The sequence below is a fragment of the Mytilus californianus genome, unplaced genomic scaffold (assembly GCF_021869535.1).
Source record: "Mytilus californianus isolate M0D057914Y unplaced genomic scaffold, xbMytCali1.0.p SCAF_5, whole genome shotgun sequence".
Lineage (NCBI taxonomy): Eukaryota > Metazoa > Mollusca > Bivalvia > Mytilida > Mytilidae > Mytilus > Mytilus californianus.
The window spans coordinates 85,496,008-85,640,186 of NW_026262701.1; the positions used below are offsets into that span (position 1 = coordinate 85,496,008).

Sequence of the window (144,179 nt, forward strand, 5' to 3'; positions counted from 1 at the left end):
ACTTTTTAAAATCCGATACGAGATGCCTGTTCGTCAAAAAATATTATGTTGGGTTAAATAAATAAATAAATAAATAATCAATTAAGTCTTTGTGAAAATGTATTTAATTTCTTCTTCATAGCTACTCGATATAATTGTGTTCTTATTTAAAGAGACGTTACATGTTTTTGCGTGTCTTCGGTTTTTATGCATGATCAGTTTGGCGCGTTTTTCTTATTGTTCGCTATAGCTTGGTACACCTAATTGATCGCTAGCTGAGTCTGGTAATTTCCTCAACGAATCAAAAGTTTTCTTTGAAAAACCAAGAACTATGAGTGTTTTCTGAAATCTAATATTCACATTAAAAATTAGAAAAAAACCGGGAAAATTAGATCCGCATCTTAAAATCGGCCTCTGACCACTTAACTGCACATTTTTAGTATTCATAACTATATATACTGTATTGTAAGTTTTCACAGAAAATTATCTATATATTTTGAAAAAAGGTAATTGGTTTTGTTTACAATTTATGCCTTCATGTATGAATATAACATGATCCTTTACAACGAAGCATAAATATTACATCGAATTAATTTATATCATGTGCACAATTTTCAGATTGCGCAGTTGCACCTGATCCATATATGATATGGCCGCTAGGAGACCGACATTATGCTGATGAAATCGTAAAAAAATCAAACTTACCGAGTGACATTACAAATTATAATTTAACATTTTCCGGATTTCATCCTAATCTACCTTATACACCTATAGACTTGAACTCTAGATATATAGATGTGAATATAAATGAAAATGGAAAATTCAGTGAATTTACGTTTTTCATTTATATAAATCCACGATCAGTAGCTGACAGGATGATATTTGCCTACAAGTCCTCACCTGAAGGTAACGGAATAAATGAAATAATAGTACGACTAGCTGATAATACAAGCGCATGCGTCAAGGTATATGCACGCATTTCTGGATCGCAATATATTGACCAAAAGTGCGCCAATTTTAATCCACTTCTTGTTAATGAATGGACAGGAGTTTGGATATCGTACAAAAGCGGAAAGGATTTGAAAATAAATCTTCTTGGAACAGATTTAGATATGGTCACTTCTTTGAGTGACACCGATCTGATATTTCCAGGAACAATGCGATTTGGAGGCTGTTTTTCCTGCAACAAGTTCCCATGGGATGGCCTGTTAACCTGCGCTCTATTCTACGACACTCATATCAGTACTTTAAACAAAGATGTATATAAATTCTGTAATGTTAATGAAGGTACGTTTATAATTTATAATGAAAAAATAAAAATAACACTTTATAAATAGTACGGGACCGAAGCGCTTTTCTAGGTTTATCTTTCTCCAAGAACGCGCAAAAAACCAACATCTGAAAGCCAATGATGTATAATAACAGAAACATATATACTCCATAAAAACAAAAAAAGGGAACTAAAATTAAAAACCAATTCCATCTAAGAGGCACATTCGTTTTAGGTAGCGTCTCTAGTCTTCACTCTGGTCAGTGCAGTTGAAATATTCAATGGTACACCACTGCATGTGCATGTCCATCTTTCAGATAAGCTTTGCAGCGACACATATCGTTGAAAATCGCATATGCTGATTAAAACTTATGCACAAAACAAATTATAAAAGCAATCTAAAGTAAGAGGAACAATTTTAACCTTTCTAAAAAGGTATGGAGTGCTGCGCAGTATCATAATTAACGCCAACTTGTTTGTGTTTGTCTGTGTGTGTTTGCTTCAGGAAAATAAGAAGTTTTTATTATTAATTCATAAGTATTAATTAGTTTTCGATACCTTTATTTAGGTTTCAGTTACATTATTATTAATACTTTTGAAACAAAATGTGACCCAACAGGAAACAGGCTCGTGAAGCAAAGATGAACTTCATCCGTTCGGTAACGAATTGGGGACTGTGAAAGGAAAACAAATACTTAAAATAGTAAAATGCAATAATTTATTCTTTATATCAAGGATGTTCTATTCGGAACTGACACGTGATTTTGTTCATTCGGAAATATTCTCTCTAACACAATTTTTGAGGATGATTATAAATGTCTTATTTGACTATGTTTTTGAGAACATTCAATTTGGTCAATAATCTTCATTCTCTAATTCAGTTTGGTCAGGTAGAAGTCCATTGATACCATCAACTGCAGTGTCTTCTATAATACACCTATAATACACATAAATTGGGGCTTTATATTAACCGTGTTCCGATGTTTACCCCTACTTTTCAATTGTAAAAAAATGATACAAGATACACATACAATATCTAAAATAAAATTGAGAACGGAAATGGGGAATATGAGAGACAACAACCCGACGAAAGAGCAGACAACAAGCCGAAGGCCACCAATGGGTCTTCAACGCAGCGAGAAAATCCCGCACCCGGAGGTGGTCCTCAGCTGGCCCCTGAATAAAATTGTGTACTAGTTCATTGAAAATGGACGTCACACTAAACTCGGTGCTAATCTATCGGTCAGCACAGAGTAAACACATCAATGAACAGCCCTTACTATCTAATGTTTGCAGTTCACAGACATGTGAAGGAGCCCAGCCACATTCGTTATGTGCTTGTCCCAGAGCCATGAGGCTGCAGATCAGTTAAAAGATAGACAGATTTAAACATAAGACAACGCAAATTCATCTTATGCTTTATTTTTAAATTATATTATTAATTGTCATTAAACCATGTAAAAATAATTGATGACCTATGTGATGATTGGGAGTAAATAATAATAATTCTTGTATGGAATCACTCGTGTACATGTATTACTATTAGTATAAGTTTGGTCACTGCCTGGCAATCAAGGGATTTATTTTTAATCTGCTTTTATTATTTTTTCCTATAATTTTTTTATAATAGCTAGTTTCAATTTTGATTGATTGACAAAATCATCAGACAGATGCAAAGGTTTTGAAAAAAACTTTCCGACGTACGACTATCGTCGACTGATAAGAAAAGCTTACCATGTCCATTTAAGTAACTATATTATTCGTATCCGAGTAAATTGACACAAGAAATATAAAACACAAGAACAAATGAGACTAGGTGGATCAGGACTTAATACATCATTACTATTCATTAGTAAAGCCTAATAACATGAACGGCATCAATTTGAAAATCCAAAACTTATTAAAACTAGAGGCTCTAAAGAGCCTGTGTCGTTCACCTCCATTTTCAACTATTGCCACTTTTTTTGTAAAAATCATCATTAAAGGGGAATGACAGTATTAAGAGTTAACTGAGAATTTCAGCCATGTTGACGTATTTGTACATCTTATCCTGCTGATCATTTTTCTTTTTTAACGTTTCTATTTATCTACTATAGTTTTCAAGACAATAGGCAAAAAACGCCACAAAAAAGGTAAAAAATATCATTTAAGGGCAATAACTCCATTAAGGAGTCAACTGAAGATTTCAATCATAATGGCTTATTTGTAGATCTTGTCTTGCTGATCATTTTTGCTTTAAAGTTTCTAACTATCTATTATAGTTTTCAAGCTCATAGGCAAAAATGAAAATCGGGGAAAAATCGTCACTAAAGGACATAACTCCAATAAGGAGTCGACCAACGACTTCGGTCGTACTGAGTTAAAAATGTAGAGCTTATAAACCAAAAAGGACAAAACATTTTGCTAAAGGAGGGCAAGGAATCAGAGCTTTGCACGAGGGAGATAGATTCCTTAATTATGAATAAGTTCCATTTATTTTAACAGCAAATTTTAATAACATAATATCTGCATTTTCATGCCAGTACCAAAGTACTGGCTACTGGGCTGGTAATATATCTTCGGGGACAAACAGTACATTAGCAGAGGTATGGACCCAGTGGTACCAATATGAAAATAAAAAGATAGGGTATGATTGCAAATGAGACAACTCTCCACTAGAGAAATATACAGCTGACTTAAGTTTGAAATATGTTGTTAAAGCCTGAATCAACATACATATAAAAATAAGATGTGGTATGATTGCCAACTCTCCACAAGAGACCAAATGACACAGACATTAACAACTATAGGTCATTGTACGGCCTTCAACAATGAGCAAAGCCCATACCGCATAGTCAGCTATAAAAGGCCCACAGTGGGCGTGGACGGGTACTTATACAGCCAGACAACATAATGACACTAAGTGAAGATCTGAGAGTACGAGCAGTTACTGACAGCTTGTTCAAAGCCAATATAACAACTAATAAAACAAATCATGCATCTAAGACTAAAATATCAATCAGTACACATCCAACATGTCAAGTTCAGCCTATTTACTGATGAGTCTTATGTAGACGAAACGCGCGTCTGGCGTATTAAATTATAATCCTGGTACCTTTGATAACTGTTTACGGTCATCATAGCCTGTCTCTTAAGACAAACATAAAATAGTTTGAAATGAGTATTGTTTTCTTCTTCTTTTTAGATCAAGTGAAAACAGAAACAACGCAAACATCTCCAAACATTTCAAATGACGTCACCAGTACGCCAGTATCTCGAGCAGACGTTCCTAGTGACGGCTATACCCTTGTGTACTTAGATTCAGCTATAGATCCAATTATATCCGCAAATTTGTTTTCGAATGCACGTAATATTATTCGCTGTGCATCACAATGTTCAAAATCAGAAGACTGTCTTGCTTTTTCATATTTTTTCTTAGAATGTAAAATATATAGTAGCACTCATACTGGAAATATCGTCGATGCAATCGGTACTAAAGTGTTTCATCGAAAATTTCCATAGCGACAAGTGACAGTGAAAACTTTCGTCTCTATTAAGATTTTTAGTCAATACGAACAAGGATAATATAAGTCGAATTTGCTCATCTATCTGTTATCGTTTGTAATCTCGTGAGAACTTTCAGAAGAGGGTTAAGTAATATTCTTAATTGCAATGTATTAATCATTGAAGCATAGTGAATCTAGAATTGACGAAATTTTTAAATATAATAAAACGAACTAGACGTTCCATGAAGTAACCTAATAACTATATTACTCCTAGAACAATTGACGTGCATATTGAAATCAGTGCCATAAAAACCCGGTTTATAAATAACCACGGTTTTATTGCGTTTGTACAGTCAGTACTCTGGCGTTTTCGCTGCTGTCCGACTGTCAGTTCCGGAGAACACCAGACGCCTAGAAGCAATTGTTCCGATGTTGAAATGGTTATAATAATTGCCCTATTTTTCATGTGACATTTAAGTTTATATGTGTAAAAAGGTATAACAAAAATATCAAACTCCAAGTTAAAATTCCCCAAAAGGGAAAGATTATAAAAACTGACTAAATCAAACGTTATCAACCAACGGAACGAGTGAAAAACAACTGTCATATTCCTGACTTGGAGCAGGCATTTCCCGAAGAAAATGGTGGATTAAAGCTGGTTTTATAGCTAGCTAAACCCGCCATTTGTATGACAGTTGTATGACATTGAGTGAGCAACCCACAAAGACATAATATGTTAATGTGATAACAATTGGGACCCTGCAGCCAAAACAATGTAAACATACATCACAGACATAAAACACAACATACTGAAAAATTCAAAAAGACATATAAATAAATCTAACAATGACGCCAACAACACGTTGCTGTAGTTGATAGTAAATTTGACAAAGACGACAAAAAAGTTTTTGTAGTTGATGGTAGATTGACAAATACGCCGGGATTTTTTTTAAAAAGTTGATAGTAGATACCGTATATAGGATGCACTTCTCAATAAAGTACAATTAAGTAAAATTTTAACGAGTTTAAATAAGGTTGCAACCCCATTAAACACAGATGACCTGTGACAATAGCAGCCTTGTCTAAAAATATTCGAATGAATTTTAGTTACCAAAACATTTGGCATCTTAGAAAGATTATTCCAATTACAAGTTTCGTGTATTGAAATCGGTTTGTATGTTTATTTACTACCACTTGCGTTGTGCTGCTGCTGATGGACTGTCTTTCCTGGAAAGTACTCTTACCATGTGCTTCGTTACTTAGTCGTTTTACAAGATTCATTTTTGTTGTAAATTTTGCTATGGTCAGATCTTTAGTGGAAATGTGGATATCAAAGAGGTTGGAAATTTCCAAAAATATCGTCCCTTGCTTAAAATCATTTAGAAGGCTTGTCGAATAACATGTAGACCCAGATTCTTATTATTGTACGTAGTCGTGAAAACGAATTAGGGCTGTAAGCATGCTATGACTAAATCAAAAACTAAAGTAATGAACACATTAGACAAATGCATGAAGTAATATAAAGATATCATTTAGATACAATTTTGTTCGTTTGACGTAAGATTATTAACATCGAAATGTTTCGTGAAGAAATTAAAAATTCTTAGCACTTCATTTTACAATTTTTTTTCTGAAAAAGACGTAATGATAAGTTGAACAATATTAATCCGCACGGATTTGAATTACTTTAAAATTAATTCCATTTGAATGGCCTTTTAATTTTTTTTTTTAAATTTGAGCGTCACTGATGAGTCTTTTGTAGACGAAACGCGAGTCTGACGTACACAATTATAAGCCTGGTATCTATATAACATGTTAATTTTTGATTTTTTTCAACTTCTTAAAAGGTATTGACATCTTGTTTTTCTAAACATTATAATAGTTTTGTGACAGCTTTTCCGGAATGGTTTCCTGTTAATCCAGAATTTCTTTCTTTATTCTTTACGAAATAAAAAAAATATGGTTGCAGTACTGAAAAGATAAATCGACTATCGGTCAAATTGTGCGATAAAAGAACCATTGAAAATAAAAAAGTAATAAGTTATTATTAAAACGTGCGTCCTTTCATATCTAATTAAAGACTAGAACTTTTACTCGAACTTTGCACTATCGAGGTAAACCAATAATAAAAACAAAACAAGATCTTTAATTCAAAAAGACTTGAATTAAAAGTGTTGTGGTATATGAAATCAAAGTTTTAGACGTTTCTAGGTACAAACAAAAGGATACAAATGAGAGCTTGTTTGGTTTTTGTTACAATTTTAGGTAAGTTAAACTCTTTAAGTAAGATACTTAAATATATTTTATGGTCACCCTTAAGGAGTATACATAGAAAATAAGCAAATCTACTCCTTGGTACTATAGTAAAAAAGCAATAAAGCAAACACTTATATATACCTCATATTAAATATGCCATAACTATGATTCAGACATGTCTGTGACAACCACATCCCCTCGAAGAGGAGACGTGGGATACACAATAAAAGGAGTGTGCGTCTTTTTAAATGTTTGGTCTTATAAACAAGAATCTTATGTACCTGATTAAATAGATAAAAATCCACTTTTTAAGTTTTTTCATAGGATCATCGTTCTGGATTGTCGAATGCCATTTCCCCTTTCTTTTACGACCATTATGATCGAGTGTAGTCATAAATAATTCACGCCATTCTTAACCTAGTTTTCAGTGTGCATTTGATAAGGTATAATTTGATTCAGATGAGCTCGGTGTTCCCAATTTCTAATAATTCAAAACGTTAGGATCATTGTTGGCGACCAAGGGTTATATTTATATATTATATATGAATGTTTTGACAATCATTTCAACGACCACTTTTCAGGCTGCATTTCAGCACCAACTCCGTATATGGTATGGCCTCTTGGAGATCGTCATTATGCGGCAGAATCCGTACGAAATTTAAATCCTGTTAGTGATCATACATCAAGCAACTTTACTTTTTCTGGATCTTATCCAGGACTTCTGTATATCCCGATTGACTTAAACAACAACCCAATCGATATATCTGTCAATGAAATGGCCAGTTTCTCAGAGTTTACTTTCGCAGTCTACCTCTTTCCTCGAGCCACTGATGGTAGAATGATCTTCAGTTATCAACCATCAGTAACTGGTGAATGGATAGAAGAAATAAATGTGAGAGTGTTATCATCAACAGTTGTATGCGTTGAAATATTTGCAAGGGTTTCTGCAACGCTACAAGTAGTTCATAAATGTAGTCTTTTTTCACCTCTCTCTCTTAACAAATGGACTGGGGTTTGGATATCATACAAAAGTGGAGAAAGACTGGATATTAATATTATCAATGTCGAGTCAAACTTGGTTATGTCTCTATCATCATCCCTTGTCTTTCCTGGAACTATTCGTTTTGGAGGACAATTTAATTCAGGCACAAAACCTTGAGATGGATTGTTGACTTGTGCCTTATTTTACACTCAACACATCAGTACCTTCAGCGGCAGTGAATACAGACAGTGTAATGCTACATCAGGTAAATATATACTTTTGATAATGCAAATGTATTATTGAAGAAAAATAGCCGTTTCATAGACAAAATAGGTATGAAAAAAAGTCAGATAAACTATGAATGGAATATAATGGAATACAAAGTACAATCTTCAATTTTTTTTCACGAAAAATAAGATATGTATTTTAATATAACATTTCCAAACTTAACGTTTTCAAGTGACGTGACAATAGTAAATTTAGCTTTCCGATAAAACAATAGTAAATTTAGCTTTCCAATAAAACAATAGTAAATTTAGCTTTCCAATAAAACAATAGTAAATTTTGCTCTCCGATAAAACAATTGTAAATTTAGCTTTCCGATGAAACGATTGATAACCAGTGGTAGAGTAGGAATGTAGTTTAAAATGTATACATCTAGAGATATGAAATGAGGAAAACGTCAATAACATAGTACATTAAAGAGACAAAGAACTATCAAAAAAGATATATAAAGAACATCGAATGATCATCAACGAGTGCCAGAATTACACTGAAACCTCTACAGTTCGCTTTGAATACTGGGAACTTCCAAAAGTGTGACAATGACGACAACAATCTTAAAATAATCATCAAATTCCGTTATAAGAGAAGGAACAACTCACGTTTGTCATTCCTGTTTAATCAATATTAAAAGAATGGAAGGACAAACTACGGGTGCCACGTGTGGTAAGAGGATCTGCTTTCCCTTCCGGAGCACCCGAGAACACCCGATATCACCCTCGGATTTAAGTGGAGTTCTTGTTGATCAGTCTTTAGTTTTCTATATTGTGTTTTGTGTACGGTTGTTTGTCATTTGGTCGTTTTTCGTTTTTCTTTTTTATACACCCGTTTACGAGACGTATTATGGTATACCGTTGTCCGTCCGTCTGTCCGTCCGTCTGTTCGTCCGTCGTCAACATGTCGGACAGTAACTCAAAAACGTTTTAACCAATATTCATGAAACTTCAATGAATTGTTTATATCTATTGACGTAAGCTCCCTCTCGATTTTTTAAATGTTAGATCCTACGTTTCGAGATATGGGATTTTATTCATAAAAAGGGGCGATTTTCCAGTTTTCGGACAATAACTCAAAAATGCTTTGAGCAGGTTTCATGAAACTTTGGTGACTGGTTTATATCTATTAAAATAAGCTCCTTTTTTTTTCTTTTATAAATTTCTGATATGACATTGAGGAGTGATGGAACTTTATTCTTTGAAAAAGCGATGGGCGTACCATTCGCTCAAGGCACAGCTCCTTATTTGCATTGGCATTGTCAGTTCCCTTTCGACTTAAGTTTGAATATCCCTTTGGTATGTTTAGCCTCTCTTTTAAAAGGGTAACATTTGTTGATGACAGACGCTATGTGTTCGACTGATATATAAGGATTATACAAATGCAACAACATATTAAAGTAAACGTATATAACTTAGGAACTATTAAATGAATATTCGATGAACTGACATCGTGGTTAAACCGAAACGGAAAGTTAGTTGACATTTAAACTACACCTTCCACATTATTAAAAAGCAAGTTTTTTTTATACAATTCACACAAAATATTGTCGGTTTTAGAAATATAAAACACCTAGGTTAGGAAGAAGCTTGTTGCAACGAAAAACAGATTTTTTTTACTTTTCTACTTAGTGAGATTTTTGATATAGAGATGTTCAGAGATATTTTGTAGACTTTAAAGAGAAATTCATTTTTATTATCATTCTATTTTCAGGTCAAATTTGGCAATCAACTACAACGGAAAGGAATACAATTCCGAATGATTTGAAAACAACTACTGGACACATTACAAATCAAACAACACAAAAAGAAACGAAAGCCTACGTGTCAGCAAATTTTACTTTAGTATACAACGACACTAGCATTGACACAGAAATAACTGTTCTATCGTGAACAGTAGAGCTGGGTACAGTTTGTTGTGCTCTGGTTTGTTCAAGGTCATTATTTTGTCTGTCATTTGCATATAAGGAAGGTCAATGCAAACTTTATGTCGCGGTTTTTAACAATGATACTATTGTGAAAACAGGGTCAAAGGTATTTAAGCAGATTTAACATTTTTGTGCTGATATTAAGAGTAATTATGTCTATTTATATATATAAATATATAAACAAGTCTAAATTGAAAACAACGTTCAAACCTATGTATATGCATACATTATATTTATATAAATATATATTCAAAAAAATCAAACACTTACTTATTTATAACAGTTTACAGATAGTAATGTTCTCCAGTTAACTTTCTGTGTATGAGTCGCAGCGAAATATTTTGAAATAAGTGGGACGAAAAGCAGACTATTTGAGGTCAGTGACATTTTACCATGGGTTATCAAATCGAACTTTTAAATTCATTACCTTTTTATTTTTGATAAAGTAAGAATATTTTAATAGCAAAAAGGTTAGTTTTCGGTATACATATGTGTTCAGATAAATTCTTCTCCTCTCGTCAGTTTCAATTGTTTTAAAACTCGCTCTATAGTCAATGGCGACGTGTGATTCTTCAGGTAATGACAAAAACAAGCACATTTTGTTCTATATCTGCCAATGTAGCATCCTTCATTTTTATAAACGAAGACTTTTTTTGTGATTTTGGTGGCAAAAAATTAATTCGTACGTTTGGATTGAAGTTTATTATATGAGGGTATATCAGGATGTCAACTAGATCAGTTTCAAGAAATACTCATCCTTAATTGACTATTCTTAATTGTTTCGTATCTAGTGTTTAATTCAGCTTAAGTTTCTTGTATTTGCTTTATTTTTATTTTTGTTTGACTCCATTGACTCGAAGGGTCTTATACAAGTATTATAATTTATGTTTATCTATCTCTAAAACTTATTTGGAATGGATTGAAGGGTGTATGCACGAAACCATCCAGTAGGTAAATGAAAAGCACATTTTGTTTGTATCTTCACACATGTAATTGAATTTGGTAAAAAGCCAGTTTCCGACAATTATTTAAGATAAATTAATATCTATCATGGCTGCGTTACTCTCCGTTCTTTACCCATTCTTGTGCCTTGCTGAGTATAATGCTAAGCCCTTGCTTTGCATTTCTAAAATACCAAAGGTTTAAGAATATAAAAATGAGAAGATGTGGTATGATTGCAAATGAGAAAACTCTCCACAAGAGACCAAATGACACAGAAATTAACAACTATAGGTCACCGTACCGCCTTCAACAATGAGCAATGCCCACACCGCATAGTCAGCTATAAAAGGCCTCGAAATGAAAAATGTAAAACAATTCAAACGAGAAAACTAATTGCCTAATTTATGTACAAAATAATGAACAAAAAACAAATATGTTACACAGCAACAAACGACAACCATATATTATATATTAAATTCAGAAAGTGAACTGATAACTTCGACTGGATTTTTTTATGTTCATTATTGATTTTCAACTGCCTAATCGGAGTTTGTATTTAATTATACGACCGGTATCTTTGATGACTTTTTACAACCACTGGTTCGTTGGCGCTTCTGTTGGACGTTTCGTCCCCGAGGGTATCAGCATCCAAGTAGTCAGCACTACACGTGTGACATGTCACATATGTAATTAATAAGGTCATTTTTGTTTTATAAATTTACTGTTCATTTCACTTTAAAATCATTCGAAACACTAAGGTTTTTCTACACCTAGGCAACGGTGGCCTAAGCCTGATTTAGAACATTTTTAAAAAAAAATTATTAACGTGGACTATCAGTCCCCAAGGCTATCAAACCTTTCTAAAATTTTCCGTTTATAAATTTATAAATTATAAAGAAACTAAGGTTTCAACTCCCTCGGGCAAAGTTGACCGTAGATAGATTTGGCATATATTTAGGTCTATTTTGGTCATGCAGCTCTTCAAATGTTTCGGTTCTTTTACATTCTTGGCTTTCAAATATTCGGCTTTGACCGTTCTGACTGAAGGTTAATCCAGAAAAGCGCTTCGAACGCATGACATTTATAAAGTGTTGTTTTCGTTTTTTTAATGCTTTTCAACTGCGTAGTAGTAATTGATTTGGCATTCTAACAGATTTGAACCGAGTGCTACTGATGAATCTTATCACAGCACTGAACACTATTATATATACTGATAAGTGGTCTTATCATTTTACTACATACACCATTTGTCAAAAATTTTGATTCAACGTTATCATACACTTTCTAAAGTCTATAAAAGCTACAAATTTTACCAAAGTTGTATCCTCATGCCTCACGAGTTTCTTTAATAGAAATTAAATAGAAAGATGATCCACAGCGTTTATTTCTTTTACTAACCCATTCAGTGATGCGGTCTATCAAATTACCAACATGAACATGTATGAAGCAAGTGCGAGATACATTCTCTTGTAACAATGGATCAGTAGGATCGGAAGTTGAGAACTTTGGAATAGTTGTTGGAATACCTTTTTACCGACACTGAGGAATCGTCCAGGATAAATCATATATCACAAATACTTTGTAAGATATAAGCACCTGGATACTTTAAATATTATTGATAATTTCGTTCAATTATGATTTTAAAAATTATTTAAAAAAACAACTATCATCCTGAGTTATATAGGATTTCTTCAATAATTCACATAACGAATTTTTCTAATTATTATTTTTCATTTCCAAATTCAATTTTCCAGATACAATTTCAGACGATTTGAATGCGGATGGTGTTCTCCCTATCCATGGTATAAAAAAAATCAGATAAGCGCCGACAACAAAATATTTCCCATATCCTTCAGCACTTCTTAAATAGAATTGAGCTTGAATGATTTTATAAATGTTTCTTCTGTTCTTTTAAATACTGTTTCACGAAAGTATGACACAATAGGAAATAAAGAATGAATTACACCAAAAATTATACACCGGTGTATGTGATTTTATGCGTTTGTGAATTGGTCGCATATTGAAGAAGACATGAAGTAGCAGAGCTGAAAGGTGGACCCAACTATACATTAGATACGAGAGAGAAAACACGTAAATGGCGAAGAGGGGACGGATTAGAATATATGGAGGAAAAAAGCTGAAAAGATGGACAAAAGAGGTCAAGTGAAAAGTTACATTTAAGTTAATGGTGGTTATTTCACAATTCTTGACGTAATTGTGAAACTGTAATCTTTATTTATAATTATAAAAAGGTCATAATAATCATGTGAAAACAACCAAATTAACCACCAGTAATGATTTCATATAACTTCAATCATACAACACAAGTGGGAAGTCAACAATTAATGTCAAGAGTGTAGACATGAGAGTACTGGTAAATCATGTTCAGACATGTAAGGCTTATTTTTAAATATTAGGGAAACTGAAAGAGTTTTGTATAAAAGAAAGACAACCTTGTAGTTATATCATTTCTGAAGAACAGCAGCATAATAAAAGGTAAGAATTTATTTTATACAATAAGTGAACTTATAATGCAGAAGTCTCAAACTATATTCAAAATAAATATAGCATAACATTGAGTTTTGTTTCACTCGTCAGCTTCAATCAGGTCCTTTTAAAAATAATTATAATATTTTAATGATCCTTCATGTGAGAGGTATATCCTGGACTGTTTATTTATTATCATGTCAATAATGATCAGTCATTTCCTTATTTATCTTCGAAATTATTATTATTTTAGTATCCAATAAAAATATTATGTGATAAATGTTTTATTGCTTCAATTTTAATGATTTAAGGTGGTACCAAACACCTTGACTAAAACTAATTTGGCACGTTTAATTTTCATAAAATTTTGACAAAATATTTACTTTGACCCTTTGACAAAAATATAAAAATTTCAAAAAACTTGAACCACACACTTTATCGGAAAAATTTCATTGGATATATAGCAGTTTGACAAACACTAATTTTGATCATTGAGAAGCTTAATATTTCCTTAACAATAGAACGTGATTAAAACGTTCTGCGGATTTTTACAGAGGTATCTCCCTGTAGTGTTATGTACCACCTTAATGCCATTTATAATTATTCGCATGAAATAAGGAATCGTCATTAAATTGACATTTGATATTTTTTTCTGTTTCTTCGAAGTTTTATTATCGATAATAAAAAGGGAAATATTTCTATTATACATTTTAAAGAGTACTTTTGAAACCTAATAAAGACAGATTGTTATTTCATTGTTATCTTTCTGAAATACATTAAGACCTTTGATTTTAGGTTCAGTATCTGAATTTTCACGAAACAATTAGCAAAACAATACAGTTAGGAATTCAAAGTAAAATACATTATTTGTGCTATCAAATGTAATATGTAATATACTGATCGGTTTTATGTCGAGATCAATTCAGGATGTTTCTGTTCAAATAACAGGTATGAGAATCGGAACCAACGGTCTTAAAAACAAATCGAATCTAATAATTTCTATAATTATAAGATAGTATTATCAGATTGTTCGCGACTTTTTATCATTTGCTTTAAATTATAGTTTGTTTGTATGATATCCTTTAAATATTTTTTTTATGAAATATTCATAACAGGCACTAAATTACCGGCACTACCTTGATAAATTTTTGTCAATGTAGTACCAGACTAAATTAACAAATATACATAAAATAAAACAAGATAAATGAAACCAGCAAATTTATTACATTACCATCTGAGAGTTTTAACGTTGGAAAATATTCATTCAAAACAAGTTTAAATAACATTTCAGTAAAGTAAGTGATTTAGATTTTAAAAATCTTTATTGTTATGATTTTACTATCTTTGATTTGTCCATGGATTAATAAAAATCTAACAAAAACATTGTATTTATATTTGCAATGGCTACATGACTAATTATTAATACAAAAGACTAGGCAGTACAAACTATGTCATAAAAAGATGACAAACATCAATTCTTGACGTTTAAAAATATGTCTATTTATGTATTTTAGGTTCATGCTTTATATTTGATTCAATACAGATAAAGATGAAAATAACTCTGGTACTGTGTATTGTTGTTTTTGTCGGTATGACTTCGGCTGGAAATGGTGTTGTTAACCTTATAGTAGAGTCATATGAGGTATATTTAAATGTGTTGTAAATGTAATTTGGATTTAATTTAAACTTATTCAAGAAATACGCATACATTTGTAGGAGGGTATATTTAAACACAAACAATCGTTTTTGAGTTGTCATTCAGTTGATTAAAATGTAGTTAAAAAAATGAGCAAAAAGAAGTGCATCACACCAGTTTAGGGGATTTTAATCATTGCGAGTAACAAATGAGATTGTCAGATTAATTTTATTTTTATTTTATTTCAAAAGTTGAAAAAAATTATTGTAAATGGTTTATTTAAAACAAACATCGATATTTTCATATCTAAAAGTATCCCCCGTTTATATAATAAATGGCTTTGTTTGTTCTTATATGCCCCTTTCGACCTTCTAACATTTTCTATATTTCTCTTCCAAAACGTTTCTATTAATTGTACTTTATGAAGGTTATTCCAGAAAGTCGTGTCGGGCTCCATACATTATTCTTCCTATTCTTTCAATATAAAAAGTATAACAAAAATACCGAACTCCAAGGTAAATTCAAAAAGGGGGAAGTCCATAAAAATGACAAAACCAAACGTTAGTCTTTATCAACCAACGAAAAGAATTGAAAACGACTGTTATATTCATGACTTGGTACAGGCATTTGCCGAAGAAAATTGTGGGTTAAATCTGGTTTTATAGGTAGCCAAATCTCCCACAATAACGGATAATAGATGTTGATGAAAATGTAATGACGCATGTGAAAACACATAGATTAAAACTACAGATATCATTCAAACTAAATATAACGAAAACTAATTCGCAGATGCACCTGAACCGCATAAAAAGATCATCAGAACCAGATATTGAAAGTTCTTTGCACATGGTATTCACCAGTACAGACGAAAACCATGACGGACACATTACAGTAGACGAGATGGTAGACTCTGTCGTTGGGAGCACCGGCGTAAAGATTGACCAGAACATGAGACAGGGCTTCAATGTTGTATTTGGTAATCCCAAATACGACTTAAATGAAAATGGTACCCTCGAGGAAAAGGGTATGGATTCATTAATTTAAGGAAAACACAGAATTAAGTAAAGGTGTTAAAAATATTTTTCATGTTACATGTTTTAGCATATGCTACATCAAAAATGACATTTAGATGATCATTGGTAGACAAACTTAATCAAAAACCTTTTGCTGAAAACATCATCAGGATAATTATTAAGATGCATGCTAAATGGTCATCATCTATTGACAATTCATAAACGGGGAACCCTGATTTATATTTTAAGCAGCTAATGCGATATTTGGTGCTTTCGAATATAACTGAAAACGAATAACTAGAGTAAATTGTTTGAAAAATTAAAGTAGAAAGTTTTTTTGACAGGAAATTCTCTCTGAAAAGACCGAATTATTTAATTAAAAGTGTTTCCTGCAGCAAAAGTAGCATTCGATGGTTTGCTTTTATTTTTAATAGTGTCGAATATTTTATTTATGGGTAATATTCCTTCAATTTTAAGATGAAGGATACAAAAATTATCAAGTACTATGTAATATAACAAATGGACATACAAGTCAATCAACTACATTAAGGAGGGTAAACAAATATGAAATATTTAACGAAGATTCTTAATAGTATTTGACTCTTCAAATACAGCAATGCATTATTAAAACATATACACGTAGAGCCACATACCTACAACGAAAATATCAATACAAAGAATTCATCCAAACATTTTTACAAAACATAATCCTGTTAAATACTCATATATTGATCTTGTGTATTAAGTCTGTAGAAAACGTAACAGTCACATGATTTAAGCTATAAATCCAAAACATGGAAGATAGTTGGGAAACTTTACACTTAGACTTTGCTTCGTATGATCAGATAATAACATTCCTGTACTATGTAAAACTTAACAGTGAAAGACCCGCCCGTGCTTTCATACACAAGAACTTTAAACCATAAATTGTGACAAGGTTATTTATTTTTATCCTAAATTGATTTAGTTACTACTACAGAAAACAAAAACATGAAATACATGCTTTCCGTATAAAAAAACGTGTACTTCGGACTGTTGATCAATACATTTATCTCAAAACATTTATCTCGAAATCAACTTGTAATTTTCCATACATGTAGAATGACACCCGGCATATAGAGAATGCAATATTTACCTCAACAGAGAACCTTATTTCCTCTCATACAGTTATATTATAATATTATAATCAACAGTAATAAAAAATCAAAGTACTAAAGTACTGAACATCGGATGACCGCAGGTTCTTGTGGATGGTCAAAAGCACATGTCACAGAAACAGATCACATCTCTATACCTGAAACTGAGGTTAATTTACAGAGATTTTTTTTTCTTATACAAGTTCGTGCTTGGATGATGAATAAATGACAGGAAATTCAACCTCACCGTAATAACTATTATATTGTAGTGATACAAATCAGTATACCTTAGACTATTATACTAATATAATAATAGTTCCAGAGAATACACTGGTTTGTTGTTATATATTATATTAATATTACGGTTGCATGCATGTATATATAATTTTCATCTATATGTATATCATACTATTCTACTATTATTATAGTGTAATGCAAGTGCATGGTGGACACTCTTCTGTAAAAAAAAAATCAAAGTCTTAAAGGCTGTAAAAGCAATTGCTGCCATGTTAATGTTTTGTGGACTTTTATTTTTCATCCATATATATAAGAATTAAACCTGACAGGACAGGAGTGTTGACTAGTGAGAAGCAAGACGGTTTTAACTTTATATCAATATAAGACTTTAGCAGGAAATCATATTAAATATGTTTTATATTTTACAAAGAGACAACAAGTTTACCAGGCTAAAGTTGGGGTTAATTATACATGTGCTGAAACATATAACTGAAAAAAAAATCATTATGGATTATCCCCTGGTAGTGTTTGTAACTGGGCAATAATTTCCTTTATTGATTTAATTTTAACCATTTTCATAATTAATTTAAATTAACCATTCAGTTAAAACATTTCAACTTTCCAGACGCAAATGTTGAAAAACGGGACAGAAATAAAATATCTTACAAGACATAAACATGTAAAAAATAAATATATATTTCAGCTTACTAAAAATATTTTCATAATGTTACTTTGACATCATTCCTTAAAACTAAGTCCCAAACATAATTGCTCAGTTGACATGTGTCATCCTCATGCGATACGAGATAACTATAATTCTCATGCAATCCCGAAAAGGGGGGTCATCACAAACAAACATGACATTAAATTGTCATTATACGAACTAGAACAAACAGCTCTATGTTGCTTTGATATTTATCAATTTTCAGGAAACATGTGAAATAAATTTCAGGTCCATTTCATTATAGTGCCTAACAAGATTGCGTGAGGTAGACGAAATTGACCTTAAAACGATCGTATTGTCTTTTGATGTCCAAAAATAGGCAGATCGGACATATAAGGACTTTATCTAATGACTACATAAATTTGGGATTTATTATTATTATAATATTCTAATGAAACTGAAAATTGTATCTTTTTTTAGGATAAACAACAATTTTACCTGGCGTAGCCGTTCATAAATGTTTTTCTGCATTTATCTTCGAAAAATGGCGTATTTAATGGAATAGAACGTTAATACAGTAAACTTTCTCTTTTTTCTCCGCAATAGGCTATCAAAAATAATTTATCTAATGTGTATGTGGAAAATTATGTGAAAAGATAAAAAGTGGCAATTGTTACCTTTCATACCTTAAGTTTCGTTCATCTGATTCTGACCAATGCTTATATACTAAATATCTATTTATATGCCGCTATTATTGTTGTTGTTACCAATTATGTAAATCAATTGTATCTGATTTTATGCCCTTTATGGGCCCTGTAATTTGGGAAATAAAAAAAAAATCTATTCATTGATAAAACGTAATATGGACTGGTCCAGTGTCCAGTTTGCAGGTCATTTAATTTTCTGTACACATTCATGCACGCTCTGATTTAATCAATATACTCGTACGAAAAAGCATGAACAGTTTGAAGGTAATCTAATAATAACTTAATCCAATCAAATTGCATAAGATTCAATAACAATGTCAAGTCCACATCATAATGAGTAATAGAGGTAAACTGGGTAGGGAGAAAATGACAGATATTTCAAGTTAATATTTATGCAATAACGAATTAAAATTTGTCAACCAAAAGTTTTGCTACAATTTCAAAAACATGTCGTTCTGTATGGGTATAGTTTTCGGATCTTTCATTAGCGTATTTAAGGCTATAAAAAGTTTGGGCTTCAAAAGTTCACACAATTATTGACTTTATACAGAAAATTCGTCCTTGTAAAACATTTAATAGTTCACAAATGATACGCGATTTTAAAGTAAAATTATTTCTTAAAACACTGCAAAAAATTTCATTCATATTGATAAAGTGGTATCGTCATAAAGTGCGTTGAAATGAACAGTGGTATAGCAAACATCGAATTCCCTCACAAAATGTTATCACACACTACAGTAAGGGGAGTCAGTTAAGTTTGTCTATTTTTAGATACTATACAGGTAATCTTTTGACACCACGTATACAACCTGTGTGACCTGTGTAGTGATTTTGATTTTACGATAAATTCATGAATGAACGAAAATTTTATGAATGAACATGAGCACCTGACCTCTTTCTTAAAAACCTATTAAACATATAAAACCGTATTTAATAAGGAGATAATTCAGTCAAATTTTCAGTACTAAATCAACAACTGAAATGATTCCATTTTTTGATGAAACATCGTACGAACGGAGAACGGAATCGCAGGTATAAAAATGCACTTTTTTCCCTTGTAATGACCGCGGATCTATAATTTTTATAGATCGGTTGAAATCCCAAAACTAATTTGCATAATGGAAATTTAGGCGATAGCAATACATCGGAGTGACCTCAAGGTCATCCTCTGTAAAAATGAAGTCACAAAAATAATAATTTCTTTTATTTCTTTGTCATTTTTATTATTTGTCATACTATGTTTGTATTTAAGGCGAGAATTATACAGTATAGTGGTTGATCAATTTCATATACACAAAGACTCTTAATGTTACCTTGTTTTTTTTAGAATATGCTGAACTGATTAAATCAGGAATTGGAATGTAGAAAATAAAAGCCTAGAACTTGTGTTGAGGAGACGGAGCAGGAATTTGACAATATATGTTTTTTTTTAGTAAAAACGGCGATTCTTATAATATTACTAATAAAGAATAGATTCATTTTAACACACATTATTTGTTATTGTATTCATGCTTGAAATTAAAAAAAAGGTTCTTAAAATATTTAGATGATTTGCAAAGCACTATCAAATTACTGCAAATACCAAGTAACTCGTAGAAAAATATTCCAAATAATTTGTCCTGTGACCATGTTTTGTACTACGTGACAGTAACGAATTAGATGTACTATGAACTTTGGACAAACTTGTATGTGTTTATGTTTAAACAAAAGTATACTTCCTGTTCCATTTAAAAAGTGTGGTTTGAACAATAAACGATATAACGTCAACTCTTTGAGAACTATTATGAAGAAAACATGAGACGTTTTAAATTTTTCAAAAGTCACAGTTCACCGTTTTATATTCTATAGGATTTTGATGTTCACCAATGAAAACAAAGTTATACTTTTGGCTCCATATCTATTGTTTATGATGTTGTTCACAAACGTTTTGGTGTACGTTTTTTTAAAGGTTACGCCGAAAAGATTTTTAACATGTTTAAGTAGAATTTAAAACGGCGGATCTTCCTTTTGACATTTAAAAATAGAGGTTGCGTGATATTTCCGACGTTGATAAAAGCCACTGAACATATGTCTTTATCAAGTGATGCATGTATAACAGCAAATGCTTACTCTGTCGAAACAAATGGTGTTACTTCCATTTTTGTTCATGTGATTACGATTGTATCTACTTCCACGTTCAACTATTTGTATTTTAAAGATATGAATTTTAAACTGATGTCAAGGTTAAGATTTTCTCAGACTGTTTGATACTCTAGTCTGGGCATGGAAGGATTATGTCAATATAATACTTCCATGGTCTGGGAGATCATGATATATAAATTAGTTGTCATATAATTTGTACTAACTTTACGAATCTAAGATCGGAACATATTGTCTTTATGTTTTTATTGTGATTCGTGCCAATCTCATGGGTCAAGCCATTTCCAACTGATTTTTACAGTTTTTTCTTATACTGATTTGTTACACCACCACCCCATGTTAGAAGAGGGTTGAGCGTAAACAAGTCTGTTTAACCCCACAGCATTCTATAGATGCATGTCCTTAGTCAGGAGCTTGTTATTCAGTGGCTGCTGTTTGTTGCTGTTTGTCATATTTCAATTACGCTTCTTGTTTGTCATACATCAGGCCGTAGGCGTAGTCTTTTTCAAAAAGTTTTTAATTTCTGGATTAATGGTTTTTAATTTTGTTTAAATAATTTTTTCCGCAGCTCTGTTTAAATTCAAAATTTAAATTTTCATAACAAGACTTTTTTTTGAAAGAATTTAACTCTTTTAATTTTTTTTTTAGTTTTTGATTTAGCCCTGTGAAGACAAGATAGCTTTTAATTTTGGAATACTTTACACAGACCTTTACTGGAAGAATTAACACCGCATTAGGTTCAAGTAATTACGTTATAAACAGTTAAAACAACTATTCTGCTTGCTTTTACAAAGTCCTAGAATACATTTCACCTTGTTCATCAAAATATCAAAATGTTCTCAGTCTGTGTCCCCCTTGTTTGGGTAATATTGTTCATGTGAACATTTGTATTCCTTCCAAAATTGTACTTATCATACAAATTTTGTCATTTAAAAAGTGATTAATTGTAAGGAAAAAATTATAACACAATGAAAAAGGAATTCAAAAATCTTTTTTAAAAAGTGATATGAATATTACTGTTTTCGTCGAAAATGGGTCGCATATACCACATAAAATAGTAGTGAATAATGTGTATATACATGTTCAAATATTATTATGTATATACGATGAGATGGGGAAAATCATTTCAGATAACGTATGTACTTTCTTTTTGGGGATGTTGACAAAATTAAATGCTAGACAAAAATCCATGACAAGAAAAAAGTGTCATTTTTAATATATTGTATAAATAGTATCAATTCCAACCTCTCTTCCCTGTTTACACTTCCGAAGCATCTGAGCTCACATCCTGATGTATGTGTTTGTGTTGCTCAATCGTACGTCTTCAGCGTGTTATCTTATTGGTTTGTTGTTTATCAGTACCCTTTTTTTCTTTAAACAAAAGTGTTATCTAATTTTTGACAAAAAGTTCGTCGTCACATTTTCTGGTTATGTCCTATGTGGGTTAGACGTTAACTAAGTTCCTAAAATATTGTCAAGACCATATCTGATATCTGATTGCTTCAGGTTCTGTTTTGGGTAAAAAAAGGGGTTGGGGGGTTGGAAAGGAACAAGAAAAACAAATACAGAATATGTCTACTGTTATGTTTCCTCAATTCCGAAAAACCTTTTGGTCATATTTAGTATTTCAGCTTTTGTATTAACTTTTTAAAATATTCTGAACTTTCGATGGCGAAATATCCCATCCACTCTTTCTTTCCGACTGCTACTAGTATTATATTATTCCATATTCGAACGGTAAATCAATAGTAAACATAATATTTGGCTGCAAATGCTGCTGGTGAACTGCCAGCACACCACGGGTACCTACTATTCATTAACCAGAACTTCAGTGAAGGTCTATTACACTATATAACGCGAATTTTAACATTTTATTTAACTTACTTTTCATGTGCAACAAGATCAGTATCATTATTTTTTTGTACATGATCTCCAATACCTCTGGTTAAAAGCGTACCAAATTTTCGTAAGAGACTTGAGTCGTGCGTATTGAAATCGGTATCAAAATAGAAAAATCATAATCTTCTCTTCAATTCATATCCTGTATTTAGTTATTCTAATATGACGTCCTTATTTCGCTTTGTATACAAAGACGTGTTCTATTTAGCACAAAATATGTTTGACACATGCGCACAAACTTACTGTTTACATTCTCGATATTTTCATTTTGATCGTAATGAAATATATATATGTTAGCTGCTTACATAAAATTATATTATATATTGTTATTAAAACATCATGTATTTAACCTGCTATTAGTTTTTAAACTTATTGATATGAAAATGTAATGTAACGGGAACAGCCAAACATTCCTCAGGCATTTTCGTACTCTTCGACAGATAAAAATACCGTTTTTTTCCTATTAGAATCGAAATAAGTCCTTCATGTCAAGCTCTATACTCATTTCAACATGGGTAGGCATTATATTTGACCATATTTTACACCTCGCTAACGCTCAGTGTAAAATATCGGCAACTATAATGCCTAGCCATGTTAAAATGAGCATAGAGCATGACATGAAGGAATTATTTCTTAATTTAATACTATGAACAACAAAGATGTAAGGCTTGATATTTTGAAATCTTTTATTTACACCATATACCCAAGTGTATTTCAAGTCTGAACAGTATCTTAAGTGCAAATCGATAATGATATTCATTCCTTTAAAAAATCCACCGTTACGATATTGTCTGTCTGTTTATTTTTAACATTTTAGGTTAAAAATATGTCGGGTATGAAAAAGGAAGAAGGAAATTGTCAAGATGAAGATTGTTTTCATTTTGATTTTTCTTTTTACATTCCGTAAGTAACTTATCAAACAAAACTGTTATATATCTATATTCCAGCTCAAATATATATGTCATCTTAAATTTTATTGGATGCAAAATAGATAGAATGGTTAGGTAAGCAATGAGAATGTGAATTCTTTCTATTACTTGCCATAAGAAAAAAAAAACATGATAATGTCATCATAAAAAACGAAATTGCGAACTGTTATTAGGTCTTTCCACTTTTCTGTGGAAAAACCTATTGTACTTGTTCTGATTATTATTAGGTCTTTCCATTTTTCTGTGGAAAGACCTATTGTATTTGTTCTGATTTTTATTATTATTATTATTTTTTTTTCTTCTTCCGCCCCTTTTTTCTGACGATGCTTTTTTGTTTCGCAAGATGTCGCTTAGATTTTTTTGCATATGATATCGAACAGTTATTACGATTTTGAAACTGACCCTGTTAAGCCGAACACTTTTTATTGTAAGTGTTATCTCCCCAAACACTGTTTTTCTTGTGTACAAATCTCCTTCGAAAAGATTACGACAAAATTATTCCACCAATTTGCTCGTTATATCCTCAGGATCTTGAAAATAATTTTGACCGAAGCGGTCCGGAAACTCCATTTGGAGTTATTTCCCCTTCTGTATTTAGAATAAGTAAAATGTAATTGTAATTGGTAAACCATAAGTGATAGAGACCTAGGGTCTTTTGATTTGAGGTCCTTGGTCCAAAAAAAAAGAAAGAAAATAGGGTCAAGGTCAAAGGTCAAGGTCATTTCTAAATTTGGATTTTGGCTTATTTTCACCTCTTTTCAAACACAATATAATATATCGACAACATATTTTTACTTAATTGTTAGTTGCGACATGTCGTAACACATACATTTTGGTTTAAAGGGTACGCTTACATCAAATTAGAGTTTTCTCCCCTCTTTTATTTAAAAATATGCATCTGATGATATAACTCATGAACCAAATATAATCAAGAAGGGGTCATTTGATTTGAGGTCCTTGGTTGATTGCCTTGAAATTGAGCTCAAGGTCATAGGTTAAATTGACGTTCTAGATTTTGACCTTTGCTTTTACCTCATATGTATACATGATAAAGCCATGGGACTTTTTGCATTAGGTTTCAAGCCAGTTAACCTTAGAAAGGCCAACCAGAAGTGACCTTGTGTAAACCGGAAGTAGCTTTTTTTGTACTTAATTAATATAAAAGTTTATAGAACCAGATATTTTTGGTATCAGTGTCAATTAAACGTTTGAATAATACCGGAAGTAGCATTTTTCAAACCGAAAGTAACAAATTATCTCCCTTATTTAAAAAATATTGTTTAGAAACCATATATTTTTGGAATCAGCGTACAATAAGCTATCATTTGACGCTGGAAATGACATTTTTAACCGAATTTTACTATTTTCATATTAAAATACATGTTTTTTTTTGTGGAAAGACCTTCAATTGTTCTTTGAAAAATTGGTTTTTTATTTATATAATTACAAGTTTGATCGTTTATATAAATATACATTGTTAATTTCCATTGTGTAGTGCAATGTAGGCGTACATATAATAATAATTTTGAAGCTGATATAATAGTTTTAGGTAAATAAATTGAAGAAAACCTACGGTTTCTTATTGGTGCATTCTGAATAAAATTCGGATCTATCATAACTTTCATTCTTACACACCTCTATGTCTTGCATTGTTCTGGACATAACATTCAATTTCATGCATGCTAATATACTATCAACATATGCTAACCTTACTTCAAGCATACGGATTCATTTCATCTCTATGGGTAGTAGATTCTGCTGAACAAATTTTATTGGTTTTAAAAAATATCGGATGCCTATATAATTCTTTCATTGCCTTTTGTAGTTGAGAGGTTGTTTGTTTCAATTAACAACTATTATTTTTGTATACAGGATATTTTTAAAATGTGTTGGCGGATTATACAAAATAAATGGAGAATGTGTCCCCATGGACACAGATGATGCCCCTGCTTGCATACAACATTATAAAGGGACATAACTCAAGAACAATAAAAGTGACGCTACCCAAATTTGTACTTGAGCTTAGTTTTGTGGTAATAAGTATTGTGTTTAGGTTTCATGTTTGGTTGGGGCAAACTTAAGTTACAGAACGGAAACTATTTGCAATTTTTCGATTTATAAAGGGGCATCACTCAATAATGGTTAAAGTGACACTACCCAAATTCAACTTGATCTGTGTTTTATCAGTGGAAGGCAAAATTAAACATTGCATTGTATAAAGCATTGATTGTAGTTGATTCAACTATAATCATGGACAAAGGAAGATAACTCCAATTTTAATAAAATACTCCGCTGGGCGCAGCTTGATACGACCGCAGAGGTCGAACCCTGAACAGCTGGGGAAAGTATGGACACAACATTCAAGCTTGATACAGCACTGAATTTAGATTGTAATTAAATATTTGACACAGCATAGATGTCTGACACAGAATGAATGTGGTCTAAGAACTTAGAAAATTTTAATTTACCTATTCAAACCATATCATTATTATTTGCTTTTATATATAAATAAAAAATAACCAATTTAAAATGGAAAATTTTAAAGAAAAAAGTTATTGTCTGGAAACTAGAAAAATGCTTGTTTTTTGGTCCCTTTTTGGCCCCAATTTCCTAAACTTTTAGGGCAATTACCCCAAACTCAAACCCAGCTTTCCCTTTGTGATATGGAACCTTGTAGTACAATTTCATAAAGATCCATACACTTACACACAAGTTATTGTCCTGAAACTAGAAAAATGCTATTTTTTTTTGCCCCTAATTCCTAAAATTTGGAGGCAATTACCCCCAAAATCAATCCCAGCCTTCCCTTTGTGGTATGGTACCTTGCAGTACAATTTCAGAGAGATCCATACACTAACACACAAGTTATTGTCTGGAAACTAGAAAAATGCTTATTTTTGGCCCCTTATTCCTAAACGTTTTGGGCAAATACCCCCAAACTCATTTCCAGCTTTCCCTTTGTGATATGGAACCTTGTAGTACAATTTCATATAATTATTATATTTAAAGTACATGTGGACTCAAAAATAGTTATGTCTTTACAAATCATTAGATATTTTGAAGAATAGCATTTGGCGTCTAATATTCCATCAACCAAGGATTTTATAACAAACTTTTACGAGGCCATTAAGTCAAAATATTATTCAGTGCTATACTTCGTCATTGAAGACATTTATTTTGAATAAATTATATGAATATATAACCACTTCTTTATAATATAATTAAGATAAAATGTTTCAGTAAAGAGGAGGAGGTATTAGTGCCATTATTTGGCCCATAAAATTGCAAAAATAGTAAACGTACAATAGCCTTTCAGAATGATGTTAATTTTTATCAATATATGAACAGGTTGATATAATATTGGCACTTTAGTGCAGAAAGGTCACTTGTGATGTTGAAATTAACATATTCGATTAAAAATGACCATTTTACTCATAAAAATAGATATGAATCTTACTTTAAAAAGATATTTTACACGCATTAACATCTGTGTTAAAATACATCTTACACAGAATTTCCGTTAAAAGACCTTTTGATTTCGTTCTGACTATATGTTTTCTACCGCCACTTTTGTTTTTGAAATGTCGTTTTTGTTTTGCAACATGATAAGAAATTTGATATCTGATAGCAAACAGTTATGACGCCTTTGAAACTAATCCCTTTTAACCGAACACTATTCCTTATGGAAGTTATCTCCCAGTATACTATTTTTCTTGTTATCGCTTCTCCCCAGAAGGCGTAAAAGTTATTGCTTAATTATGTACCAAAGCGGTCCAGTTATATGTTATAAGAGTTATTTTCATTTTTGTGTTTGACATGAGTAGATGTTGGTGTAACTCATAAACTGTAAGTCATAGAGACTTAGAGGCCTTTGAAATAAGGTCCTTGGTCCATAAGTAGAAAATTGAGAGCAAGGTCGACGGTCAAGGTCATGTATTTAATTTTTTAACTTTGATTGAAACTGCAAAAGACTGCATGACATAAGACCTTGAAAAAGGGTCAACTTCAAGATGCTAGTTTGCACTTATTTTTTATGTAAAACATAGAAACAGTTAGAATCAGTATAAAGTAACCTATCATTTGAAACGAGAAATGACATTTGTATACCGGAAGAAGCAAATTATCTCCTTTATTTCAAGCAATGGAAACCAGATATTATCGAATCAGTGTAATGAAAGCTATCATGTGACACCAAAAGTGTCATTTTGTATAGCGGAAATATCAAATTATCGTCCTTATTTCAAATGGAAATACATAGAAATCATAAATTTTTGGAATTAGTGAAAAGTAAGTGGTGACACTGGAAGTGACTGTTCCAAACAGGATGTATCTGATCATTTCACTTTTTCAAAGAAAATAACTACATACTTTTGGAATCTGCAAGTTACTGTTTTTGCTAACGGTGGATATTTTTGTATAATTAAACAAATTCTTTGTGCAAATCTATACCGACCGTGAAAGACCCTCATGGGTAGTCAAGGTCGTTAAAAAACTCCCTCGTCGTCGTGCAAATATGTTTAATAGTTATTCTTATCCTTATTTATCAACATGTGAGGTCGAAAGACATTCAGTTGTTCTCTTTTTATTGAATTCTTTTCTCTTTTTGTTAAATACTCAGCACTATTTGTAATCTTTCAAGTTGAAGTCTTTAGCAGTTTTGCGCATTCTTAATAGAATTGCCAAATACCTCATGACGGTGTAAAACACCCAAATTAAACACTACTGTCTAAAGCTGTGATAATGCTGAGATTTTATTTTAATGGAAGAAAGTTTTGAAATTGACCCCATTGTAAAGAGTGATATTTCACACAGAAATTTCATAAAGTCTTTGACTGTAGATATCTTGTGCCCTACACAAATATCTCATTCACCATCGAATCCAATTACAACCCTTTTTTTATGTGTTTAAGTAAAATAAACGATCGAAACATTTCAACAGATAAATATTATGAAACAACGGATACAGAATACTAGTAGTATCTCTTATTATACTCTTAAAAACACAAAAGACATTCGAAAACAAATATTCCATATAATTTGCCGAGAATAATCTGCATCATCGTGTCTGATGAAATGAATGTGCTCGTATCAAACACTAATTTATGGATCAATTGCTTACTATGTAAAATTCACCAATTTCTGGGCATATATTTATCAATTTTGTCTCAAGTTTAAATAAAGTGACAGTCTCAATATGTTAGCCTGGCCTGTACTGAAAAATTCAACATATCTTTCATTGTAAATAACAGCACACTGGTTCCCGGAACTCAAGAATTACAAAACAGGTGCTTCTGATCTGATAAACAGGCAAAGTATATCCTTCTTTTTTAAATTAACTTTTTTTAATTTTTCAAAAGGAACATATTTTAACCTAGAATTTGGGGAAAAGGAGGACAGACAACTATTTATTAATCTTATAACAATGTACACCAAAAGAAAATTACCGAATATGAATATTGAATCCAAAATCAATAAATATTTCGGTTAACGTATAAGTATAGATACGTAAAAATGTACATTAAAATCAATATTAACTAAAAAAGAATGTTAACTTATAAAAAAAAAAAAAAAAAAAAAAATCATGATAACTTTGTTTAACAAATGAATTAAAATGATCTCCCAGATATGATGTCTAATTCTTTTCTGTTTTTTCTTTCTTTTATCCTGAAAGTTATGCAAAACATTAACCGACCATCGTTTGATGATAAGTAAACCTTAATCATTGTATCACATTGAAAGTTTCCTAGTAAATGTAAGAGAATGATAATCCTTTTCTTCATGATTAAGTACGAGCGTTAGCGAGTACTTATCATGAAGTAAAGGATTATCATTCTCTTACAAACTTAGAATATTGTAAAGTGCTCAAGGCTCAAATGGTCGTCTCTTGATTGGTTGTATTCAAGAATTAGTTTCATTGTCAGTGTTAATGTTTATAATTGATGCATGACTTCATTTTTAGCATTTCATTTATGGGTTAGTTTTAGTGATGTAAGGACTTCCTTATAATTTGGGAAATATTAAAAAAAAAATGTGTTATAAACATTAGGTGACACAACAGTACAAAGAAAAGGTAGGAATTGTATATGTTTCCTGACCGTGAGTATGAATGTAAATCATGTAATATTTTATTGAGGAATTAGCCTTTTTTTTTACAGTTTAAATCAATAAATGCATTTGAGTTACAACTAATTTTATTTCACAGCCAATATTTTGGTCCGGCTTTTTAAATCAAATACTATTTCAGGAAAACGTTGTAATAAAATACCTTTAAAAGTTTTAAATATATCAAAAACTTAAATCAAATTCCTGTTTTTTTTTTTAATTCTATCGGAATATTGGAAATTAGTATTCTTTCAAACTGCTGGTTGAGTAATCAGAGTTTCAGAAAGCTAAAGATTTGGGTAAATTTAATTTTAAAACTTTTTTTCCTTTTTTTTTGCATTGCTGTGATATCGTTTATTTTCTTTTTTTTTGTAATTTGAAGTAATTAATATTTTCATAATAACATTAAAGGTACAAATTTTACTGCACCAGTAAACTTCAACTTATTTTGATTTGTTTGTTTGTTTCACAATTCAACTTTTAGTCGGTTTTAATCACAAATTCTTTCAATCTGATAAATGTGCTGCGGGGTAGTTGTAACTGATTTATAGAAACTCTTTGTTTTGAAATGTATAGACCCAAATAATAGGATAATCCCTTACTAAGAACATGATTTACATTCATTCTTCACAATTAAGAGACACCAAATCCTACAATTTCATTGGTCGAGAACACTTTGCTATATTCTAAGGTAAATGAAAAGAAGCTAGCATTATCCATTAACATATTGTTCCGCTATATAGAAGATGTCTTCTCACTAAAACAATCAACGTTTGGTGACTATGTTGAAGGCATTTATCCAACCGAACTAGAAAATAAAGAAAACCAGAATCAAGTCTGCCTCATATTTTGATTTACATCTTGAAATCAACAGCGAGTGTAAGTTGGAAACAAACATGCATGAAAAAAGGGAAGACTTCAGCTTCCAAATTTGGAACTTTATGTTTCTATGTAGCAATATTCAAGCAGTGCCTGTACATTGCGTATATATCTCCAAGTTGGTACAATATTCCAAAGCTTGATTTTCCTGCTTACAAGAAACATTTGAATCAGGGATCAAAGTGGTAAAGTTAAAGTCATCCAATCGAAAATTTTCGGATGTTTTCACAATTTGGTTGCCCGCTTTAGAATATATTATCTATGTCACAGATGAACACGGATATGTTCAAATCATCGTAACTAAAATCCCATATCTATTCTTTAATTGTGTCATCATCGAACGAGATGTATCAACGAAATTATAATTATCATAAACAGAGAAACGAGTGTCACATATTTTTCAGGATCTGCTGTTTATCCTCTGAATGACCTACGATCACTCCAGACTTTTGTGTTTGCTGAGGTTTTCATGTTATTTATATCAATATTTCATATCGAAATTATGTTTTTTTTCTAACGTAAAACAATTATATTCAAATCAATTTATCACCATAAATGAGTACGGGGGATTATCCAGTATAAAGCATTTATGTTGATTAAGATTTTATAAGAAGCTATCAAGATTATTGTGTATGCATAATTATACCAAAAATATATATAACAGAAGTTAGTTCCATCAACATTAATCAACAGTAATCAGTAATGTTTCAAATGAAAAAAGTAAAATCACAAAAATACTGAACTCCGAGGAAAATTCAATCGGAAAGTCCCTAATCACATGGCAAAATCAAATGACAAAACACATCAAACGAATGGACAACAACTGTCATATTCCTGACTTGGTACAGGCATTTTCAAATGTAGAAAATGGTGGATTGAACCTGGTTTTATAGCGCTAAACCTCTCACTTGTACGACAGTCTTATCAAATTCCATGATAGATAGTATCATAATCTCAGTAGTCAGTACTTAGGTACTGTCATGATTTATAATAAGCCTATCTGAAACTGTCCATTTATACATTTTGAAATTATAAAGGTTTCAACTCCTTCAGGCAAAGTTGGCCTTAAATAGATTTGATGTTATGTTTTAGGTCATTTTTGGTCATATAGCTCTTCAACTGTTTCGGTTCTTATACATCATTGGCTTTCAAATACTCGGTTTGAGCGTTCCTGATGAAGATAAATCCAGAAAAGCGACTTAGGCCGGATCCACTTAGGAAGCACTCCACAATTAGGTGTGTAGTATTGTGTAATGTATGTATTTTGGGCTGTTTTCTGTATGACAGTCCGTCTTTTCCTATCCATACCAGCCAAAGGTCAAGAAATTATTGTCATATAATTTCCACGATTTTGTCAACAATAAAAACAATATAAACAATATACTTTATTTTGAAACACTGAGACATATATATATATATATATATGTAACAAGAGGCAAAATACATTATCATATTTTATGGTTGCTATAGAACAATGTTATAATACATAATCGTATAATTGAGAGTATACTACAGAGATTTATTTTAACTAATTGGTTAATGAAAAGTGATAAGTTCTTCATAACTTCAATGTTGCAAAATGAAAGCAGCCCTTTCATTTTCACGACACATGGATACCTGTGGTAATATTCTGAAATATGATTTTTTCTTATATTTGCAACTATAACAAATATTCCTGTGCAGTTGTGCAACCTCCTTCCGCTTTTGTCTTCAATTCCATGAGCTTAATTCTTTTCTTCAGAATGTTAAGTGATTTGTTCAAAATGGTCTTTGCCTTATCCCATAACTACGTGTTCCATCTTAAGCTCGTACCGCTTAATTTAAAGTGTCCGTCTTCATTTTAGAAAATTATCAAAGTAAAGCTTTGACAGATTTCTGAGGGAACGGTTACCAAACAAAATGTTTTTTTTTGGGGTGATTGGTCTATACCCTTGTCGATACTTTCAAATAGTGCCCACCTGATTCATAAACTTTGATCATCAAACAGCCACGTATTTAAATGTAACTATGATTCCTACATTGGCCTTAGAATACCCCAAGCATAAATTAAACTGCTCGGGGTTAAGATTATCATACATTTAATGCAGTTGCATTTTTATAATAAATTTGATCATCACATTTATTTAACAGAACTGGTACTAGTATACTATAATGAATACCATGGAAGTAAAGAAAATGTTGTTCTCGTTTTAGATTTATTGTATGCCGATCAACTAGGTTTAACTGGATCAACAATTCAATTAAAATGTCCTGCTAAATTAGCACCAAGGCGTTCGTTATGGTTTTACACAAATGGAACTCAGTCAGTATATTTGACAGAAAATGGTTACATAAATAATGATACTTTGTCCCCAGAACTATATAGAAGATTATCTGTGTCTGGTAATCATAGTATTGGAGAATATCATCTGAACATAGCTGACATCAGGAAAAGTGACGAGGGGAAATACGAATGCATTGTTGGGAAAGATATCGGGACAGTATTCTTGACTGTAATTGGTAAGTCACTAGATAGTCTATCAGTTTCAAGCTTCTTGTACTATTCAAGATACATTGTCTGGTTAATTCTTAATGATAAATATGTACCGTTTGTCCTTTTTCCACCTTTAATTTTACTATTCGTTTTGGTCATATTCATTTCTGCATACTTTAAAATCCCTGACTTTCTAATGTTTCGGTTTGAATGTTAATCCAGAGAAGCGAATCATCCAAAAAATAAATGATAAAGTGTTATTTTTATTAAGTTTTGAATTGTCAAAATCCTCGCTTGGTCATTCCAGGTTAAAGTGTTCATTGAAAACTTTTATTACAATAATGGGCAGAGACAAATTATTTTGTTTGTTTTACAATTTATAAATTCTTGTCGGAATTTTATAAGGCATTCAAAACTCTTTGATTGAAAGCTCATTTCCCTAATCACGATATAATTTACAGTCATATAAGTTAAAGGTGTGAAAATAAATGTTCCTGTCATAAACAATATTACCCGTACTTAATCCTATTGATTTTTAATAACCAGTAAACCAAACTATGACACGGTAATAAACAACTTGCAGTTATTTGTCATGAACAGTTTTAATCAATTTTAAAAAGTAAATGATCAGTGATATTCGATATATTTATTATTAACTTTATCAAAATACTTGTATCTTATTTCAATAAATACACGTGTTATGTTACAATGTTTATCGCTAGTCAACACTATACTAGAACTGCATAACATAACCGGAAATAAACACCCGACTCCATACACATTTCTCGGGATTATTCTTTGTTGAATTCTTAAATTCGTGGTTCGCTGTTACCCACGAGATCCACGAAAATTGGTATACCACGAATAAAAATGAATTCACAGTAATCATCGTTTTAACCTGTACAAGAATGATTCTTTGTGGATCAAATGGTTCACCTCACTCTTGTGTCACTTTCAATGTTGACATTATTTCCTTTTAATAGCTGAACACACTGAGTACATGTGTAACCCATGTTTAGCTAAGGGGTTAAATTGAAGGTCACATGGAGAGGAATTCAATGAGGTTAAATTGCATCAGCGATGTTTTTGGGTTTATTTTATAAAATTGTGGCCAAACTGACTGCTTATAACGAAATATTCCGCTTTTATTGATAATTAAAACAAAAAGAATCGTATTTTACATTCTTGTTTAAATCGTAACTAATGCCCCTGTAACAATATCCTTCAGGGCGTTTTGTCCTATAGGATAAAGAATCATTAGGGATAATTTTTCTCCAATAAGAAAATAAAACCACTTTCTCCTACAGGATTTTTCAAACTACTCCTATAGGAACATAGGAACATAGGAACAAAATCATTGCAAAAGCAAAGTAAAAATTCTATCGGATATGTTTTCTTGAAAACGTTTCTATGGGATTCATTGAAATCCTTGAAAATAATCCGATCGGAGTAAAATTATTGCTAGAAATAAAATTCCTCACAGACTTTTGTCAAGAAAACATTCCTATTGGATAAACAAATCCTATGGAATAACTTATGTCCTATAGGACAACATATAATTCGATGAAGAAAATATACCCTCTTAAATAACAATAATAAAGGAGGTCAGATAAGAGCCATTATTTAACCCCTGAATTTTAAAAAATAATGGTAAAATTCCTCAATCCATTCAAAATTATGTAAGCAGTATTTAAAGTAAATAAGTAATGCTTCAGTTCAGAACAGAAAATTCTTTTGTAATAATGTTATCATGACGCTATAAACATTGTAAAATTGCCGTATTTGATTCAAAAGAGCATTTTACGCATCTTGTAGTAAAATATTTTTTGGGAAAGTCTTTGATCATTTACATAAATTGATAAAAAACTTAAAATGTTGCTGAAACGGAATTGTAGCCCGAACTTTTAAAGGAGTCTTATAGTAATGAAGCTGACAATAAGGTTTCTAGGTTGATTGTCGTTTCAACAGAATTTACATGGTCTTCGTGAACTTCATAATGACTTTGTTATTTGATACAGGAAAATCATCTCCAAATCCGCCAAAAAGTTACCTTATTCCTTGAAATGACTTTTCGCCATCTTCACATGAGTAAAACTCGGAAAAGTTTTAATAAAATTAATTCTAGCACTGCACATGACTGTGTCCATATCATGTTTTCATTGAATTTGTTTTGATCGATTGGATCTAATTTTTATGTTTCCTTTGTTTTTATATTGTCTTTGTTAAAGTCGGCACCTTTTATGTCCAGGGTTGATCAGACAAGAGAACTAAATAGCTCCTTACAGTCTAAATTACTTACAGTAGAGGACTTTATTAATAGGTAGCTTTTGTATTAGGTAAAGCTCCATGTAAGAATCATGCAATGAGAGCTACATGAGGGTCAACATATTATGATCAAATTTTATATGTTAAGTCAGTTTTACATATCCGCTCAGTATAATCTGCCTCTTTTATGCCAGCAATCAAGATTAAATATTAATTTCTGTTGCAATGGCACACTGGTTAACATGTAAACTTATCTCCGAATTATGCATATAATATTTGTATGTTTTATGTTCAAGTCTTTGTTTAGGTTAGATTAAAAGGAAGCATTTATGATAAGTCAATGTATTTGGTATTAGTTTTATAACCATCGGCATTTCTCATTTCAATCGAGGTTATTTTGCCCTTCTTCTTCAGTCATGAGTCATTGACTTTGAATATTTTGCATAGATTACAATGTATAACAATGAATGTAATACATATGTCTTTTTGATTGAGTTAAGCCATTTTAATTGATATTTTATAGTGTGTCTTTCTCTGTTGTAATGTTACACTACTGTTCCAGGTTAGGGTAAAGTGTGGCACCTGTTAAAATGTTTAAACCCGCTGCATTTGTTTGCATCTGTTCTAAGTCAGGAACCTGTTGTTCATTGGTTGTCGTTTGTTGATGTGGTTCATAAATATTTCTCGTTTCGCGTTTTTTATGTAGATTAGACCGTTGGTTTTCCTGTTTGAATTGCTTTACACTAGTCATTTTGGGGCCCTTTATAACTTGCTGTTCGGTGTGAGCCAATGCTCCGTGTTGAAGGCCGTACTTTGACCTATAATTGTTTACTTTTTACACATTGTGACTTGGATGGAGAGTTGTCGCATTGGCACTCATACCACATCTTCTTATTTCTATTAAGTATTGCCATTTCTATTTCAACATTTGCATTTTACTATCAAAGTACAAAAAGTAAGACATATATCCGTGTCAACAGTTTATATTTGTTCACTGAAGATAAAAGTATGAAAAACATATAGCCAGTATGGCTAAAAGCAATGTTTTTTAAAGGTATTAAAATAATTTGGTAAAAAGCTGACTGACCTTAGATGGATTTTGTTATTGTTTTATGTCCCTTTTGGTCATACAGCTCTTCATATTGTAACGGCCAGAAATCACCTTTAAATTGTAGCCAACAATATGTATTTAATGTTTTTAACGACAAATGTCCAGAATACTTAAAAAATGTTTTTTTTCAAGAACTTCCTCAAAACTGTTTACAACTTTTATGTTCCAAATGTCAAAGGTGTAGAATCTTCTTTCTTTTTTAGTGGTATTAACAACTGGAATGCTTTGCCAGATCATGTAAAAGGTATTAATTTGAATTCAAAAATAAGATTTAAGTTTGAAGTAAACTAAAACACCTAATGAGTAAACTCAGGTCAATGTCAGATGCAGATTTTATATTTTATTAGATTGCTTTTTATACGAATGTTTTAAGCTGTGATTCATGTATACTATTTAGTGCTGTAAAATTGAATGATACATTATTTATTTTATTATCAAGACTATAATGACCCCATTGGAAATAAGCTTTTTTACTTTCATGGGTCATCCTTGGGTTAAGGCATTAGAGGTACCTAAAGTCACAACCATTGCTATATTTTAAGGTTGTATTTAACTAAGTTTCAAAAACTTATTATGTATTTGCATATATTGCCTTTACCTTAATTATTATTATTATTATTATTATTATTATTATTATTATTATTATTATTATTATAGATAAAAATCAATGACAAATTTAACAAGATTTATTATACAATTGAAATGTCAACTTAACTGTTAAAATATATGTCCGATCCTTTGTATTTTCTTTATCCGGAATTCTTCTCCTAACTGTTGCAGATTCCATATGTGAATATATCCAATAAGTTCACAAACTAGTATGATGTCGTTCGTAAATAAAAGTGTCAATCCAACAACTCCAGAGAACTTCTGAGAATACAAGTATATTAATGTCTGATAAGCCTAATTTCGGTGTCTGTATATATAGTTGTCGCGGAAACTTCTAGAACACTGTAGACGGGAAACTCCTCGAAAACTATAAAAGGAAAACTTCCGCATCGTAGATTCTAATCATTCCATCAGTATCTATGATTGTTCCAGTTATTTCTTAACTGCACAATTATAACATTATGTTGTAAACCTTATAAGGCCACACAAAAACAAATTAGGCCAAGATAAATAAACATGATAATTACAATATCATAACGACATATGTGGGTACTTATAAGTTTTGAGTTTCAATGTTTTAAGTATGCAATCTCCATATAAAGGTAAATTCAGAAAAGCGCTTCGTACTTGACAGAAGTTTGATTAATCTGTCTTTAAGATGATGTATTTCAATTTCATTTTTTTTTTCAAATACATACATTCTTTTACATTTAACTTTATCAAATAAAAATTGCAATTAAAAGGAAATGAAAGACAAATACTGAAATGAATTTTCATTGTCCTCTTCTTTATTTCTTTCAACATGATTAAGAATAATTCTTCGTGAAAACTAGTCCCCAATTCATATATAATCCGACTGGACGCATTTTGACTGGTGGCCTGAACATTGTCGTCAACTCTTCTCAGCGAAAATACTTAATCAAAGAACAGAAATATTGCAAGCCTTAATCCATAAACTGGAAACACAACTTTGAAACACTAATAGATTTAATCAAGGATTTTGCAACGCAATTGGTTAAACGCGAAAGAGAAGACATGGAAGGCTGTGAGGTCGTTTATGTGTAAATTAACTGAATGGGTCAAAAACGTAAAGATTAGTAAGCTTTTCAACCAAAGATGATGAATTGGATCTTCCTTCAACTTACTTGAAACCATAATTATCAAAATTATAATACAACATTCTTAATGAGATCTAATGAATATGCATATAATTTATCAGAATAATGTTATGGTCGTATTCCTAGCAACATGGCCTATAAACAAGATAGCAATGGAACACAGGATTTAACGATCGTTTCGTCACTGTTATTTTGATTCGTTGAAATCATAATTAAAGGAAGTAGCCAGAGCCTTAGAAACAACGTTATATTGCTGGGTTGTACCAAGTTCTTATGACGAAACCTTTTTCTAAGCTATCAATCACATTTTTTTCAGGAATCAAAATAACTGCAAAATTTGTTGTTCTATATTAATAATCTCTATACCAGTGGCAGTATTAATCTGAAGTGACAATTCAAAAGATCTGTTAGAAAATTAAAAAAAAGAGACTTGGGCTCTAACAGATCTTTTGATTTATTTAGAAATAGTACATGAACATTAAACGTCTCTACCCCATACATTGATATTCCACATTTAAAACTTTCGGGTATTAGCTACGATTTAGACAAAAAATTAAAATACGATTTTTTGTTTGTTTCAAGTATTGATAAAAGTGGAATTTTGAAATGATATTTCGTTATAAGCAGTCAGCTTGGCCACATTTTTTCAAAATAAGATTAAAAATATCGCTGATGTATTATTGACTTGCAAGTCAACAATTTAACCTCAATGAATCCGTATTCATGTGAGCTTCAATTTAAACCCTTAGCTAAAGATGGGCTACGCATTTTCTAGGCGTGTTCAGCTATCAAAAGGAAAAGAATATCAACATTGAAAGTGAAACAAGGGTGACCAGTTGGTTGACTGTTTTTACCACAAAAAATATTCTTATACAGTTAAAAACGATGATTAACATATTGTTTAACCTATAATATGAAATCAAACATACCTAGAAAAATTCAATTGTAAGTGCTCGCTATCTATTTATATTTGTATTTATGTTTATATCGGGATATATGACAGTAGGCAGTCTTCGGAGGTCATCTCGATGGTTAGTTAGAATAAAATACACACGAAATGCTGATATATATTATCGAGGTCATGTATTATTAAATATTTATTTTAGACTTTTTGTAATTTTGATATATACGTTTTAGGATGTTGTAAATCAAATATGACAATTTGAGTGCAAATGCCCCTGTACGAAAGATTGTAAGAATATGTTTCAATAAAGGAATACAAATATCTTTTTTTAGGGAGGGATGAATCACACCTAAAACACTCTGTTTCAACAAAAAATTCTCTAACTCTGAAATCATCAAGCTGCTTAAATATTTGATAGTCAACATATATGTGTTACTTTTGAAGAACGTGTTTTTTTTTAACATAATAATCGACATTGCAACTGTGCTCATCTCTTCTGCCGACTCTTTCATATATTCATATTAAGCAGATTACATACAGGAGCTGCTCAGAGAGGATGAAAAAAGGTAGCTTTATATTTTAAATTCACGTTCCGCTTTATAGATGATGACCTCTTTCTGAAATTCAAACTTATGTGACTATGATGATAGTACCTTCCAATATTACAAATAAATCAATTAATGGATCTCAGATATAAATAAGTCTGTCTTATATCTTGACTTAAATCTAGAAATTGACAATGAGTTTCGATTAAGGATAAAACTTTACGACAATAGGGATAATTTCAGCTTCCTAATTGTGAACTATCCATTTCTATGTAGAAGTTATCTAGCAGCACCTGTATATGAACAACATATTCCCAGCTAAAACGGTATTCCAGAGCCTGCCTTTTCTAAAGTTATTTTTTTGATAGAGGGTTCATGCTTACGAGGAGGCTATTGAACAAGAGTTCCAAGTGATAAAGTTTAAGTCATTCCTTTGAAGGACGCCATCATGATTTGGTTGGCCCTTATGAAATATCTGTGTCACATATGACCGGTATGTTCCTGTCCTGTTTTTATACTATTTTGAGAGCAGACAGACTTGATTTTTAGGTACTCTAAAAGATATTTAAATAGTTTCAGTTTCCACATCGAATTAACACCACCCCTGTTATAGAGAAGTGTTCTATAGTGCCTGGCAAGATTTTGTAAGGTAGCCAAATGCGGCTTTTAAATGAAAAAAAATGTAAACAGCACGTTATAAGTTTCATCCGTCCGAAGAGCTTTTCTGATTAAACTTCAGGAACGCTCAAAACCGAATATTTGAAAGCCAAGGATATTTAAGAATCGAAGCATTTGAAAAAAAAAATATAGCCGTATTCATCTAAGGTCAACTTTGCCTGAGGGAGTTGAAACCTTAGTTTCTTTATAATTTCAAAATCTATAAATGGACAAATTTACTATTTATGCACAACAAGAGGCAGAACGGTTATATTTTGACTTCATTAACTCACGGATTTCTTTTGGATTGAATTCAAATTTTACACACTTCGTAAGACTGATACTTTTCTGTTTAGGTATACAAGCTTTTCACCCTAAAATACATTTCAATGTATCTTTTCAAATAAATTAATTTCCAAAGACTTTTCTCATTTTTATTAAGAATTCGCTATCCTGATATAGTAAAAATTATCAGTACAACGAAAAGTATGTTAAAAAATAAGAACTGGCAAATTTAACTTTGGATACATTTTGTTTCGTTGATAAAAACAACTCGTCCAGGGTCCAGTTTCATTGTCCATTAGATGGCATAACTGTACACGTGTGTGTAAAACGAAATGCCAATTATAACCTGTTTTCAGATAACAAGTTTTTTTTATATTCTAGTAAATGATATCATATTTTAAAGCCTGAATTACATGTATTCAGATTAGGATCTCTCATCCCAACAAATTTACATCATGACTCATAAAGTTAAGAACATTGTTTTTATATCTTATGTACATAAAAAAATCAACGATTAAATGTTTGACTTGAACGTTTAGTTTAATAGAAAGACAGAAAACTAAAGACATATCGTTATTATAATTGTTCATCCACAAACAAGAGTAATTTCATAATTTCAGATCTGCATTTGCTCTTCCAGTCTTTAAATACGGTTATTGATACATTATGAAATTTCACGTTCTTAAACTGTACAATAAAGATAAATTTCAACAGGTAAACAAGTAAAGGTGTAGCATTGATGACTTTGGAATTGTGAAAGATTTAATAACAATGACCAGTACATATCAAAATAAGTGTAAGGGGTAAATAAGTTAGGAAGAAAAGAGATTGTTTTGTAGACAATTTCTTGTAATTACTACAAAACAAAACCCCAAATTTTGGGCGAGAAATGAAAAAAAAAAAAAAAAAAAAACAACAAAACTATATGCCATTATTTGCATAGATTTCTAACTCTCATTATCGTATTTAAAGCCATAGGAAGTTTGGGCTTCAAAAGTCAACAACATTAATTCTTAAACACATTATTCACAGACACATAGCAAAATCAATTCTTAAGATACTGAAAAAAAAATAAAATAAAAAATAAGTCTGATAATTCAATGGTATTGTCATGACGCGCATCTAAGTTAACCATGTTATAGCAAACATCGAATTCCCTCATCTGACACTATAGATTGGATGGAATTTGGATGTTGAATTTATTATTTTTATTTTTTTTGATGCAAGACATAAGTTCGATTTTACAAATAGTTTAAACGCCATCAATTTTGTTAAAGCGACTTTACATGTATACTTTCTGCTTATTTTTTTTTCGACGTGCACGAGATTATATATTTTTCTGAATTTTTCAATGTTTGGATACATTTTGAGATTTGTGTCAGAAAAACTTGTCTTATGTTTTCTTTTAAAAAAAGATTTTTTCCTTTTTTTCATTATGGTTCACTACTTATTAGTTTTTTTCCGCCATTTATCTTAATTTCTTTTAACTGTGTTTGAACATTTTTTGTCATTGAGAAAAATATTAGTGCATTGAAAGTGTACGTTGCGATTTTTTTTATGTGTTTTGATATTGTAGTTGGACCAACAGCTCTTATTATAGATAATGTGACACCAGACAATAAGGTTCCTGGTATTGAAGGACAGTATATGACTTTGAAATGTACTGCGGTAGGAGGTCAACCAGCACCTGATGTTAATCTAGTAATTTTAGGATTAAATTATACTGGTAAACAGTCAGCACATCACACATTCAATCCTCAAAGACTTAATGATGGTTCCACTGTTACATGTCAAGCTGGATATAAAGAGATTCAACACTATCCATTAAATACTACGACACATATTCATCTTAAGCGTAAGTATGTTACATGTAATGCATGGTATTGAGATCAGTTGAAGATATTTACACCTTGAAATCTAAATTTCAAATAAAGTAAAATAGAAAATAGAAGACAGTTTACTCTTTTCTGATTCCAATAATATCAGGTTTGTAGTAGTTTTATATGAAAATGGTTTTTATTATTGAAATCCAGTTAACATTAAGTCGGTTCAGGTGTAAGATGATTGTTTACTTAACACTGATTCCAAAATAATATTGTGTCTTTATTTTCGGTGATGTATGAAAAATGATACTATAATGATTATTAAAAAAAATCATCATAGATACCAGTATTAAATTGTTTTGCACCAGACGCGCGTTTCGTCTAAAAAGACTCTTCAGTGACGCTCGAATTAAAAAAGTTAAATAAGGTCAAATAAAGTACCCAAAAATTCCAAAAGGTTTTGCCAAATACTGCTAAGGTAATCTATTCCTGGGTAAGAATATCCTAAGTGTTTTAAAAAATTCAAAGTTTTTTAAACAGTTAATAAATAATTATGACCACATCATTAATAATTCATGTCAACACAGAAATTATCGTTTATCGGTTTCTTATCGTGGAATCAACAGCTTTTGGTATCATCAGTAGTATTTTACACTGATTCCGAATAAGAATTGCTACCTCCGATTAACAAATGTCATATTAAACCCAACAGTTTTCAAAAGATCCGATTACTGGTATTTGTATTTTGTAACAATTTTAAATAATAATCAATAAACATTACCAAATGAAAACTCCTATAACACGGTAGATAAAGTGTCCTGCAAGGATCGTGGTTTTTCGAGTGAATCTGTCCATTTTTTTCGAGTGTAGATTGGGCTTTGTCGAGTGATAAAACATGCGATCAGGTCAATTAACTACTAATTCTAATAATCAAAAAATGGACACTCTTTTACATTAAAGACCAGAATATAATTCATGACAAAATTCTCTGTTTTGGTGATGGTGACTTGTTTGTAGATCTTACTTTACTGAACATTCTTGCTGTTTACAGTTATCTATATCTATAATGAACTTGTTCTATAAGTATTAGAGGAGAAGATTTCTGTAAAAAAATGTTTGCCTTGCACATGATTCGCTATCCTTAACATTAAAGTACAGTTATTAAGCTGCTCAGATTGTGATCTGTTCAACAGCCAGGTGAGCTAAAAAGGGGTGATTTTACAGTTTTCGGACAATATTTTTAAAGTGCTTTGAGGAGTTTTCATGCAACTTTGATGAATGCTTTATATAGATTAAGGTTACCTCCCTTTTATTTTTTTTTATAAATTTTTGATATGACATTGAAAAATTATTTATAGGTTTCATAACGAGTGAAAATGGATATCGCTTGATATCAACTCGAGTTATTTAATTTCAATATAATATTAAAGGATGCTCAGGCGAGTTTGATATCAAGCGTATCATGCGCCCATGGCGCAGCTGTTAATTAAAAAACGGAGAAATAAACCTACTGGACAGCAGAGAAGAATCAGAAAAACGCATTTGTTTTTGTTAGATGTATTTTCTATTTGTATCGATCTGATGAGTTACTAGTAAGCCTTTTTCAACTGATTTTCATAGTTCGTTCTTATGTTGTACTGTTACACCACTGTCCCAGGTTAGGGGAGGGTTGGGATCCCGCTAACATGTTTAACCCCGCACATTCTGTATGTATGTGCCTGTCCCAAGTCAGGAGCCTGTTATTCAGAGGTTGTCGTTTTTTTACATAAATTAGGCCGTTAGCTTTTTCGTTTGAATTGTTTTACATTTGTCATTTCGAGGCCTTTTATAGCTGACTATACGGTATGGGCTTTGCTCATTGTTGAAGGCCGTACAGTGAGCTATAGTTGTTAATTTTTGTGTCATTTGGTCTCTTGTGGAGAGTTGTCTCATTATCTTCTTTTTTTTATATGTAATAAAAAATATTCTACTAAAAGACAATTTATCCGACCAGTTTTTATTCCCATTGACAATAACATCTGAATTAAATTTCATATATAGTTAACAATGAAATGAATATTTCATCAGCTTTATTCACTCTTTGTACGTACGTCTCAATCCAAATTGTCTATGCTTACATTAGATTGTTGACATCATGAATATATACTGTACATGTAATTTATTAGATGTGACAAACAACAATATATACAGATGGCTGATACTTGTTTATAAAGTCTAAGTGTTAGTACACCTTTATTAAACCGATGAAAGCATTGGTTTCTTGCCTTGAAAAGTACACAATTTGAACCCTTTTTTATTGTTTTTAAACGTAAATACACTGACACACAACATTCTAAACTATAGGAGATTTGTATAATCACTCGATAAAACACGGACGCACTCGAAAAAGCCCGGACTGCTCTCGAAAAAACCCGAACACATAGAAATGAATTTAGGCTCAAAATACCGTTTTTCAATGCAACAACAAGACTTTTTGTAAAGTGTCTGTATATCTGAGGATATATATCGATTCCATGTATACATTTCCATCGACGTTTGCATTGGTATGTGTATAAAAATGGCTTTATTCTGTTTTTTGGAATAAAAGCATTGTAAGGCTAAATTCAACTTTTTGAACGAAAAATAATGTCGGATTGATAATATCTTTTTATCCCTTATACTAACACACCTTGTATATCCGTGTATATTAAACTCAAGCTTCTATATCACGTCTTTTCAGAAAGTACATTTTTGATCATATTCACGCGAAAAAAAGTGGTCACACTCGAAAAACCCGATCAAATCACTCGAAAAACCACGATCATAGCCGGACACTATACCTGCCTTGTATAAGAGGTCTTCGAAATGTACGAACGAAATGTATAATATCTTCATCCTAATAACATGAACGTTTTGTACCAGTACTAATATTTCTTTATAGTTTCAGAAGAGATGTGCTCAAAATCTGATACATAAGCTTGACCTTAGATCTTCAATTCAATTTCAAAGTTCTGGCTTTTGGATTTAAAATTTTAGGTCCCCAGGTATTTACCGGCTACCATAAAAGAATTTTGCGAACAATTAAAAAATACTGTCTCGATGTCTTTTTAAGTTTCTCACAAGAAAATAAGTGAAAGGGCAGATGACCCTTACAAGGAAGAATTTTTCATTAAGTAGGGTCAGTTTCAAAAGCGTTTTATCTGTACGATAACAAAACCCAACTATCATATAGATATATGTCGAAACAAAAATTAATCTGAATAAAATGAAAAGGTTATTCAACAGAAAGATGGCAATGCTTATCAAAAGCAACTGTTCAGGGTGCAGTTGAATGTCTTCCCCATTTGAAATTTTCATTTGTGATAATAAATATATGGATGTAAAAAATAGTAATTATTAACTCATTGTCGGCATGAAATGAAAGTTTACTTTACACTGATTCAAAAATATATGGTTCCTACAGTGTTTTGCATGACAAAGGGAGATAATTTGATACTTCCGGTTACAAAATGTGACTTTTCCATGAAATAAGTGCAAAAACGATTTCTGGTTTGCACAAGATCACTTATAATTTACCGTTTAGGGTGATATAACCAAGTGGCTTTATCAGATTCCAATTTGTAGTCATCAATAGACCTTAATTTTAAACACTTTTATCCTATAAGAATTCATAGGATTGCTTGAAACCTTAAGAAATCATTCCTTCATCTAAAAACCCAAACATTTTGCACTAGATCTTTTTATCTAAATGGGATTAATGTTTTTCACGATAAATGTCCAGAATACTTAAAAGATGATTTTTCAATAACTTCAAATAAAAGGAATGCTAGAACACCTTCCTATAATTTCTATGTTCCAAATGTTAGATGTGGAATCTTCTACTTTTTTGTTTGAAAGAATAAAAACCGGAATTCTCTAACAGATCATTTAAAATGTATTAATCTGAATTCAAACCCAACATTTTAGTTTGAAGTTAAAAAAACCCCACCTAATGAGTAACCTGAGGTCAATGTCAGATGGAGATTTTATATTTTATGAGATTGCATTTTTTACGACTGTTTAGAGCTGATATTCATTTAAACCATTGTGGTGACGTCAGCCTATTCATTTACCGTGGATTCTTTTTCTAGAATCAACGCTTCCTAAATCTGCCGCTGAAATTGACTCACCAAATTATATTCAATTGTTTCCTTTGTGTGCCTAATTTCATTAAGTTTGAATTGGCTAATTTACTGATTTCTGTTCACTAATGGAATTAATTTAAAAACTTACCTTTAATTTTTGTAATTTTTATATGCCTTCACTGGGAATCGAACCCTTCCTTGAAATCTGTTATGTGTGACTGACATCAACACATCGACTAAACCTCTCGGCTACCAATGGGTTACACTATAGATGTCTATTTTATATATTTAAATGAACATCTGATATACATCGGTTCATCGGACACACAGGGCTTGTACCTTTATATAGACACAATAGGCAGTCGTATAGTATGAGTTGGTAGCCGCGAGGTTAGCATGGTAAAAATCAATGAGTCAAAGATAGGGATTTGTCGGTTTAGGATCGAATCCCTGTATTCTCTCTGTTGTTCCAATTCTTATGTTATCCTGTTTTTTTTCTAATTTTGCATGTTATAGTGGATATTTTTGTAATAATAGCGAGTTTTTACCGGTTTTTTTTTTATTATTATTGGCTATTTCACATGTTTGAAACAAAAATGATTACATTCTATTTGTCAATTTTTGTTTTATAAATATAGTATGATTTCATCTGTTTTACTACATAATTTTACAAAGGTTTGTTTGCAAATTCCTATGCGTGAAAATCGTGATGTGCCTAGAGTGCTAGAAAAATTTCGATAATATACTTATTATATATACTTTATATATGCTTTTTGGTCGGGTTGTTGTCTCTTTGACACGTTCCCTATTTCCATTTTCTATTTTATTAGAAAATATTTCGAATATGTCTTATTTTGTATAGACAGATAATATTCATATGCTTGGTAATATAGAGATCTTTATAGGTAAAAGTGTTATATTTGTATTTTGTTAACCAATTAATTGTGATCTGAGATTTATGAATGCATCGTTGGACACGATAACATGGTTATTTAAACTCACTTACAATACCTTCTAATTAAGAAAAGGCTTTAATTTTGAAAAGAAATTAACACAATAGTTTAAGTTATAGATACAATGGATAAGCGTAGATTCATGAAAAACAAACCATTCGCCCTCCGGGCTCATGGTTTCTTTTTCAAGAATCCACGCTTATCCATTGTATCTATATAACAGATACTATTTACTGCTACATAATTGTATGATGAATTATTTATTTCACCATACACACTATTAGGACCCCATTGGAAATACGTTTATTTGCTTTTATTTGTCATCCTTGGGTTAAGGCGTTAAATATACATATAATCACAACCATAAAACGACGAAAAAACAAACAACAGAAAACAAAAGAAAAGTAAAATCATACACACAAAACAAGAGGGCGATCCCATGTGCTCCGGAAGGGTAAGCGGATCTTGCTCCACTTTTGCACCTCTCGTGTTTGTTATGGTTAGTACAAATTTGGTAATAATTCTCATTCAGTGATGTCACAATCTATAAAAAAGAGGACGGAAATGTGTCTGCGACAATGAGAAAAAAATCCGTGGTCATCTGTGACACAGATATTCCATCACTGTAAACCATTTCGTGATTGTGTCTATAAAATGTTCGAAAGTTATGGTCTTATGATCTTAAATCGAAAGTTTTTTTCGGCGTTCGGCGGACGGCTAATTTAGTACACTAACATAACGATTATTAAAATAGTGAAGGGTGAATAGGTCATATAAGATGTAACCGGATCGCTTCTGTAATTATCAATAGGCGGAGGTATACACCCAACATCATGACAGTGGTTACAAAGCTGCTTGTCAATTTCAACTTTATTTTGAATTAGGATTAAACAATCTGATTATGTAGTCGCCCCTTTTGTTGTTTATACAACATTGTCATTTATACGTGACAATGTCATTCGATGTGTTTGAGCATCACCGCTCTTCAACACTTTGTACATTGGATAATAATGACCGTTTGTCCCGCCTTCTTAAATTGATCGACAACCGTATTTTGAACGTCATATCGGGACACTTTACATGGATTCAAAAAAAAAAAAAATTGATGCATAAGAAAGAAAATTTCAGCATGATATAGTTAGTACAGATGTTTCAAATACTAATCAACTGTGAAAGATATTCTGGAGTCGTAAATTTTACGAGATCCATTGATTTCATTTAAATATGAAAACAGAGGAGTGTGTATGAATGTAAGATTACATTGTACTAGCTTGAAAATGTTGCGTGTAAATGAAATTGAAATTTATACATTTTCGCTACGTGCGTGAATATACTTTTGTAAAAGAGGCAATGCATTTCACACACTTGTCTTAATGTAAATTTTTACTAAAAACCCACGATGTCTTTTATGAACAAAAATGTGATGGATAAAAAAAAAAAAAAAACGTTTTCGTCGGATATTCTTCGGTGCAAAAAGATGATTTTTTAACTTGCAAGCTAAATATCTAAAATTTTGCATCGCTAACCAATTTTAATTAGTTTGAATCCGAAAGACATTACATTATAAACCTTCTTTACCATGGTGAATTGGTAATAATTATGTACTTTCGAACTTATTGTTTGAAAAAAGAAAGTCTGTGGTGTAATTTACAACGCAAAAGAATATGTTTGACTCGCATTATTTATGTGTCTGTCCCAAATCAGGTGATTGTAATTTAGTGGTTGTCGTTCGCTGCTGTGTATTATATTTGTTGTTTTGTGCATAATTCAGGCTTTTGTTTTCTCGTTTGGAATGCTTTACATTTTGTTAAGTCTGGGCCTTTTATGGCTTGCTTATTGCAGTATGGGTTTTGCTTATTGACGAAGGCCGTACGATGACCTATTGACCTATTGTTGCTATAACATCTACGTTTTTCTATCGGATATTTTTACGTTGAATGCAAACGATATGAACCTACGAAATCTTATATAAAGGACTAGGGATGGAGTGATTTTTTTTTTATAAAACAATAAAATATACATAATTTAGTTTGAGTCAAGATGAAATGACAGCAAATTTCTACATAGATTATATTCTTATTCAAATGATACATACATTGTACCTCGAACCCTTAAATCGTCATTTCTAAGTAGACCCTACATTGTTTAAGTCGGTGTGACTTTATCCACCTGGGATATATGTCCACAAAACAAAACTTCGGGTACACGAGGAGACCTTCTCGATTTAAGACGGTTCACATTTTCTTTATTGTGAGCTAGAGCTAGTTTCGACCTTGGCGTCTTATTTTTAAAATTACTTCGTTGATGAACTTATCACTACAAAGTACCTGCAAAATCTTCGTTCCCGTGAAATCTAAGAGTTGTTTCAATTTCAAATTTTACCAAGGACTCTTCTGTGGAACTGTCTGACGGGCTTCAAAGTCGACAGGATAAGAAGTCAATGTATTAAGGTTAATTTACGTTCTGTGGTACAATGGGTTACTTTCTGGTTAAATACATCTTATCTTTGATGTGCCACATTAGCATCCCTATAAAGTAAGACAGTCGGTGCGTGACCCATGACATACGATATTTTATGCATTTCATTGGCAATTTTCTAGCAAAATCCAGACTATACTATATCAATTAACGCATCTTCGCTAGCCAAGGGTTACGATCCACTTCCCTTCTCTCCACCCTTGGCATATTAAGCCAACATTTGTGATAACAATGTTGCGCCATCTATCGGTAGATTAAAGTCACGCCCATTCCGAATACATTATTCTTGACCAATGGTAGCACTTGAACTCTTCAATTTGGAGGCAAAAACACGGTAGCGTCTAGATTCTACACACTTGGTAAAGCGGGAAACGAAAATATACGTTGACATTCATGCATTTGTGCAAGAAACATACACATAAACTTCTATTAGTTGATTAAAAACATTCAAGTTGTCACTAAATATAGTCGTATGTTTAGGGATGTAAAGACTTGTTGCACAATAAGCACGTGGCAATTGTTTACATACACTTTCTACATTTACACGTGATCATGTTATAGGCGCTCTTTGATTGGATGCAGCGAGTTTCGACTGCAACCAATGAAAATCATTACATGTAACTCCGAAATTCTATCTCAATCCGCCAAGGGTGGAGAGAAGGGAAGTGGATCGTAACCCTTGGCTAGCGAAGATGCAATTAACGTGTCTGAAGACGAATTTGTGTAAAATATTTTTGTTTGATTTTAATCTCTGAAAATTTAAATAATCTCAACTCTTGAACAGATCTTTTCGGGACGTCGGGTTGGGCCTATATTTTTGTGTGAATTTGGGATTTACATTTATTTGGACTCGGGAATCAATGATTATTATTTGGGATTCGGCATAAAATTCTTTATTTTTTTTTCGAGATTTCGGTATTCAGCTTTCGGTTTTTTTCCCGGAAATTCGGGATGACACCTTTCCTACCCCTCTCTCACTCTCTCCAGCAGGCAATGTTGAGGAAAAAAGGAAAAATCATCCTGTATGAGAATTTGAATTTATCAAAAATTTTCAATTCTTATAATATCACAAAACCTGCAGATTTTTTGTATTTCTTTGTGTGCAATGACTACAAAAAGGGCTTGTATACGACTTCCTAAACTTAATCTACAATTCATGTTCGTTACTCAACACTTTCAATACTGAAACAATTAGAGATATCAATATTTTTTTTTTATTTTTTCAAATATCGAATACTGGTTTCCAACTAAATGTCCAAATATATCTGGAATATTTTCCCTCATATTGACAGCTATCCGAAGTCAGTTCATAGTAGCCTTGGATCCTGGCCCACTGCTCGACGAAGTATTAGATTGGGTCAGGACGCCAGGCTAAGTTCATAGGACCTCAGTTTAATATAGGCGTGGCAATCCATCACTTTTATCCAATCAAATGTCCTTTATGATAAAGATTGGCGTGCAATTGTAGTCGAAACAATGTGATTTATATAATGACATCGTAATAGTTTTAGGACACAGTTACATCAACATTGAAAGGTAATGTACTTTATTGTGGAAGCTGTGGACTACTGATTCAAAATAAAAATGATTTCGACAAGTTGCTTTGTAACCACTGTCAAAATGTTGGGTGTAAAGATACCTTCAAAAATGTAAATTCTCAACATCAGGATGATTTACGGATAATTCGATTAGCCAACAAACAACAAATGCTGTTACGTATACGAAACCAAATCCTGGCAACTCTTTAAACCCTTCCTTTACGCTTGAAGAGTTATGACCCTTAATTATCTAAAATATGAATTTATATTTGTTTCAACATGATTTTGTTAGAGTCTAACAAAATGTCAGGAACTATAAAATTATTGTCAAATTCGATTCTGACTGCTTTGTCATCTATTGTACCATGAGAGTTATGTTCTTGATTATCTTCTCGGCAGAGTTTTTATTGACCCCAATAATAACTTAAGTACCCTTGAACAAAATCTTTTAAATTCTACCACAGTGTAGTGATGCAAACCTAGCAGATAAATTTGACACTTTACGAATCCAGAGAGCTATACCCTTTTAATTCCTTTTTTGGTTTCCAGATGATAATAAACTTTTTGGATTCAAACACAATTTTAAAGACCATAATATACAAATCAAATTAAATTTTGACAGAAGACAATCTCTGTTCAGGAGTTATGTGTTTCTGTGATAACTAGATAATTCTATGTATCTACGATGTTACCTCCTATACAGTTCTAGGAATGCCATTGGTTAAAAGCGACCGCGTGGAGACAATGTATATTTAATATGGGGTTAGTAGGCGTGGTTTATTTTAATATACGGTTAGTAGTGGTGTTACGTCCCTTTATAAAAACAACACGGCGTTGATGAAAAATCTGAAAGTTTCTACTTGACAGCAGATAAAGAAATTGATGATGAACGATTGAAATAAATGCAGAAAACACTTTGAAAGCTAACAAGTTGTTATTGTTGGTATTTGTTTTTGTATAGACCAATGGAAGTAGGTTTTTTATATTAAGATTTGATCACCTTGATAGTCCACTAGACTAAATGCGACATGTTAAGTTAGTCGGTAAGATAAAATCGTTACATATGGAATTTACTGACCCCATTTATATCGTATTTGTTCACTAGCACAATGTGTAACTAATAATACATTACTAGGAAGAAAATCTTTAGACAACCTGTTTATGAACAACAAAAGGGCCATTTAACCATTGCAAATGCCTGTTTAGGGAACACACAATGCATGCCTTAAAAGATTGTAATTGTAATATCATGTCTCAGAATGCTTTGTACTGTTTGTCAATTCTTCTATGTTTTGACAGTTTTCAGACGTTGGTTATTTACAGAAATGTCCCACAGAAACTTTAATTCCACCTTTTTTATTTTTAGTCACTTGGTCCTTTCGACAACATATAAAAACTCTTTTTGAAAAATATTAGTGTCTCAGATAAGGGCAGTTCGTAGAGTCTATAAACAACATCTCTATTGGTACTAGCTGTATTATCAAATAGGCCGTTGCCGTTTTGTTTACGAACGTCAGTGACGTCAATTAAATCGGCAATAATCATGTTAAAAATCAAGAGGTTCACGCACTTCAAGGTTATTCACCGGTTTGGTACATATTTAATTCTGAATGGTCATTCCTTGCATTTGAGTGTAAATTTTACTAAATAGTTCATGGCACGTGATTATGTAATACCCAATAGAATAAGTCATTATATATATTGTATGCCATTTCTTATCAAAACTCCTTCTCAGCATATATTAAAATAGATCGGTAAAATAAATCGCAAACTTTGTTTACCTTACACCTTACTTTATTCGAAACATAAAACCAATTTTATTCACTTATGCAGGTGAAGAAAATGAATTCAATAAATGAATGTCATCAATAAGGAATATTTCGTTGTTTATTTTTAACGATTCCCTCAGATGTGAAGGGTATATGAAGCGTATACTTTTATTCACACATACCAAAACGATTTTTAGTTACAGTATGAGAAATGACAGTGCGCTTTTTGTTGGGCACGTATAACATTTAAGCGATACACGCACTTCGAGGCATTTAGGTTTCATGTTTTGTAAACCAATAGTCTTAGCTATTGGTTGAAGTGAGCTGATTATATTTCAAATGGAAAATTGATAAATGCCATTATTAAAAAATAATAGTTTACATATAAACTCTTTTTTAACGTTAGAAACCTAATAATCTTAATAAAAAAGTTAAAAGGTATAATGAGTTGATAGATTAATGTGCTAATTGATTACAATTGTTGATTTCAAATTTTATAATTATCAAAGTTAATAACATAAATTCGAAACCGACAATATAGGATATCATTATAAGCTAAAAAACCCTAGAAAAATGATTCGACGTCATTTCATTTTTTTCAGTGAAACCAGTAATAACCCCTTTTTCTCCTGATACAGTCAGTACAGAAGAAACAAAAGTTTTTGCTATATCATGTCAGGCTACAGGAAGTCGTCCTGCTGCTTATATATACTGGTTACTTGGACCACAAAGAACTAATATTACAACAAACTCTACATCCCAATCAAACAAAGAATCATCAACAGATACATATAATGTGACATCTTATCTAAAATATAGAGTGGACAGGAAATATAATGAACAAACACTAATATGTATAGCTGTTAATGTTGCTGGATCCATGGAAACATCTCTCACATTAGATGTCAAATGTAAGTTAACTTCACCACTTGTATGAAGTAAGTTATGTAAATGATACGTCATCAGTGATAGAATGACAGTCATTTCTACTGTAGATAAGGAAAATGATGGTAAGAAGAAAAGAAAAAAAACCTTTTACCTAATAAAACGTTTCAAGGCAAATACTGTGAAATGAAGGGAATTACATTCCGCATTTTGCCCTTTGATCTTTATAAAAAGTTGTCTCATAAGCAATCATACCATATCTACTTATTTCATTTCAAAGTTTCAGATCAACCTAAATAGCTTATCAAATAGAAGTAAATTGCAAATGTTCATAAATGCATTTGGAATTGATGTTCCGAATGGTTAGGTTTTCCTTGAAATATATTAAATATAAGATAAGGAGATGTGGTATTAATGTAACAAGGTCCAAAAGACGTTGATCACATCAACTATAAGTCATGCATTGCACGGTCTTCAACAATGAGCAAATCCCATACCGTATAGTCAGCTATAAAAGGTCCCGAACTGACAAAAAGTGGAACAATTTAAACAAAAAAAAACAATAGATAACAACCAACTACAGCCTGACTCCTGACATGCACAGACAAAAATGTGGCTGGGTTTAACGTGTTTTGAGCACTAAACCCTCCCCATAATCTGGGACAGTAGTGCAACAACCAGATTAAGAACAAACAGTAAAAATCAGTTGGAACTGCCTTGACTCATCAGATTGATACAAAAACACTACTAACATAAAAACAAAACACATTAAGGACCGATACTCGCAGTTACCGAAAGCTAGTTCAAAGCCAATAACAACCAAAAAAAAATTCTCCATGACTAAAATATCATTCAGTACAGATCCAACTGATGTAGTATAAAGACGTCAAAATATCGTTTAGTGTTAATATAATGATATCCGTCACAGAGTAATGTCCTGTGAATGTCTGAAATGTGTCATCATAACATAGTGATCGAAGATTGTGGATATATAAAGAATCTGTCAGTCTATAAGGGGTGGGGTATAATTTTGCCAGTTTAAGTAGAAATGACTCTACCTAATAATGTTTTCAATCGAAAAAAAAGGGAAGTTATTGTAAAGATAACGCAGCTGTCAATTTAGGTCTTGACGACCGAGACATTTATTCACATGGCTTACTTACAATCCGTTCATGAAAATTGTATTTTATAAGACCAATGTATCTAGCTAGCTATTAAGCATCATTTAATGTACTTGTAGGCCGCTTGTCAACTTACAATTATCTTAGCTAGTTGTCAGTGGGAAAACGCAAAAAATTTTTACCTAAATATTTCCTTGAACTAGACATTTTCAGAGGTTGAAGACTACTCGCCATAGATAACACCTCAGGAAAATTTTATTTTGAAGTTATGCATTTTGATATCCAAAAATAAAGTCTTTCTGCCAGGGATTTTTTTGAAAATTAAAGGACATGTTAGTTAGCAGTGTGTCTGACTTATTGTTTAGGACATTTTACGAAGAATATCATGATTTTATTTGAACAATTAGTGAACGAAGATAAAAAATACCAGTAATAAATACACTTAAGGTGGATGGGGGTCTTAAATAAAATCCATAGAATTTTTTAATAATTTGTCAAAATGTAGTTTTTATCATGCTTTTTTCCAAAATATAATAAAAAGTATGGGTCACCGGACTATTTTCACGCTACAGGTTGTGCAAAATTGTCAGATTTTGTATAGATTATGCATGAAAAATCCAATTTTGTGTGATAAAAAGAAGATAGCTCCTATAACATGCTTTCGGATAAGAAAAAGAAAAAAATGGGGTCACCGGACTTGTTTTCTAGATTAATTGTTATCTGCTACTTCAAAATCCAAGATGGAGGAAGACACCCCAGCCACCTTAACAGTTTCACAATTTGGTATTTCACTTGAACCATGTATACTATTTCTTATTGTAACACACAGTGATCTATAGTTGTTAACCTCTACGTCATTTGGTCATTTTAATTGAAAAAGTGACAACCCCCCCCCCCCCAAAAAAAAACAAAAAAACAAAAAAACAAAACTGAAAACAATACCCTATAAATTTCATGCGTCCGATGCGCGTTTCTTAATCAGGACAAATGATCACCTAAAAGCCACACACAACTAAAACAGTACTCTGAATATCTATGAAGAGAATATTACTTAGCACATCTATAACTTACTAACAGGAAAACCATAGGCAAATTAATGTTCAATGTCGTCAAAATATATATTTATCTTTCAGCAAAAGCTTTCTTAATTCAAATATATTTGTTTCATACATTTAAAGTAAACACCAACTTCATTATTACTATGTTTTGTCAGAGTAGGCCTTATTTCGAAGTGTTCTTTATGCTCATTGGTTGAATGGGTGGAGGGACACCTCCAATGTAATTTTCGTTTTAATACTACTAATGTTTGAGCCAATTGTAATTATAACTATTTCGACAATTATACTTTTGTAAATCAAAGTAATGAAACTAAATCTAAAACTGCAACATGCCAATAATCTGTTACTTGCAACTTACGTATTCGGATTTGGTTTTTTACTTTGACCAGGCACAAATATCATAATAATATTTAGTTTATTATACGGTTTTAAAGTTTTTTCTTGTATCAATGAATTATGTAATTATACAAGGAACAATGCTCCATGCTGTTGAAACAAATCAAGAAAACAAGTTTTTAATTGTTCAGTAGTTGTCGTTTGTTGATGTGGTTCATAAGTGTTTCTCGTTTCTCGTTTTTTATATAGATTAGACCGTTGGTTTTCCCGTTTGAATGGTTTTACACTAGTAATTTTTGGGGCCCTGTATAGCTTGCTGTTCGGTGTGAGCCAAGGCTCCGTGTTGAAGACCGTACTTTGACCTATAATCGTTTACTTTTTTAAATTTTGACTTGGATGGAGAGTTGTCTCATTGGCACTCATACCACATCTTCTTATATCTATTCCATAACTTTTATACTTTTTTATTTATCTGTGTATATATATTTTCTTCCCCTTTTTTTGTATCCGACTTTTTATAAATAAAAATCCCTTAACTCATACATTCCCACCAAATGCTTGATGCCTGCCTGTATCATTTCCTTAAAATGTTTTCACGTTTTTTGAGAATTGTTCCTTTTCAACATAAATTTGACTACATACAATGTTTAACGCAGAACTGCGAAAAGGCTATCTTTTTGCAGATTCCGGTATTTATGGCAACCGTATAAGTTGTTAAATTAGCATAAAGCTTGATATAAGTAAATAGTGATGTCAAAAACTGCCCAGGCTCTTGATCACATTTATTATTTGATTGTCAGTGATTTAAAGTTGCCTGACAAACAAATATTTTGGTTTTCACTCATTTGTATCATTTTCACTTGAATTGATGAAAAGTGATGTCGTTTTATAAAAAAAATCACGACACAAATATTTCGAATAGCGATTGATCAGTGACTGTTAATCTCTGTACTCAAAGTTTTTCTTATTTATATACATTATTCCATTATTCAGATAACAGAATATTCAAGGGCTGAAAACTTGAAAAATAAGAAATTTTTCGTCCTCAATAGGTTTTCAAAAACCCGGGTTTTATGAGTATTGCCCAGCCTAGTTGGAAATACTGGGAAAACCCGAGTTCTACTGGTAATACTGGCCAATACTGGGTAAAATGAAATACTGGCCTGAATTTAAAAGAGGATTCAGTGATTAATCACAAAAATAGGCCAACATTAAAGATATTTATAAAAAAACATAGTATTCTAATTTATAAGTTCACTTGTTTGAGACTCTTAATATAAAGTGAATAAATCTGAGAAAGTATTGTTCCAGCAACTCTTAAGACTAGTGTTCATGAAGACACATAAGACAAATGTGTAAAGCTTTTATCAATAACAATCCTAAAAAACCTATTAAAGCTAATTTCCTAATGCTTGTAGATTAAGAGTTTGTTTCGCTTGAATTCTTTGTTTGTATCAACGTTTGCTCAAGCATTGTAATAAAGATTGCAAACAATATAGATAGGCGGAGTTAAACGGGAAAACATTATACTTAAATTTGTTTGGATGCTATCCTGGAGATTAGAAACACCCGATTGTACATGTAAACATTACAGGACAAATTTTATTCACACATATTTAATAAGCTGCTTTTATTACATTTCATAAATCACTCATTCTAATTATTTGTAGTTAATTCACCGGCATATTCGGAACCTTGTTTTTTTTCTTGTTTAAAAAGTCAAAACATAAATGATTATTTGCTTGCTTTTATAATCCTACCAATAATAAATGCGCCAAATATAATATTTTAGATAAATAATCGTTTGTGGACCAACCTTGAGAAGGAAATAATTTTGATCTTTTGAAAAAAAAATTCCTACACAAATTTGTATTTAGTATTGCATGGCAGTCTCGTACAACAATAACGTTCTCATGCGTATTTATGCTGAAATTTGCATTTTTATAGCTATTTTGCACAATTTTATAAATCATTTAAATCATCGCCTAAAATATTGCTTGACAAATTTTAGATAAGAACGGTTGCAATATTGGCCGTATGAAAACTACCTGAATTCTTTCTTTGGTCAGTATACTTAAAAACAATACATTTGATAATTATATTACCCCGATTGTAGGAAAGCTCCACTAAGCTATAAAAGAGGGCCTGGATGGGGGTCCTTTATTTCTAGTCTTTAATTGTTAGACAATTTTTCTCTATTCTTTATTTATCTTGCCAATTATTCTCTATTCATTATATTTTAGCACCCTATAATTCTCTATTCTTTATTATTTTTGCCTATTTTTCTCAATTGTTTGTTTTATTTCCCCTGTATTCTGCACTTTTTGCCCAATCTTCTTTATTCTTTAAACCCCATCGAGACCATCATACAAGTCGGTTTGAATTGCATAACTTACTCATGCCATGGATTGGCCAAAAACCAAGTCACATTTATCAATGGAGGGTCAACAAAGGATTGCCTGTTTAAACCCTATTAAATAAGTATACAATCAAGCTATAGTAATTTCTCATTTAAATGATTATTTATGTTATATTTAAAATCCAGCTTATTAAATATATCAATATATATGTGTGAATTATATTTGTCAGGTAATGTTTACATGTGCAATTGGGTGTTCCTAACCTCAAGGAAAACATCCAATCAAATTTAAGTATAATGTATACAGGTTTAAATTCCCTATATTGTTTGCAGATGTCAATCTTCATTACAATGCTTGAGCAAATTTTTATACAAACAAAGCAAGCAAGCCAACCAAAGTCTTAATCTACAAGCATTAGGAAATTAGCTATAATTCGACATTATGTCTAGATTGGTACCGCAGTCAACATTGTGTTATAATCTTAATCACTATCAAAACAAATTACTATTTCAACAAAGAAAAACAAAATGGCATACAGACACTCTATAGACATAAGCAAAAATGAAAGACAAGAACACAAAAGTTCTTATTGATACACGTTTAGTGTGCAAACGGTTTCTTCAATCGAAGTTACCCGTTTCAGGTTGCAAAGTGAGTCATCGTAAGCATGGGCTTGGCCAACAACATGCCGCTCAATAAAATATAATAAATAAATAATTTATATGTAATAATTGAAGAGTAAGTCTACCAAAGAGTTACCTATTGTCTGACAAGGGCTGGGTCAGAGCTCAACATGCCACCAATAGCAAAGTATTTCGAAGTAGCACATTGTCCCTCGTTATGCCTCGAGGTCTTGTCAATGCTCTCTTTCTGAAAGTCTCGCTTTGCTATTAAATTCACATCATTTTGGGCTACATTCTTTACTTTTCGAGTTATATATGATTTTGTTGATGTGTTAGCTGAAATGACTCGCCTTCACTGATATTCAACAAACATGGTTGAAGTTATTTGTGGTCACGGTAGTACATCTACACTCTACAACATAGAAAACTATAAAACTAAGCACCGCGATTAAAAACCGAGAGTAGCATAGAAAAGATCGTGTATCCATCCGTTATTCATTACTTCCATAAAATAAGAAAACTATTTATATTAGAAAACCTAGTCCTTAACAGTTTCGTTTCCTTTTTCATGTGTTACACAGGGAATATATCGTAGCTTTACACAATAGTGTGAACAGGAAACATTCGTTCGAAACCACATGCATAGGTAGCCAATGCCATATTTGGCAGGTATATAAGATAGCGTTTAGCTTCCAAAGCTCTTAATTTATCATTTGAGCTGTCCTTCCAATTGTTCTGATTGCAATCCCACTGATAAGTTTAATGAAGTGAAACGCGTCCGGCGATTTTAGAATTCTAATCGTTGTATTTAAGATGATTTTTATACACACCCAGATATCAATATTGTTTCATTCATCGAATTCGAACTAAATGTTAACAAACATTCTCTGTTTTGACTTAAAAAAATGACATTGAATTTTTATGTTTCAATCATACCAATGAAGGGCATGTTGACAGGTTTATCGACTGAAATCGACAGAATGTAAGTGTTACAGTCAAAATCGCGAATTGTTTGACCGAAAGACGAGTCTGTGTTCTAACTCATGCATGACAGAAGCTAATTCTTATTTATTTTTTAAACAGATGCACCTGGTGTTACAGTAGAGAATGAAACTTTCCCCCTGACTCAGTTATCCAGACAGATTCAAAGTACGTTAGATGGTAATCCTATCGTGAACACTTGTATCTGGCACCATAGATCTCAGTATGGTGAGCATATTAGATATTTTAGTGACAATAACCAGATATTGACATTACCTACAGTATCTGAAGATGAACGGTATCAGGACACTGGTGAATATGTTTGTACAGCAGCTGACAATGGTGTTATAGGAATTAATGGACAACTGAAACAGACAGGATCTGGATATGTAATTAGTAATGGTAAGGTATATTTTCCTCAGATTACTGCAACTAATGACGTTTGATAATTACTTTCATTTTCCTTTTGAATATAATTGGCTTAATAATTCATTCCTAGATAAAAAATAATAAAACAAAATTTAATCAGTTTATACACACTCTAAAATGACGTCTTTGGTATCATGTATGATGAATGTCAAATGCATGATAACTGGAGTTCAAGTTACAACAAATGGGCTTCGGTGTGAGCCAATGCTCCGTGTTGAAGGCCATACTTTGACCTATAATTGTTTACTTTTTACACATTGTGACTTGGATGGATAGTTGTCTCATTGGCACTCATACCACATCTTCTTATTTATATTTGTAACAGATTTTAGTAAAGATTTGATGATTTAAGACAAAGTTATGAACGTGTTTCCTCGATTTTATGTTCTTTCTATACCAATGTTCACCTATTTTATGAATTATTTTATCAATTTTCAGTTATAGTACAACTAGCTAAAATTGTATGCAAAATTTTACCACAATCAGTGACACAGCCCAATTACTGTTCCTTGACCTTTAGCTAGGGTTTATAAAGACATGTCCAACATATGTCCTTATTGATCGTTTTGGGGAATAAACAGCTTACATGTACTGAAAACAATATTTTTCAAAAGGGGAGTTGTGAAAAGATAGTTATGTTTAGAGGGTGATACTTGAAATTTGTATATGTTAAAAGGGAGAAAAAGTTGTTACTTTATAAGTGCTTGTTTATGTGCTGTACAAAAAAATAAAAAAATAAAAAGAAATGCAGTAGTTTAAGAGAAGCACTTTTAATCATGCAATGTGTAAATAGTTCAGTATTTACTAAATGTATATACTTTTATCCCTTTTACGTTTAGTTAATAGGTGTCTTACTAATTTATTCATCATTGTTTAATATCACTTTACCTTCAATTTTCACATTTCAATGTTATCTATTTACACATGTTACATGACTGACATGTAATATTAATTAAATAAGTTTCTATGGTATAGCTCCACCAGTGGTAACAGCTGACACGAAGGACACTTCTAAACAGTATGGGAAGATTGGTAAAAACACTAAATTATATGTCAATGTGTATAGTATTCCAAAGTATTCCAGTATACGTTGGTATAGAGGTAAAACGGATCTAGTTCGAAACAGATATGTCACCACCGAAGAGTTTGTCATAGTTAAAGATGGGTTTCATGGTGTAGAAGTACAGCTGGATGGTTACAGAGTTACGCTGATCATAATTGATCTGCAGGAGATAGATTTCAGCATTTATACTTTACGTCTTTATTATGATACTAGTGGTCAAAATGTACAACATGAAGTGATTCTTGAATCTGCTTGTAAGTTTTGATGACTCTCACTGTCGTATTTGTTTTAACAATTTTCTTTTCAAAATGAGCATGCCTTTCAATGTAAATGAACTTCATAATACTTACGAAATTTTGAAATCTGCGTTTATTGTATGAAACGACATTCTTGAAATTATAATGTTAAAGAAATTATTGAACCGATACACACATATTTACTGAATTAAATCCTTTTGCACGATTTGTTTTACATCTATTACGAATCCATAACTTATAATCGTCAAAGAAAAAAAATATTGCCGAAGTTTACCGATCGTCACGACCTTGATACACATAATCATGTAGCCCTTGCAAAAATAAGTCAGGTAATAGCAGGGATGGGGTAATCGTAATCTGTAATCGAAATCAATTGTTATTGATTACATTTTTTTCACGTGATCGACAGTAATCTTTAATCGACAACATTTCGATTAGATATAATCGTAATTTAATCGATTACAGCAAAAATTATGATGTTATCATCGATTACTTTTCGATTACATTTCGATTACTTTAGTAAATAAAAGCAACAGTAGTATACTGCTATTCGAAATTCATAAATCGATTGAGAAAAGAACAAATCCGGGTTACAAACTTAAACTGATGGAAAAACATCAAATATAAGAGGAGAACAACGACACAGCAGAAACTCAACACTAAAATGCAACACACAGAGAAACGAACTATAATATAACAATGGCCATTTTCCTGACTTGATACAGGACATTATAAGAAAAAAATGGTGGGTTGAACCTGGTTTTGTGGCTAGCCAAACCTCCCGCTTTTATGGCAATGTTAAATATAACATTAAAATGACAAGATTACATGACAGGACTACAATACAAATAAATGGGAGAACATACAGGACAGAGACACACACAAATAATAGGTATCAAAAGGTACCAGGCTTATAATTTAATACGTCAGACGCGCGTTTCGTCTACATAAGACCCATCAGTGACGCTCAGTTCAAAAAAATTCGAAAGCCAAAACAAGTACAAAGTTAAAGTAAAAGGTGCATTGAGGACCAAAAGTTCCAAAAAGTTATGTTGGATAAGAAAATCCTTAGTATTTAGAATAATTCATACTTTTGCAAACAGTAGATTTATAAAAATGACTATATAATAGATATACATCTTAACACCGATGTGGTGACTAACTACAGAATAAAAACGAATACATAAAACAACCTAAATCAGCACACAAAAAAGGCACAGCAGAACAACGTATTATATGTTAGCCGAAGAAATCGACGCACAATGTGATGTCACATTTAAATTTCTATAAATTTCCAAAAAATAGGATAGAGTTCAAGATGAGCTTTGGAATTCTGATATAACGTGTATTAATAACAGTGAAAATTACAGTACTTATTAATATAAAATTGTGATAGTAATTTGATTATTAATTGTATTATCAAGCTATGTCTGTATTTCTCCTAAATCAAACTGTAAACCAAATACATCGTATAAATTTAGTTGACCCAAACTAAAATCTTATAAATGAACTGGGTGATGAATTATCTTTACCGTAACACACGAATAGAACAGACAAAAAAAAGATTTATAACTACAAACGATAAGACATTTGACAAAATCCGATGAGAATAACAAATATAACATCAAAACTAAATACATGGATTTTGGATAGAAAAATACTGTGACACGTCTTATAGCAATGCGAATTCACACTCAGCAAAACAGTCAAAATAGTTTGATGAAATAGAACATAGTTTAAATAAAAATAGACGACTGCATGCATGAATTCATCGGTTTATAGTACAGATGAAATATAATGTATAAATATATGACTTGAGAGTTCTGTCAAATGGCTTATCAGATCTGTTGTCTCAAGCTGCATAATGTTTAACCAGATTTCCTAACAAAATTGACTGTATTTCCAGCTTTCAATTACTGTAAAACTTTAAAAGCTTTTATATTTAAAATAGGAAAATAGATTAAAAATTATAAAATGGTTTAATTTCTATACTACATTGAAGTAAAAAGCTTATTTGTATTAAAATTCCTACATATCAAAAAGCATAATGTTCCATTAGAGTTGGAGTTTTAGCTTAGAATATATAAACCTTTGATTCATCATAATTTTATGATATAAGGAATAAGAAAGGATACAATATCCTATTGTCAATGAACCAAAGCAATGAAATTTTTGTTCAGTAACAGTAACGTGTAGACCATATTGACGTTAAACATATATATTGTTTATAATTTTGAAAAGAGAATAAAGAATTGTCAATTGCATTGTTGCCTTTACTAATCAGAGACTGATTATGTAAAAAATCAGAAAAGACTTCTCGTTAATTAGATGCAGATTTTGTTTTGATTTCAATTACATAAATGTCTAATTAACTGTGAGATTTACATATTATATTGCCCTAGGTTATAAATTTTACTCAGTTGGCAGTGGTATCACCTGTAATTTTAAATTTGAAATTTTCATCTTTAAAATTAGCGGAATTAATTATTACTTTTTTATATTTTTAATTTCAACTTCCAACATTGCGATGTACTATTTTCACATATATCTGTTCATATTGAGTATTAATAAACAGCAAAACTTAGTCAGTATGAGAGTAAACACTTTGGAGCAAATGGTCTAAAATATGAAGAAGTAATTGATGCAATGGTCCATGTCATTGCAAGAACTTTATCAACACTCATTCATGTTGAAATCAAATTTTCTTTTTTTTTTAATATTTCGGATCCTCGGTAAGTTTCCATCCACTAAACAACTGTCAAAATAACATTTGGAAAATAGGCTTAAAATGGTGTTTTTGTAATGTTCTAACGACTATAAATATGTTGAGCAACATAATTTTGTTTAACTTTCTTTGTTATTTTTTTTTATAATTTTGTATCATGTAATTGACAGTAATCGAAAAGTAATGTAATTACTTTTGATAGATAAAGTGATTACATACAAAAGTCATAGTTATCGATAATTATCCGATAACACAAAAATTCTTCATGTTACAGTGACTTTTTCAAGTGCCAGAGTAATGCTATATAACAATCAAACAATAGGTTACAAATATAGCAAATCCTCATCGATTACTTATCAATTTCAGCTGCACCAGAAGCTCCATCAAATTTCACTGTAGTCGATGTTGGAGAAACAAGTATCACAATTCAGTGGATTCCTGGATATGCTGGCGGACAAATACAAACGTTTTACATTGAATATCGTATAGTTGGAAGAAGTGTATGGATGTCTCATGAAATCGTAACCAGTAACAAGTTAGATTTTCCAAAGGTTTACACATTGTTCGGGCTTCAAGATAAAACATCATACGAACTAAAGATGTATGCAGAAAATATATTTAACCAGAGCCAACGTACAGATATTCAGACACAAACAACTTCAATGAAAGGTATGAGACAAGTTATAGGCTATATGACATATAATCCTCATAGTCAGCACATTGTTATGCTCTGCAAAAAGTGTTTTAGGAGCATTCAGGCGTCCTCTCGTCAGTTCTTTCGTCCATTAGTCGTTCCGTCTTTTGTCTGTACATCTGAAACAAATGCTTTTTAGATAAAATCAAGAATTTTCCTTGCTAATTTATAAATAATAACAAAAAGGGTAGAAGATATATTGAATGGAAAGAAGCCTATTGATTATAGGGTTGAAAGGTCAAAGTTCAAGGTCATTGTTTCTAAAGATATAAAATATTTTAACAAACACTCTCACTTTACGGTGATTTTTGGAGTTTTATTTTACTTATTTTGAAATTTTACCGTAAGAAGATATAGGTTAGGAAAATAAGCTTGTTGATTTTGTGGTCAATATGGCAAAGTTCAAGGTCACTGTTAATAAAACCATAGTTTTTGTTGGGAACCGTTGGTTACTGTATGATAACTTGATTTTTCAAATAAAACAAATATATTTACGGAAGATATAAAAAGGTCACTATCAATAGATTATTGATGAAAAAATATGGAATGAAATTTGTCGTATCTGCATGATAACTTGAGGTACACTTAGATATTAATAAAACGTAAACAAAGTGGTTTCGTAGATGATTATGAAGTGGAAAGGCCGTAAAATATCCCAACAAAAAAGACGTTCCATTCTTAGAATTCTTTAATAATTGCGGGAAAGTAATAGCAAGAGTAGAGACATGTAAAGATATAAAGGCGTGTGCAGAACTGTTAAAGCCAAGACCCAACCAGTATTCTTAGACCAACAATAAATCAACAAAACCAAAAAATATCAAGAACTTGTTAGATTAGCTTAAACTAAATTATACAGCTGCTTTTTCATTGTGCAAAGATTATACACAAACAATGAAAGTACGAAAAGCAAGATTAACAACAGACAGGTCCAACCTTCATATGAATGATTCCCTCATAGATGATGGATATGACGATGAAGATGATGGTAATTTGTTTGCAACGAGTTGGAAGCCGAAGAATGTCCTTTTTTTAAAAAAAAAAACGGGGGATTTAAAGGCTGAAGATACCAATTAAACAATCAAAAGTCGAAGAGATACTAATAAAACCATGACAAAAAAAAAGAAAAACGACGAAAAGACAAACAGCAATCTACAAAACACTACTGTAACATAGAAAACAAAAAACCGAGCAACACAAAAACCTTCAAGAACCAGTGAGCTTCTAGGGGCTCCTTCAGGACAAGCAGGTACTGTTCTACATGGACTGATATAATGTACTGCACTTAGTCTGCCATTGGTTGCAATAAGTGAAACAAGGCTGTTCATATATTATAGACAGTGATTATTTTGTCCTTTCCAGTTATTTTGACTTGATTTTAAATTCAGCTATGATCATATATTTCATTCAACAGGTATTAACATGTAGGTTTAACTCTTAAGTGTGAACAATAACTGGTTTAAAAGTATTCGAATCCAATAGGAAACATTAAATGAACTGTTTCTATGAAAAGTACATACATATACATAATAGTATTTGTTTTATTGTAAGTAAAATTAAATGTTATTTAACAAAAAGTTTCCATATTGCTTCTTGTTGTAAAGTTTGGTAATATTGTCATTTTGATTTCGCTGTTGAATGGTGTCCAGTCAATGTGTCTTTGAAAATATGTTTCACGTAGTAGAAATAAGCAACTTCAATGATCAAATGTATGTTTCCATCATTTTTTTTCATTTTAACAGGAATGGAGATGATATTTGTAATGATTTTAACACCCTGCGTGCAGTGTAAAATATCAAATATACATAATACCTACATGCGTTTAAATGTACAAAGAGTTTGACACGAAAGTATTATTGACAATTAAATAGGTTTTAAGACATTTCTTAGTACTAAGTAGATTCGATTTGCATACCAAAAAAAGTAATCAGATCTGTAAATAAATCGACATCTTGACTGAGTGTGGATTGGCATGGCGGGTGATCCACGTATATCAGAAAACGCTAACCTTACCGACGCTACCTGTCTTGTATCTTTTGGAATTCATGGAATTCCCTCAGATTTTGATTTGTTACTTTGTTAGTATCGTTTAAATGGATTAGGCGATTTTAACACTGGCAAACTATCAAGCAACTCTCATAGAAATGTCAATTCTGATATTCAGTGTAGGTCAAATACAACTGACGTTGCACGTTCAATTATGTACTCATACAGGTGGTCCACATTTTTTGATGGAATTATCGCACCTGAGATTCCGTACTACGTGTTTACTGATGTAATTGGTAGAGCGATTTTTTTCAAATAAAATAAGTAAAGCACTAGTCATGCATGGTCGATTTGTGGTCACCGCAAATGCAGACAACAAGGATAAAATTAAATCGAAGCAATCAAACAAAAATATTATGTTGACATTCAAGGGAATTTTTGCAAGTTTCCTATGTTTCCTGCTTTATAGATGTACCGCATTGCTAGTTCATAAACTTATGTCCAGGAATGTGTGTGACTCTCCTGTATAATTTTGGGTTTATTATTCTTAACAGAAGTAAGCACATCATTAGACGCAATTATTGGTGGCGTATCAGGTGTAGTGGTAACATTACTCCTTGTGTTCACTGTTATCATTGTCGTAAATAGACGGAGAAAAGGTAAAATAAGTAATGCAATTAAAAGCGCCATTATTTGTTCTCTTTTTATACATTTTTATGTAGTAAAATGCTTTCAGTTCATAAATTTTTGATTTGTTCTGATAGTGTATTTTTCAGAAACAGTTGTCAAATTTTTTTTTCAAAAGACTCATCATTAACGCTCAAATCCAAAATATTTTAAGGGCGAAATAAAGTACGAAAGTGACGAGCATTGATCTATCAGCAACAATAGTGTCACGTGACACAGAACATTTAGTAAAATTACAGTGGAGACTCACATCGATTTTCATTTTAATACTCCACCGTCATGATTGAAACGTAATGCTACAAAACATTCCCATCAAATTAACATTCCTTTCTTTTAATTTAATCGCCAGAAGATTGTAGTGGAATGATCCAGTGCCCTAATTGATTCAGAAGAAACTAAATACATGAAGTATGATGGTCTGAATTTCAATTTAATAAAGAATCTCATTAAATAAAGTCCTCGGTATAAATATTCAGGCAATAAAGCCTTGGATACGAAAATGTGACTTTATTTTCAACATGAAGAAGGGTTTTTCTTGTGCAACATGGCTATCTCCAGTCAACACCAAAATCCAACAAAATCAGTTAAAATGCGCTAACATCACAAAAGGTAAGAACAAAATTTAAGAAATTCTAGTGAACATTTTTTCGAATAACTTTTATGTATATAAGTATCTGAAAATTATATGTCTGAAAACAAATAGTCTTTATTTCTAAGTAACAAGTTTTCAACATTATTCTTTAAGTCAATAAATCAGAGTGATTTTATTTTTTGAATTTAAAATCATAATTAAGAATTGGCTAGTTCTGCAGCCTATAAAAATTATAAATAATGCAAAATGTGAAGTAAATTTAAACTTTTAGTTAATTCACAAAATGGAAACTGTTACCCTTGATGTTTCTGTGTCTGTAGAGGTAATTATATACACAATACTTTATACTTTGACTTTAACGAGCAACTGAAAAATCATGTGTATTTTAGTAAAAGTAGCAACTGCTAATTTTCTAACTTAATATTGTAACTTAAACACTCCAAATTATAAACATTATTTTTTTAACGGACAATCGGCATTCAAAAGGAAACCATCTATATTTCCCTTAATTTAAGGTAGACTTCATACAGAAGTTTGATAAAAAAGAATCAGGGAAAACAACTAGGATTATCCTTAAACTTCACGCTATATAGATTAAGCCTGTCATTAATAATTGAAACTGTAGGAGTCAGTCATGTCATCTTTCATTTTCTTTACTATTTTTAATGAAACAAGTGAAATAACAAAAATACCGAACTCCAAGAAAAATTCAAAACGGAAAGTCCTTTATCAAATGGCAATATCAAAAGCTCAAACACATCAAACGAATGGAAAACAGTTTTATAGCTAGCTAAATCTATTGTGTCCAAAAGCTTGGGGTGGGGCAAAACTTTGAAAGGTGAGGTCAATTTCATCCTTATCTCCAGCTCCTACACCAGTGTGTTGATAACGTAAAATGAAGTGATTTGAAGAAATCAAAACGGTGTCACTGTCAAATTGTAACAGATAGTTTTCTGTTAATTAGTAGTGCAGTTATGAGTATAAAATTGTAAGAGAAACCTAAATGTTTGATCATTCAATTCATCTCTGCTAAAATCAATATTTTAAAGTACTTAAAATTAATATACAATGGAGTGAAGTTGCTTATTTTACTTAGAACGCTGCCAAAGCCCGCTAAAAATTACATGCTGGTGAAAATTTTAAATATTGCATTAATAGAAAAAGTTAAATCTTCATAATTACATTGCTTAGGCGTTACTATTCTAGAAATCAGTCAGCAGTCAATAATCAGTCATCGATCAGTCAAGTTAAAATCGTCAATCCGTCAAATTATTAGAAGAATAGTATTGACTGTTTGGACGGAACGGACGGATTGGTTTCATTGACGTATTGACCATTACATGAACTACGTCACGTTGACTTCTTATAAATTACGAAATCGTAGTTTCGTTTCGTTTGAATAAGATGGAGTCGCAAAAAAATGTAAATGGTTTAGAACAGAAAACGAAATTGATTTGTTATTCAACTAAAAAAAACTTTCGTTTGTTAGAAGAGAAGTAAAACATGCATATTAAATTGAAATTTGAATGTTATTAAAGGATTCCCATTGTCGTAAATATAAAGCCGTTTAAAAAAATCAAAAACAAAACGTTATGCATCGCGATTGCAGAAATCTACTATAATTAAAAAAATGCTCTAGAAAAATCAATCAATTAAACATTGCCATTATCAGTGAATGATTTTTAATGAAATAAAGAAATATGGACACTTTAAAAATAGGGAACAAAATATATAGGATTTTCTCATATATTAATCACATTTTTAGGTAAACAACCTCTCCCAAAGTAAAAAAAAAATTATATCCAATGGCGGTTAATGATTTTGATTAAAATGACAAAAATAATTGCAATGCTTTCAACTTATAAACTTACACAAATAAAAAAATCAATTTTTGTAAAAGCATGCCAAGTTCAAAATCTTAAATGTAGATTGATCTCGTGGAATTTTTATCGCCGCTTAATTTAATTGTTTCCACCTTTGATGTGCCCCGGCTGTTGTTGTTGATAGAGCTTGACAGCCATGATCGTTTACATACTAATGTTTTCCACCTCATGAATAGATTAACTTAGACGTATTTGGCAAATAAAGACAACAGTAGTTTACCGCTGTTCGAAATTCATAAATCGATTGAGAAAAAATCAAATCCGGGTTACAAACTAAAACTGAGGGAAACACATAAAAAACAAGAGGAGAACTACGACACAACAGAAACACAACATTAAAATGTAACACACAGAGAAACGAACTATAATATAACAATGGCCGTTTTCCTGACGTGGTACAGGACATTTTAAGAAAAAAATGGTGGGTTGAACCTGGTTTTGTGGCTAGCCAAACCTCCCGCTTTTATGGCAATGTTAAATATAACATTAAAATGACAACATTACATGACAGGACTACAATACAAATAAATGGTAGAACATATAGGACAGAGAAACATACGAATAATAGCTAACAAAAGGTACCAGGTTTAGAATTTAATACGCAAGACGCGCGTTTCGTCCACACAAGACTAACCAGTGACGCTCAGATAAAAAAAGTTCGAAAACCAAAACAAGTACAAAGTTGAAGAGCATTGAGGACCAAAAGTTCCAAAAAGTTGTGCCAAATACGGCTAAGGTTTTTTGTCTGGGATAAGAACATCCTTAGTATTTAGAATAATTCATACTTTTGCAAACAGTAAATTTATAAAAAATGACTATATAATAGATATACATGATAACACCGAAGTGGTGACTAACTACAGAATAAAAACGGATACATAAAACAACATAAACCAGCACATAAAAATCACAGCCGAGTTAGCCAAAGAGATCAACGCACAAAGTGACGTCACATTTTAATTTTTAAAAATTTCCCAAAAAAAAGGATAGAATTAGGATAGAATTCAAGATTAGGTTTGCAATACTCATATAACATTTATTAATAACAATGAAAATTACAATACTAATTAGTATAAAATTGATGTAGTAATTAGATAATTAATTGTATTATCTAGCTATGTCGGTGTTTCTTCTAAATCAAACCGTAAACCAAATATATCGTATAAATTTAGTTGACCCAAACTTAAATCTAATAAATGAACTGGGTGATTTATTATCTTTATCATAACACACAAATACAACAGAAAAAAAAATAAGATTTACAACTACAAACGATAAGACATTTGACAAATCCGATGAGAATAGCAAATATAACATCAAAACTAAATACATGAATTTTGGATAGAAAAGTACCGTGACACGTCTTATAGCAATGCGAATTCACACTCCGCAAAACAGTCACAATCGGGAATAAGTCACGTTCGGTAATTAAAAGATCAGACGACGTAATGTCAAACCACAATCTAACACGTGGTTTAAATGTCCTTAGTTAGTTTGAAACCTTTCGGAATGCTCTTCAACTTTGTAACTTTTTTGGCCATTTAACTTTTGTGTTTGAGTGTCACTGATGTGTCTTTTGCAGACAAAATTCGCGTCTGCCGTACAAAATTATAAGCCTGGTATCCTTGATGAGTTGTTTAACAAGGAGTTGTTTTCCAACTGTACGGACAAACAAGTTTTCGAATTAGTTTACTAGGGAAAAACTTATTATTGAGTGTCATGACAACAGGGTTTGTTACCACAGTGGCGCAAACGGTTTCACTTTACAAATACACCGATTTGAAGTACCACCTGCATATATGCAACAAACGTATTGCATTAAAAGACAAAAATAAAAAATAAAAAAAATAATAGATTTTGCAAATGAAACACAGTACCAATTTAAAAGCTGTTTAAAGAATCTTACAATTATCATGTTATTTTAGTTTTCATTTGCTATTCTTTCATTCACTAGTGCATATTCATTTGCAGGAAAGAAACAAAATAAAAAGTAAGACAAACATTTTTGTTTCAGATATTAAAACAATACTATAACACTCGGCTTCTTGATTGAATTCACAAAATTCTATCACGGCTTGAATTAATCATTTCGTGTAATATTTAACTTCTTGATTACTATCATAAAGATGAACAAAATCATATTTTAAACTTAAAACACAAATTTGTGTATACATGTATTAAAAAGTTTTAAATTGTGTGCCTGTCATGACAAATTGAAGAGATGTTTTATGCTATTTTAATCCTCTTATATGAGAACACTATCTTACAACATGATAAATGAATCGATTTGTTCGATATGAATTAATACTGAAACATTGTTTTTATGAATTGTTTGCTTAAACTGAAATTCAATATGAAATATAGATAATCAGCTAAGTAATTTATAATTGAACAAAAACATATATCACAAGTATCATTCTGTCTTTAGTTTTCTATGTTGTGTTTTGTGTATTATTGTTCGTCTTTTCGTCGCTTTTGCAAAGCTCTGATTTATTTGTCAAATTTTGGATATACTTTGTTCCTGTTTGGTATAGTTAGCTCTTCAACGGTTGTATTAGAATTTTTGATTTTTAAATATTTTGGCCCCGAGCATTATTTACATATTTGCCTTCAATGTAAGTGATTGCGATTCAAACACCGTTTCTTGCAGTTAGAGAACTAAATATTCAAGACACAGTTTATAAGTTTCATTAAGCAAAAAAAGCTGCACGGTTTTCGTGTTTCCCGACATACCGTAATACTCCTACAACTGTTTATAATATAACAATCGAAAATAGTGCCGAAATGTCCTAATGCATATTTATTCATCATGTTCAAATAGATTTCTTTGTAAAAGTAATTGTGAAATTATTTATTTGTAAATACGATAACAAACATATAACAATATCAAAATCATGTATTACAAAATGAAAACAACATTTTACGATACTGATTGTAACCCCACACTGTCTTTTGCTTAAAAGATTTTGAAAGTCTAGACTTGAAAATACACACACGAACTATCATTGAAAAATAAATACGAGGAGAAGCAAATAAAACCAAAAAATATTGACAGAAGACCACGTGTTTTATAAACCTTACAATTGATACATATCAACTAAGAACAACTCATGGCTTCTGATATATAGCACCATTCGCGAAATAAAATTCATATATGCTCATCAATCGAATTTTTTAATCTATTATGATATTACTTATAATCGTAGATTATCGGAGTTGTCACTTAGTGTGCATTTCTTTAATTACAAACCCTTTCGTTGCTGTTCTAAATTGTCTTTGATCGAAAAACATTCAAAAGAACGAATTCAAAATTATTTTTTATGAACTTTAACACTTTACTTATGTCATAATCAGAAAAGTCTGACTTTAGTTGAGATTTCATACAATATTGACATAGTGTTTGTTGTATATGTTTAGTGTTTAGACATTACAAAAATGTAAGTCTTTGGTACGCCTTTATTTCGAACTAAATTTCTTGACAGAAAAGAAGCTCTGTTTAGCACTTCAGTGTTGACACGAATTATCGTTGATATGGTCATAATTATAAATTAACTGTTTGAATTTTTAATTTTTTGAAATATTAAGGATTTACACTCCAGAGATAGATTGCCTCGAGCTGTATTTGGCAACACCGTTTAGAAGTTTCGGTCATTAATGCCCTGCAACTCCGTACTTTATTTGTCCTTTTTAACTTTTTAATTGGAGCATCACTGATCAGCCTTTTGCAGACGAAACGCGCGTCTGGCGTCCACAATTCTAAGCCTGGTATATTTTATAAGTCTATTAAAAAATGAATTATTTTTTTCAAAGAAACTGAAAATTATGAAAACAGTAGTTTCAAGGACGCGCAAATTGGTGATTGGTACGAAGAAGTCAAAAGTTCGTGTGGTAAATCAGTTGTTCTATTTGTAACTAACAAAGTAAATAAATGAAAATTACAAATAAGTAATGACATAAAGTTCCCATTGTATCAGGCTATGTCGTCACTGAACATCACCACATTAAGGTTATAAAATACCTTTTCCCTCAGGCAAAGCTGACCTAAGATGTATTTTGCAATTGCTTTTGTTTTCTATGTGATCATATAGCTCCTGATGTGTTTAAGAATTTATCATTCCTTGTAGTGTTCCTAATGACGTTAAATAATGAAAAATCACACGTAATTTTAGTGCTACTTGTATTACTTGAATTTTCATTCAAAATACAACATAATGAAAACGTTCTCAGTGTAGAATTAAAGTATCTTCCTGAAATAAAAAAATAGAAACAGTTTGTCTTTAATCGAGGAAGTATTGTTTCAGATATGCAACATTATCAGTAAGTATATACTAATTTCTACGGCATTTAAATTGCAGTAACATTATGTTTTTTTCACTTTTTCATATTTATACATACAATTTCATAATGGACTAATATTGTCCAAACTACAACATATAAAGTGTATATAATATTGAATAATAAACACTTACAACATATTATCTTCTTGAAAGTGTTATGAGGGTACCACATTATTTGCAAATTATTTAAAAGAACGTTGCAACAACTCTTTGATTGTCAATGCAAAATGCTCATCTGTATTTTACATGCATTTCCCAACTGTGGTACTCCAAGTTTCCAACAAAAACATTCTTGTCGATTTCGTTTTTCGAACAAAATTAATTGGCCTGAATATGAATTATATACTTTCCACTTGATATTAAAGCAGCAACAATTTATCAATATTTTGGATTTTATACTCTTTGTTTTTATATTTCACATCTTAAAGTAAGAAAATATTACTGTTGAGGAATGGGAAGTTACAACTTGAAAAATGAAATCATCACATTTGTCCTAGATTCTATTTTCAAGTCGTCCATCTATGTCAATATCGGAGGAAAGGTCAAGATATGAGATTATTTAACACGCATTGACATGTGTGTTACATTGAGTACACAACAATATATCTGATAGTGAAACTAGTGAACTTTTCAAGATGCTATTTCATTTTTATATTCGAAAAGGTTATGTAAGAATGCTGCTTCATATAAGTACAGCATTGTTTTTTCTTATATATCATAGTTAAGATCGAAGAATAGTTTGATATAGGATATTTGAGATATAAGATAGAGTGATATGTTTTCAGCGTTTAAATGATTAATGTGATAACTTGAAACATTGGTTTTCTGGTTTCCCATCTATAAATGCGGGATGAATTGATACGAGTTGTTTGCGTCCATACGATCAGTCAATAATATCAATGTTTAGGTACAAGATTAATTAAGAATTATTTTGTTTTCCTTAATTTATAGTTTTAAAATGTTTTTTCTAGCGAAATTATATTGAATTCATATTGGCCAGTATGTGAATTTATTTTTATTATACAGGATTAAGTAAACCTTATTTTGACTTTTCACATTTACTGTATCCTTTGTTGCATGTCTTATAAAACACGTTAAAAATGAAAAAAAAATCAACTTGCATTCACCTACATGTTAACATGGTTAAGTCACACGTGTTGTAGAAGTAGTAAAACCTATGAATCACTTGGTACCAAATACGCTGTAGATGTTTATGATGATTTACAGAATCCTAAAGGTATGCGTAATAAATAGTCATTGTAGAAATGTACAGGTTTATATCTCGTTGATTTATACTAAACGAAGTATATCAACCTTTATGTGTGTGGCAGAACACAAAAAATACAAAAAAATTCAAAAACAACTACTTACAAAGTAAAAGAGAGCCAAATCAAACGAAAGAGACATTCAAACTCATAATTCGTATAAACTCATCCTGCTCCACATGTGGCATTCGTAATAACAATAACTATGCCAATTTTAGGATTGTGGAATTGCCGTATATCGTGAGGCATCTATACGTCTTCAATTCAATACTTACCAAGTGTTAATTCAGATGAGGATGAATATTGTTTTTAAATAAAAACGATTACAAAAAGTGTATGAATGGCATTTTTAGGAAATAATGAATATATCAAAGGAAACGCATGATTCTCATGTACTGGTTTTCATTTTATTTTAAATTACGAACTAACAGATCATACCTAGAACACGCCATATTGAAATTGCAGTTGAGAGTTGTGAAGGAATCATTGTCATTTTCAGATGAAGAACGTCGATAAAAGTGCTGAATCTTTCCCTTTTTGTTCTTCATGTGCTTTATATGCATTAATATAGAATCTGTTTGGAAAAAAATCCACAAATTATATAACTAATTGTATTATGTTCATAACAGAGAATACTTAATTGAAAAACGCAAAAATAAATTTTTTATATATTGTAGACTTGACATCGTCGAAATCGTAAGTAGTTTTTGGGATATTCAATGTATGTGTAACATTGCTATTTTCTTCTGAATAAAATACAATAGCACAAATAAGATAAGGCGGTATTCATACAGTATAGAAATTCGGTCTCTTGGTATTATTTTTCGATTCAAAGTTAACTTTAGTTTGAGATTGATCGCATAATTTTTAAAAATAGTAAATAAAAGTAAAAAGATATCATAAAGTACAGACAAACTACTTGCTTATCATGGGGACTAAAAGATTACTACATGTTGTAGAGACCCAATGGTCCGAATATAAATCGGGATGCTAAATAACTTGCAGACGACAAGTGTATCTGGATTACCCGTGGATACAAGTTCGAAATGCAAAAATACAAAATACCAAAGATATTTTTTTTACTGCCTAAACAGAATAACCAAAACAATTTAAAAATCTATGAAAATCCTGCGAAATTTCATGAATGATTTTGGCGCATAGACTTGATGGCTAAACGTGACGTCATACAAATGAGAACTCATAAACTGAAGGTTACTACGTTACTTCTTCGAAACACGTTACTATTTCGATTCAAGTTTGGATAAAATCGCATCAAAACGGCGTTTTTGAGGTCGGCATTGTTTTATCTTCGATGATATTATAATAATCGAATATTTTTTGGTTCAAGCAATTCCAAATGGCGGGTCACTCCTTAGTTCCAACATGTCAAATGTGGATTTGATCGTTACTTTTAGCCAATGATAAGAAATTTTTACATAAAAATTGCATTAGAAATCATATTCACAGGCTTTTATCAAACTTCCACCTCAAATATAAATGTAAAAGTAATGCAACTTATTCTTGGAATAATCGAAGGTATCATTTCATTTTAATCGTCTGTTTAAGTATATAACAATACCCTCCCTTTACCTGGTACAGTGTTGTAACAGCTCAATATAAAAATAAAACTGTAGAATTCAGTTGGGATGGGCTTGACTCATCTGAATGTCAAAACGCACACAAATCAAGTAACTAAATACCGATACCGATTTCGGTGCGCACGAAAATAGTTCCCGCAAAATAACCGTCATTAGGATACACTAGATAAAACGTTAGGAATGGCAACTACACAAATTATTTTAAAAGCATTACACAAGAAATAGGACCTTAGAAAACAGTCAAAAGTCGTTTGGCGTACATTGTTTGAAGGAGTTAAAACTTGGGATTTAGTACAATTACTACAATGGCAAAAATATGTGTTTTATTTAATACTCCATATTTCAGCTGTTAAAATTAGTTCCCCTTTATTTGTTGTAGTTCGTTTGGACATTCTGAAAGCTGGTGATAAATCAAACGTTTCTGTAGAGTTAGAAAATAAAACAGGTAAATACATAATTGAGCAGAAAAACTCGAACTATGTTAGATTATCAAGACTCGTTATTGTTTCAAATTTAACGTCTCTGAAATTGATATACAGAAAAGTGAGATATTTGTGGTTGAAATGAACGACTGGGTTGTTTGAAAAAAGTATACTTTCAATATAACAATTTAAGCATTTCTATTTTTTCAAATACATCAAAAACTTAGATGGTATCACAAATCAAGATTAAAAAAGACATTACTTTATTGAGTGAAATTATAAATAAGTGAAATATAAGAGATTCATAAAATATTTCTGTACTAAAAACGATTTTGGCATAACAAATTATAAGCCTGGTATCTTTGATGATTTTTTTTTAGGGTAAAATCCTATGAACAAAGGTCTTTACAGTTAAATTTGAAGTTTAAATTAATATTACGATATGTAGCAGCATTTATATACCAACATGAAGTCATTCCAAAGCAAATTTGTCATCAGTATACTTATTTCTCATAAAGTTTTATATGCAAAACATTTTTATTTAAATTGTTTATAATCCGTTTCGTTTAACGAGATACAGATTACCTATTTTAGGTTAGGTTTAAGTTGCATCGAATACACAATGTCTAGATAGTGCCACAACTCTTACAATTAAAGTAATGTTTGTCACAACTCTTAACATAGTCCCTATTACATACCATTTGCACCCATTCAACATAACCTCATTTTCAAGAACAAATGTTACGTATTTTTCACAGTCAATCAACCGTAAGATGTCGAATCGCTTTGAAATTCTATGTGATATGAGGACAGACCAGTGATCAATTTGTATAGATATCATTATACTGAAATGAAATAAATCAGTATTACCTAAGTATATTGTAAAACTTCTTTAGAATAAAAAAAAATTCAAAGTAGATAAGGCAGAATATTGCAAATTTTTAAATGTTTGAATCATTTTAGAGTACCGATGACTATAAATTGCATTCATCCGGCATCGCAATATTAATGGCAGAAATGCAAGATATTAGATATAAACCAAACATCTCCTTACTTGAACAATGGTACATCATTGCCTATATATTGACTGTCGTTCAAAAAAGTCCATGGTCTATATGATACTAATGTTCATTAAATTATTTGTTTTTCAGACCAAACGGAAAATGTTTATGTCAATGAAGTATTCTGAACTAAATATAACAACATGATTTTGTATAAAAACAAAGCCATTTAATAAAGGTACACTTCTATAACGTTACAACGATATTCATTTAATGCTAGGGGCATCGTCATGCAGCAGTCTTCTCATATCCCGGTATGGATTTTAGTCATTGTTGAAAGCGTACGTTGACCTATACTGGTAGCTAACATCTACGTCATTTGGTTTCTGGTGGATTGTTGTTTCATCATATAAGTATAAGAAAATGCAAGACTAACAATCGGTTTACATTCATACGTGGATTTGAGATACAAGGTTTCAAATTGTTTGTTCAATAACTAAGGGCTGATAAATATTTGTTTGGTACACAACGAGAGGCCGGAGACACCAAATGATTAATCAAACTCAAAAGTCGATGACAAACTGACAACACCAGTCAAATAAAAGAAAACTACCAAAAGATAAACATGAACAAACAACACTATAAACACACAACAAAGAAAATTAAAGATTATGAGCAACACTGCACCACCGAAAATAACGGTGATAATAACAGGTGCTCCGGACGAGTGAGGAGATTTGCTCCAAATGAGGTATCTGTCGTCTTGCTAGTATAAGTACAATCTCGGTGATAAGTGTAATTCGGAAATAACTTGATCTCTATTTATGAATGGAAGCTCAATACTAAAATTTACGATGAAAGAGATGATTTTTCATTTCCTATTGTTAATCATCCGTTTTTAGATACAAATCAAAACATGTCATTTTTTTGGAATTAATATTGATTGCCTCATAGGGTCTTTGCACAAAAAATAAACACATTTATTCTAAAAACCAGTAGTTGTCATGATACTTGATGATATTCTTCTCGTATAATTTATGATGACATGCTACTAAACCCCTAAAGTGAGAGATAGTGGTTGATGAAGACATAAACTTGCAATCAGTTTGATAAAAGTCTGGAGCTGGCATGTCAGTAAATTCTAGTAGTCCGTTGTTAAATTATGTTTATCATTTTACTTAGTTTCTTCTGTAACCTATTTTAACATCGGACTCGGACTACTTTTAAACTGACTTTTACTGTCCGTATTGCTGTGTTTTTTTAATTCCACATAAGAAAACAAAACATGTTTAATCCGGCTGCATTTTTTTGCGCCTGCGTTGAAGACCTATTGGTTGCTCTTTGGTCGGGCAGTTGTTATTTTTACACATTCACCATTTTCAGTCTCATTTCTACCTTTAAGATTTTTAATTCTAATTTGTATTTCTAAACTCACTGCCTTAATCCATTTAGAAAGAGTAACTGCGTCTTTCTTTTCGCGTTTACCCTGGCATAATTCGCGACTGAATCCATCACTATAATGACTAAACAACACGAAACCCGACAAAGACAAACCTTTGGCTTGAAATAGGCTAGCATATCCAGCTCCATATATGGCATCGTCATGTTGCTCATATGACTACAATTCCGTGATAAGTCTCATTTGCCGATGTCAGATTCGGGGAAACGTCTATACATATGTTACAGCTGCTGGTACCTCAACAAATATTAACTAGTAAAAATACCGATGATCTTTTAATTTTAAGTCCTCCTGATTGAGACACAAATTCGATATATATGTATGTTTTCGTCGCATGACATCCACTGAGAATTTAGCAAAAGTACCATTTTAAAAATCTGACATAGTTCACTTAGCACGAAGAAATGTTTTGAACATTCTAATTAAGTTCAGTATACATCGCTAAATTTTGAAAATCTTACTCATGTTTTTTCTGTAGTGTACTCAAATAACGAGATCGCAACTACTTGATTAGAGTTCAAAACATAAAGATGTCTTCTAAAATTTCAGATTTTAGGATATCATTTATGAGTTTTCTTCAAACTTAGGTAATGTCTCTTGAATACTGTATAGTTCGCTTTTCCTGCACACTCTTTCCTCTCTTTGTTAAGGTGTATATAAAAAAGAAGATGTGGTATGATTGCCAATGAGACAACTCTCCACAAGAGACCAAATGACACAGAAATTAACAACTATAGGTCACCGTGCGGCCTTCAACAATGAGCAAAGCTCATACCGCACAGTCAGCTATAAAAGGCCCCGAAATGACAATGTAAAACAATTTCAACGAGAAAAACTAACGGCCTAATTTATGTACAAAAAATGAACGAAAAAACAAATATGTAACACATAAACAAACGACAACCACTGAATTACAGGTACCTGATTTGGGACAGGCACATACATACAGAATGTGGCGGGGTTAAACATGTTAGCGGGATCCCAACCCTCCCCTAACCTGTTACAGTGGTGTTACAGTACAATATAAGAACGAACGATAAAAATCAGTTGAAAGAGGCTTAACTCATCAGATGGATAAAAATACAAATACTACAAATACAAGTGGACGTGACCGTATGTTTACTATAGAACAAAAAACCAACAGTAACATCTAATATAACTAATACACTTTCGCTTATTTTTTCCGGGTCCATTGGATTGTAAAATGTATAATTTTAGATTTATCATAATTGAACTCAAAAACATGCATGCCAGACCATACATTTAAAGCGTTTAATAACTTGGAAAATCGTTTTATTTTATGATTTTCTTATATCATCGGCATATTAGTGATGCACAAATTTTTCATCATTAACGGGGATTCCAATACTTAACCGTTCGACATTTTTAAATCAATCATTAATAAAAATGTTAAATATAAGGAGATATTTTTTGTTTTTGCCAGGACATTGTAGGTCTCTCTTCGACTTATGGCTTTTGATACTTTTAAACACAGCACTGAACACTATTAAATACACCTCTAACTGGTCCTATCAATTAAGTACATGCGCAAATTGCCTAAAAAAATATTTGAAATAACTTTATCATACAATTTTTTTAAAGTCTGTATAAAAGCTGCAAATTCAACCAACGATTTATTCTCAAGAGTTTCTATGGTAGAAGTTAAGGAGAAAGATGAAAACAACGTATATTTCCTTCAATAACCAATTTAGTGAGGCAGTCTTTCATCACACCAACGTGATCCTGTATGAAGCAAGTGCGAGATATATTCCATTGTAACAATGGATAAGTAGGAAATTGAGGACTTTTGAAAAGTTGTTAAAATACCTTTTTACCAACACTGAGGAATCGTCCAGAATATAACATATATCACGAATACTTTGTTAGATATTTGCACCTGGATACTTTTAATTTCATTGATAATTTTCACATTTGTGTCTTATGAAATTTCAAATTTTAACGTTTATTATAAGATCTGATTCTTCAATGTTTTCAATTATTATCTTATTGTCAACTTTAATTTTCCAAATACATTTTCAGACGATTATGCATTCATTGCCTTTTTATGCGTCCGGTGTTCTCCATATACATCATAGATAAAAATTCAGACAAGGGCAGACAACTGCGCTCATCTCCAAAATGTTTCCTATATCTTTCAGCACTTCTAACATAGAAGTTAAATAAACAGAAATGAGTTTGGTTGGATGATTTCATTTATTTGTCTTGTGTTTTTTTAAATATAGTTTCAAGAAAGTATGACACAATAGGAAAGGAAGAATGAATTACACTATAAATGATATAACGGTGTATGCGATTTTTTGCGTTTTTTAATTGATCGCATTTTAAGGAAGACATGAAGTTGCAGAGATAAAAGATGGTAGCAAAAATAGAATATGAACAAAGTAAAACAACAGTAGTGGTGAAGAAAAGACGGATCAGGCCACATGGAGAAAAAAAGCTTAAAAGATGGACAAAAGATTGCAGTCAAGTGAAAAGTTACATTTAAGTTAATGCTGGTTATTAAAAATTTTTGACGTAATTGTGAAACTGTAATCTTTATTAATAGTTATGAAAAATTCATTATAATCATGTGAAAACAATTAACTACCAGTAATGATTTTATATAACTTCAATCATACAACACAAGTGGGAAGTCAACAATTAGTGTCAAGTGTGTAGACATGATCTATATGTATAGAACGTACTATTATGTTAAGACATGCAAGGCTTAATTTTAAATATTTTGGAAAACTCTTAAAGAGTTTGGTATAAAAGAATTACAGCTGAGATTATATATCACTTCTGAGGAATAGCAGTGTAATATAAGGTAATAATTCATTTTATACAATAAGGAAATATTCAGAAGTCTGTATTCAACTGTATCAAGACTCATCTTTTATAAATGTGTTGTCATTGTCATGTTCAACCAGTTCCATTTTAAAATGATTATAACATTTTAAAATATTCTTCATGTGAGAGGTATATCAGTACAATACTTGATAGATTGTTTATTTGTTATCAAATCAACAATTTCTAGTCATTCTCCGATGTTGGAATTATCATTTTTGTTGTGTACAATGAAATGAAAACGATTTGAAGAATTCTGTATTTCTTCAATTTCAATAATTCTATGCCATTTTACTTCCATCTGACCACGTTTCAACATGTAAAAATGAAAGTAGCAGTAGACAGGAAATTTTATTCTTTAATCAGTGTTTTCTTTAAATATAGCACAACTTTAAGATTTATCATTATTACACAAGGTTTATAATTTGCATATTCCAAATTATACTTTTTATTTCTAACGAAATGTTGAAATTTAATTCATGAGTTGTGGCAGTCTTTTCTGAACAAAACCAGTATGAATCATCAAATTGACAATAGATAATCTTTGCTGTTACCACAAAATTATTATCGAGAAATATATTATTGTTTGTCTGTTTGTCTTTTTCTTGTTTTAGTCATGGCGTTGTCAGTTTATCTTCGACTTATGAGTTTGAATATCCCTTTAGTATCTTTCTCTCTTTCATCAACTATCATTAAGCATTTTCAAGAGTATTTTCTAACCAAACAAAGACAGATCTTACTTCAGTGTAATGTTTAGAAAATAAACGAAGATCTTTATTTGTTTGTTCTGTATTTGAATATTCATGTAAAAATGGGAAAAACTCAAGTAAAAACAGTATTTGCTGCTTTCAAAGTCACTTTGTAATAGTGGTATAGGTTTTTTGTCAATATCAATTCAGAAAGATTATACACAAATAACTGGTATGAGTGTTGGAACCAGCTGTCTTAAAAAATAACCCATCAAAAGTCGAGCCAAAGAACTATTACACATCAACTCTATAATTATAACACAGTATTATTAACTTGTTAGTGCCTTTCTATCATTTTCTTTAACTTATAGTTTTATTTTGTGATATCCTTTAATTATTTCTTATTATCAAAATATTCTTTATAAGTACTACATTATCGGCATTATTTCAAAAGCCTATGTGTCTAAAACGTTATCAATATAACGATATAAATGAAACCATCAAATTTATTATATTATCATTATCAAGTTTATGTAGGAACATATTTATTTTCTAATTCGAATCACTAAAATAACATTTGAGTAAAGTAATGTACTGATTTTTCAAAATTGATAATTTCATGATTTTATTATATTTGATAGTTTCATCAAGCAAGAAAATACCTTCTCCAGATGAAAATTGTATTTATATTTGAAATGGTTGTATTAGTTTTATACGACCACCATAAACTAGGCAGTAGAAATGATTTCCTGAAAAATAAGTCCATCACGATATAGGTGTATCATCACCATCCAGAGACTATCATATAGCATATATCACTAGCATTGTGTATTGTTATTTGTTGCAGTATGACGTTTGCTAGAAAAGGAGCATTGAACCTGATAGTAAAGTCATTTGAGGTAAATTTTAAAGTGTTATAAATGCAATTTTGATTTAATTTATACTTAACCACAAATTACATATACATTTATGTTGTAAGATGGTTAGGCAAGTGTTTTTGTGTTGTTATTCAGTTGGTTAAAATGTTGTTAAAAGTTGTATCACAACAGTTAAGAGGATTTTAGTCATTGCGAGAAGCAAGAATAGTTTGTCACATTAATTATTAGAATATTGATAGAGTCTCACTAATGCATTTGTTCCCATTGCATTTGAATAGGTTATTTTCGAGCTTTTTTTGCATTTTATGTGTATGGATCCCGGATGGACAATTAATTTTAGTATTCAACAAATTTAATAACGGCTTATTTGTCAAAACTTTGGCTTGAATTTAACACAAAAAATAATTTAAAACAACATAAATGAATCTGTAGTAATTTAGTAGTCGGGTTTTGACTTTGGGCGTTCCTGGTGCAGGTGGGTCTTGATGTGTGATTCGGATGCAAGAGGTTATTACAGTGTTGTTTCCATTTTGCTTACCATAGTAATTATATTTTACTAAATGTGTGCTTTATGTAGAAAGTGTAATATCAAGTACAAATTATTTTTATCGGCGTCTTTGTCTATTTGCTATCACCTAAAAAAACCTTTTTTGATGGTGTCTTTGTAAGATTTATTTGTAGGTTTGTTTGAATGTTTTAGTCAGTTGTTATGTGTTGTATGTCTGTTATGTATGTTATCACAGTTTTAGCTGCTGCATCCCAATAATTGTTACATTAACGTTTAGTGTCTGTTTGCTCACCTAATCATGTCAATATAACTGAACTATAACAAAAGTAAAATAGCAAAATTACTGAACTCCAAGGAAAATTCAAAACGGAAAGTTCTTTACCAATGGCAAAATCAAAAGTTTAAACACATCAAACGAATTGAAAACAACTTTCATATTCCTGAATTGGTACAGACATATACTTATGAAGAAAATAGTGGATTAAACCTGGTTATATAGCTAGCTAAACCGCTCACTTGTATGATAGTCGCATTGAATTCCATTATATTGACAACAATGTGTGAGCAAAACAAAAAGACATAATAGGTAAGATCGTCAAAAATTAGGGTACAGTAGTCATCATTGTGTTATAATCTTAATCACTATAAACTAAACAACCATTTCAAAAACGAAAAACAAAATGGCATACAGACACTCTATAGACAAAGTACATGAGCAAAAATGAAAGACAAGAATACAAAACATGACCATACCACAATAACACAATGGCAGTGTGTACAAATGACGATCCACGCCGAAAGTATATTACCAAAAATGACTATCTAATGATAGTTAAAGATATACAAAGATAAATAAAAAGGATACTATAACACGATATCAAGATGATAAACAACGTCATTACCTGGAATCTATACTTCGGGGTGAGTCAATGCTCCGTGTTGAAGGCCGTACCTTGACCTATAATGGTTTACTTTTATAAATTGTAACTTGTATGGAGAGTTGTCTCATTGGCACTCATACCACATCTTCGTATATCTATTCAAGACTATCATGTAATATTTATGAAGTTGATACGGATTATTTATCAACAAGGTCTTGGTATCTTCCAATTAACTTTTTGTTAGAAAGAACACGAGATGTTCTTTGACATAACCCTGGTTCATCAACTTTCTGCTCAGACACTGATGACGTTTTATAAAGTCTGAGTAGCTGATGCAAGCTCTTGAATATCGAAAGAGTTGGAAATTTATATCCCATATGCAGGTGAAGTTGGTATATGGCTGCTAAAATCTTTTCGTTTGTCATTGTCATAAACAACTGTTATATAAGTGGGAAGTTAAAATAGCCATAAAACCAGGTTTAAACCCAATATTTCCTTCGGATAATCTTTAATTTTGTCAGTTTTATGAACATCTCCTTTTTAAACTTACAATGGAGTTAGATTTTTGGTAATTCTATTATTTTTAGAAATAGCTTTTGTTTTTTTTCTGATAAAACACATTTTGGCCCTTATACATATGCAGCATTTGGCTTCAAAAACTTTTCAGTTGAGCGTACATTATGTATTTTTTTTTTAGAAACTCCTGTTATACTCCATACCTTTTTCATCCTAGTTATTTCAAACCAACAGAGAATATATGTTCACAAAATTTAATGACTCACTCTTTTCTACAGACAAGAATCAAACTAAATATAATGAAAACTAATTTGCAGATGCACCAGGCCAGAGTAAAACGATCCTCAATGCCAGATATTGAGAGTTCTTTGCACACGGTATTCACCAATACAGACGAAAACCTTGATGGACACATTACAGTAGACGAGATGGTAGACTCTGTCGTTGGTAGCACAGGCCTAACGATTGATCAGAACATGAGACGGGGGTTCAATGCTGTATTTGGTAATCCAAAATACGACTTGAATGAAAAATGGAACCCTCGAGGAAAATGGTATGGATTCATTAACATTAGAACAACACAGACATTAGTATATGTGTTATAGATTTGTTTGTATGTTACCTGTTTAAGCATATGCTACATAAACAATAACATTTACTAGATAATCATCGTTAGACAAATTTAATCAAAAACACAATTTGCAAACATAATCAGAGTAATTATTGAGCTGCAAGCTAGAATGTCATAAACTATTGAAAATTCTTAAACGTGACAACCTACTTTATGTTTTAATGAGCTCTTGCAATATTTGGTGATATGGAACCTAGCTAAAATGAAACAACTTAAGTAAATTGTTTGGAAACCTAAGGTCAAACGACTTTTTAAAGGAAATACATTTTGTACTCTCTTAAAAGACCAAATTATTTAATAAGTGTTTCCTGCAGTAAATGTAGCATTGGTAGTTAGGATTGATTTCCAATAATAGGGAAGTATTTAATTTATGGGTCATATTCCATTAGTCTTGAGATAAAGGATAAAAAATATCAAGTACCACGTAATGTACCAAATAGACATACAAGTCAATCAATATGATTGAGTGACCTATATTAACGGTAAACAAACCCGAAACACTTAAAAAAGATTCTTTAAGTATCTAATACTTCAAATTTAGTAAGAAAATATTGAAAGATAAACGTATAGAGAAACTGTTCACCCTACGTTCCAATAATTCTTCTTCATTATCTGATAGAAGATAATGCTAATTTGTAGATGTGCTTTATACTCTTGTACCATTAAAACTTAATTGACAAAAAACGGTAATACTCCTATTCGTTGAATCAAACGCAAATAAAGTATTAAAAAAAACGAAACATGTATAAAGTTTTTTTTAAAAATATATATAAAAAAATCGCAAGGTCATTTTGCTAACAATCTGAAGCAAAGGCTGCTTTCATGCCATACAAACATGTTTCCTCAGAGGAAAATTAAAACATGTAATTCATTCAAACATTTTACAAAACATAATCTTGTTAAATACTCTCATCAATTGGTCTTGTGTATCTAATCTGTAATAAACATAACACGTTACATAGTTTTAGCACTTAGACTTTGTACTGTATGGTCAAACTAATAACATTCCTGTACTTATATTACCTTGAAAGACCCGTTCGTGTTGTCATACATTGGACATTTCAACTCTAGATCATACCAAGGTTATTTATTTTTCATGATAAATTTATTTAAATGCTATATATTAGTATACACGAAACACACGTTCAGTGTATAAAATCATATACTTATGACTGTTGATAAATACATCTATCTAAAAAAAGAACTTGTAGTTTTCAATAAATATAGATTGTCAGCACGCATACAGAGAATAAAACTTTCACCTTTACAGAGTCCCTTATTTCCTCTAATGCATTTTTATATGGATAATAATAATAATAACTTTCCAATGCTGATTACTTTGGTAAACTGTTTTAGAATTGTGTCGTTTTATTATTTGTCATACTCAGTTTTGTCTTTTAAACAAGACTACAGTAAATTGGTTATTCCATAGTCAATTTCTTATATCGCAAATACTTTAAATGCTACCTTTTCTTTTTATTTAGAATATGGTGAACTGATTAAATCAGGAATGGGAATGTGGAAAAGAAAAACTGAGAACTTGCATTGAGGGGAACAGGACAGGAATTTGACAATATATTTTGGTTTAAACGGTGTTTCTGTTAATGTTAGTAATACAGAATAATAACATGTTAAGTAATATTGTTTGTCATTGTCGTCATATTTAGAAAATAAATGTTCCTAAAATGTTATCTGAATTAACAAAGTAACAAAATCAAATTCGAATATATTAAATTTAGTGTTTTTTTTAATTTATATTTACACTTCATTTTGAAAGCTCCTTTGGGTGTCTTCTACTGAAACTGTACAACCTTTATCTGATGTCTAATTACGGAATTTGTCAACACATAAATCAAATGAAATTCGGACCATTTCTTACAGATTAAAACAAACAAATGTTATAGGTTTGATATCTATTATTCCAGCACCATGAGGCTACTGATTGTTTGAATCAGTATGTTTTAAACAAAGGCTGTAAATACCAAGTAACTTGAATTTAAATTGCAAGAAGGCATACGAATATTTTAATAAGTTTTAAGTTTTATGTTTCAGTTAATGCATCGTTTAAGGAAAAATTTAAAATAATGCGTGAATAGTCAAAAATGTTTTATAATTAATGTTCGACTTTTTGTGAAAATAGTCTTTGAACTTCAAACTAACACCTGTTTTAAAGGCCCATCTATTATCATGGGCGAAACTTTACTTACATTACATTTCTATTTTTCGCTGTCAAATTTAGTCGAACTAATAAATTAATTCAATGTATTTTTTTCCATTGTACTTGAACGTTTGCAAGGAATTTCTAAATTCTCTTCGGAACAAAAAACCTGCCGCTAGCGTATCAGGGCCTTTAATGATCAATAAAAACTTTGGAAAATAGGTTGTATTGAAGAAAAAAAAACTGTATTTAATGTTATAGTAGCACCCTTGTGTTGGTGTTGGTTATCAAGATCAAAATCTAGATGTCGTCTTGCTTTAAAATACACCATTGAATATCTCATAAAAACCAAGATACAGAACATTAACTAATACGTGGTTAATGATGATATTTTTCGATACACCCAAACATATTCTTTCCTTTCTAAAAACTACTGCAAGCAAATTGAGACTATGCTAATCATGATTCTCAGCAGACTTTTTATCAGTACTTAGAAAGTAGATCTTAAGATAAAATACCTTTAACAGTTTTTGGATAATGTGCATTTTATATAAAAAATGATGAAGATAGATGATCAAATAAATCCGACTTCTGCAAGGTCTGTAGTTTTATTGACTGCATTTACTCTGTAACTCACAAGTTTTGGTCGGAAATATGACAATGTAATTGTTGGACGTCTTGTGTTCATGGCACTGCACTAACCTAACTAGTAATGATGCTGTTACGAAGTATCCTTAACGAATCCCTATACATATTTACGCCTAAGCACTTACACTTTAAATCAATCAATGCAGTTTGACATATCAAACAAGAAAATTTATGGTTAAGGGGTTGGGATCTCAACCACTTACTAGATATATGAACATTCGAAAATGGTTATATATATACATTAGGTATGTGCTTGTCCCAAGTCAGGAGCTTGTAATTCAGTGGTTGTCGTTTGTTGCTTTGTATCATATTTGTTTTTTGTACATTATTTTGTACATAAATTAGTCCGTTAGTTTTCTCGTTTGACTTGTTTAACATCTGTCATTTCGGGGACTTTATAGCTGACTACGCGGTATTGGTTTTGCTCATTTTTGAAGGTTGTACGGTGACCTATAGCTGTTAATTTCTGTGTCATTTGGTAGCTTGTGGAGAGTTGTGTCATTGGCAATTTATTTTTATATGTATAGTAAATTATAGTAAATATATTGTTAAGGATAGGGATTTCGATCATTTTGAGGATTTTTATGGATGGCACTTTCGCTATATTTCTTTTAATTTGATTTGTCAGTTATAACATTTTTTTTATATTCCATACATGTGATAAAATAATGATCAAGATCAAAGGTCAATGTCCTAAATGATCGTTGACTGTTCAATCTTTTTGAATGGATCCCTTGCTGTTCTAAAGATTTATCATTTCAACATAAAATTGAAATAAAACTACCCGTAAGGGTCTTTATTTAACCCCACCCTCTTTTGCACCCCTTTCAAACTACCCCTTACTAGGCCCTAGTCCCAAAATACCCTGAATGCACCTCTCAACATGGAAGTCTGACAGACATAATGAAGAAATATTAAGTAAATCTGGCCAGCGATTTCCGAGAACTGCTGCAGACAAGTTCAGGTGTCAGAAAGCGAAATAGAAGAATTAGAAAAGTAATTTAGAAAAAGACCTGATGTCACCCGAACTTTGTTTCAATTTTAAAATGTTCTACCACAAACTTAACATAACAGATCTCTTTTCTGAAAGGTTTCAAAGTTAAAGGTTTAGCTAGCTATAAAACTAGGTTTAATCCACCATTTTCTACGCAAGGAAATGCAAAATGCATGTATCCAGTCAGGAATATGACAGTTGTTTTCCATTCGTTTGGTGTGTTTGAGCTTTTGATTTTGCCATTTGATAAAGGACTTTCCGCTTGGAATTTTCCTTGGAGTTCGTTTTTTTGCTATTCAACTTTTGTTCATTGTTTTACCTTTGTTGCAATTTCAATGACGACGGCGGCTTTTGTGAAAATGCTCAAGACTGACGACGCATATATGAAATATACATATGACAAAACAATTTCTGTTAAATTTGGAATAAAGACGTTTCCATGGGAATGGTTGCAGTTAAGAATTCCAAAGTCATGAACACAACTGTGATATGGTAAAAATGTTTGTATTCTTGTCTTTCATTTTTGTTAATGTGCTTTGTCTATATGCCTTTTTGTGTTTCTTAGTTACATAATTGTTTTTTTTATAGTGATTAGGATAATAACACACTGTTGACTGCTGTACCCTTATTTTTGACATTTTTACCTATTATGTCTGTTTGTTTTGTTCACACATCGTTGTCAATATAATGGAATTTTATGCGACTGTCATACAAGTGAGAAGTTTAGGTAGCTATAAAACCACATAAGAAAATGCCTGTACCAAGTCAGGAATATGACAGTTGTTATCCATTTGTTTGATGTGTTTGAGCTGTTGATTTTGCTATTTGATTATGGACTTTCCGTTTTGAATTTTCCTCGGAGTTCGGTATTTTTGTGATTTTACTTCTGATGATGGTTAATGTAATGTTTGAGTTCTAACTAGTCACATCCAGTCAAAAAGTGCGACAAAAAAATAAATAAATGTAATCTTTATAATTATAATGTATAATTTATAGATAACAATTTGTCACCCAATTTAAGTCTGGGATAACACTGTTATAACTAGATTTGGTTCGTATGGCGTTTATATATCTCAATTATTAAGTTCGTGCATATTTGCACTATACGGATTTGATTAACAGCGATATGTTTTTGCGGTCTAACATTTTCAGATACATGTATAGTCGTCTGAGCTGTAATTTTACCGAATCTGTCCAATTCTCAATTGTGACATTTTGCTGAGTGTGAATTCGTATGGCAGGTGATGCAGGCTAAGCTTGTACTTATCCTGCCAAAGCGTCTAGTCTCGCTCCTTTTGGAGTTTATGGTTATTCCTCAGTAGTTGTTTGTTACCTTGTGTTGCCTCTTCCTAATCGATTTATGAGATTTGAACATCAGTAAATTACTGTCGTCTTAATTTGCAATTGGAAGCAATTGAGAAAGTTTGCAATTTGAATCAATAGAGGAAGTCATCCCGAACTTACAGGTACCATGGCAACGGTAGCAATTTCGAAACTTGTAAACACTTACAGCACAAATGTGACTAGCAATAAGATTTCCAGTCCTATTGTCTAAAATTGGCTTTTTGCATACGGTACATACTGATACAACACTCTGTTATGTATTTCTGACATATTTTTTGTAATAGCAATGTCTTTTTGAATATCGGCATACACTTAACAGATATATTATGAAGAATTAAGCGGTGTTTGATTTGCAGACAAATAGGTCAATATAAACCTGTCTGAAGTTATTTAAATAAATAAAATTCCTTGTGATGACTTTTTAGTTTTTTTTTCTTATGGTATATGATTTTATTTGAATTGTACATTTAGTACCGGTATCTTATCCGGGCCTCGCTAACGATAGTATATAGCATATCAGTGATAATGTTTAGTACTTGTTAGTTCACAATATATATAATAATACAGCTAATAAATAAAATGTAACTGATGAAAAAAAATAATATAATATATTATAAATTTTAGTTTAAGAAGACAGATTATTTTTTTCTGCAACCACATTTTGGAAGTTCTCACATTTGCTTTCTTTATTTATCAATATTTCGTAATGTTGAAACATTCCTTTTTAAAAAATTCATACACGTTGACTTGTTTTTTTTTTCTTTCTAATATAATGATATATATAATATGCTTTGTATACAGTAAAAAGTATAATTGTTTGAAGATCGTTTATACGGTAATTATTTGTACCGTGTGTCTTGTATCCATACAAAAATGATGCAAGTGATGTTATAGGATGTCTTATTTTATTATGTTTATCGAGTAATAGTTTTATTTGATCCCAAAATAATTTCAGAAATTTGCATGTCAAAAAATAATGTTCATTATCTTGAATGACATATATTACATAAAGTTGTGTTTGTTATTTTCCGAGAGAAAAGTAATTGTTGGTTGGTAAAATGTAAGGTCGAAATTTCCATCTTAACATTTTCAATGTATTGACTTATATAGTTAGAGATAAAGTACAACATTTGTTCTCTTTTACTTGTGTTGTTTTCAAAATTAGGCATTCTGTCCCATTTTTGAAATCCTATTGGCTTCTCATAGTATCTATTTAGGAGGGAAATGTAAATGTCTTTGGAGTATTTTTTGTTAATTGATACAATTTTTTCCATTTCTCTCTTGAAATTTAAATTCGAATCAGTAGCATCTTTTGTTTTAATTGAGTCGTCATTAGTTAGCTCTTGTAACCACAGTTTTGGTATTGCTTTCATCAATTTAGAATATTCCGAAAACCAATTAGCATGGCAAGATAGTTTATCTAAAATCATATTTTGATTAAATTTTCTTTTATTATCAATTCTGTCATTTACAAATTTTATTTTACTGTTCATCCAGTTTTTGTAAATAAGGCATTTACAATTTCATTTGATATATTTATTGGCCCATATAATTTGCTGTCTAATCTGTTTTTATGATAGTCGATTTGATTCTTTTTCAGATTTAGAATTTATCCATGATTTGATTATATTTAAGCAAAATGTGGTATGATTTCTTTACGTTTATTAATCAAAGTAATATTGTTAAACTTCATTTGAAATATAAGGAATTCTTGTATAAATTTATCTAAGTAAATTTTTGGTAAGACTTTCCAATTGGGTGATTGATCTTCGTTATCAATGAGTTCTTTTTTATCCAATTAATATTTATGGATTCTATATATTTATCTATGTGTGTCATTTTAAGCTCGCCAGCATGATAATTTTTACTTATTATAGCCCTTTTAACTTTTTCTGGTTTATTGTTCCATATAAAACTATATATTATTAAATTTTGCTAGGTATTCTTTATCAATTTCTGTTACTGACGCAACATAAGTGATATTTGGTAGGATTAATGATTTAACAAGAGTTGTCTTACCTAACATAGTTAATTTTCTTTTATACCAGTCTTTAATTATTATTTTTTTCTTCAGATTTTTCGTTTTGTCGTTGCAAGTTTAATTTTTAACACTCATTTTATTAAGTCCAAAGTATATTAACAATACCTTTATCTATTATTGAGTCCACTTAATGTTTTCAACCTTATCTTTACAGGACTTTAAATTGCCGAGCCATATTCCCTCTGTTTTATTTCGATTAAGCTTTAGGCCTGAAAGTTAACCGAAAATGTCGATAATACTCAAAATTAATGAAACTTCCTGTTTTGAATTTAAAAAGAAAGTGGTGTCATCTGCAAGCTTAACTTTAAGGGTTTTATTATCTAGTTTAATTTGAAAATCTCAAATATTTTTATTTTCTCTAATTCTACATGCTAACATTTTAACAACAATAACGAAAATTATAAAACTCGCGGGACACCCTTGACGGATCCCGCGCTCAATACTGAAGGGTCTTGAAATCCAGCCATTATTTAATATGCAACCCTTTATGTATGTTTATAAAGCATAAAGTAGAAAGAAATTTTTTTTATCTTTCGAGAAAGCTTATTGTTTTGAAATTAAATCAAATGTATTGAATTCAGTTTCAATAAGAGTAAAGCGATGTGTACATCAGCTATCATTGTTAAGTCGTGTTTCGCATAAATGCATATTGATACGCAGGTAAAATTAAAATGTATGTTTACGTAATATTTCGGTCAACGAATCAAAATGTTTTTATACACAATTGAATTGGACTGTTTTTTATACAATTATTAAAAAACATTTTGTAAATCAATAAAAAATGTTAATCAACAGATAATAGATTTTAATTTGTTCCAAAAGTACTTTTCGACTGCTATTTTTACTAAGGAACAATTGCAGTGGCTACGCATGTGTACCTTTTGATGTCATTCAGTTGCAAATATGTCTGTCGTTTATCACCATCAGTGAAACAGAAGAAGTTATTATACTGTAAGTTCACATTTCTAATCTACGTATTGCAAAAAAGTACCATTAACATTTGTTACGTTAATGTTGTTTATTATAAGTTAGAAATCAATAATTTTCCATGCGCAAAATGCAAAAATTGTCAACTAGGAAGTTAAATTATATTATGAAATTGGAAACGTAGAAAGTACATTAAAATGTCAAATGTCAAAGATGAGCGTATTCGGTATTGCTATTGTCAAATCATTGATGTCACTAAAACTAGATAAGTCATGATACCATTATTTAAATCAAATGCCTTTAACCCCTTAATTGATTTGAACATTTTTCTTTAATTGTATGGCTTAGATACCAGGCTTAATATTTTGTACGCCAGACGCGTGTTTTTTTCTGCAAAAAAAACCTCATCTGTGACGCTCGAATAAAAAATGTTAAAAAGGCCAAATAAAGTTCTAAGTTGAAGAGCATTGTATGATAAGTGTTTATTGTCAGTTTTAGGGAAATGTTTTGCATGGGTATACATACTATTTCTTTTGTGTTGCATTTAGAAGAATGGAAACTACATCTTACAACACAAGTTTATCGAATGTAATGGCACAATCAACAGGACACCTACCACGACAACATATATTCAATATCAAGACATTTAAGATATTAGGTGGTATACAGATAGGGCTTGGTGGAATATTAGTCATCATGGGTTTGGTTGTATTGACAAGGATGTCTATCATATTCTACTTTGGTATACCGATATTAATATGCTCAGGATGGGTATGTTAATTATGGTTTTAGAAAATGGTCTTTTAGCAACATGAAATGTAGCCGCTATATTAGCAAAATATACTATCACTAAATTCAATACCATGATTTGAAAGCCAATATTGTCAATGTTTCATAAACATACATGAATAGAGTGACATCCTAACTGCTTATCAACATAATGAAAAAGCAAAATTATTGAAGATACATGGATATATATTTCATTATTATCATTAGACCACTTTCGAAAAAGGTCAATAAAATTATCATTGCATTTCATTGGATTAGATCACCTAACTTTTTTTTTTTTAAATATATGTTCTTTTTGAAACATCTTCTATATAATAGAATTATAATTTGTTTGGCAAAGTAGTCAAGGTAAAGTTGTGTCACTGACTGTTTTCTAAATTGGTCCATTTGTTTTACATAGAAATAGACTTTGTCCATAGTAGATAAAGGTGTACCCAATATGAATTGAATTTTTGATGTCTTTCCTTAGAAAGGAAATTCGTTCTAAAGGCTAGTAGTACATGTATTTAGAATAATTGTTTACAGAGTCCATTTTCTGAGTCGTCAGGAGGTCTTTCATAATACCAACCACACAAAATATGAACACGAAACTTTCTTAGCTTTCAACATATTGCTCAATCCTGAGTTCAAAAGAATTGACAATCGTAGGATATATTTCACATTCTTTAATAACCTACCAATGTTATTTGACATAACCCTGCAACGTAAGCATGCGTTGTTAGACCAGTTATTAAATGTTTAACACCTTTCCCCATTTTAGGTCTACATTTGCTACAATGTATTAGATATCTGTCTCAATAATAGCATGATAATAAAAGATTACACGATACTGAAGTGCAGCGTAGCATGATATTTATAACCTGAAAAATTACATATAATTTGCCTTCGAAACGAAATATTTGAAATCCAAAAGTGTCAAAAGTTGAAGAGCTAACCCCATTTTTCACATGGAAATAAATATATATCTTTTAGATATCAGAATAAATTATCAACTATCAATACTAGTTTAAATTGTTTAACATATAATAAGTATAAAAACACTGATTACTATGATAATGATACCATTGAGCTTCTTGGACTCATATGGTCCATAAAAAGTGGAATTGACCAAATTATTAGAATCTAGTATTTCCCAAATTTTCACAACAGCTTTACAAATTCTGTTATTCCTGTTTGCTTAAAACAGAATACACTACTTCACCTGTTTAATAACGGCTAACAATGACAATCAACCGTTTATAAGGTTGTTTAGTGACCTTCCGTTTTGAATTTTCCTTGGAATTCGGTATTTTTGTTGTTTTACTTTTTATAAGTACAGTATAACGAATATATATCTTGTTTTTACTTGAAGTGTTGTCAAACATTTATACATTTTGTTATTTTTATTTCAACAAAATATTGCTTTACCTGTATCATTGTAGTTTATCCTGACTGGATTCCTACCAATGTGCATGTCAGGGAATTCAGTTTCTAGCTTGAAATGCCAGGTATAGACAGCTGAAAAAATAATTATTTTCACTACGTGTGTTTATTTTGCAAGAATGACTCTAAAATACAGCAAACGAATATGTGTTATTATCGTTAGTATACTTTCTATAAAAAGAAGCGAGTGTGTAAATGTGTAAATTAAGATAGTCTTAAATATAAAACGGTTAGGTTTTAACAAATTGACGAACGTTTGTAAATCTTGAAAAAAATTAAACAAAAATGAACCAAAAGAAAACTTTTTTTTTTAATCAAAGAACAGGTAACATCATAGTCAACTAAAAGAAGACAATTCTACAAATACCAGTGGATAAAAAATTATACAAAAATAATAGAATGAAAATGAAAAGTGGAGTAAAGATAATAGGAAAAAGATACACCACAGTAAGTCTCTTTCCTTCAGCAACATATTTTCTGTTTCGCCATTTCAATTAAGACAATTTTCGTTTACTTCAGAAAATAGGCTTCATGGTTTGCAGTATAATAGGAGCAGTAGTATTTTCACCTATTGTGTTTACATTAGCTATTGGCTCAGGAATGAGTGTAAGTTATACATTTAATGATAATTATTGGTCGAATTATTTGTTATACTTTTAAAACTCCAAATTCTATATTTGCTGATACAGGTTTGAAAAAAGTCAAAACTATGTTTGAACCATTTTTCGAAAAGAAATACTCAATGAGACTTAAACTGAAAAAAAAAACACACACTTAGATTAAAGAACCCCAAAACACACACTGAAAACTAAAAATTACACACTAAAATTTCATAAAGTTGCACTGTGTGTAATTAACAATTCTCAGTGTGTGTTTTTGAATTTATTTCATCTTAGGGTGTCTTTTTAAAATCTCAGTGTGTAGTTTAAAAAAAACCTGAAAAACACACACAGAGAATTGAAAATTACACACTGAGATTTCAAAAAAACACACTGAGATCAAATAAACTGAAAAACACACACTGAGAATTAAAAATTACACACTGAGAATTGAAAATTACACACTGAGATTTAAAAAAAAAGCAAACTAAGATCAAATAAAATGAAAAACACACACTGATAATTTATAATTACCCACAGAGAATAAAATAAATTACACACTGAGATTTGTGCGCACTTTTAATGCGCATATATCTAATTAGCATCCTTAATCTGAATCAATTACAAGCTTAAAACAACTAGGGGGCAGAACTCATTAGTCCTTCAATTTGGCGCCAAATGTTTTATAAAAAAAAACATTAGAAATACAACTTATGGATAAAACTTCGTTATTAACGACCAATAAAACAAGAAAAATACCCACTTATACTCATTACAAAACATAACCAAATGGTGAAAATTTTATTAAAATTATAAGTGGAACAGTCTGCGAAAAGACAAACAATGCAGTGACATTTTTACCCAAGAGCCTATTATAGCATATAAACGTAACAAAAATATATAAAATTACCTTGCGAAATCAGGGTAATAGTTTAAAGACTTTTGAAAAAGGGTCCATGCTTAAACAGTTTTAAGCAAAAAATCCCGATACACTGTTATTAATAATCTGAATTAAAGGCAACAAACTTATGAATATGTGTTAGCAAAACGATGTTAAGTCTTGAAATTTATAACGAATATTGTTTGAAGGAACTGCATTCATTATAATGACAAGAGTTCGGGAGACCAAGATATTATTCTGTTGAATTATTCATCTCATGAATATTCATTAGTATTGTGCATATTAATTTAGTGTGTATTTTTGAAATCTCAGTGTGTAATTTGAAATTCTCAGTGTGTGTTTTTCAATTTATTTCATCTCAGGGTGTCTTTTTAAAATCTCAGTGTGTAATTTTAAATTCTCAGTTTGTGCTTTTCATTTTTCTAAATCTCAGTGTGTAATTTTCCATTTCTCAGTGTGTTATTTTAGGTTTTTAAATCTTAGTGTGTTTTTTTTAATTCTCAGTGTGTAATTTTTTTTCGAAAAGAGGGTTAAAACATCGTTTTGTCGAGAATGGCTTGCCATAGAAATGAACATGTTAAGTGGATTCTGCACTTTAATTCTTATAGGAGACTTTACAACTATTTTTCGGTGTTAGTTTTTAACAAATAATGAGTTAATTTAATTAAAGACGCAGGAACGAAAATGATCAGTATAGTTGCTTACTTCAATTTTTGCAGCTATTCACAATTGTTGTTCTATACTTCGTACATACCCCGTTAACAACAACTGAATGAATATTATTCATGTTATCATAGCGGGCCTATTTAATATATTTGAATGTGTCACCGTTGTAGATACAGATATTCCCGGCTCCAGCTGTACGTTGTGCTCATTTTGATTTAAAAACTCTTCATTGTTTTAATTAGTTTTGGATTTTTAAATATTTTTGGTGCAGATAAAATGATACCTTTAATGTTAGAAAAAATTGAAAATAACAAAAATACCGAACTCCAAGGAAAATTCAAAACGGAAATTCCCTTATCAAATGACAAAAGCAAAAGCTCCAACACATCATACGAATGGAAGACAACTATCATATTTCTGACATGGTACAGGCATTTTTCTTAAGTACAAAATGGTGGATTAAACCTGGTTTTATAGCCAGCTGAGCCTCTCACTTGTATGACAGACGCATAAAATTCCCCTATTTTGACAACATGGTGTGAACAAAACAAACAGACAATGGAATAGAGAATAGAAACTGGGAATGTTTCAAAGAGACAACAACCCGACACAAATGCGGCGGTGTAAGTCATGATTTGTGAGATCTCAACCCCTCTCTATACGTCTAGCCAATGTGGAATAAACACACAGCAAAATTCACAGTAAAACTCAGTTAATATGCACAGATATGTTGCTAAGTAGGATAATGGATTATTTTTCTGGTAAATTGCATGTGGAGGTTTTTCAAAGATTTGTAGAATGGTTTTTTTACAGAACATGTGTACATAATTATATCTAGTAAACTATTATAGATTTACACACAATTTATATTTCAGTATTTTTACACAGACTATGGAAACAATATGTGTATTTTATCGTTTTCCATAGCCGTATTGGTTTTTGCTTTAGCAATAGTTGCAGTCATTTCAGCTTCCTAATGTTGCTGTTGTTCGCCTTGGGGACGTCAGCAGGTAACTATGTAATTGAAGTAGTAAATACACTCATCATATATACCAGGATTGAAATTTTGCAAACCAGATGCACGTTTCGTCTGCAAAAGATTCACCAGTGATGCTCGAATGTAAAAAATAAAAAACAAGGCCGAAATAAACTACGCGGTTAAGAGCATTTGGAACCCAAAATTACGAAAGGTTTTACAGCTTAGGTAATCTATTTTAGGGTAAAATATCCTTAGTAATTCGAAAAAAAGTTTTGTAAACAGTTAATTTATAAAAATGACAATATCTATGACAATTAATGTCAACACAGAAGCGTTTTTCCATAAAAAACTTTTGAATGCTTATAGTAATAAAATTGAGAATGGAAATGGGGAATATGTCAAAGAGACAACAACCCGACCAAAAGAGCAGACAACAGCCGAAGGCCACCAATGGGTCTTCAACGCAGCGAGAAAATCCCGCACCCGGAGGTGGTCCTCAGCTGGCCCTTAAGTAACACTGTTTTGGTTTGTGACCCGAATTTATTTTCGCTTAATCGATTTATGACTATTGAACAGCAGTATACTACTGTTGCTTTTATTAAAATTATATAATGAAAGTGTTACTAGATTTCTGCCTAGTATCTATCTATCTTAGAATTTCAAAGTTTGTACACAATAAATTGTCTATTGAAAGTAAGACTTATGGGATATAAACACAAAAAGACAGAATTTTTTCATACCTTGCCAAAATATTTTGTTGGAATATATTGTACAAATTATATGCCAACAAGTTTGTTTTCTAGCTGCAAGTTGTGATATTTTGACTAGATTTTGTAAATTTATACAAGACAAAAAAATTTCATATGAAATTAAATGAGAGAATTTTGAAATAAAATACAAGAGAAAGATCTTTTAAAATGCTATTATAAAATTTAAAAAAAACAAAAAAAAATTTAAACCAACCTGTTACCATAAATTATTGCAAGCTATTATACAAACTAAATAAAAAAAAAGACACTTGAGAACACACAAGAAATATTCTGTTGTAATTATAGTCCTAAACAGGAAATCACACAATTTTCTTTATTCAAATGAAAGTCGTAAACATGAATTTCATTCCGGTCTGAAATTTTTTTCATATTTCATAAAGAAATCTTGACATATTTTACTATCCAAGATTGCGGAAGACTCTATGAGAACCATATTTGACGTCCAGCGTCAAGTTAAATGCATATTGATGACAAAGATGTAGAATATACCAAAGGTACAATAAAAGCTCATAAGTCGAAAAGAACACGCTAAAACCATGGCATCAAACGAAAAACGACGAATGGACAAGAATGAAACAAGAAAACACTACATAAAAAACCCAACTTAAAACTGAGCAACACGAACCCAATCAATAACCCGTGGTGATATAATGTGCTGCGGGAGGGTAAACAGATTCTGTTTTACCTGTGGCATTGGTCATGGTCAGTTCCAATCCGCTCATAATGTTCATTTGTTAATATCACAACCGCGCAAAAAAGTGTCGTGATTTTGTTTCGTAAATTGTACCATATTCGTAGTCATCTGTGACACCCATTTCCCGAACTGTCATCCAAATAATGATCGTGTTTTGTAAACTTTCGAAGGGATGCCACTTTACCACTTGGAACACTTGGTTCGATAGATTTTTCGCAAGCAACAACCCATTGTTAACAAAGTCATGACAGGATCCATAAGATTTTGAATACCGTGTCAATTGGGAGATATATACTCCATATACAGGCGATATTTGAACGTTTTATACATAGAAATAGAAGGTCATAACTGGAAAGCCGAAAGCAACTCTTGTCGTTAAAGCTGGTCAAGGTATGATGCAGACTTAACTGCATCTATGATACAAGTAATCTTCATTTGAAGTTCGTTGGTATACATGCGTCCCCAAACTTTGTATTTTTAAGAGAGAGGAATACGGATAACTGATCTCAGAGTAATCACATTTAAAAGCTAGTTCAAATGAAAAATATAGTTTTATAAATGAAATATATTTGTATGTTGACCGCTGAACAAAGGTAGTGTGCATCCTAAGAAAGGCAAAAAATATTATAAGGATATTAAAACTCGAAGACAAACTGGCAACGCCATAGCGAAAACAAACACGGCTAAACGACAAATAACAGTCTGCAGAACACAACATAGACAAACTAAAGACTGATCAACACGAACCCCGACTACATTATGTAGTTCCACACGGTCTGATTGTTTATATAAACTATGAAAAAGTTTACATTAATTTGGGATAATGTACCCTTATTACCATCTCCTCCAAATAGTACATGCATAGAGTAAGAGTACTGTTCAAATCAGTCAACTAAAAATCGCATGCTACAATATCCAAAGTAATTTTTCAATATTTTAGTGTTGTGTACAACTTTTACCATGAATATTGCAGTGTTCATCGAATGTCAAGGAAAATGATTTTTAAAGTAATTGTAAAAACGTTTTTACCAATTTACCAACAAGTATCCGCGAAACATATCCGAATGGATTAAGGCTGTGAGGTCGTTGATACAACTCAGATTTCAGAAACTGAAAGGGTCTATCAATACCCATGCTAAATCAATCTTTAAAGACCCAAATATTTCAATACACTTGTCCTACCTCCATGTCAAATATGTTGTTGTCCCCGCAGATAAAGCCCCAAACAACATCGTTTTTGTGTGTAAATATCACATTACATAAACTGCTTGATAAATGAATAAGATATTAATAATTCACTTGGAAACTCAACATATACCCCCACGACTCTGACTAAAGAGAAAATCATGGATAATCGTAGGTCTGTTATATGTTCCTTTGGAATTTCAACCAAAAATGAAGAACTGGATCTTCCATCACGGTATTGGATACCTAATCTACATAAGTGTCCTTACAAACAACGGTATATTGCTGGGTCTTCCAAATGCTAAACGAAACCTTTAACAAGTATCTTGTCTTAGGGAGGGATAAATCCTACTTTGTAAAAATCCATCTGATTCAAACTAAAAATTCTCAGAATGACATTATCAAGATACTTGATTTCTTGATTGACAACATATTTGTTACGTTAGGAGGACGTGTTTTTCAACAAACAATCGGCATTCCCATGGGAACCAACTTTGACCCTCTTCTTGCCGACTTGTTCCTTTATTGTCATGAGGCTGACTTCATACAGGAACTTCTTAGGAAGAAAGAAAAGAAGTTAGCAGTATCCTTTAACTTTACTTTCCGCTATATAGATGATCTCTCTCACTAAATAATTAAAAATTTGGTGACCACGTTGAACGCAATTATCCCATCGAACTTGAGATAAAGGATACAACAGATACAGTTAAGTCTTCCTCATATCTTGATTTACATCTAGAAATTTACAATGAGAGTCTGCTGAAAACAAAACTTTACGACAAAAGAGATGATTTCAGCTTCCCAATTGTAAACTTTCTATTTCTATGTAGCAACATTCCAGCAGCAACTGCATACGGAGTATATATCTCCCAATTGATACGATATTCCAGGGCTTGTATTTCCTATTATGATTTCCTTCTTAGAAGTTTGCTGCTCACAAGGAAGCTATTAAACAAAAAGTTCTAAGTGGTGAAGTTGAAATCATCCCTTCGTAAATTTTACGGAAGCCATCACAAGTTGGTTGACCGTTATGGAATATCCGTTTCACAGATGGTAGCGGATATGTTCCTAATGTCGTATCTACAATCCCGCCCCCTTTTCACGAATGTGACCTACCGAATTAGACGTATTACCGGGTTTGTACTAAAATAAGCAACACGACGTGTGTCACATGTGGAGCAGGATCTGCTTACCCTTCCGGAGCATCTTTCTGAGATCACCCCCAGTTTTTGGTGGGGTTCGTTTTGCTAAGTCTTTAATTTTCAATGATGTGGTTTGTGTACTATTGTTTGTCTGTGTGTTTTTTTTCTTTTTTAGCCAGAGCGTTGTCAGTTTATTCTCGACTTATAAGTTGGAATATCCCTCTGGTATCTTTCGCCTCTCTTATATAACCGAAAAATGTAGGTTTTTAGCAAAGTATTTGGGTCTTTATAATGTATTACATTTCTGATGGTCACCTTTTAAGATGAAATGTTCAGATTCCTATACAGTTATTTATGGATCTATCGTTGATTTTAGTTGAAAATAACATTTTAGTTTGGATTTTAATTGCAACCATCTCAGTCATCAAAGTGTTATAAATCATTTTACTATCTAGTTGTATCATTTTCGTCTACACAAAGAAAGTATAATTGCGAGAAAACATATGCAAAGCAAGCACTTTTATTGAAAAAATGATAACTCATCGAGACTTTGAAAGCTGCAAAGATTTTAAATATATATACCTTTAGTCATGTCTGTTGAGCATGAAATAACATACACGAGTTCATCTTTTACTACAGATGGTTGTTTTGATGAGTCCTCCACAGCCTGGAATGAATCTACATGCCCTTGGAAATCAAATTTGGAACACAAACATTCAGACATTAGTTGAAACAACCGGAAAAACAGAGGTTTATTCAAATGCTCAACAGTACCAACTTGTTGGAACTGATCAAGTGGCTTGTTATTTACAGAATCCGAACATTTCAAATCCACCACCGTACGAGGAATGAATGAATCCAATATACATGATGTATTATTATCTAGAGCATATAACTATAATAATGTAATGATGTATTTTAACTGAAAATATAAACAATCAAAATAAATCATAAAGGACAGAAATCAACGCCCACCTTCCAATACATATGAAACCTTAAGAAAAACGATGTGTTTTAAAGTTCTATACTTTAATCACTAGTATGGGAGCATGGACCTTACATCCATGTTTTTGGGATTGTGCTGGATAGTTGTCTCATTGGCAATCATACTAAATCTCATTATTTTAATGAGGAAAAGCCGATGACTAGTAGATGTATTAGAATTAAGAAAAACAAGCAACTTAAAAATACAAAAAAAAAACCAACCCTTCTAATTAGGTGCACAAAGTCTTTACCCGTTTTGATGATTTTTTACTTTTTACATACGCTATTCGATTTTGAGCGTTCCTGATGAAGATAAATCCAGAAAAACGCTTCGGACGCATGCCATTTATAGCATGTTTATTCAATTTGTTACAGCACTGTGTTAAGACCTCTTCTGTAGGATTATGAGTCCCCAGGGGCATCATCAGCTTAGTAGTCATTACTTTCGGTACTAACATGATTTATAACAAACCTTTCTCAAATTGTCCGTTTATAAATTTTGAATTATGAAGAAACGAAGGTTTCAACTTCCTCAGGCAAAGTTGACGTTAGATTGATTTGGCTATTTTTTATGTCATTTTTTGACATATAGCTATTTAACTGTTTCGGTTCTTTAATATTCTTGGCGTTCAAAAGTTATGGACAAAAAGTGCGGAAGGAGAAAAAACAGATAAACGTACGATAAAATTTTGTCACTTGACTTCCGACTGAGGTGACACAATAATAACACGATTTTTAATAAGAAAAAAGTATAATAATAACAAATATTCCGAACTCAAAGGAAAACTCAAAACGGAAAGTCCCTTATCAAATGGCAAATTCAAAAGCTCAAACACATTAAACAAATGGAAAACAACTGTCAAATTCCTGACTTGGTACAGGTATTTCCTATGTAGAAAATGGTGGAGTAAACCTGGTTTTATAAACCTCACATTTGTATGACGATCGCATAAATTTCCATTATATTGACAACAATGTGTGAACAAAAAAATCAGACATAATAGGTAAAAATGTAAAAAATAAGGGCACAGCAGTCAACATTGTGTTATAGTGTTAATCATTATCAAAACAAACAAATATGCCAACAAAGAATACAAAATGGCATATAAACATAGCACATAAGCAACAATTAAAGAAAAGAATACAAAAAATGACCATAGCAAAATAATACAATGGCGGTATGTATAAGTACCATTGTCCGCGACCTCACTTCATGGTTCATTGACTACTTGATTTTTTGTAATGTTAATTTCTCTCTTATTATGAGTAATAGAAAAACTATATATGGTATGTGCGTACCTTGCAAGGTCCTAAAGCCAGTCAAACAGTTTGCACTTGACCTCGACCTCATTTAATGGATCAGTGAACTAGTTTAAGTTTTCGTGGTCAGGTCCATATCTTAGATACTATGAGCAATATTATAACGCTGCTTCCCTGGTGTTAGAGTCGGCCACCAGAGATCACAGGTTACATAGAAAAGGGATTTCTTAACTGGTATGATTTATTACTGCAAAATTTAGGGCCGACGTCTAATTGGAATACCGTCGAACCAACCCACTTTACAGCTTCGTTTAACCTATGTTCTACAGGTCTATCTATTGTATATATGATTGAGAAATAAAAGAAATAGCATATATAACAGTTTTGATTATTTATTTGACAATTATAAACGCGGATAATCTGGCTGGACAGGCTCTGTCATTGGTCCCAGGTTATGGTTGGTCTATCTTATTTAATCTATATATATATATTAATCATATATACAACAATCCAGAGTCACCACTCTGTTAACTACAACTACTTTCCAAACTACTGAGGTAGCGTATAGCTCGAACAGGCTTACAAAGGTGCTTCAATAAAAGAACACTTGTAAAAGTATGTAGCCTTAAATCAACAACATCTTTTTCAAATAACTACTTAAAATATTGGTACAATTTACACCCTAATTGGCACCAAGTATTTACACCCAAATAAGTCACGGACTATTTACTGTACACCTAGAAAATTCACCGACCATTTGCACCTAGCAAAGTCACCGACCATTTGCACCTAGCAAAGTCACCCAACCAGTTGCACCTAGCGAAGTCACCGACTATATACACATTGAAAAAAATCACCCAACAGTTTGCAACTAGAAAGTCGCCGACTATTTCAAGTTTGGCGCTTCATAACTTTCATTTTCAAACCACAAACAATCACTGCTCTCCATAGTTGATCATTTCAGTTTTATTTGGCTGTCAGCCAATCACAGACGCTTTTACATGTGTTGGGCCAATCAGCAGCCATCTCTCTGTTTAGGAAAATTCCCGAAATGGCAAATCAAAATGTAAACATTGGAAGTTTTATGTAAATAAAGATGTTTTCCAGCTTAATATCAATAAGAACCAACATATTTATTCATCGTGAAAGTTATTACACATACAGGATAACTTAGGAACACATGTAAACAGTTTAATATCTCAAATAAAACAACAGAAATAAAGGTACTGGCACTCCGGGATCAAACTTGCAAATTTGTCACCGCGAGTAAATTCCAATCATAACATCATTTTAAACACAATAGAATTAAATCTTGATAATCAATATTAGTACAATCAGCATATTAAATATACTCATTTGCATAGCATATCATCTCACAGACATCTCCGTATTATTTTTTGTACTTAATAACAATGCATATTCAAAAAGAGGGGTGGACGGCATTACAATATGTCTACTATATTTGGTGTATGTAATGCTTGTAAGGTGTACATGTCCAACTGGCATGTGTCATTTGACCTTGACCTCAGTTTCATAGTTCTTTGGACAATGTTCAGTTTTTGTAGTTTGTTCTATTTCTCAGATTTTATAAGCAATATGTCAATTATATTTGGTGTAGGGAACGATTGTAGGGATATACATGTCTGTCTGGCAGGGTTCATATGACCTTGACCTAATTTTCATGGTCATTTGTAAATGATAATGTTGTTATTGGTTTTGGTAGGCGGCTTACTTATGTAGTAATTGCGCCTTAAATGATAAGTTTTCGTTATTTCGTTATTTTGTCAGTTTATCAGATACTATACATAATAGATCACCTACATTTGGTGTATAGAATGATTGTAAGGTCAACCTGTCTGTCTGGCAGGGTTTATATGATAATAGCCTCATCTTTATCGTTCATTGGTCAATGTTAAGATTTTGTGGTGTGATCTGTTTCTCAGGTACTATTAGCGATAGGACCACTATATTTGGGGTATGGAATGATTATCAGGTGTACATGTCTGTCTGGCATGGTTCATCAGACCGTAATGTCTTTTTCATAGAACATTGATAATGTTAAATTTATGTGATACATGTGGTAAAACCTTCATATTACAGAATATCAACATGAAACCAAGGATAAGTAAAACCTGCTAGACATTTCAGCGTGTAAACTTTTTTTTTTTTTAAGTTTTGCATTTTGGCAGTTTCATGGTAATGATGGTCATTGTGACAATTCCAAGGTAATACTTCATATCTCCTCATTACGGTTATCGTTATTCAATCAAAAATATATGTAAAATAATAAGAAAAAGAAATAAAAACGAAACGACGGAGTAGCAATATGTCATCTGACGTTTAATTTAGGCGACAAAAAACTCTTCAAAGATACCAGAATTAATAACAATAAGTTCGCGGTTCTAACACAAAGTCGCCTAAACCGACACGAATAACCCAAGGACATCTAATAACATTCATATGACAAAAAAAAAAAAAAAAAATACAGGAAAAGGTACACGTGCCTTTGTGAAAAACAAGGAAGTGTTTTTGCTTTTAATCCAACTGTCCTGTGTGCACGAAGTTAAAACATGCCGGATAACAACAAAAAATTTGGATAATATATAAGGTTAGATATCAAAAGTACCTTATGAACACTAAGTCCTTCTTTAGGTAATGGCAGACTGTGATTTCATAAATTCTTTTCTTTTTCTGCCACAATTGTATTTCCCCCCTGAAAAAAAAATTAACTTGAGTTTTCCCTTGGCAATTTTAGTTGATACATTTATAGTTATTGGCCATTCACCATTATATGTTAACTTATTAAAAAGTGACGGGAAAATTGTTTATAAAAAACGAAGGAGGGAAATCCAGTCAACAAGTACTTATTGTCTATTTACTCTTATAATTGTGTATTCTGTAGACTAATCGATAACAATTTCGTTCTAAATTCTCTTTTATGGGGTCTGTGTTCAAAGGGGTTGGCACCAAATTATATCGATGAAGTTTGATTTCTGTGCACAAACTTTTATATTATCATTCAAAATTCTATAATAATCGTAGATTTTGAGCGGTCTCACTAAACAAACATATAATAAAGTTAATTAAGTGGTGCTTGATTTAAAAAAAGTAGGCCAATACAAACCTCTCAAAAGTGTGCGTTGTTTAGTGCGCCTTTCATGTTTATTGAAGCTGTTAAATAAATTACATAACTTGAAGTGTTTACAAAAAATGAAAATCAACTTATTGATACTATTATGAATTTTAAGTATAATGCATCTCAATATTGCTCGTGAACTGGTGCACTACACCATTAAACTGTTTTGCAACTGATAAAACAGTTTTGCAGCTAGAATGTGAAAAACACAGATATTGCGAAAGAATTGATTATCTGCAATTTTAAACACTGAAGGTATGCATCACATACATTTATATACCATTGATTGGTACCATAGATACTGATTCAATAATCCTTTACAATGACAACAGACAAAGAAGCTTTTGTAACAGATAAACTGATGTCTAATCAGTGTTTCTGTTGTTTCGTTGTTTTTCTCTAATAGTTTTTATAGTTTATGTGTTTCCTTCGGTTTTAGTTTGTAAACCGGATTTGCTTTTTCTCAATCGATTTATGACTTTTGAACAGCGGTATACTACTGTTGCCTTTATCTGTGACATTGTGGCAACATCGCCTACACCGTGTCTAGCCTTAGTCCACTCGACCACCAAGACTACATAATAGTAAAGCTTTCGGTGGTCGATGTTATGCCTTTCCTCGTCGGCTTTATCTAGGGTTGTAACACAATACATGATGTATAGTGGCAAGTAAATTGTGTAGCTTCCAGATCAGCTATTTTGTCTGTCCTAAAGGATGATAATGTTAATTACCATGCCACCACATAAAATTCTAATTTTATTATAAACATCTAAACAAGTGACAACTTTATGACAGGCATTCCCTATCGGATAAGACGTGGTTATTTAGGACTAACACCATAATATATGTATAATTCGACATAGATTTTGCCCAACAATGTTAAATCCTCAAATTTGCTAACCCACATTTGAAGATCTAACATTGTTAGGCTAAATTTGAGACGAATTATATATAGATATGTGTGTGACTGTTTTCGAAAAAAGGAAGATCTTAATAGATAAGTCTCCTCGATTTTATTTTACATTCTCGCAAGGCTGTATTGTTACTTTCTGTCCTGTGACATTTTGCCCTACAATCAATTACTTTTAGTCATGAAAACATTAATGTGTTTAACTCAATTTAAGACTTTTAAATGTTCTCCATGTTTCTCTAATAAATCGACATTTTTTATGAACACACGATGAACAATGATTATAAAAATAAAACATATGAGCCATAAGAATGTAAGAGTAAAGATCCTTCAAACTTTCCATTTCTTGCATTAAAAAGATTTCCATCATGCTGTTTTATATTCAGGAATAAATTTTTAACGGTCTTTAAATTTTTGTTTGTTCTGGGATGTTGTTTTGTCAACATTTATCACGTGACAGTTTGTGTAGTAACTAACGTTTGGTAGCTGTTAATCATATAATAAATAATGCTCTAACTATATTAAACATGTTAAAGGTAATGCTTTGGTAATTTAGTCTCATGTAATTCTTTTTATCAGTAAAAATCAAACCTTCTCAAGAAAAATGTATGATTTATAAATGTTGTAATAACTGATATTGCAATTTTATATTTTACTAAAGTATGCAATATATTTACCCCTATGAACTAAACATGCAAAATGAGTATTTTTTTTCATATCAATAGTTAATATAATTAATTTTTTATAACCACAATAATGCCAAAGTGATAAAGTTAAATTAATTTCCCCAATCAACCAGTGTTTTACTTAATTGACAGTTAAGTCTGTCAAAAGAACCATGAAAATTTCAATCGATTATTATTTGCCAGTTTTGACCACCCAATGAGTATTGACACGGTGGGTAAGGATGTCCTGCAAGAGAACGTTCTGTGCTGGTGATTTGGTCCTGACTGGTGCTGGTGGGTCCTGATTCTGTGCTGGTGGGTTTGTTTACATTGCATTAGAACGACTATAAAACAAAACCATTCTTTTGTTTAATTTTTCAGTAACACGTTAAACGTACCTCGAGAGGTATGATACAACGTTTTTTTATGCAAAAGTCGTGCAAATTGGCAAAACGAAATTGTCCTGGTGATGTGCTGGTAATTAGAAAAAATGTCCTGGTTCTATGCACCTATGTCCTGGTTGTGTGCTCTTTATGTTGGAAGAAAAAGTGGTAAATATTCAAGATCATTAAGGCAGAAAATGTGTGTTATTAATAGAATAGACACCTAGCGTACATTTGGGGGTTGGGAGATGGGGGGGGGGGGGGGGGGGGGGGGGGGGGGGGCGTAGAAAGTTTAGATGAGCAAAGTTAAGACTGTTTTGTTCATTTTTATTTCTAAAATAAAAAAATATGCATATAATGTGGAAGATTGCTATCATTTTGCGCAATCAAAATACGGTGCAATATATCCTATAACTTGCGCAAGATACGGTGCAATATATCCTATAACTTGCATAAATAGGAAGATGTGGTATGATTGCCAATTAGACACATATCAATTAGAGATCAAATGTCGTAGATGTAACAACTACAGATCATCGCACGGCCTTCAACAATGAGCCAAACCCATACTGTATAGTAAGCTATATAAAGCCCCGACATACAATTCAAACAAAAAACTAATGGCCTGATTTATGTACAAAACAATGAACAAAGAGCAAATATGATCGACAGTAACCAACGACTACCAGTGATTTATAGACTCCTGACTTGTGACATACAGCGGATTTAAACAAGTTTGGAAACACTCAACTCTCTCGCTAACGTGGGACAGTGGTGTAAAAGCACAACATAAGAACAACTGAAAAACTCAGTTGATAGGGGCTATACCATGTTATCATTATACGAAGAAGCTTAGGATGCTATATCTATTACTAGTGATAAAATTATATATATTGATAAAAATAGATATTATACCCCCCTTGTTAATGCCTTTTTATTAGTCCCCTACTGGCAAAGTCGAGGGGGACTTCAGGTCCGTCCGTCCGTCCGTCCGTCCGTCCATCCGTCATGCTTGAAGATGTTAATTTGAATTTTTTTTTTATAGTTTAACCATGACAATTTATAAATCAAGGTCGAATCTTATTTCGTTCAGATGATTTTTCTGCAGAGTTATGGTCCTTTGAAAATACATGCAAGTAATCAGTTTTCCATACCTTTTTTTGTCATTTTGTTCCAGTACAATGTATTTTTAACCGATAGGGGACTATGTATTGTCATACAATACTCTCAAAATGCTTGTTTAACTTATTGCAAGTTTGTGTGTATTGTTATTCCTAAACTGTATGAAGATCAGTAGAGTTTACGTTATGTTTAACCACATCAACAAACGACAACTATTGAACATCAGATTCCTGACTTAGGACAGGTGCAAACAAATGCAGCGGGTCTATATTCATTATAATTTCTTTTGATCTCTGATGGATATACTATTAATTACCATTTTCATACTTATTCTTTCAAATTTGTTTGTCTAATATTCATCTAATATATAACTCAAAATTCAAAATTTAAAAGTTTTTGCATAAAAAATTACGAGCTCAAAGGTGACTTCATCCTAAACTGGGAGGGGGTACAGCACCAAATTTAAAAAAAAAGACTTACCCTACATGTATGCAGATAATAAATTTTTAGATACACATATCACAAGCAATGGTTACGCATTAAGTTTTAGGTAATGAATTAAGTGCAGCTTTACTATCCTGAATATCCGTTCTTTAACAGTTCGTGCGGCACTCTAAACTTGTCTTTCTATTCAACCAAATGAATGAATTTCATTCTTGTTTTTGCACTCAAGAAACACGTGTCATCCGCATATAAGATCGGAAACCTTTATAACAAATAAGTAATCTATAATAAGGGACAAACTTTGGGGGAAAGGGGAAAATGGGGGAGGGTTGATGTTGATGAAGGTGGTTTTTAACGACCTTGACTACACATGAGGGTCTTGCACGATCGGTACCGGAGGGGGGTGGGGGGGGGGGGGGGGCAGGGGGGTGGGGGGGGGGGGGGAGGTGGTGGGTTGATGAAAGTTGTTCAGCTTGGAAAATTTTTGAAATCTTAAATAAGTTGAAAGTAAAAAATTAGTGCAGATGACTGTGAACAAATTTTGATTACGTCAGATAATAATTTTACCCTGAAAACATTTTCCAAGCACCCCCACCCCACTAAAAAAATGCTTACAAGTTTTTTCTTGTATTGTTTCTATTTAATCATCTTGCAATCTCTTCATTTATTCATTTTATTTTATCAGCCTTAACAATGGATATATTTAAAAGTCATAAATATTCTAATTGTTATGCGGAGGCCTCCATTCATACATTTATTGAGAGTGCTTATGCTTATAGCTGCGTACCAAAACGGGTCTGTATGTGCGTGTTTTCATGGAAAGAGAAGATCTTGAAGGTAAAAAAATGTCTTCCAAAAAGTCTTTGAATTTTTGTTTATGATAACATGACAAAACATTTTTAAAATGGTGTAATGTCAGGAAGAACAATATCATTGTTTACAAAATTATATGGATAATATCATGTTCCAAGTGAGCACAGACGTAACAACTTAAGTCTTTTGCATAATAAATGTATTGTTTCCAGATCTTTACTGTATTGTTTATTTTTTCTGACGAAAACAAGAGTGTCAGTGCCTAATTCATACACTACATGTGTTTTTTTTCAACAAATCTTTAACAACTGCAATATCATGTTCCACTTTGGCCTGTTTTTCTGTCTTTATAAAAAAGAAGATGTGGTATGATTGCCAATGAGACAACTCTTCACAAGAGACCAAATGACATAGAAATTAACAACTAAAGGTCACCACACGGCATTCAACAATGAGCAAAGCCCATACCGCATAGTCAGCTATAAAAGGGCCCTAAATGAAAAATGAAAAACAATTCAAACAAGAAAAACTAACGGCCTAATTAATTTACAAAACAAGAATGTGTCCATAGTACACGGATGCCTCACTCGCACTATCATTTTCTATGTTCAGTGGACCGGGAAATTGGGGTCAAACTCTAATTTGGCATTACAATTAGAAATATCATATCATAAGGAACATCTGTACTAGGTTTCAAGATGATTGGACTTCAACTTCATCAAAAACTACCTTGACCAAAAACTTTAACCTGAAGCCGTCACTATAATTTTTTATGTTTAGTGGACCGTGAAATTGCGGTCAAAACTCTAATTTGGCATTAAAATTAGAAAGAGCATATAATAGGAAACATGTGTACTAAGTTTCAAGTTGATTAGACTCCAACTTCATCAAAAACCACCTTGACCAAAAACTTTAACCTGAAGCGGGACAGACGGATGGACGAACGAACGAACGAACGAACGGACGAACGAACGAACGAACAAACGAAAGAACGCACTGACCAAAAAACATAAAGCCCCTAGGTGGGCCATAAAAATGAACGAAAAACAAATATGTTACACAGCAAAAAACGACAACCACTGAATTACAGGCTCCTGACTTGGGACAGGCACATAAAAAAGAATTATGCATCTAATTTAGTCTTAGATGCATGATTTTTTTTATTAGTTGTTATTGGTTTTGAACTAGCTGTCAGTAACTGCGAGTACTCTCAGATCTGTATTTAGTGTCTTTTTGTTGTTGGGATGTACAAGTTCCCGGCCACGTCCACCCTATGTTTTTGTTATATGTATTTCTATTTGTATCCGTCTGATGAGTTAAACCTTTTTCAACTGATTTTTCTAGTTCGTTCTTATGTTGTACTGTTACACCACTGTCCTAGGTTAGGGGGAGGGTTGGGATCCCGCTAACATATTTAACCCCGCCACTTTCTGTACGTATGTGCCTGTCCCACGTCAGGAGCCTGTAATTCAGTGGTTTTCGTTTGTTGCTGTGTTACATATTTGTTTTTCGTTAATTTTTTTGTACATCAATTAGGCCGTTAGTTTTTCTCGTTTGAATTGTTTTACATTTACTATAGCTGTTAATTTATGTGTCATTTGGTCTCTTGTGGGGAGTTGTCTCATTGGCAATCATACCACATCTTCTTTTTTATACATACATACAGAATGTGGCGGGATTAAACATGTTATTGGGATCCCAATCCTCCCCCTAACCTGGGAGAGTGGTTTAACAGTACATGTACAACATAAGAACGAACTATAAAAATCAGTTGAAAAAGGCTTCACTCAAATATCTAACAAAAACACAGAGTGGATGTGGCCGGGTACTTGTACATCCCAACAACAAAAAGACACTAAGTAAAGATCTTAGAGTACTCGCACTACAAACCAGTAAAAGTCTGAAATGGCCTATATTTGTACTCGACTGTACTGATTTTTACTCGACCAGTCTGAATTGGTCTGAAATTTACTTGATAATACTCGACTGTAGCCTGAACCAACGATAGGATAAAACAAAGGGCAAAACACAAAACCTATAACATAAACGATAAGATAAAACAAAGGGTAATACAAAAAACCCATCACATAAACGATAGGATAAAATAAAGGGTAATACACAAAACCCATCACATAAATGATAGGATAAAACAAAGGGAATACACAAAACCCATCACATAAACTATAGGATAAAACAAAGGGTAAACGCAAAACCCATCACAAAAACGATAGGATAAAACAAAGGGTAATACAAAAAACCCATCACAAAAACGATAGGATAAAACAAAGGGTAATACACAAAACCCATCACATAAACTATAGGATAAAACAAAGGTTAATATACAAAACCTATAACATAAACGAAAGGATAAAACAAAGGGTAATACACAAAACCTATCACAAAAACGACAGGATAAAACAAAGGGTAATACACAAAACCCATCACATAAACGATAGGATAAAACAAAGGGTAATACACAAAACCCTTCACAAAAACGATAGGATAAAACAAAGGGTAATACACAAAACCCATCACAAAAACGATAGGATAAAACAAAGGTTAATACACAAAACCTATCACAAAAACTATAGGATAAAACAAAGGGTAATACACAAATCCTATCACAAAAACTATAGGATAAAACAAAGGGTAATACACAAAACCTATCACAAAAACTATAGGATAAAACAAAGGGTAAAACACAAAACCAATCACATAAACGATAGGATAAAACAAAGGGTAATACACAAAACCCATCACAAAAACGATAGGATAAAACAAAGGGAATACACAAAACCAATCACATAAACGATAAGATAAAACAAAGGGCAATACAAAAAACCCATCACATAAACGATAGGATAAAACAAAGGGTAATACACAAAACCCATCACATAAACGATAGGATAAAACAAAGGGTAATACACAAAACCCTTCACAAAAACGATAGGATAAAACAAAGGGTAATACACAAAACCTATCACAAAAACTATAGGATAAAACAAAGGGTAATACACAAAACCCATCATATAAACGATAGGATAAAACAAAGGGTAATACACAAAACCCTTCACAAAACCGATAGGATAAAACAAAGGGTAATACACAAAACCTATCACAAAAACGATAGGATAAAACAAAGGGTAATACACAAAACCCATCACATAAACGATAAGATAAACAAAGGGTTATACACAAAACCTATCACAAAAAACTATAGGATAAAACAAAGGGTAATACACAAAACCCATCACAAAAACGATAGGATAAAACAAAGGGAATACACAAAACCAATCACATAAATAATAAGATAAAACAAAGGGTAATACACAAAACCCATCATTAAAACGATACGATAAAACAAAGGATTATACACAAAACCCATCACATAAATAATAGGATCAAACAAAGGGTAATACACAAAACCCTTCACAAAAACGATAGGATAAAACAAAGGGTAATACACAAAAATTATCACAAAAACAAAAGGATAAAACAAAGGGAATACACAAAACCCATCACATAAACGATAGGATAAAACAAAAGGGAATACACAAAACCCATCACATAAACGATAGGATAAAACAAAAGATAATACACAAAACCCATCACAAAAACGATAGGATAAAACAAAGGGTAATACATAAAACCCATCACAAAAAACGATAGGATAAAATAAAGGGTAATACACAAAACCTATCACAAAAACGATAGGATTAAACAAAGTGAATACACAAAACAAATCACAAAAACGATAAGATAAAACAAAGGGTAATACAAAAAAGCTATCACAAAAACTATAGGATAAAACAAAGGGTAATACACAAAACCTAACACATAAACGATAAGATAAAACAAAAGGTAATACACAAAACCCATCACAAAAACGATAGGATAAAACAAAGGGTAATACACAAAACCCATCACATAAACGATAGGATAAAACAAACGGTTATACACAAAACCCATCACATAAACTATAGGATAAAACAAAGGGTAAAACACAAAACCCATCACAAAAACGATAGGATAAAACAAAGGGTAATACACAAAACCCATCACATAAACTATAGGATAAAACAAAGGGTAATACACAAAACCTAACACATAAACGATAAGATAAAACAAAAGGTAATACACAAAACCCATCACAAAAACGATAGGATAAAACAAAGGGTAATACACAAAACCCATCACATAAACGATAGGATAAAACAAAGGGTAATACACAAAAGCTATCACAAAAACTATAGGATAAAACAAAGGGAATACCCAAAACCAATCACATAAACGATAGGATAAAACAAACGGTAATACACAAAACCCATCACAAAAACGATAGGATAAAACAAAGGGAATACACAAAACCAATCGCATAAACGATAGGATAAAACAAAGGGTAATACACAAAACCCATTACAAAAACGATAAGATAAAACAAAGGGTAATACACAAAACCCATCACATAAACGATAAGATAAAACAAATGGTAATACACAAAACCCATCACAAAAACGATAGGATAAAACAAAGGGTAATACACAAAACCCATCACAAAAACGATAGGATAAAACAAAGGGAATACACAAAACCAATCACATAAACGATAAGATAAATCAAGGGTATTACACAAAACCTATCACAAAAACGATAAGATAAAACAAACGGTAATACACAAAACCCATCACAAAAACTATAGGATAAAACAAAGGGAATACACAAAACCCATCACAAAAACGATAGGATAAAACAAAGGGAATACACAAAACCAATCACATAAACGATAAGAGAAATCAAGGGTAATACACAAAACCTATCACAAAAACTATAGGATAAAACAAAGGGTAATACACAAAACCCGTCACAAAAACGATAGGATAAAACAAAGGGTAATACACAAAACCCATCACATAAACGATAAGATAAAACAAAGGGTAATACACAAAACCCATCACAAAAACGATATAATAAAACAAAGGGAATACATAAAACCAATCACATAAATGATAGGATAAAACAAAGGGTAATACACAAAACCCATCACATAAACGATAGGATAAAACAAAGGGTAATACACAAAACCCATCACAAAAACGATAGGATAAAACAAAGGGTAATACACAAAACCCACCGCAAAAACGACAGGATAAAACAAAGGGTAATACACAAAACCCATCAAATACACGATAAGATAAAACAAATGGTAATACACAAAACCCATCACAAAAACGATAAGATAAAAAAAGGGTAATACACAAAACCTATCACAAAAACTATAGGATAAAACAAAGGGTAATACACAAAATCCATCACAAAAACGATAGGATAAAACAAAGGGAATACACAAAACCAATCACATAAACGATAAGATAAATTAAGGGTAATACACAAAACCTATCACAAAAACTATAGGATAAAACAAAGGGTAATACACAAAACCAATCACATAAACGATAGGATAAAACAAAGGGTAATACACAAAACCCATCACATAAACGATAGGATAAAACAAAGGTTAATATACAAAACCCATCACAAAACGATAGGATAAATTAAAGGGTAATACACAAAACCCATCACAAAAACGGTAGGATAAAATAAAGGGTAATACACAAAACCCATCACAAAAACGATAGGATAAAACAAAGGGAATACACAAAACATATCACAAAAACGATAGGATAAAACAAAGGGAATACACAAAAACAAATCACAAAAACGATAAGATAAAACAAAGGGTAATACACAAAAGCTATCACAAAAACTATAGAATAAAACAAAGGGTAATACACAAAACCTAACACATAAACGATAAGATAAAACAAAAGGTAATACACAAAACCCATCACAAAAACGATAGGATAAAACAATGGGTAATACACAAAACCTATCATAAAAACGATAGGATAAAACAAAGGGAATACACAAAACCAATCGCATAAACGATAGGATAAAAGAAACGGTAATACACAAAACCCATCACAAAAACGATAGGATAAAACAAAGGGAATACACAAAACCAATCGCATAAACGATAGGATAAAACAAAGGGTAATACACAAAACCCATCACAAAAACGATAAGATAAAACAAAGGGTTATACACAAAACCCATCACATAAACGATAAGATAAAACAAATGGTAATACACAAAACCCATCACAAAAACGATAGGATAAAATAAAGGGTAATACATAAAACCCATCACATAAAAGATAAGATAAAACAAATGGTAATACACAAAACCCATCACAAAAACGATAGGATAAAACAAAGGGAATACACAAAACCCATCACAAAAACGATAGAATAAAACAAAGGGAATACACAAAACCAATCACATAAACGATAAGATAAATTAAGGGTAATACACAATACCTATCACAAAAACTATAGGATAAAACAACCCATCACATAAATGATAGGATAAAACAAAGGGAATACACAAAACCAATCACATAAATGATAGGATAAAACAATGGGTAATACACAAAACCCATCACAAAAACGATAGGATAAAACAAAGGGTAAAACACAAAACTTATCACAAAAACAAAAGGATAAAACAAAGGGAATACACAAAACCCATCACATAAACGATAGGATAAAACAAAAGGGAATACACAAAACCCATCACATAAACGATAGGATAAAACAAAAGATAATACACAAAACCCATCACAAAAACGATTGGATAAAACAAAGGGTAATACACAAAACCCATCACAAAAACGATAGGATAAAACAAAGGGAATACACAAAACCAATCACATAAATGATAGGATAAAACAAAGGGTAATACACAAAACCCATCACATAAACGATAGGATAAAACAAAGGGTAATACACAAAACCCATCACAAAAACGATAGGATAAAACAAAGGGTAATACACAAAACCCATCAAAAAAACGATAGGATAAAACAAAGGGTAATACACAAAACCCATCACAAAAACGATAAGATAAAACAAAGGGTAATACACAAAACCTAACCCAAAACCATTAGATAAAAATAGGTTAAACACAAAACCTATCATACTTTAGTCTGGGAGAACATGATTTATTTATATTTATAGATTATCGTTGATCATCTCAACGAGATTAATTTTCTCGCTTGAGCCGGGACGGCGAAAGTGAGAAAAGCAATCGAGTTGAGTTGACCAACGATACTCTGTTTATCGCTATTTTACCCATCACAAAAACGATAGGATAAAACAAAGGGAATACACAAAACCAATCACATAAACGATAAGATAAATTAAGGGTAATACACAATACCTATCACAAAAACTATAGGATAAAACAACCCATCACATAAATGATAGGATAAAACAAAGGGAATACACAAAACCAATCACATAAATGATAGGATAAAACAAAAGGTAATACACAAAACCCATCACAAAAACGATAGGATAAAACAAAGGGTAATACACGAAACCCATCACAAAAACGATAGGATAAAACAAAGGGTAATACACAAAACCCATCACAACAACGATAGGATAAAACAAAGGGTAATACACAAAACTTATCACAAAAACAAAAGGATAAAACAAAGGGAATACTCAAAACCCATCACATAAACGATAGGATAAAACAAAAGGGAATACACAAAACCCATCACATAAACGATAGGATAAAACAAAAGATAATACACAAAACCCATCACAAAAACGATAGGATAAAACAAAGAGTAATACACAAAACCCATCACAAAAACGATAGGATAAAACAAAGGGAATACACAAAACCAATCACATAAATGATAGGATAAAACAAAGGGTAAAACACAAAACCCATCACATAAACGATAGGATAAAACAAAGGGTAATACACAAAACCCATCACAAAAACGATAGGATAAAACAAAGGGTAATACACAAAACCCATCACAAAAACGATAGGATAATACAAAGGGTAATACACAAAACCCATCACAAAAAAGATAGGATAAAACAAAGGGTAATACACAAAACCTAACCCAAAACCATTAGATAAAAATAGGTTAAACACAAAACCTATCATACTTTAGTCTGGGAGAACATGATTTATTTATATTTATAGATTATCGTTGATCATCTCAACGAGATTAATTTTCTCGCTTGAGCCGGTGCGGCGAAAATGAGAATAGCAATCGAGTTGAGTTGACCAACGATACTCTGTTTATCGCTATTTTACCTATGACGACGTTGTCAATTTCATTTCAATTTCATTAGCAACGCCACGTGCCCCCTTAGTTTCTAGCGATAATTTTTCTTATCATATACTTGTATAAAATATTACTTAAATTTTACAGTTCAATAACATTTGAAAACAATTAAAACGCTATGAAAGGGTTATTAACCAGATTCCTAAGAATTTCCTCGGCGGGCTGATAAACGAACCTTTATTGACTGCTTCCGGAATGTTATCACATGCCTTTCCGTTATTGTCCGTGTGGTTTATCACATGCAACTTCGTGCATTTCCGGAAATTTGTTTGTAAACATTGCAGACGTGACAATAAGTTTTTCAAACTAAGAACATTATAATTGTTGTGATATGTCACATGATAAATGAAATGCTCGTTATATCAATAAAAACAATTAAAGTTAATAAATTTGTATTTGATTGTCTGTAAATCATTATCTAGAAGTTCAAAAAAAATTTAATAGTTCTTGTCTGTATTTCTTCTGCTGAAGTATATGATAAAAAGATCATTACATGTCATTTTTCATATCAGACCCCTTATCGGCCCTCGTTCATGATATCATCCCTCGAGCCTCCGGCTCTTGGGCTGATATCATGACCTAGGGCCGATAAAGGGTCTGATATGAAAAATGCCATATAATAATCTATACATATCACTCGACTCCGCTGAGAAAGGAAATTATCAGTCAGCAAGATCAAAGGAAAATTTCGTAAAATAGCGATAATAGTAGTTATTGGCTTTGAACTAGTTTTAAGTAACTTCGAGTACTATAATGTCGGTGGTTTGTGCCTTGTAACATTATTTTGAGTTGAGCCAATTGCAACTGATTTTACAGTTTGTTCTTATGTTGTGCTGTTTCACCACTGTTCCAGGTTAGGGAAGAGTTAAGAGCTCATAAACATGTTTAACCCCGTCACATTTTTTATGAGCCTGTCCCAAGTCAGGAGCCTGTAGTTCAGTGTTTGACGTTAGTTCATGTCTGTAATATTTTTTCTCCGTTACTTGTTTTTCTCCGTTAATTGTTTAGTAATGAATTAGTTCGTTAGTTTTCTCGTTTGAATTGTTTTTCATGTCTGGGCTCTTTATGGCAGACTATACGGTATGCGATTTTCCCATTGTTGAAAACCTAACGGTTGCCTATAATTGCTTATATCACCTTCCTTTAAACTATGGTGGATAGTTGTCTCATTGACAGTCATACCACATCTCCTTATTTTTATATAGTGTTGTTGTTTTCCTTATTAACTGCAGAAGAGGTTCATTTGTCATAAAAAGAGGCTTTAACTGCCAAATTCATCAACACTGAATTCACTCAACTCTCAAATCTCATATAACTTACTAAAACATTTGTCAGAATTACAAAATCCATAAGTACCAATAGACACTATAATTTATGGGATTGTTATAAAGTTTGTATTTATTTCAGGTGCCGAATTTAGCCATTAAAGAATGCACTAATTTTACAGATATGTCGGGGAAGGATTTTATCAACCCTCGTAAAAATGAGAGTCTCGTGGATGGATACAAGCAAAACGCAAAACCTGAAAAACAGTAACTACTACTATGAAATTATGACGTTCAATGATTCTTTTACGAAATATTTTACTTAACGGGTTTATCTGTTCCTAATCAGATATATCAGCTACTCCACGGATAACATTCCAAATATTGTTAGATAAACTTTCTTTATACTACAGGAGGTGGAATGTAACTGTAAATACGGACAAAACAAAAATCATTGTATTTCTAAATAGCTGGAAGCCCGTAATTCATCATTTTTATTTCGAAGGTCAAAATTTAGAAATCGTCAACTCATATATATATCTTGGTATGTTTTTACATTTCAATGGTAAATTTGTTCAAACTCAAAAAAGAATGGCACAACTAGGAGCTAGAACACTTTCATCTTTAATTAACTCATCGAAAAGAATATTGATTGCACCAAACCAAAAGTGTTTTCTATTCAATAGTAATATGGTTGAATCTGTTCTGAACTATGCGTCCGAGGTATGGGGATTTCATCGGGCCAACGATGTAGAATCTACTCATAATCGTTTTTGTCGCTATTTACTCAACTTGGGTAAACCTGTACCAATTTCATTTTATGTTGAGAACTCGGGCACCTCCCGATGTGTATTTTAAGAAAATATAGAATTGTTAAATATTAGTTGCATTTAGTTTATGATCAACCTAATATTGTTTACGATGTATACAAAATTTTATGCATTGATGCTTTTAATGTGAAAAAAAAATGGGAATCCAATGTACGAGACCTTTTGTTTAGTTTAGGTTTGATTTATATATGGATTAACCAATATAACATAAATGTTTCATTTGATTTTATTAAATCTCGTATCAACGATCAATATTATCAAAGCTGGTATGTTTTAAACTACATCTCTGTATTACTGAAAAATTATTACACCAGGGGTTTCGATATCACAAACTTGTCAATACATTTACTAAATTTTATCATCGGTACAAGGACATCTTTCGTAAATATATATTAACGTGCAGACTTATACGTTCAGGTATTTCACATCCCATCTTTTATTGAAATATTTTATACAAAGCACAAAAATGTCATAATTCACCTCAAAAGCTAACCAAACCTTTAAACAGACTTATTCGGAATGGATATAGTTACGATACTGTTGTCAGGTCATAATTGCTAGTAGTCCTTTGTTAATTCATGTATATTATTGTCATTTTGCTTAGTTACCTATCCTAACATCGGACTAGGACTTCTTTTAAACTGAATTTTGCTGTGCGTATTGCTGTGTGTTTGTTTATTCCACATTGGCTTGAGGTATAGGGGGAGGGTTGAGATCTCACAAAACATGTTTAACCTCGCCGCATTTTTGCGCCTGTCCCAAGTCAGGAACCTCTGGCCTTTGTTAGTCTTGTATGTTTTTTGATTTTTTTTTCATTTATATGTTTCGGAGTTTAGTGTGACGTCCATTTTCGCTAAACTAGTATACATTATTGTTTAGGGGCCAGCTGAAGCCCGCCTCCGGGTGCGGGATTTTCTCGCTGTGTTGAAGACCCACCGGTGGCCTTGGGCTGTTTTCTGCTCTTTGGTCGGGTTTTTCTCTCTTTGACGCATTCCCCATTTCCATACTCAATTTTAGATTTTTGTAGGGAGAATAATTTGCAATATGATTTTAATACCAATAAACTTACCAAATTACGTAGTGGAAGTTTAAAATTAAATTTAGAAACAGGTCGTTATGACAATATTCCTAGAATAAATCGTATTTTTAGATTTTGTAAAATTAACAATATTGAGGTGAATACCATTTTGAGTTGATTTGTCCTGTATATAGAACGTTCCGATGTAACTTTTTGCAAAAATATTATTGTTCATGGCCAAATACGTGTACGAAAGCTATTTTTTTGTTACAAGCCTGGTCAAAACGCTTAGCAAAGAAACTATGTAATTATTTAAAGGCGGCATGGAAATTAAGAACGCAATATATCAGTTAAGATGTTGTACAAATGTTATTATAAGATATCTCTGCATTAAATATTTTTCTCTGTATTCTGTCGTATTTGTCATATATGTATATACCTTGTTATTTTGCTAAAGCAATGTTGTTGTTCATTCATTCATTCAATTCCACATTGTTTCGCAAATTATTAAAAACAGAGGCGATTATTCAAATTGTTGATACGATTTAATTCATTAAAAGCTGATTATTTTAATCTAGTAATGCAAATAATTAGTTTTTTTTGCATTATAATATAACTAGCAAATGCTGGGACCAATTGATAATTCATTAGTCCCAGTCAAAAGTATACAATATACAATATTAACTGGACGATTTCCTTTATTAACTTTAACGTGATTGGTATTTATAATACACTGTATTAGCAATAGATGAATAAGACCATGTATATAAATTACTGAGATATCGCATGTGTCTTTACTTTAGTTTTGTAGTTGTTTCCAACCGTCGATTATTGAGTGATAGGATTTATAGTCTGGACTCGATAATTTATTTTTCAAATTAGAACCGGAAGTATAAAATGGCATAAATTCACTGTTATGCACAACGTTTATCTTAAGTAGCTTTGCAAGTATTCCTATGAAAGCATCTTCCATTTTGATAATTTTTGTAAAAGGTATGGCATAAGCAAGATTTTTGACTACTTTCATATTCGTGAGTATTGTTCCTCCAATTACATATGGCGGCCAAAAATCGAAAGGATATTCTTCTAAGGTCGTAAACCATTTCGAAGATTTTGTTCGAAACGGTTGTCTAAATCTCAGTTTGTAGCCAATGATTTTACTTTCTGTATTACCAAGACTATCAACAGCAAATTGATGTAAACGTCTGGTATTAACTAAACGATCATCATCTAGAAAATGCACATATTTTGTATTTATATTACGTTTCACTAACCAATCGATTGGAATAATCGTTTTATATACTAGATTATCGTATGTGTCAGCGAAACCAAACTGGAGAATATCGCCATATGCTTCATTTTCAAAATCAACGAGCGGTTGTAACCTTTCTAGATATCCTAAAACGAACAGCGTTTTTATACGTAGATTTATCTTTGCTCCCCAAGTGTTCCGAATGGCGATCCTCTGGTCAAAATTGCCCACAAATGACTTGACAATAAAAACCATATTAAAACTATCACATACTTCACTGCTACAAAACTTTATGGATGGATCTTTCTTAATGAAATAATGTTTAGTAACATTGTTCAATGGCTTTTCTGCAGTCCAACCAGTTGTCTCGATTTCTTGAACAACATCGATTAAATTGTTTAATGGGAATGTAAACTGGATAAAGTAAAACTTTTCTCCGGTCCAGCATCTTCTCAACATCAAAATTACAAGAAGTATGCAAAATATATGCAGCCATTTTTTTAATCTGAAAAAAAAAAGATTTCTATGACATTATATGGCATTTCATGATGATTTTACTTTTTCGTAATTTTTTGCTTTCATAAATCAATCAAATATTAATCAATCTAAAAATATCATTCAATCTTATCTTAATTTTTTAGTTAGTGTGCCTAATTATATATGAGCTTTTGCTCTCAGAAGGGGTTGTCGTGAATTTTTAGAAAAAAGGTTGACTAGAACCAAGCTGAACACAATCATCCTTTTGGGTGTTGATATAATAATAAGATGTGGCACAACTCTCCACCAGACTAAATGAAATACAACCTTCAACAATGAGCAAAATCTATACCACACAGCAAGCTATATTAAGTCAGGGATTTCGTTACCACAAATTACTTAAAACCTTTACTAAATTCTTCCATAAATATAAAGATTTGGTTTTGAAGTTTGGTTGTACCTGTAGAAAACTTATTTCAAACGGGATAGCACATCCTCATTTTTACGGAGATGGTGTTTACCGAGCCCGGAAATTTGGAAACGATCCGGGTAAACTTATCGATCCTTTAAATAAACTTATTCTAAAAGGTTACCAGTTCAACACTGTAATTAGATCTTTTAAGTCTCACTAAAGAGCTTGGAATAATCAGCGCAACTGGTAATCCTACATATTCTTTAACATCATTTACAAAGGATGAAATTTTATAAAATCACAAATCTGTCCTTCTTTCATTTGGTATTAACATCAAAGAAAACGAAGAAAATCTACCGTCATTATGCTGGATACCAAAACTTCACAAAACTCCGTTTAAAGAACGATACATAGCTGAATCACCAAGATGTTAGACTAAACATCTTTCTAAAGTGTTGACTTCTATTATTTCTACAGTAAAGATGGCCTTCAAAAATATTGTGATGAGATATATTCAACCAGTGGTGTCAATCAAATGTGGATTCTCAAAAATTTTAAAGATCTACAGCTAAATCTTAGATCACAATCTCTGCAATTTTGCAGCAACATTAAGACCTTTGATTTTTCTACGCTTTACACTACTATTCCCCATACTCAATTGAAAGATCGACTTCACCATCTCATTAAACAGAACTTTCTCTATAAAAATGGGAATCGTAGATATAAATTTCTTGTTTTGGGTTATAATAATTCTTATTTTGTGAAGAACCACACTGATTCTATCAGAAAATACAGTGAAGATGATATCAAAATGCTGGACTTTTTAATCGACAATATATATTTGTTGAGTTTTGAGGACTGATATTTCAAAAGACAGTCGGTATTCCAATTGGTACTAATTGTGCACCCCTTCTGGCCGACTTGTTTTTGTACTCGTATGGAGTAGGATTCATTCAGAACCTTCTAAAAGGCAAAAAGAAAAAGCACCTTGCAAAATTATTTTATTTTACTTTCAGATATATTGATGATGTCCTATCACTGAATACTAGTAACCCATATTTCAGTCAGCACTTGCATCTCATATATCCCAGTGAATTTGAAATTAAGGATACTACTGATACAAGAAGGACTGCTTCATACCTTGATCTTTTTCTCAATATTGACACAGATGGACGACTTCACACTAAAATCTATGACAAACGGGATGATTTCAATTTCCCAATTATCAATTTCCCATTTCTCAGCAGTAACATACCCTCTGCTCCGTCGTATGGTGTTTACATATCCCAATTGATACGTTATGCTCGTGCATGTTCACAATATACTGACTTCATATACAGGAGTGTGCTCCTTACGCAGAAACTGCTCCAACAGAGTTATGAAGAGGAAAGATTAAAAATGACACTCTGTAAATTTTATGGACACCATCACGAATTGGTTGACCTATACGATGTGTCTGTGTCTAAACTAACTAATGTCATTTTTACCACGCCTTAGATTGTGGTTTAACATTTACGTCGTCTGTCTGCTAAGTACCGAACGTGACCTATTCCCGAATATGACTGCTATACCGAGTGTGAATTTGCATTGCTATACGACGTGTCTCGGTATTTTGTACATCCAACATTCATGTATTTATTTTTGATGTTTCTGTTATGGTTTCGGTTGGATAAGGATAATGTGTTATGTCTTATCGTTTGTAGTCCAAATAATTATAAAACAGCCTTTCAATACCATCATTGTCATGAAAATTGTTTGGAATGGTATTGTGAAATTAATTGTATAACGTTCGAGATTGCATGTTCGTTACGTAAATGCGTCACTGTTTGTGATGTCCTGTGGGGTCTGTCGTTGATGGAAGATGTTCGTTGTTGTTCTCGGTTTGCATGTTGTGTCGACTATTATATTATTTGTTTGTAAGTTTCTCTGTGATGAGTGTTCTTGCGTGTGTTTGTGCTGTATTTCTGGCACGTAGTGTTGTCATTTTAGCGATATTTTAACATTGTCATATAAGCGGGAGGTTTTGCTAGCCATAAAACGAGGTTCAACCCACCATTTTTTCTTAAAATCTCCTGTACCAAGTCAGGAACGTGGAAGTTGTTATCAAATAGTTCGTTTCTATGTATGTTGGCGTTTGTTTTTGTTGCTTTTCAGTGTTCCTGTTGTTCCATTGGTTTCCTCTTGTAGATGGTGTGTTTCCCTCGGTTTTAGTTTGTAACCCGGATTTGTTTTCTCTCAATCGATTTACGACTTTTGAACACGGTATACTACTGTTGCCTTTCTTTAATATTGTTTTATATTGGTATTAATATTGATTTTGTTATCGAACTAAATATTATTTGTATATACATATGCACATTCATGGCTCTACAATCTGTCGATACCTGTATCTTGGCATTGTACAAGGTCATATTTTTCTCTGACTGTTTATGGCGTCTTTACTCTAAATGCATTGGAAATTGGATGTGTACTGATTGATATTTTAGTCTAATAATATGCATGATTTTTTTTCATTAGCTTTTATTGGCTTTGAAGTAGCTGTCAGTAACTGCGAGTACTCTCAAATCTGTACTTAGTGTCTTTCTGTTGTGTGGATGTATAAGTATCCGTCCACGTCCACTCTGTGTTTTTTTAGAATTATTTCTATTTGTATCCATCTGATGAGTTAAGCCTTTTCGAACTGATTTTTATTGTTTGTTCTTATGTTGTACTGTGACACCACTGTCCCAGGTTAGGGGGAAGGTTAGCGCCTTCAAACGAGTTTAACCCCGCCACATTCTGTATGTGCCTGTCCCAAGTCAGAAGCCTGTAATTCAGTGGTTGTCGTTTGTTGCTGTGTAACATATTTGTTTTTTGTTCATTATTTTCTACATAAATTAGGCCGTTAGTTTTCTTGTTTGAATTGTTTTACATTTGTCAATTTGGGGCATTTTATAGCTGACTATGTAGTATGGGCTTTGCTCATTGTTGAAGGCCGTACGGTGACCTATAGTTGTTAATTTCTATGTCATTTGGTCTCTTGTGGAGAGTTGTCTCATTGGCAATCATACCAAATCTTCTTGGTAAGCGGACAGAAAGTCACAGGACAAAAAGTCACATGACAGAAAGTCACAAATTTGATAGGATTTGTTTGAATATATAGGAGAAATTTCTTGTAATAATTTCTTTTTATTACATATAGTCATTAAACAGCTTAGGAAATTGTTCATAAGCCTTGATAAATGAAGATTTATCAAATTTTAATCATGCAAAGAATATATTTATTGGCACAATAAAGTCATTTAAGTACCATGCCAACTTTATCATTGTTAATTTTGTTTACCAAGGTGCTTTCTATATAATAGTTCCAAGAAAAATACAAAAATGTTTTTCAAAATAAGTATTTTCTAATTCAAAGAAAACAAATCTCAAAACGGAATTGTGACTTTTTGTCCTGTGACTTTTTGTCCGTGACTTTTTGTCTCTGACTTTTTGTCCTGTGACTTTTCAATTTAGACTTGTTTATATTTTTTTGTTTGGGCTTGTATTATATTTGCCTTAGGGTTTATATAATCCGTTCATCCTATTTCGACTCTTCGAAATTCAAGAGTCAATCCTAAATGATGTAAATTATATGGCCTTCCAAATACCGTTTCGATTCCTAACATCACTGAAGAGACATTAGTTGTCGAAATCCGGATATAGTGTACAATTTTTTTTGCACCTCATGTTTGCGGTTTACAATCTTTTCCGCAACTTTATTGTTTTTTGTTTAGTATTAAATTCATAATTAAGATCCATTTTGTTACATCTGGTTATCCGTTTTTTTTGGCAATCACCATGGCAGTCAGCAGGGTTTAAGAACATCCGTTGTTCGACCTGCTAGTCAAATGCGTTTTGTTAAAATATACTTTATCACTTTTTTTGGTCTTTTGGAAAATGTTGTTTGTGCTGTATTTAGACCACTCTACCAAGAAATTTGTTTTGCATGCACGCGTATAAAAATTGCGGATTTTATCCAACGCAATTGTAGGTTTGAACGTTGTTTTCAATTTAGACTTTATATATATCTTAAAGGGATAAAAAAGATTAAGAAATTATTAAAATTGTTCTTCTGATCAGGGGTAAATATCTCCTGCTTGGAGCACACTCATTAAAAAGAGCACACCTGATCAGAGATCAATAAATTTTAAACAACATCCTTAAACTTAAATCACAAGGCCTTTTGAATTCAGTAGAAAAATAATACACGAGTTTAAAGAATTTTATTTTTACCTGTAAAATGCACCTGTATTGAGGTTATTAAACCTTATTAAGGTACTTCTTGTATGCCATGTCTTTAATTTTGACAAAACTTAATTAATCAACCTTAATTCTTACTGAAGCTTTGGAACACAATTTCTTTTTTAAAAGGTTTTCAAGGATTGCTATGGAAGTTCTTTAATATTAAATTCTTGGTGTAACAAAACAAGGGTGTCATTTTTGAAATTTATTAAGTTGTTTTATATACAAAACAAAAAAATGTTAACTGCGTTATTAGCTAAACTGGACGGACACCATACATTTAGAAGGTAGGACAGAAAGTCTTTGGACAAAAAGTCACAGCCAAAAAGTCACAAACAAAAAGGTCAAAAGGTCACAATTCCGTTCGAGATCACCTTTCTTTAAATAAGAAAACTCTTATTTTCAAAAACATTTTTGAATTTTTCTTGAACTATAATATATAAAGCAATTTTGTAAACAAAAATGTATTCTACAAAAATCAATAATGATCAAATAATTGTTAAGAAAACAATTTGTCAAACGGTTGCTTGGTACTTAAATGGCTTCATGGTGCCAAGAAATATATCCTAAGCATGATTTAAATTTGAGAAATCTTCATTTATCAACGCTTATGAACAATTTCCGCAACTGTAACATGCATAAATGTAATAAAAAGTAATTATTTCAAGATCTTTTAATTATATAGTCAAAAAATTATAAACAAATTATTTGTGACTTTTTTTCCTATCAAATTTGTGACTTCCTGTTATGTGACTTTCTGTCATGTGACTTTCTGTCCGTTTACCTAAATTTTTACCAGGCTTGAGTTAGTGTTGAAAATTTTCAGTAACCATAAAATATATCTGAAACATGTAAAAAGTTTTGAATTACATTTTAGATATTTGAATAATGGTAGAAAGTTCTAGTATTTTTGATGCTATATTAAATACATTCAAATTGCTGTAAAAATGTCTAGCCAAGGGAACTAACTAAAAATAGTTCCTAAATTGATGAAATACAATAGATAGATACAGAAATAGGTCTAAGTTGGTTAAGACTTGGTCGAGTATGGTTCAGAATAGGTCTAGTATGGTTCAGATTAGGTCGAGAATGGTTCAGACTAGGTCTGGAATAGTTCAGACTAGGTCGAGAATGGTTCAGACTTGGTCGAGAATGGTTCAGACACTTATAAAATGGTTAAGTACTGGTCGCGTAAAGGTCGAGAACAAGTTCAGACTGTTAAGTATGGTTCAGACTACAGTCGAGTAAATTTCAGACCAATTCAGACTGGTCGAGTACAGATATAGGCCATTTCAGACTTTTACTGGTTTGTAGTGATATTTACTCTGTTGATAGGGCACTGACATTTAAGGTAATATTTTTCTGGTTTGCAATAATATTTACTTTGTAAATAGGCCACTTACATGTAAGGAAATGTTTTACTGGTTTGTAGTGATATTTACTCTGTTGATAGGCCAATTACATGTAAGGTAATGTTTTACTGGTTTGTAGTGATATTTACTTTGTTGATAGGCCACTTACATATAAAGTAATGTTTTACCGGTTTTAGTGATATTTACTCTGTTGATAGGCCACTTACATGTAAGGTGATGTTTTTCTGGTTTATAGTGATATTTACTGTGTTGATATGCCACTTACATGTAAGGTTATGTTTTACTGGTTTGTAGTGATGTTTAATCTGTTGATAGGTCACTTACATGTAAGGTAATGTTTTAGTGGTTTGTAGTGATATTTGTTGATAGGCCACTTACATGTAAGGTAATGTTTTTCTGGTTTGTAGTGATATTTACACTGTTGATAGGCCACTAACATGTAAGGTAATCTATTTTTTTTTTGGTTTGCAGTGATATTTACCTTGTTGATAGGCTACTTACATGTAAGGAAATATTTTACTGGTTTGTAGTGATATTTACTCTGTTGATAGGCCAATTACATGTAAGGTCATGTTTTACTGGTTTGTAGTGATATTTACTCTGTTGATAGGCCACTTACATATAAAGTAATGTTTTACTGGTTTTAGTGATATTTACTCTGTTGATAGGCCACTTACATGTAAGGTTATGTTTTACTGGTTTGTAGTGATGTTTAATCTGTTGATAGGTCACTTAAATGTAAGGTAATGTTTTAGTGGTTTGTAATGATATTTACTATGTTGATAGGCCACTTACATGTAAGGTAATGTTTTTCTGGTTTGCAGTGATATCTACTATGTTGATAGGCCACTTACATGTAAGGTCATGTTTTACTAGTTTGCAGTGATATTTACTTTGTTGATAGGCCACTTACATGTAAGGTAATGTTTTACAGTTTTGTAGTGATATTTACTCTGTTGATAGGCCACTTACATGTAAGGTAATGTTTTACTGGTTTGTAGTGATATTTGTTGATAGTCCACTAACATGTAAGGTCATGTTTTTCTGGTTTGTAGTGATATTTACTTTGTTGATAGGCCACTTACATGTAAGGTAATGTTTTACTGGTTTGTAGTGATATTTACTTTTTTGATAGGCCACTTACATGTTAGGTAATGTTTTACTGGTTTGTAGTGATATTTACTCTGTTGATAGGCCACTTACATGTAAGATAATGTTTTTTTTTCTGGTTTGTAGTGATATTTACTCTGTTGATAGGCCACTCACATGTAAGGTAATGTTTTTCTGCTACAAAGCCACATTATCTAAGCATAGAACTCGTGCAATTTCTCATCGTACTGAAAAACAAAAATAATAATTGATAAACATACAAATCAAATATCAAAAATAGGAAACATTATTTTTAAGATTAGGTTACGTTTTATTTGGGGAAAAACACACAAGTTACAAACGGATATAATCAATACGTACAGCTACTGTGTATCATCGCTACCGGAAATTGGGTACCAACAAAGCAGAGAGAAAGGGAGAAAAGAATAAACAAGGTAAGAATTCTTTAATTTCAATAATTTCTACCGATTTGACGAGGTTACCGCTTATGATATGATTTTCTGATATATAATGCTTCAATTATTTATGCCAATAAGTACCAAATAAAGACAGGATTTAGTGTTATACTCCAGAACTGGGCGCTTGGTACCAGAAAATTTCGGGGTCGATCCTCCTCTGTTGGCCAGATATTCAAATGTTTTCATTCTTTTTCCAGACAAATTTTTAGATTATGATAGTGTGATTTCATATTTAATGAAATTCGCAATAAAAAAGATGTTTTCTAAAGAATATGGACCAAAACTATTAAAGCCTACAGTACGGCAACTTGTTCGTGTTGACATATTTACAGTACGGCAACTTGTTTTTCAACTGCGCGGCAACTTGCTACCTTTATAATATGTATATGCCGTCCTTTTAAAGAAAATAATGCTATAAATTCAAATACTTAATTATACATTTGATTAAAGTACAATTCGCTTGACAACATTAAAGATGTATACACAATGTTAGGCCCCACAGTCCTATTAAATCTTTAGCAGAGAAGCATACAAAGAAATAATACATGTTTTCCAGATGTATACATTTTATGTCAAAATTTTACCCGTACTGAACATAAAATCGTTCCATGAAATGTCCATAAATAATTACCTTTTGAATTTTTACTATCTTTTGGTATCTCTTTTTTAAAAGATTGCATTGAATCTCTTATTTTGTTCACGTCAGATATTAGATGCAATGTAATGTAGTCAGTTAACATTGAACAATTGAATACTGTGGAATCATTAATATTCGTTGGATACCAATTTTCGTGGATTTCGTTGGTACAGGAGAACCACGAATTTAAATGTTCAACGAATTATAAATTTTCTAAAGGAATGTATGCAGACTTTGCCAAAACAACGAAATTAAATATCCACGAAAATGCAAGTTTTCTTCAATCCACGAAAATTGATACCCACGAAAATAAATGAATCCACAGTAATCAGTTTTACTTTTCTCAAAGTCATATAATATTGGTAATAAAAAAACATGTAAATTAAGTGTTTACAATTTGAAAACGGCACATACAAAAGCCTGCAATGTTGTAATTTCGGAAAGGCAAGTCACTATTTCGCAGACCTCTTTTTCCTATTTCGCCTCGACAAAGTGGCTTGAAGCGAGACTTAAACTTGCTGTCTCCGGCATTGCCAGCGGCGATAGCGTAAACACTTTATCAAAGTTTGTGATTAAGGCAGTTTAAAGGGAACAACGTATGGTTAGTCAATGGTATTAGGTATGCAGTTGTATTAACATTGGTTCATCTAAATCCAATGGATATTATATGACCCTGTCCTCAGTCATGGTTCATTGACTATGGAACTTTGGTATAGTTTGCATGTCAAGTTAAAGTTTGTATTTAGGACAAACTATTGATTGATTGGTAATTAACGCCACTTTAAGCACTATTGCGCTTTTTCGTGGTGGTCATTTTTTATTGGTGGAGGAAGCCGGAGTGTCCGGAGAGAACCACAGACCTTCGGTCGGAAAACTTTAAGATTGCAGTCGAACGCACCTGCCATGTGCTGGATTCGAATTCACGACCTCAGTGTTGACAAGCTAGTGATACAGTAGTTCGACCACTCGGTCACCTAGTCCTCCAGGACAATTTGAAAACCACATATAAGTTAAGGAAATTTGGTTTGAAGTTGAATTAACATTCAAACTGCTCATTCACACGTAGCCTTATTTGACCCTGCATCTTCAATCATGGTTCATTGACCTTGAATGTTTTGTAATTATAAAAGTGATACAGCGGATTTTTTATACTATATCGAATGCAGCACATCATTTTCATAAGTTGCTTGGCGCTATATTTATCAGACAATACCAATGAAAAGTATACAGTCATGACCCAAAAAACCACTAAGGGCATGGTTTTTCTTTCAACTTTCAGAGAAATGAAATATGAATGTGGCTACTGCTTCGTAAAGCTTACGTTCCCCTTGTTGTTCAACACATGACAGAGCAGCATTATAATACGGAAATCAAGATCCAACACAAATTTTTAGATTATTTGTATACTTATTAACACACAGGAGCTAGCATCTTCTAAGGTAAAGAAATATAGTCAAATATCCTCTAATAATGACAGATGAATATCGGTTTGAATCCTGACGGTGTATTCTCATAAATTCTTTGGAAAAATCCACGAGAGATTAAAGATTGATTTGACAAAAGCGTTAATTTCGTTATCTGCCCTCGGAAACAGTTTTGTTAAAATAATGAAATCGGTAAATGCATATCGTTAAAGAGTAAGTCGGGTACACCTTTCACATTCAGGCGTGCTTTAGTTGCACTTTTTTCTACTTAAATGTATGAAAAAATAATTGATTTAGCATCTCGCTAAAGATTCGACTAATTCTATAAATTTTAAGGCTAACTGTTGATTTTTAAACAATATGAATTCACATTTCTATTTTAAACCAAATATATAGGTCGAGTTCCATACCTTAATAAGTTTCAATACAGAGAAGATGTGTTTGAAAACAAATAACCACGTGCTGATATAACTTTTAAATCAATTACAAGTTTTACTTGTTTTGAATTATTTGATTTTATTTGACAAAATATCAAATTAAAATTTAGAAATATTATATCGTATTCATGAAAATGTAATACAAAAAGGGAAGTCGGGCGAATATACCCCTTCTCACTACCCATCCACCCACTCAATAAAGTTTTGGCCAAACAGCATTAACAGCAGACTTTTATTATTTTTTACCCTGTAAATAATAAGATGGATTGAATTGGGGTTCTGTGACTTAATATTTTTTAGGTATCGCTTCTTACTCTTTTAAAAAAAATGGGGTATCTTCCGACCCATTTGGCTCACCACAAACAATATTGTTATACATGTATATAGGGTTTATTCCTCTTATTCCTACATTTGCAAATCTGGTATGTCATTTGTAAGAAATCCATGTAGGAATAGGAGGAATAAGTGAATAAACAAGGGATTAAATCAGATAAGGTTGTAAAATCATAAAGCTAATTAACTTCAGGTAAATATCCATAAATCCTCTTGAGTTTTCAGCAATGTCCAATTTGAAAATATCAATAGTAGAAAATGTTTTAAAAAAGTTCTACAACAAATGTCTGTTCTTGTCTCAATGAAATTGTCCTGTATCCTTATTCTGTTTTATCAAATTTTGCCATCTTCATCAGAACTGTTGTGTTTATTTCCTCGTGTAATGAAAAGTCTTATTCGATGAGTGAATACGTTAAATATAAATCAAAACAAATTGGTGCAATGACCCCAAAATAGAGTTAACTTCAACATTGATGTAAGCAGTCAATTTAAGCACCATATTATACTTTTACATTATTTTAGCATTACTGTGTAACAAAATGTTATCTTATACACATAAGAGAAAAACAATTTTAAAGTTATTAGACAGTATATTATGTTTAGATATGAGAACTTATCACAAATCAGTCCATGTAAACCAAGAATTTAAGTTCTACACGATGCATGATACAGGAACCATTGGGAAATTAACAAAATGCTGAATATTTTTCAAGACATCAGAATTTATCACAAAATTAGTCAAAATATAAAGTCATTGTGATCAGGAACTAATTCATTGATCCTATCTATGGGTCCTAGGTGTGACGCATGCATCATCTGGGTACTGTGGACTATCTTAATTTAAGTGTTATGAAGTGTAGTTTAAATTTGGGCTTGCATCAAGGCTATCTATTAAGATTACGGTTCAAGTTTTAAACTACTTGTGTAATTTAAATTAAATTAAATTCGATTTTTTTTTATTTCTGTATTAAGCGTTTCTTCTTCATTACTTTTCATCATTAAAATATTCGGAATTTCTATGTATAACTTCTTTACAAGCAGCAATGGGTTATAAACATTTTAAGATTTACTGTGCAATACATTTGATATATTTTTTTGTAAAATATTACAAAGTGCAAATGATTACATGTACATGTACAAAATGTATTTAATTTATGAAACAACTTGTGGTGCTCTTGAGACGTTTAGGCCATGAAACCATTCACCCTTTTGTCGTTTCGCTCATACACCATTCCCAATTGGCACTGGCTACGGTTACATGGAAATGTAACAATAATAATTGAGTCTACGGTTACATTGCGTTATTGTTACATGATCTTACATTTTTGCACTTCCAAATGTATGCTGCCAGCTTGGACTATACATATATATATTAAAATAAAACTTGAAAACTTCTATTTATATTTTACAATACTGCATACAATTTTTTTTTTTTATATACAATGTACAGTATGTTGTTTTGGGAGCGGCATGTTATAGTCTGACGCATTTTGGTGAAACCATAATCTAAGCAGCCATCACAAACGAGTGATGCAGCAATTTGCACGTCTGTATTGCATACTGTACAATTCCATTCTGCAATATCCCATTATGAAAGTTAAAGCAACTTTCAATGTCTGTCATGTTTCAGGTGAAAAATATTTTTCTACTTTTACGATGTTTATATTTTTATCCATTTTTTTTTTTTGGAAGCATTTGAGTTTGTAATATGATTTCATTGTCGTCCATAATTGATTTTATGTTCACTTCCGATTTCAATATCCAGCTTAGCATAGCTGGGGAAAAACAATAAAACTGAAAAATACAAGTCAATTGTCACAGTGATTGATGTCAACATTTGCCGACATGTTGAAACTGGTGGAATCAGTGTTTTCAATTTTAGAGTAAATTTTCAGATATTTTGTGATTGTAATTTCGTTCTTATCAATTGGCGAAAAAAAAAATCAACAAAATTACAGAAGGTTTAAGTTTAATAAATCTAGCGTACATTGAAGAGCATTTATATAATGTTCAATAAAGCAATGTAACCGTAGACACAAATATTATTGTTACAGTCATAATTAATCGGATCCTTACCCAACCTTGTATTCAAGCAATTAGTCTCCAATGTAACCATAATATTTTTATTATTGTTACATTTCCATGTAACCGTAGCCAGTGCCTTCCCGATTTGGTTGGTTCTGTCCATTATACTTTTTCCTAAATGTTCTTTCAATGTTTTGAATACAACAATAATAGGCAAGTAATTATTTCTGGACATATATACGTGTATTTGATACAGATTTTTTTTATAAAATTTAAAAAGATAATTGGTATGATGCAGAATGTGGAAAATGTCAGTTTGCATTTCGGGCCCATTTATATCTGACTATGCAGTACATTTGTAAATGTTTTGCTCATTGTTAACCGCCCTGACCTATAATTCAGTGATTTTTTTAGTGTTTAGGGGACGGGGCACATGCAATTGGGAATAAAAGTTCATGAGATGTTGGCTTTGGGGAAAATATATTAGTATGGTTATTCCGAGGGCACACTGCACAATGTTGCTTCAGCATGTGCAACTTTCTAGGGAGGTCTTGGGTAAGGCCCCCCCCCCCCCCGAAAATTATGACAAATTAGGTGCTAAATCATGCATTCTGAGAAGGAATAACTGCATAAATTGCAAACAAGATTCAAGAGATTTGTTAACATAAAACAATGATACGACACCAACAAAATCTCGCAACAATGTAATCACAGTTGGGAATTTTACAGCTGAAAATTGGGAAAAAAAGAGCATATTTCTCATTGGGAATGGGACCCAAATTTTGACCCTACATGAGGGTTGGAAAATCCCTGACCTATAACTAATCTCTAAGTCATTTAGTCTCTTGTGGAAAGTTTCATAACTCTCAATATGGTGAGTCTGTGAGTCCTGGACTCATGAAAATTTGAAAAATCTGTAATGAGAACCCCGAGTTATTTCATTGGCAATCATACCACATCTTCCTGTTTGTATAACATATTTAAGCTTGTGCTCAGCTTGGGACTGTTTAGCACTCTTTTTTTATAACCATTTTTAGCTCACTGGGGCCCTTCGCCATCACTTGGCGTCTGTCATCGTCGTCTGTTGTCCTCGTAAACTATTTAAAAAAACTTCTCCTATGAAACTACTGGGCTAAATACCTTCAAACTTTAACTAAATGTTCCTTAGGGTATTTAGTTTATAAATTGTATCCGAAGTTTTGATCCATCGACAAACATGGCCGCCATAGCTAAAAATGGAACATAGGGGTCAAATGCAGTTTTTGGCTTATATCTCAAAAACTGAAGCTTTTAGAGCAAATGTAACGGGATAAAATTGTTCAATTGGTCAAGATCTATTAGCTCTGAAATTTTCAGACGAATCGAACAACCCATTGTTGGGTTGCTGCCACCGAATTGGTAGTTTTAACAAAATTTTGCAGTTTTTTGTTATTATTTTGAATATTATTATATATATATATAAACTGTAAGCAGCAATAGTGTTCAGCAAAGTAAGATCTACAAAAAAGTTAATATGACCATAATTGTCAATTGACCCCTTAAGGAGTTATTGCCCTTTAAAGACAATTTTACACAATTTGTTCAAGTTTGCTAACATTTAAAAATCTTCTCCTCTGAAACTACTGGGCCAATTACCTTCAAACTTTAACTAAATGTTCCTTAAGGTATCTTGTTTATAAATTGTATCCGAAGTTTGTATCCATTGACAAACATGGCCGCCATGGCTAAAAATAGAACATAAGGGTCAAATGCAGTTTTTGGCTTATATCTCAAAAACTATATCTTTTAGAGCAAATGTGACAGGGGTAAAATTGTTTAATTGGTCAAGATCTATCTGCACTGAAATTTTCAGACGAATCGAACAACCCATTGTTGGGTTGCTGCCACCGAATTGGTAGTTTTAACAAAATTTTGCAGTTTTTTGTTATTATTTTGAATATTATTATAGATATATATAAACTGTAAGCAGCAATAGTGTTCAGCAAAGTAAGATCTACAAAAAAGTTAATAAGACCATAATTGTCAATTGACCCCTTAAGGAGTTATTGCCCTTTAAAGACAATTTTACACAATTTGTTCATCAAGTTTGCTAACATTTAAAAATCTTCTCCTCTGAAATACAGGTGAGCGATTCAGGCTCTTGAGAGCCTCTTGTTTTTTATTTATTAAACATGACCAATTGCAACTTTATAATTTTTAATTGTATACTTATCACACTGACTATAAAAAATAACCATTGATAAGTGTTATCTGCAATAAACTCCAAATTAATTTTCAAAAACTACTTATTTAAAGCTCACCTTTCCCAAAGAGCTAAGTGATCGTTTCTCATCATTTAGCGTCCGTCATCCGTTTTCGTTTCATTATCTTTGACAAAAGTCTTCTGCTCTGAAACTACTGAGACAAATTTTACCAAACTTATATTAAATTTCCCGGGAGGCGCTCTGAATAAAAATATTTTTTGTTTAAGCTTAAGAAAACTACAACCTTCTAACAGGAGACCTATTAGTCAAGTATCATTTTGGTATTCGATACTCAGTACAACCGAGTGATACACGAGTACTCGTTTGCATCCCTAAATAAAAGCAGTTCAAAAAATGAAATCATTCTTTTTTTCAAGGTTCGACCAAGAAATGACTGTTTGTCCATACCACAGATACAGTCTAGGAATAAATTGGAAACCAAGTAAAAAGTGTATCTTCCCGTTGCATAAAGGAAATCAGCAGCCACAAAAAGGAGTGAATCCATTAATGAGCAAAACTATCCTTAACAAGTTTGGATGTCTTCAACCTGTAGGTTCAGGTAAAACATTATTTATTATTGCAAAGATATCTAAATTGCTGGTCATGAAGAAAATCCACATATTTGCACTTTAGTGCAATGTAAAATCTTTTTACTGATGTCTTAGGGACAACATTAAAAAATCAATGAAGGATAAAAAACTTAAATCAAATAGTTTTTTTTTTTTTGGGGGGGGGGGTAAAAATTGCTGCAAATTTGTTTATCCAACATCACTTTTACATATATCCATAATGGTCAATCAATTTTCCCCATATTCAATTAAGAGGAAGGGGGGGGGGGGGGGGGGGGGGGGGGGGGTCAGTGAAAAAACTATGTGAATTAAGTTTTTTATCCTATATTGAACTTTTGTCTTTTAATGGTGTCCCTTAGGCTTAGCAAACTTTAAAAATAAAAAAAAAAGCTTCCCTTTACTTAATGTGTATTTTTAAAGCAAAAACAGCGCATTGAAACTAAATTCTAGTTATGGTTCAATGCCCAGTACACCAATGTATATAAAAATAGTAGAGGGGGCATTATATTTATGTACATGTATAATTTTACTTTCTGAGCATGCTGAATGTAATCAAATGCACACTTTAATTGATATATTC

General features: G+C 31.7%; 2 protein-coding genes and 5 long non-coding RNA genes across 9 annotated transcripts; 6 read left to right on the plus strand and 1 right to left on the minus strand.

The window, feature by feature from the left end:
- The first annotated feature begins 13,461 nt into the window (after positions 1-13,461).
- Positions 13,462-20,481, plus strand: LOC127701719 (uncharacterized). Its single transcript, XR_007982157.1, has 4 exons — positions 13,462-13,613; positions 15,119-15,246; positions 16,030-16,264; positions 20,325-20,481. It is a non-coding gene; the product is annotated as an uncharacterized LOC127701719 (long non-coding RNA).
- A 12,073-nt stretch (positions 20,482-32,554) lies between these two features.
- On the plus strand, positions 32,555-61,386 carry LOC127702797 (kin of IRRE-like protein 3). The gene is made up of 5 exons (XM_052207101.1): positions 32,555-32,567; positions 33,139-33,444; positions 42,489-42,767; positions 54,179-54,487; positions 61,043-61,386. Exons 1-5 carry the CDS (start codon positions 32,555-32,557, stop codon positions 61,384-61,386), a joined length of 1,251 nt encoding a protein of 416 aa, XP_052063061.1.
- Positions 61,387-65,827: 4,441 nt separating this feature from the next.
- Positions 65,828-73,243, plus strand: LOC127701734 (uncharacterized). Its single transcript, XR_007982182.1, has 3 exons — positions 65,828-66,083; positions 68,646-68,750; positions 73,225-73,243. It is a non-coding gene; the product is annotated as an uncharacterized LOC127701734 (long non-coding RNA).
- Positions 73,244-75,550: 2,307 nt separating this feature from the next.
- Positions 75,551-77,573, plus strand: LOC127701752 (uncharacterized). The gene is made up of 3 exons (XR_007982205.1): positions 75,551-75,570; positions 76,754-76,827; positions 77,533-77,573. It is a non-coding gene; the product is annotated as an uncharacterized LOC127701752 (long non-coding RNA).
- Positions 77,574-85,726: 8,153 nt separating this feature from the next.
- Positions 85,727-90,285, plus strand: LOC127701742 (uncharacterized). Its single transcript, XR_007982194.1, has 3 exons — positions 85,727-85,770; positions 87,972-88,207; positions 89,770-90,285. It is a non-coding gene; the product is annotated as an uncharacterized LOC127701742 (long non-coding RNA).
- A 5,757-nt stretch (positions 90,286-96,042) lies between these two features.
- On the plus strand, positions 96,043-108,167 carry LOC127701714 (uncharacterized). 3 transcript variants are annotated; one of them, XR_007982147.1, is made up of 6 exons: positions 96,043-96,421; positions 96,890-97,168; positions 98,608-98,673; positions 99,128-99,214; positions 101,650-101,784; positions 106,184-108,167. It is a non-coding gene; the product is annotated as an uncharacterized LOC127701714 (long non-coding RNA). The 3 variants fall into 3 exon arrangements; XR_007982146.1 differs by having other exon boundaries at positions 96,051-96,421; positions 96,949-97,168; XR_007982145.1 differs by having other exon boundaries at positions 96,141-96,421; positions 96,946-97,168.
- Positions 108,168-127,021: 18,854 nt separating this feature from the next.
- On the minus strand, positions 127,022-128,219 carry LOC127701692 (beta-1,3-galactosyltransferase brn-like). The gene has a single exon (XM_052205691.1). The coding sequence runs from the start codon at positions 128,091-128,093 to the stop codon at positions 127,386-127,388; it is 708 nt and encodes a 235-aa protein (XP_052061651.1). The 5' UTR covers positions 128,094-128,219; the 3' UTR covers positions 127,022-127,385.
- Positions 128,220-144,179: the final 15,960 nt, after the last annotated feature.

Bases quoted from the DNA above. Each gene is read 5' to 3' on its own strand.
- LOC127702797 (XM_052207101.1), top strand. The intron at 42,768-54,178 runs GTAAGTATGTTA...CATTTTTTTCAG, and splicing joins GACACATATTCATCTTAAGC to TGAAACCAGTAATAACCCCT. The intron at 54,488-61,042 runs GTAAGTTAACTT...TTTTTTAAACAG, and splicing joins TCTCACATTAGATGTCAAAT to ATGCACCTGGTGTTACAGTA.
- LOC127701692 (XM_052205691.1), bottom strand. From the start codon at position 128,093: ATGGTTTTTATTGTCAAGTCATTTGTGGGCAATTTTGACCAGAGGATC.